Source organism: Pithys albifrons, chromosome 2 (genome assembly GCF_047495875.1).
Source record: "Pithys albifrons albifrons isolate INPA30051 chromosome 2, PitAlb_v1, whole genome shotgun sequence".
Lineage (NCBI taxonomy): Eukaryota > Metazoa > Chordata > Aves > Passeriformes > Thamnophilidae > Pithys > Pithys albifrons.
In genome coordinates this window covers 22,222,747-22,344,642 of record NC_092459.1, presented here as the reverse complement: position 1 = coordinate 22,344,642, position 121,896 = coordinate 22,222,747, and the positions used below count along the sequence as shown (strand labels likewise).

General features: G+C 40.7%; 2 protein-coding genes across 2 annotated transcripts; both read right to left on the bottom strand.

The window, feature by feature from the left end:
- Nucleotides 1-4,447: 4,447 nt before the first annotated feature.
- Nucleotides 4,448-69,636, bottom strand: LRRC1 (leucine rich repeat containing 1). Its single transcript, XM_071548482.1, has 14 exons — nt 69,165-69,636; nt 55,540-55,657; nt 44,141-44,219; nt 41,015-41,104; nt 28,238-28,294; nt 26,643-26,706; nt 25,809-25,883; nt 23,940-24,084; nt 20,831-20,949; nt 19,752-19,835; nt 11,444-11,559; nt 9,647-9,819; nt 7,982-8,118; nt 4,448-5,664 (listed from the first exon to the last, which is right to left on the bottom strand). Exons 1-14 carry the CDS (start codon nt 69,321-69,323, stop codon nt 5,506-5,508), a joined length of 1,575 nt encoding a protein of 524 aa, XP_071404583.1. The 5' UTR covers nt 69,324-69,636; the 3' UTR covers nt 4,448-5,505.
- Nucleotides 69,637-99,050: 29,414 nt separating this feature from the next.
- Nucleotides 99,051-115,989, bottom strand: LOC139668284 (elongin-A-like). Its single transcript, XM_071547816.1, has 11 exons — nt 115,657-115,989; nt 109,043-109,099; nt 107,238-107,350; nt 105,473-106,175; nt 103,961-104,060; nt 102,964-103,137; nt 102,307-102,404; nt 101,366-101,546; nt 101,117-101,240; nt 99,300-99,415; nt 99,051-99,158 (listed from the first exon to the last, which is right to left on the bottom strand). The coding sequence occupies exons 1-11, from the start codon at nt 115,903-115,905 to the stop codon at nt 99,097-99,099; spliced, it is 1,977 nt and encodes a 658-aa protein (XP_071403917.1). The 5' UTR covers nt 115,906-115,989; the 3' UTR covers nt 99,051-99,096.
- Between the last annotated feature and the right edge of the window lie 5,907 nt (nt 115,990-121,896).

Here is a 121,896-nt window from a genome sequence, read left to right as displayed (position 1 = left end):
ACTGAAACAAAGGCGTCCTTGAATATGCTTTCACTGTAGGAGAGGCATCAAAGCCTCCTGAACAGATTATGGAAGCAAGTTTTATACAGCCAAACCTGGCTAGCAGTAAATATGTGACTTAATGTCAAACTTAGATGTTCAAGTACTGACTAGCCAGATAAGATTTTTTTAATTTCCTGAAGACACCATTAAAAAAAATTGCTGTAAGTTATCCTAAAAACATCCACTAAGCAAGTGCTATTCAGACTTGCTGTTTTCTTCCCTTTTGAATTAAAAGAAAAAATCAGTAATATTCAAACATTCTGTTTGCTAGTTTAGATTTTGTTTTGGTTTTCAGTAGCTTAATGGAAGTCCATGATGTCATCAATCAAAAGAAACTCTCTCACATTTATAATCATGAAGTGCCCTGTTCAATCTTCCACAAATATGGGACAGTTCTATCCCCTATGAGCTATTTCAAAACGATTTAAGTAGCCCATTTATTTTAGGTTTGAGTAAAACTGGTAAGTTACTGGGACTGATTATAGTACCAGATTGCTTACACCAGGAGCACATTCCCATAACCTGCCCAAGTTTGCTTCAAAAGAAGATAGTTTTAGTCCAACACCAAACTAACTTAACTCTTCAAAGTCTTGTCTCTGCATTATACTGGGGATGCTTACTGAAATCCAAGCTGCTGATTCTTTGGTGGTATTCGGAAGCTGTGTGCTTTCTGTGGATTTTGAGGAAAGTTACCACAGTCACTATTTGTTGCTAACATTTTGAGTTTGGCTGTTACCATGTCTCCAGAGATTTCAGTCAAGCCAACATTCTCCAGCAACAGATAAGCACATTAGAGAAAGAGTGTCAAAGGTTACTGGACATCCGGTGTCCCCTTCCTAGTATTAATGCGAAGGCAGATTTGCTAAAACCCTTCTCTGAAACATCACTGAGGAGCCACAAAGTTCTTCCCATGGACAATACTGATACTGTACTTTTCCGAGAGGGCTTCTCCTGTATAAAGCTATTTCTTAAGATCTCAGTGTTAATAGATTAACATCATCTGTGTTAAGAGGCACAACATCCTAAACAAATGACAAATTCAAAAACAGAACCCTTGCTCCTGCAGTTAGTACACAGTCCAGCTACACTCATTGTGATCCTTCCTCAAAGCCCTCTGCTCTGGCAGAACCCATGACTGACCAGCCTGTTGCCACAAGAACCATGCAAGTGGCAATGAAAGAAATAGTGTCTCACCCACTAGTAAAGGAGACAAGACAGCTCCTGCAAAGCAGCTCATAGGACTGTCCTCAAACCAAGCAAGTGCTCTTCCACTCTGGGGGGGAAGGAGAGGGGGTGGGGAACAAAAACCCCACTCCAAAACAAAAAAACACCCACAAAAAAACCAACAAAAACAAACAAACAAAAACCAAAACAAAACCAAACAATAAAAAACCCCACATTTTGCATTCAGTTGGTGGAATACTGATTATATTCCTTACTTTAGAATGACAGAGCAAGGCACTGGCCCTCTGAAAATTTCACAATTGCTTCAGGAGGAAAGGAACACTCAAAAAAAATTACTGATAGCCAAGACCAGTCAGCTTTTGTCTTATTCTCTGATAGCAACCCAAGCACAGAAACAGAATTGTGTGTTTGACGGAATCTGAAGATGGGAAACACGTGTAGCAAGTCCATTGAAAAACTGAAGTAATTTTATTTTCTGGAGGCAAGGCAAAGAATGTCAGTGAATTCTCCATTAACAATGTCTCGACATTTCTGATAAATACTGTGCTTCTGTCCCACTGGGAGGCAGACATTTACATTTACATGCATAGGATCAACTGATATACTTAAAAAAATACACTTTTAAAAAAATTAAATTCCCAGTGTCACAACTCTCCTTTTAAAAGCTAAAATCCTATGTTGCCAGTAGCTAAACATCAAAAAACTGTTCACCCAGCACTCACAAAGCAGGAGAGCTAGACAAGAAGCAGGCTGAGCAGCACACAAACAACTCACTTGCTGGAAAGGACAGTGATATGCAAGTTTCCAGTATGCACTTTCCTAAGATGTGCCATTTATCAAAAGTCTGGAATGTAAGACAGAAAAATAACCATAACACATAATTTACATGGAAGCTGTTGGAAAAGCCTGAAGCAACACAGGAGGGGATGGAAAAATCCGCTGCTACGCTACAGTCAATTTTAGCACAAGTGCCTTTTTTTTTTCTATTCTTTTAAGGCTATGGAATTGTGACTTTCAATAAAGAGAACTTGCATGTAGTAACTCACAAGTTAATATTAAATCCACTCCACCACTACGGTCAGTTGATTTTCCCTGGTTACCTGTTTATAGTTAATAAAACAGGATGCAAATTTTGTCTTTCTTTGCATGAAACCCACCTCACAAAAGACTTAAAGTGAAGTAGAAAGAGTTCATAAAGAAAAGTCATGCTTTCAAAATCATATTCACCTCTCAGGCTCCTCACAGCATCAGTAAAAAAAAAAAGCCAAACAGAGAGTAGGAAGGGAAGGCTTCCATCAGAACAAACATCGTCAGCTTTTTCTAGCTATAAAACACAGTTAAAACTACCTGGAGGGTTATCAACACTGTTGGGAAGCGCAGTGTACCTAAACCACTTCATAAAATGGCACACAACACATAGACCAGTCAAGAGATCAGAGGGACTTCTGGGGTCTAGGCTGCTGGAGGTGTGATCAGGTGGTACAATATGCAAGTCCCTCTGAACCAGCATTAGGGGGAGAGTCCCTTGTCACTTTGCACAGCAGGTACCAAAGCATCTTTTCAGCCCTGAAAAAACAAATGACACTTCAGCTGTTACTCCACACCACCAGCAGCTGTTGCCATACCTCAAGGACTCACTAACTTGGAAATTACACTTATTGCTACACTCAAACACTCTACACTACATTTTATACACTGCTGAACTACTTGTAGAGCAGAATCTCTAGTTGTCTCACTCAAAAAGCATAAAGAGGACATTAACAAGATACAGTGCTACAGAGTATTAGTGTAGAAGACTGCAAAATACACCTCCTGTTCTAGCTCCTTCCAGATACTGACTGAAAAGACATAATGAAAATCCAGACTTCCATTGTACAGATTCACAAAGTGAAGGCAGATGGTAGTGAAAAGCAAGGAACACCAATGCTCTTTTGGGGATTGTAGCTGGATAGTCTGCTGATGGACTTCAGCTCCTCTAATCTCTCATTAAGCAAGTGTTGGATTCTAGTCTGAGCTCAATTTATTTCCTTTTACAAATGAATGGATGCAAACACCTTCAATAAGCCATTCATACCACCCATCTTTGGCTGAGATGACCACAAGGAGACAATACCAGCCATCCTTAGGTGCAGGAATGTGGAACTGTCCCAGTTGAAGGCAACCAGCCAGGTACACCCATGTACCTGTAGCCAGAGAAACCACAGCAAATATTCCTTCCACTATTACAAAAAAAAAATGAGTGCTGATCAGTCACTTTGTGCCAAAGCAGATGCAGAAAGTAGTGCTTGTGTTCTGGCAGGTTTGTGGGCTGCAGCACAGTCTCCAGAAGCCTACTGGAGTGTATAAAAAGCAGCCACCAAGCAACAAGACACCTATCACAGAGCTCTAACAAGATTTATATCTTGTTGCTGCCTGCAGCAGGAGGGAGTAGGTGCATAGGGGCAGTTAATTATTTTCATCTGGGGGCATGTCAGGCAAGGCCCAAATCCAGGCTTTACATATTTATCTTGCTGATGGAGCAGCCACTAAAAACAAAACAAACCACAGCTTCCAAATGAAAACTTGGCATCACAGAGTCTTGCTGCCTTTGGCTATTTTAGGAACTGTTTTTTAGGAACATTTTCATCTTAAATGGGTTTGTTGAGGTTTACTTGAACTCTGAGTACAGGGTTTCCTACAGTTTTAAATTTTTGTTGTGTCAATTCCATTAAGTACTTTAAAAAGAAAATTCTATCCAGTGTTGGAGTCAGCTGTACCAAAAGCTCATTTTCTTTTTGGTTTTAACAGAGGCTTACCAAGAATATCCAGGAGAACTCTGCCTTGGGAACAATAAAACTGCAGAAAAAGGGGTGTGGTTTGCCATTCATAAAGTGTCGGATCTTTCATTTTGCTCAATATGGGTCCATTACATCATCTCATACTAAGTATGTCAAACTTTTGCTCTGAACTCAAGTCCCTGCACTGAACAAGTTGGCTCATGGCACACACAGAACCCAGAGACACCAAAAATATTTATCAGCCTTTTTCAAAACTGTTATTTCCCAAATTCAACTCAGTTAATACTTACCTTTATAAACAAACCAGAACCCACAGATTTAATAAGACCTTGAAATCAGCACTGGACCTCTGGAAGTGCAACACAGTAACAATAATAGTAGATTCCAGTATTAATTAATAGATACTTTAATTGCTGTTTTAATGATACAATAAATCTACCAAAGCTTTTAAAGATTTTTTTATTATGGTTTTATATATTTTTCTAAAACCACCAAAGCAGTTTAAAGAATCATGCTTTCTTGCGTAATACATAAAACTAGTTTCATACTGTGCTTCTGAAAGTCTATCGTGCTGTTTTTCAAGTTATTTTACAGATGGCACATTAAAAAAAAAACAATGGAAGCATGAATTTCTAGTGACTGCAATGCAACACATCATCCAAACCAAGATGTTTCATTACAACTAAGTTAAAGTGTGAGTGCATTATGTAATAAACAATAGCAGTTTGGTCATTTAAATCTTAATTCCGTTTACAACAAAACTAACATTTGTGCTTCACAACCTAAGATCCCATAATATAAACATATGTTCTCTGCTGTAAAACTCCCAAAAACTTACTGTGTGAAAAGAAAAACACATCTAAAGCTGGACACCAAATCTATTCACTTTCCTCAAGAATTGCTGTATTTAAGACTAATATAACATACAAGACACAATAAGGCACAATGGGTGGTACAAACAAATGAATACAGTTGTCCATGAAACTTATTCTCTTCCACAAATAGTAAAATATGTACCGCTCAAGATAAATTTTCTCTTAAAAATGAAATACATCATCTTGCTATGAAAGTCCTATACAAAAATTTAAAATTTACACCATCTGAGCTGCCAAAAAATAAAAAAGTGTATCAATTTCCCACAAAACTATATTTCTCACCAGCACATCCAGCCACTGGGAAGAAGATATCCCAGCACTCTGGAAAAGAAAAGCATTATTTCCCCTGTGTTTAAGACAAAAATATTTTATTTTGCATAAAGTAGTGTATTAAACTTTAAAAAGCCTAGGACTACTAAAATTACAATATTGATTTGGAAATTATTGGTTCACTGCCTGGATGAAATAAGGCACTTTCTTCCAGTGGGCTGCACTTCTCACGTGTATGGAGATGATGAATCAGGTTCTGGTTAAAAACAAAAAGGGGCTCAGTGAGATCCCAGAAGACGACAGGAACATTTCAACAGCAGGGGAAGACACAGGAGGTAAAACCTGGAGATGAAACTCTACACAGAAGTGGTCACTCTGTCAATGGCATTATTGACCTCGTTTTTGTTTGAATCCAGTCCTTTAGCAGCATTCATATCATTCCGTAAATTCTCCACTGTCTTTTTCATATTCTTTAATTCTCCAGGGTGTGGAGTGGCTCGCCTTAGAAGTGTTCTCTAAAAATAAACAGTGCAATGAGTGGTTTTGCCTTTGTCTCTCTACAAAAACAACATACACTTTCAAGGCTTCAGCATTCACATACCAACTATTAGTATCATTTATTTTTTCTTTTTTATGCACCCTTTTCCTTTTCAAACTACAATGCTCTGTGCTGAACGTGACTTTCATAGTTGCCTGTTTATGAAGACAGTGAAAGAGGTTTTAAGAACTGTCTAGGAGTAAATTTTTCCTCTTTTGGCCTGCTGATCTGAAAGCCACTCAAGTGAAGTAAAATTACAGGTTATGGAGTGAAGATTCTTTCATAAAAATAGCTGGGGATTTTTTCCCCAAAAACCAGGCAAGTGATTAAAGATCACATTTCAAACAGAAAACATTCATCTGATTTTGAAAGAATCCCACAAAAGCTCTTTACAGTGTCAAATACATATTTGTGTGAAGCTTAGTATATCTTCAAGCCCCAGCACAGAGTTTGGTTCTTTTGTTAACTGAGAACAAGTATCTTGAGAGGAAGAAGAGGGAGTATTTCCTCTCTGGACACAAGAATGCCTAACATCATTGTGCTGAAACCTTTACAAAGGAAAACAAAATTTACAAAAACTCCAGTTAGCACCCAGGTTGGAGACCAGCAGAACACCACAAATACAATATACGTATAATACACGTATACATGCAATTACTTTTTAGTGGCATACATGTAAAACTGTGCAGATTACAGCTGATCTGATGCCCTATAAATGGGTGCTTTGGTCAAGACTGCTTTGGAAATCTGCCCCTCCTTCTCCCTAGTAAGATCATAAACTTCTTTTTCCCCCAACAACGCTCTTGCCTCAAATCAAACATAATATCGTGACTGAAAGCAGTTACCTTTAACACTCAAGATGTCACTACTGTATGGACATTCTCAGGTTGGCACAGTTGTTAAGCAGCATCACTCTGAACTCAATTATCAGTCAGTCTGAACCTTGCTTGTTACGAGACATCTAGTTTCTGCTGCTTTGGAGTAAGTGACTACCTCACTTGATCATTTATCTATTAACTATAAGTTTTTATAGTCACTTTTTAAACAAACAATCCAGACAGTGCCCTGAAGTATCTCAAGCTGAGATGTAGTGAGGACCACCAGTGACTTTTTAGAGCATCAGAGAAGCATGCTGAAAATGTGACTGAAGCAGTCTTAAACTCTACAAAGAGTTTTAATTGTTAAGAAAAGTTAGTAAAACTACAGATCATGTTGCATTTTGATCTTCAGGACATGCAGAGCCCAACTTAATGGAGAGGTCTTATAAGTACAGTGACAGATGTTCCCACATCCTTTGTTTAAGTGGGAAACTAATGAGCAACATTCCTGCTATTTCTGGACACTATGGTTGTTTGATGGCAAATGGAGAAAAAGAAAGGAAAGGGAGGAAAGGGAGGAAAGGGAGGAAAGGGAGGAAAGGGAGGAAAGGGAGGAAAGGGAGGAAAGGGAGGAAAGGGAGGAAAGGGAGGAAAGGGAGGAAAGGGAGGAAAGGGAGGAAAGGGAGGAAAGGGAGGAAAGGGAGGAAAGGGAGGAAAGGGAGGAAAGGGAGGAAAGGGAGGAAAGGGAGGAAAGGGAGGAAAGGGAGGAAAGGGAGGAAAGGGAGGAAAGGGAGGAAAGGGAGGAAAGGGAGGAAAGGGAGGAAAGGGAGGAAAGGGAGGAAAGGGAGGAAAGGGAGGAAAGGGAGGAAAGGGAGGAAAGGAAAGAAAGAAAGAAAGAAAGAAAGAAAGAAAGAAAGAAAGAAAGAAAGAAAGAAAGAAAGAAAGAAAGAAAGAAAGAAAGAAAGAAAGAAAGAAAGAAAGAAAGAAAGAAAGAAAGAAAGAAAGAAAGAAAGAAAGAAAGAAAGAAAGAAAGAAAGAAAGAAAGAAAGAAAGAAAGAAAGAAAGAAAGAAAGAAAGAAACTGAAAATAGAAATTAGAGAGACAAACAATGGCAAACTTCATGGAGACACATGCCAGAGTGCTGGTAAACCCTAAATACTTTCAGGCAGTAAAGGTTCAAAGATGCAGAGAAAGATCCTATCTTCCTTCTGAAAAGAAAACATGCTGAGCAGACAGAGCAAAACAAAGCAAAACAAAGACTGTCCTGCATCAGAATAGGAAAGTTATATTCAAAGCAGAAAAAAAAAGGCTTCTAAAGTCAATAGTTTCAGCAGTCAACATGAATTTCTGCAACAAATATACACACAAGACATGCAATCACAGCTAAAATATTTACAGCAAGGATGCTCAGATATTTTTATACTTTTGCATTAAAGTCACAGTGTCTGCAGGTATCCAAAGGTTTGGAAAACATACCATTTCATTATCCTCTTCATCTTTTTCATCTTCTAAGAAGCGAATTGCGCTGACTCGATTCACCGCCCGCTCATTCCATGTTTCATCTGACATTTCATTTACCAAACTCTCCAATGCACCACATCGTGGTAGGTTATCTATTAGAATAGGAAGAATGCAACTCAGGATTCAGAGCAACTTGCATGTGAATCCACACACTCAACATACTATGTTTTTAATAACTGCAATAACCAAGTAATCATTCATCCAAGATTTACAGGTGGCTATTTCTACTTTTTGTGGCAGAAAGTAGAACTTGCACTAACTTTCTGCTATTGAGTACACACACTAAACAGTTCCTGTATAAATGCGATGTTTCTGTACTTAGACTGTTTCAGATTTTAGAGTGTTGATTATATACTTTAATACATTTGCCACTATACATGTTTTTCTTCTGGATCATGGCTGCCACCTGACATCAGCCAGTTCCCTAAATGGCATTCCATAACACAGGATCATTGCTTTTACTGAACTCATCCTTTTAATATTGCTAAGCATACATACCCAGCAATCTTAATTCCAAGCTCCCTACACTTGAACCTGTGAGATTCACCTGGAGAGGAGGAAATCTAATTTCCAGTCGTATGGCCTTTCGAGAAAGTTGGTCCATCTCAGTTCCTCTTCTTGAAATAGCTTAACTTTGTCTAAATCTAAAGGGGTTGATTAATTTACTTATTTTAATTCTTAATGGAATTTGTACTCTTGAAATTCAGAAGCCGATATAAAACAGACATTTCTACATTCCTACTGCTTTAATGGTTTCTATTTGCTCCAGCCACACAGGACTGAAACACTGGAATTAAGTCTGGGTACCTACAATACAGATACCTACAGCTGAACTTTTCTCCTCCGGCCCCCTTTGTACACAGTGGAGAAGAATTCACATGATTTTCTTTTAAAGTCCATTCTTCCCTGAGATAAATTACTCTCCAGTGATTACAGCAGCACTTTAAATATTAACTCAGATGAGTCCCCTTCAGTGTTCACACACAGCTTTAAAACTTGAGGGGATAAAACATTCAGAAGTTACTGGAGCAGCAACTTGGCCAACACTGAAAAAGTTTATGGTTCCACCTGACCCAGAAGCAAGTTTCAACACAGAAGGTAAATGCAACTTATACTGGAATTCTACACTTGTTAATGAATGTAATAACGTTATTCTACAGCATCTTTGCTTGGAAGAAAATTACCTTGCTAAAAAGCAAAATGTCTACTGCTTACAACTAGCTATGTAATTTATTTTTCTGTAAAAAAAAAGCAGTTAGAAAGCCACTAATTTTCAAAACATATATATGTATTTAGGATGTATAAACAATGTACACAAACATGGGCACCACTACTTGGCCCACTGGCAAGCCTCAGAATAATTATATGAGTAAGTCTTTTTCTTCCAGGTATTTTATTTATTGTAGCTGCTGTCATTGTACTTTCAGTTAACACTTACTGGCAAGTTTTCAAGTCTTCTGAAGATTGATTAGAGAAAAAAAAGATTTAATAGTGAAAATTCAACCTGAACTTTGCTACTTTGCTCATTAGAGCTTATGTTTGTTTTACAAACCTTTATGGAAGAGACAACACAGTAAACAAACAGCTATACATAATCAAAAGCTGACTCTAGGCACTCACCTTGGCAACCAGGCTCAGAAGGCATTTGAGGAAGTAATACACATGTTAAAATCTTTTCTCCTGTTTCAGGGTCTGTGTCAGTCTGAAATGTCAGTAGAGGCTGGGACTGGTTATCAGACAACCACAAAGCCTTCAGCTTTAGGGTAGTCAGTGAGAGAGGAAGATACGTCAGCCTATCAAAAAAGAAAAGTAAAAAAGTCAGGGCAATCTCTAGGTGACTTAATAGATGATCATGAAGTTAACTCCTAAATATATGTATCACTGAGTCGGAATAAATAGGATTGAAATTAGTGACTCTAATAGAAGGCACTGCAGTAGTCATCAATTCCAACTACTTCATTCTTAGCAAAAAAATCCGCACCTTAACTTCATACCATAATCCTCTGTAGCTGTGAGTAACAGGTAGAAGTATGATGAGCTTTCTCTACTGCAGCAAAATGCCCTGGAACACAGACAGCTGCTCCTGCTCACGATCCTTACACACAAACAATTGTCAGAACAGTAATATCTAAGTGCCTGTGAGATAATTACACTGCATAGGTGAAACACCATTTGCTTCTCCTCCTTTTTTTTTTTCCATTTAACTCCCTAGTAAGAAACTAACCAATTTGCTGATTTATGCTTTCAGCCACTCATTTTTGCATGTTGATGTCTGGAGCACACTAAGATTCATGGGAAGCTACAAGGTCAAAGTGTGTTGTAGTTTGGGATTATTATGTAAATTCTCTCCCCTGCCACTTAACTGCCCAGGCCAGCGGTTAACAAAAGAAGCAGTTAACTGTTGATCGCTTGGGTGGGGGCAGGTTTGTCTCTTTTGGTTTTTTTTTTTTTGGATATTCTGCCCAGTCTTGGCTCGGAACGCGGGAGTGGGGGCTCCAAGGAGGCAGGCTGCCCTGCTGGTTACTGCTGGGGCTTTCCTGGCTGTCTCACTGCTGCCTACCCCGGACTACTTTTCGTGCCGCGCTGCTGCTGCTGCCTGCCTTGGATTTGCTTCTGGTTGCTCTTACCTTTCTGCTTCTTGGACGGGGAACACAGGGGGAAGAGACTGAGTCCATCTGAAAGCTCACTGCTCGTCTGTCTCGCTGGAGAGGGACTGAAACTCACTCTGCAGCCAGCCGGGCTGTGACATGGACACTTAAGTATAACCTTTCCTCCCGGAGGAAAACCTGCTGGGTTTTGTTGTTGTTTTTTTTTTCTTTCTCTTGTGGTGTTGGGGAAGTGGGTTGCACTAGTCTGTTTACATATATATATGTATATATATATATATATATATATATATCAGTTATCCCTCTTGTATTAAAATTCCTTTTCTTAAATTTGATAATGAGTGGTGTGATTATCGTGGAGGAGGCCCCTCCCCTGCTTGTGGGTAAAACATTTTGGTTTTTCTGCCCTCAAACCGAGACAAAGTGTCATTCCTTGTTACTTGCACTGTACCACAAAGATAAGACACTCAATATTAGTTTCATTTGGCATTATGGCTGGTAGTTTCAGCTGAAGCTCCATTAATTGCCTAGATTCTCAGTTTTAAGTCAGAAACACACAAATCCAGAGGGTTTTTTTTTTAAATCTTCTCTTCCTCAGGGTCAAATTAATCCAAAAATCACACTCATGACAACACACAATTTATGCTACTTTTAGCCGATGGGGAAGACTACTTTCACAATTTCAACAGTAACACTAACATAAATGTCATAACGGGTTTTTATCACTTCATTCTTAGACTTAATAGCTTTTGCTATCAGAAAGAATTGAGTAAACACAGCAAAAGAATGTGAAAAAACAAAAATCTCTTGCCTGTTTCCAGCAACATCCAGGACATGAAGTTCAGTGGCTTGTGAAATTTCAGAGGGAATTCGAGATAATCTGTTGTCACGTATAGAAAATACATTAAGACTGCAGCAGCCCCCAACCTATATTAGAGAGGAGGGAAAAAAAAGTCTGGTTTTGTTGCCGTACGACAGTGTAACAAAGGCATGCACTACGGGTCACATAGTATGTCACAGTGCATTCAAGTTACAATGCCTGCTAGACACTTTAGCCAGAGGTACAGACTGCAAACAAGCGCTAGCTAAGAAGAAGTCTGACCTTAAGCAAATCTGTTGGAGCAGTCCCTTGAACATCTGTATCTCTCTATCTTTACAAATAGGTTGCATTCTACCTACCTTTCAGAGACTTCCATATCAGGAAGAAAGCAGTAATTACACAGAGACAACACTCGCAAAAAAACTACCCTCAACTTTTTCTAGCTCCGTGTTTTACACATGAATTCTTTCTTTCCTCATGGTAACTTTAGATACAAACAAGTGCAATGGGGCTTAAGGCAAGGCAAAATGTTAAACTCCCAACATTTATTGAGTCCACCAAAAGTTCACAAGAAATAGAAGACTTCGAGCAAGATCTTTGATGCCCTGATTCATTAAAAGCATCAAATTTCCTAACGATTCCCATGTGAACTGGCCTTCTTTAGTCTATTTTAATTTAATATCCTCTGTTTCTACCCATGTATCCAAATGTTAGTGTTTGCATTCTTAAGCTAGTCTTTCGGGTGCAAAATGTAACATTTTCCAGTTTTACCCTTAAAATATCTGTATTTTCCACCAAAAGTAGATGTTTTCAGAAAAATAAGCCCTCCACATCGGATTAAAAAAAAGTGCATTCCAGCTTTACGTTCCAGAAGGAGCTACTCCTTCAGCGATATTACTAGCTGTAGCAACTCAAAAGTTGCTTCAAGTAACTTTGTTCCAACTCAGAAAGGAAACCTACCTTTGTTTGCTTATCATACAGTTTTCAAAAAGTACCACTGTTTGTTTGCCTGTTCCAAAACTCACCATAAAGGGGTGGGGACAGGGTGGGGAGATACTCCTTCTCTTACTCCAAGTATTAGAGGCAAAATATCCCAATAGCTTTGGAACCTCTAAAGTTAAGAGGACTTACAGTCTATCTACAGACACCAAACATAGTGGAAGAACTTAGTTCAAAAATTAGAGGACTTCTATAGCCACACACATCTAAGCAGTTCCTCCTTTCAAAATATAGCCAGCATGTTGCTACACAGTGGTCATGAGTCCCCAAATCTGAGCCAAAATTATTCATGTGTTCTTGTTAACTGTCATTTGTGTCCTTGCAAAACTCACAATTCAGTCCAAACCCAAATTTGAGATTACATATAAATACCACAAAAGATTTTTAACTAATCAAAGTAAAAATATTGTTGACTTAACCTACACTATATACCAAGGAAAAAGTTATTTTTAAAAGGATGCAACTCTGACTTACAAAATAAAGCAAATGGAGCATTTATACCCCACTAGCCTTCCTTTGTATCATAAATGCTTCTTAATGGAAGAAAGCAGCAATCAGCTGCTCAAGGCTTCTGATTCACAAGCTATTTACAGCAAAAAGTTACAACACAAGATTTCCTTGACAAAACAAAATCTGAAATGTTTCCCTTAAATCACTGCAGTCTTAAAGAATGCAGCTATTTCACAAAATTATCAACTTTCCTGGCCCTGTGTGTACACCAGAAGCACCAACCTTGTTACCCATTTTAGCCTGTGAATCAAAGCCCTTAGAAACCAGCACTCAAATACTAAGCTAACATTTCTCAGTGCAAGAATTTGCTACTTACTTTAAAGAGTGTAGAGCCTTAAATAACATGCCTTCACATGTTCACAGAATACAGTGCCATTTAAAAAAATTTATATATACACACTAAGTGTCTAATTGGTGTTTCTAACATGAGGGGCTGTGAAAAGCAAGAAATACAATTAGTGAATGTCAATGAACTGGCAAGTGATGTCCTAAGTGTTTGCTTTTCATGAATGAAGTTTACATTTTTCAGTCTTGGAGCATGGAGATCCAAACAGTTTAGCCAAACAAACAAAGTAAAGCCATGCAGTCCTAATGAGACCAAAACTTCTGTATTTTTGACAATGGAAAAATGGAGCAGTGGAATCACACGGTCTGAGTCATCATGCATTTAAAGCAGTTTAATGAAAGGTAACAGTAGAACCGTGGACTGAATAATACTTACAAGGTTATCAATTTACCTGACCCATTATTTTCCAAGCGGCTAACAATTAAGAAAATACAAGAGATGTTCAATTTATTTTTTTTTATCCATACTGGACAAGAGCATGCCAACAAATTGAGTAGAACATACATTCTTCTACTGCCAAATAGGGTTACAACTCCTAAATTATTATTATTACTATTAAGTTAGTTTAACTTTGCTGTATCCATCAACAGGCAGTTGTTCAAAGGTTTTGCTTCATTCAAAGGTAGTGAAGACCTTTGATTTTACCAGGGCAGTGGGTTAGATAAGAGACACTGAATTTCTTTTATGAAACTGTTTTTAGAAAAGGCAGACAGCATCTAACGAGCAACATCAGGTGAAATACCACAGAGGAAAAAAAAGACAAGCTGACAGTTAAAAATTATCTACACTCTCCATAATTTCAAACAAAGATGGCACCCACTCAGCAGTACGGAAAGACACCAGGTCCAATGTTTGAAAACCTAAACATGAAATGGTACCACTGAGGCAAAGTGCACACACTACATGGCATGCTGCAAGGAAAACACTGCTGTGAGCGCCATGATGTAAGTAATACGGTACCAGAACATTGCTGGTTTGGCTGAGAGTCATTAACTGGAAGAGCCATGCTTTCGACTGGTCTGATCACATGCTTACAACAAACTTTGCCAAACCACCACATATGCACCGAGTACACATTGAGGCCACAAGCCCATGTAACAGTTAAGCACACAGTTCATTTTGAGCACAGACTTCAATTAATGGGGACAAGCATGTGCTTAGCTAGGCACATGAGTAACTGTTCCACAGACTGGACGCTTAAAGAAGTCCTCACGTTCTTCTATAGTGAGCAAAACATCAGGAAAAGATCTCAAATGAGTTGTGCCTATCTAAATCATACTCCTGAGACTTATTTCACTTTAGCAACTTTAAGGGTTATTTCCTTGTCACATGACACCAACTCCAAAGAACAGTAAGCCGAGATAAAACCCAAAACCAAAAAAGCAAAACCTACACATCAGTCAGGGATAAAATGGTTATTCCTATGAAGTGCTAATTTTAAGATCACTGATACTATGAAGTCAGAAAAAACCTGCATTTTTGCATTCAGATGGACTTGCTTGAGAGGATAAGCATCAGTAGGACCCCTCTGGGTTTCACACAAAACTCTAACCCGATGAACGACCTTTTTGCTCTTTTCTTCTGTCTCAGTCTGGGGCTCATCTTTGTAACAGTTTCCTTGTTCTGGAGAAGAAGCAAAGCTTGGACATACATAGACAGCATGTCAGCTTGGCTGCTAGAACTCCCCACTGTGTTCTGATCACAGTCAGCATTTAGCACTTCAGTCTCCTGCTTTTTTGACATTCATATACCCACTAGCAGTCCATCTTAAACAGTCCTCCAGAACTGCAAGCCTTAACACATCACCTCTCTGCTGGTGTTTCTGATGACTCTTTAAGTAGATACCAGCATTTGTTAACTACTCAAAACCTATGAATCAATTACCCTGTTCTTAACCAGTTACCATCTTTCACACAGGTATAAGCAATGAAAAAAATTACATTATGACAAACACTATAATGATTATTCTTTAGCATGTGACTAGTTAAAAGTCCAGTGACACATCTCTTTTATTCAACTCTCAAAACACCTGTCAGCATCAAAAACCCTCACTAAGTCAAACACAACCTGATAAATAAATTGATAATTTAAACGCAGTTCTTCTTGTGTTGCAAAAGCTTTTTCAGAATGTCATATCCAAAATTTGATTTGAATTCTAAGTAAATAAAGTCAGAATTTTCCTTGGCTTCACATAAAGTATATTAATTCTTTAAATGCAAGCATAGAACACATTTAAAAGGTGGAAGAAACTGCCCAAATCTCTGTTACTATTATTCAGTTGTTATTATTATCTTTAAATTGGCTAGAAAATTCTTCAGCAAACTCACTTCAACACTCCCTGCACCACTGGTGAACAGTAGGGGAGGAGGAGCACAGCAAGAGAGCTTCTCTGCCCTCTGACCCAAGACAAGTTTTCCTGCATTTTCCTTAGTGCCTTTTCCCCCTCTGAGACACACAAACACATACTTTTACACAAATCAGGGAAAGGACAGGACATCTGAAGTTAAAATCAGAAACAACAAAGCAGTCCCAACTTACTAAAAAAAAATAAATTTAAAAAGCACAGTTACAAAAAAACCCCTTCAATTTTACCTACTGGGAGTAATAATAATTCTCACAATATACCTCAGAGCCAGGAAGGACACATTACCAGATCTCTGCAGGTTGTAAAGACTCATTAACAAGAGCATGTAAACTGGAAAACATTCCAAGGAGGTTATTTATGTAAGTGCCAAAATCAACACGCCAGTTTCACTAGCATTCTTGTGCCAGGGTGGGATTTCAATGCCAAAGAGTCACCAGGCAGGTCTTTCAAGTTTAAGGGGCAAAAACTTTTGTAACTATGAACAGGTTTAGACATTCTCAGTTCTTGCTGGAGTCTGTTTCACTGCTTGGTACAGTGAGAGACAGATCAAGCTGCAAGATGAGATACTGAAGATGAAATCTGTCAGTGACTCAAGTCTTGATCACATGTTCAGCTGTTCCATGGTTTTACCTTCATCGGCACGTAATATAGAAGAACCTTTGAACCAGGAAACTTTGAAGGCATATTTGCATACAAACTCCTCAATAATCCCAAATCAAGAAATCTTACACAAGAAAATAGAGAATGGTTTTAAAAATGTGTCTTGAAAAAATCTGGCAATGTAAAGGTTTAACAGATTTTACCCAAAATCCAATTACCTTAAACTGCTAACAAAACAAAAAAATCAGTATCACTCACCACTCCCTTCCCCAAAAACCACAAAAAACCTCCACACTATCACAGAAAAGCTAGAACTCAGAGCTAGAACCAGGTTACACCAGAGCACGTACATACTTTCTGCCATCCTATCTATAAAAGCTTTCTTTGCTACAGGAATAATTCTGGATGAAAGGACAGAGACACCAGCAAGCAGATACCATACTGGTTACATGTAGTCTTCTCCCATTTTCTTCTAAATGCATGTTACCAGACTCTGTGTCTTTGTCCCTCTCCAACAGAAACCCATAATGCTCTATCACACACCCATTACTAAGGATGAAGACCACAAATGCACAGCTGTTCTAGTACTCTGTAAGGCAAAGGAAGAATGAAAGAGGTAAGGAAAACAGCTAAAGGAAAAGGGGAAGATAACTGAGCAAAAATATCTGTGGTGCATACTCCTGCATCTTACTCTGGTTCTGTGAAGGGGCAATCAGTGTACAAGTACCAACACTGGTGTGCAAAGGTCCCAGACCTCAATCTCTGCCATACTGTCTCTGGAGACATCTTAAGCAACACACAGTAGGCAGAGGTGCTGAAAATGACTGCTGTCAGAAGCTTGTGCCTGGCTTTAAATATTAATTAGTTGGGTTAAATGAAAATAAATGGAAAAGATAATATGCTTTCTCACTGTCAAGCAGAGCCTTCCAACAGGCAGAAAAAGGGTGACAAATATTTCAGTTTTCCTTAATTGATCTACCAATGCATTTTATATTACTTTTTTTCCAAGTCAGTAATGATGAGAAGGAAAATGGAAATTGAACATTTCACCCAAGACACCAAATCATTCCTCCCTGCCATCCAAAAGGAAACTCAGAACTTGGATCTTTGCCATTATCGGCACCCCTGAAGCTGCTCCTGTGGATGCTTTGCTTAACAGCAAACAGTACCGGTGTACTCAGTTTACATAGAACATTTTTCTTTTAGAGCTATAAAAGGTAGTTCTTCACTGAATTCCTCTAAATTTTAACCACAAAACTTGCATCACAGAAGTGTTCACGTTAAGTTTAAAGTAAAATGCTACTGTTTAAGAAAAATACTATACCAAAAAAATGCAGCTCCAGGAACAGACAAAACTTGAGCAGAGATCAGTAGATTCCTTTGGTTTTGAAACTAGCATTTCAGCACTGTTAGAAGGCAGTCTAAAGAGGTTGAGGGAAAAGTGTTTGCACTGCACCACTAAAGCCCAGGGAATTCAAACTGAAACTTAAAAAACTGAAACTGAACAGTCTTATTAGCTAGATGATAGGTTCTGCTCTACATGCATATTAGCAGTATATGTTGTGACAAACCATTGCATCAGTTGTTTCTAACATTTCCAGCTTGGAATTCAAATGCACTGATCTAGAGGATGGATATGACCCTCCAGTTAGAGAAGGACAGACTTTCTTTAAAAGTAAAACAATAAAAAAAATTAAAAACCACAGAGCAAAACATAAAATCTTCCATTAATGTAATTTCAAAGTAGTTGCCCTAATGAGTCAGACACATTGGTGTAAGCACCTTTTAAAAAAAAAAAATTCTATTTCAAAGAAGTGGATAGGGCGTCAAAAAGCTCTGCTTCCTGTTTCTCTGCCAAGCTCTTTGGGAACCACCCTCTCCCATTTTTATTTCCTGGACTTCCACGACATCCCAGCTCACCTCATTCCAGATACTACCTTCCATTTCCTCATTATCCTTTTCCAAACACAGGCTTATCCCAATCTTCTTTCTGCTGCTCTCCAGTTGTCCCTCTCCCTTTCTCTCACGTGCACTAATGTTCTCTTCCCACATTCTCATTCTTCACCCTTGGACATTCCCAACTCCTTCATGGACTCAAGCAACACTTTCCACCTCTGAGACACATTGCTGGTTCCACGCCTACAGTATCTTGCTCAGCATTAATCCCTTTATTGTTCTGCACTGAGCACTCCATCCCATCATTCCCCCCAGACACGCTCCACATTCACCCTGCTTTACCTGCTCCTGAAGCCAAGCCCTCTCCTGTCACCTGCTCCTGTCCCTGCTTCTTCCAAGCCTCACTGCTTGCCCTCATGCACTGTCTCCAATACCATGTACTCCATTACTAAGAAAAGTGCTTATACATTACCTAAGCTATTAATGGCCAATCTGGAAATTAAGTGTACCAGTAAAGCCTTACATGCTGTAACAAACTCAGAGCAATTCTGCTTAAAGGCAGGGTAGACATACCTGCAAAAGTCTCAAGTTCAGACATTTTAGGACACCTGTGTGTTGTATTAAAGTTCTTTGTATAGACATGGAAAGTTTTCTGCTGAATGAACACAAAATCAAAAGTGTCATCACAAAGCAACCCAGAAAAAACAGTTTTCCAAGGGTCTTGCCTCTTATCAGCATTCATGTAACCAAACTGTCTGGGTACACACTCTGCAATTTCCTGTTGAGAACCAGCTGCACCTTTGCAGAGAAGACTCTGTCCTGCTGGAGAAGCTGCAGTACTCACACCTTCTCTTCCCTCCTGTATCTCTCCCAGATTAGGTGACTTGCCTGTGGCAGCTCAGACCCAGGACACTGGAATTGTTGCTGCCACTGCCACAACTTCCCCTGACCTCTTTCCAGAATTTACAACTGAACTAAAATTGTAAGGTCTTCATTAGAGTTCAAACTCTTGACTTGTTTCATTCCACCCACTGTTACAACAGACAAGAAGTCCAAGTGATCACTGCTGTGTGATCATAGCTCTAAGACCGAGGTACCTTGGTCACATCAGGTCCTCACATTTAAGGGCAAAAATAGTCCAGAGAGCTTCAGAACCAAAAAGACTGTCAAGACAGTCTCTGAGCCACTTTTCAGAATATGAAACTTTCGCTTTGATACTGCTTTCAAGAGTGAGAAAGATGCTGACAGTACTTCTATACTACATGCAGAAGAGGTATATTGATGTTTAAATGCATTCACCCTACCAGAACTCCAAGTCTTCAAGCAGTGCTGGACCTGAGACCCACACTGGGAAGTGCCAGTTACAAACTAATTAGATCCAAGTCTTCTTGTTCAACTGCAAAGACAATTTGCACTTCCAAGCCACCAAATCACCAGGGCTGCTGTTCTTATCTAATGGACAAGTTTCTGGTTGTGATCCCTTTGGAAAGAATACTCAGTGCACCAAAGCCACCTGCTATTTCTTGTAGGTATTTGAAATCAAGAGTGTTCTGTTTGTACAATCACATTTGCACAAAACTTACCTCTTTGGGCAAAGATGTTAGTTTGTTTCTATCAGCATTCAAATTGTTCAGCTTCTTTAGTTTTCCAATGCTCTTTGGCAAGGACTGTGTCAACAAAAGCAAAATAATATACAAAGAGAATTGATAAATATATAGTCAGAACAAAACTTCTCCCACTTTAAAAATTAACTAATATTCTGATCCACTTTCAAAATTGAAGTGTAGTTAATCCTTGGTACTACCAGACCTTCCAAATAAGATTGCAAGGTTTATACTTCAGAACAAATATCTATGAGTGTCAGTTTCTAATACAAATTCACTCATAAAATATCTCTGCACTAAGACAACAGTCACATCAGTTGTGTACAGAGTGCATGTATGGAGAGTGTCCATATTATCTAACCTCAGGTTTTCAAAACTGCTGAGAAGCAATTTCCTAACTTAGGTGCTACGAACTGACTTCTGGAGAGGCATCTTTCCATCAGACTTATATTCCTAACTCAAGCATATAAACCAGAATTCAGAAATGCTCAAATCTAGATCTTTACAGAGATACTACTCTCCAAGCGTCAGTATCATGTGAAGACTGTTTCAAAATAAAAGAAGTACCTAATAGAAGGAATTCTGAGATTATAATTTAATCAACCACATATTGTATTTGATACCTGGCTGGAGTAGATCAGCAGAGCAAGGAGTAATCCAACAGAAGCTCTGCAGTGCTTGGGGCTCCTATTCAGTTCCAGCAATTCTGACACAGATAATGCATAGCAAAAATTTGCAATAATGCCATACAGCAAAAACCTCACATTAAAACCACAACAAAGTAAGTGATACCTGCACTCCACATGCTTCAATTCCCTTACTGGTCATGAAAGATTCAAGAATGAATATGTAATTGCTTTAAGCACTTGAAGGGCGTATTGTTACTACACACAACTTGATCTCCAGCATTCACTGAACAGGTAAGAAATAAGATGCATTTAAAGAAAACTTGGTGCTTAGCAGTAGCAAGGGTGAGTAACCTAATGAGCTAAGTGATTCAGCACCTAACAGCAGGTCTTATTACCACCCACCATTTGAGCAGCCATGACCATGTTTACCTGCAGTTGGTTTTCTGTGAGAACTAGTTCAGTAAGGCTTTCACAGTCTCCAATTGAATCTGTTAGTTGAATCAGTTTGTTCTGATCAACCTTCAAAATGGAGAGCCTCCGTAATTTTCCTGGACAGAAAGAAAAATATGCGGGTTTAGTTTACTATCCTCCAATACCTGCTTTAATTACATAAAATTTTCCTGCTGTAAAACTTCAAGAAATCCTCTAATACAATGAGGTTTTTTTCAGGTAAAAAAAAACCCTCAAACACTGTTTCACTTGGTGTTTGCACTATTTTTGCAAGTTTTAACATCGCTGAATTCATATTCAATATAAATACTCATATCCAAATTTAAGTATAATAGAATTGTAATAAAGTTGCAATCTGAATTATATCCCGAACAGGATCAAGGTCTCTTTGTCCCAATATAGATCCCAGTTAGTCAGACAACAAACCCAAGTTTATTCTTTAGACTAGAAATCAAACTTCTTTGAATGTGGTCTTCATATGAAATACCATTTCAGCACAGAAAGCTCACCTTGTTCTTCTCTGCACCAGAATGGCCAGACCCCAAGACAGGAATTCAGGAGACATCACTAGCTGCTGACATCTCTCTGCTATCCCTACATGCTCCAAAACAGCTGTAATAGGCTGCCATATCAAATTCACTGATGATGTTAAATCATCTGATACACAGATGGATAACCTGAACAGAAACTCCAGGCTTAGCACAGGAAAGTGCAGAGCTTCACACCCAGGCAGAATAAACCCATACACCAGTATGGGCTGGGAAATGAGGGCTGTACAAGAGTCCTCCTGGAAAGAACCTGCAGACTATGGTGGGCACCAGGCTGAATAGTAACTAGTAGTGAGTTCTCACCAGAAATAAACACTAGCTGGACTGCATTAGGAGAATTAGAGCCAGCAGATCAATGGAAGTTGCTATATGCCGTCTACTTGCAAATAGAGAAACCACACCTGTAAAATCATTCTCAGTTTCATGTCATGTCCTGTATTCCCCTTGTTCAAATGACAGGGGTCCAGTAGAAAATTATCAAGATGGCCAGGGCACATGTGAGCTGGGGCTGAGGAGCTGGCATTGTTGGCTCCCACTAAGCAGCCAACAGGGCATCTAGAAACTGTCTACAACTACTTGAAGGGCAGTTACAGAGATGACAGAGGCAAACTGGAGTATCAGGTGACACCGCAAAAGCTGCAAACTGGGAGATCCCAGCTGGATATCAGAAGCAGTTTCCTTGCTGGGAGGTGGTGCCTAGGGGTGCTGGAGCCCACTACATGTGGGCTTTAGAGGCTGGGTGAGAAAAAGTCAGAGCTGACCTGATGCACTGGTACTGATGAGAGTGCTGCTTCAAGGGCTCTGCAGATCTACCAATCCAACCAGCAATTTGGTGATCACCTGAGCAACTCCCAGGGGTTTCCACAGAGACAACAAGCTCTGTCTAGGAGGCTCCATGGGCCGTTGCATTTGAGAAGGTACAGCTCCATTTCTGATGAACCACAACTGTACTGGCCAGCTCAGGTCATCACAAAGGGCTGCTACAACCCTGTCAAACACACATTAGCCAGCTGTAGGGCCCACAGTAGTCACCTCATTCCCCCAGGTTCAACTTCCAGACCAGCATTTCTCTTTTCCTAGGCACATACAGCGTATGAAGGAAAAGGGGAGGTCTGTCCATTCTTTTCTACATGTTAAATGTTAGATGTGTTTAAACCACATTTTTAAGTCCTCCTTACCTTATACCTTTATTTTGGGGAAAAAGGAAAAAGTCCTCTCAAGAAGATACATTCTTGCAACGTGACACTTTCCAGAAAAAACAGATCATGAGCAGTAGAGAAAAAAAATTCTTCACCGATGTCCTAATTTAGCAGGTTGGACCAGTTAACACTGTGTGGGGGTGATCAAAGCTGTGTATTCTACCCCCTCTATTCATTTCCCAAGGACAATGGACCATTAGCAGCAGCTGCCCAGGGAGTCATTAGCACCTTCACACCCAGACTGGGGGGGGTGTGGCTGCTAATGGGCCATCAACAGTTCAACAATACCCCATGACTCCCAGAGTTAATCACCCATTGTGTGAGTCCCCGCCCTGGGGGAGGGACTGGGTGCTCCCTGAGGGTACCTTAAGTGGTGGGTAAGAAGACCTCGGGAACCTCTCAGTGGATCTAGAGGAGCAGCAGGACCTCAACAGGAGGAGATCACCGCTCTCGACCAGACTACAGCCACCACCTGCACCAACAGGTTTCTCACTTCTTTTTGCTTTGGACTTAGGGGGAACTATGCGGGTCTCAGCACAAGGGCTAACAAACCCCTTTGGGTTTGTGCCCCAGGACACTGGGTTATACTGCTAGGTTTTGTGAGTTGAAAGCACTTTCTCTTTGTGTCAGTGTATTTATTGTAGTATTATTATTAAATTTTAGCCTCTGACTTATAATCTCTCTCATGGTGAGTTCATTTTCCCTGCTGGTTCACTTTTAAACCAGTACAACCAACTACTTGTCACAACTACAGCATAGGTAAAAACATGTACCTTAAAAAAGGCACCAGTAACGCTTCAGAAAACATTCTTCAGATACTGAACCTGTTCTAAGGGATCAGACAGACAGGTTGTAGTTTGAATACTCAAGTGCAAAGCTGAAGCACAAACAGTCTTCCACTAGGTTCAGTATAGAATTAATCACATTGTCCAACTGAAGATAAATGCATGTTCCCAATAAAAATTCGGCTTTTATATAGTGATACTGTCAGTCATTGTTATCAAGCGATGCATAGCATGTTACATGCTAAAATTTTACAGTGTTAAAGGAATTATGATGGTGATGGATACAGTGGGAACCAAAAGGGCGTATTAACTTTTATTTTGCTTTGTAGGTATCAAGTGAAGACTGAAGGAGGATTATGAGGTATTCATGTAGACAATTAAAATGCAAAATGGAGAGAGCTATGCATTTCACACTAAGCAAAAGGAAAAAAAAAAACCCGACCTGAGACAAGCTCATCTTTTCCACAAGAAGACTTCAAAAGACTTGAAAAACAAACAACTTCCAGTTTATGGTGAATTAAATAGTTCTGTGTGATAGCATTCACCTTGTACTTACCAATGCCATCAGGTAAGACCTGAAGTAAATTCTGAGAAACAAGCAAGTCTGTTAAAGAAGCCAGACCACTAATTTCTTCAGGAAGGCATTCCAATTTATTTTCAGAAACATCCAGACAAAGCAGGTTTTTCAGGTTTCCTACTTCCTGCAATGCAAGACAAAAAACTTAAGTCGTGCCCAAACATGTAAGAAGGCAATTTGAAAAATGCATCATCACCATGAAATTCCACAAAGTAAAACAATCATCTGTGTGACCTCTAAAGAGGCCATTCTTTGCACAACCTCTAAATGAAAAAAAATATAAAATTACACTTTATATATGACAAACCAAGTGATACAGTCACAGTTCCTTATTCTCACTATTCAGACTGGCTTCAGTAGTCAGACAAGGTATGTTGAGCACACTCAGGCAAGCACCAGCCAAACCTGGAGTTTTCCTCAAGTAGACTGCAAAGTTGTTTTTTCAGAAGGGCAGATTATCAGACTCCACATAATTAAATCTACTCCTCCCAATTAACCCTAGGCAAATTAGGATTAGTTTCTCCTGGCTGCTACAGCAGCAAGCCATGACATCTAGGGATTTCATATCTTCACATCTCCCAACTGCAACAAATGTAGAAATAGGAGCTGGGAGCGTTGCTCTAGCAAGCATATTTGAACTGCCAAGTTATATGGCCATCATCTACAATTATTAATTACTAGTTACGTTTTTTATAATGGTAATCCAACAACTAGACAGAGAAATGCCCTATTAGCTATAAGAGCACCCTCCCACTTCCCATGTACACAGATACTACTATACTGTTGAGAATAGTCCTCATTTTATTAATCCAAATTAACTGTCCGAGAACAGAACAACTGGGACAGAAGGGCCCTTTACTTTTGCATACTTGTTGCATATTTCATACAGTTACAACCTTGATCCCAACTCATAAGATCAGTTCTTTTACTTTTGAAATGCCTGCCTCTCAAGAGGATCTTTCATTAAACACATGCACACACCCTTTGTCCTAAAAGTTCATCTTTTCAACACTAAACAAAATATACAATAATGGCCAGTTTCAATAAAAATGGCTGCTGAAGTCACACTTGACCTTTCATAAGTGATTATTTCTACTTAAAAAATTATTAGGCCAAGTCAACAAAAACAAAGTCAACTGAGCCCATTAAACTGTAACTGATTCCCAAGGTGCACAGTGGACAATGAGATCAATACAGCAAATAACAGCAAACTGCAGAAGAAACTAAAGAAAAAAGGGTTTGACTTCACTATAAAGGAAAAAGAGGGGAAAAGAACCACCCCACATGCTATCACAGTTCTTAAGAAAGGGAATTTAGAGTGCTGTATGCTTTAAATGCTAAGGCCCTCATCCTGCAACTGATATCAGAGGGGGGATTTGCCTGAATAAATCAAAATTTCTATTTATTTTTATTCTAATCAACAGGTCTATTATTGTATTTCTCCAAACACCATGCTTGAATAGATAAAGATGACTGCAAAAAGCAAAGAGTCATACTCAAAACTATTAAAACTGAAATTTACATAGACACACAAGTGTTGGTGAGCTCAGACAACTAGTGGCTCTCTGATCATTGGGTGAGAACTGAAAACAGTGGGTGTGTCATCCTAAAAATTGAACAATGTGCCTATTAGGAAACTATTTGTTTGTCAAAATGCTTAAAAGAAAATTTCTGACAACATAGAGGATCATGGCCAATCCCTTTTAAACTTACTGAAACAAAACACTTACACGCCCAAAACGAAACCCAGGCAAAGTGAACTGAGAAATCTATTCTGTTTTAAAGTACTTCCCTTTAGGTCTGAATGAAAAGCATCTTCAAAACAGTATCAGCAGAGCTCATCTTTACCTGAGGTATTTCGGCTAATTGGTTTCCATCCAACCAGAGGTCTTTAAGATTGAAAAGTGCACCAATTGTTTCTGGCTATAACATAAAACATAGTAATGTTAAGTAGTATAGGAGCTTCAAGTAAAAATAAATGGCCACCCCACAATTACAATATAAGTAATCTAAGTCTTTCTGCAAGCACTATTTAGAGGTACCTTGATTAAATGTAGCAAGGGTGACTGTAAGCACTTGGGAACTCCATCAAACAAATTAATTGCTACAGCTTAACAAATTAGCATTCTTTGCCTGGCATTAACTAACAAATTGCATGCACACTCTTGATCAAATGTAAATCCAACAGTTAATTGAGTCACTTTAGAGGAGATGAGCGGTATCTTTTTGGTAGATCAGTCTGCAACAATGTAGAACCCTGCAACTCTCAACAGTTTGCCTCAGCCCTTTTACAGAGACTCGTATTCTCACTCTGAAAATAAGTGAGCTTTCATCTGGGCTCAGCTCATCCAGCTCCCAACAGAAGGCCATATGTTCATTGTAATGACAAGCGCAGACAAGAGTTTGTGCTCTTCCACTCCTTTTTATTTCCATAAAAAAGCTGTGCAGTGTTCTCACTTTCTAGAGATCAGCTGCAGTTTTTTGAGTAAAGTTATATTACATTGTACTGAACAAGACTAAGCAGATAGGGGAAGCACCAGTTTACTGCCAAAATTCAGCTGTACATACAAAAAGACTCTCCCTTTATATCATTTTCTTTCTTCAATTTTGGACATACTACAACCTATTTAAATGACGTGTAAAACAGGACCAACATGCACTTTCAGTGGAATGTTCTCTTACCAAGTGATAAAGTTCATTGTTTCCTAAATCAAGTTCTTCTAGTCGCTGCAGCTGGGCAAGTGATCTGTGAGATAAGTCCAAGAAAAACCACATTAGACTAAACCAAGAGAAAACCTATGTATTTGAAAGAGCTCATTTTACTGAAACTTGAGTTTCAAATTGCAATGTACTGTAGGCAGACAGGTATTTTACTAGGCATAGACTGTTTGCCGTAATGCCTTACTGAAAAAGTAACTTGGTTTGTCCTTCTAACTGTATGCCCTTGAAACTTAAAATGTAGTATAGGCAATCTTTTTTTTTTTTTAATTTTAACTGTAAGTCCCTTGGGGTGGAAAATGACACATAGTTTAGTACAGTTAGATTTATTTTTAGGGGAAATTTACAGCTATGCAATTGGATAAAAATTCCCCATAATGATCACATGTAACTATGTGATTCAAGAATCAGTAAATCCATTATTTATCTTCTCAACATGATCCATCCATCTCTGAAGTGTTTCAGGTTGGATTTGAGACTGTAAACAGAGGGAAGCTGTTGCTTACCTTCCCCAAGGTCATAGTAGCACAAAAGCCAGAAAGACTTGCCACCCACATTACTGGCAGTCAGAATTTTCCAGGAGCAATAAAACTGTCAATATTTGCAATAGTTTCAATCTAACACTGCATGGCAAAACGTAGCTAGCAATTACTATCTTCTGTTCACTGACATTTTAAGTGTCTTGTGGCTCATAGCTATAAACAGCCACAACCAAGGCACTGGGTAGATTGACAGGAAAAAAGAACCCCAAAGCCACTGGGGAAGAGATTCTGATTAAAATAGGCTAAATCTTTTACAGTATCTATAAGATTATTTAAACAAGCAGAATAAGAGTCAGCAAAACTCTTTCAAGAAGCAATCAGGTAGTGAAGGAAGGAAACCCCTTCACTAGAGAAAGAAGAGGCTTCTTCTAGGCAGAGAAAAAGGATCCTCAAAATATAAGATACCAAATTCATCTTACAAAAGACCATCAATTCCTCTACCATAATGCAGACAGCACATAGACATGCAGATAACTTTTTTCCCCAAAATATCACAGTGGCTAGGGACAGACTTCAGATATCAGTAGGACTCGTTTGCTACTAAGGCTTTAGAAGCCTTGGTAGAAGCCTCCAGGTTTTAGAAGCTTTTAGTTACTCAGTCCTGAACACTGGACACTTATTTAAATGCTATGAAGGTCTAGAGTGGAAATCTCCAAGATCTTGTTACCCTACTTTCATGGTTATGAAATTACAGCATAAGAACAACCTGAAATACCACTCCCACTGCAGATGCACATATTCAATGAATGTCTGAAGTGTTTGGTGTTCCTGTATTTTATACTATTTTTATAGAGCAAAGCCAATCTATGCAGACTGCAGATTCCTGCTACTAATCAAGTACAACTAAGAATAATGGATTAACTGGGTGTTGCTAAACAGAGGCGAGGCTTTATCTCATACATGTCGTCAATTGGAATTGAATACTTTTTCCAGCTACCATTCAGTTTCATGTGTTAGCAGACCTTTAAGAAAAACAGCATTTTATTAATAAAATCAAACACATGAAATGCCACTTACTCAGGTAAATATGTCAGTAAATTTTCCCTCAGTTCCAGTGAAGCCAGGTTATAAAGACTAAAAAGAAAAAAAAAAAGAAAACCCACATTTTAATACAATTCTACTTTTCAGAAGAAAAGTATGTCTTACAAAGTTTAAAATAAAATTGCTGTACACTGATTTTTTGTTGTTTTAATTGAACTACTCCATCACGTGAAAGGCAGAATACAGACTAAGTTTTTGCTTGTTTCTCTGCGATACTTTAACAGATTAAAGATAGAAAATAAACAGACAAAACACAAATTTCCATTTGTTAAAAGGTTTGTAGCTGCAAGTTACTGAACAGAGCATACTCATATGAATTGCATTTACTTCCTTGCTTTCAGAATCTGGCAGGGGCTACCAAAGTTGCAGAGCACCAGGTAAACCCATCACTGTTCTAATGACGGCGTGCTCATTACTGTAAGTGACATTATGCTTCTAAGCAGCTCACTTGCTCCATATCCCAGGCTTTTACTAACATCACCATAGCAACATTCAGATTTCTCAGGGGTTTATTTATGACTAAATGGAACACAAGGAGTCAGACATTATCCCAACACTATAATCTGCTCTAATCCTCCACCATGTCAGGGAAAAACAAAAATCAGATATGGTGACTTGCAAATAAGGAGTTTTCTACAACAGAATATGTTCTGTGCTGGTGTGCAAGGAAGCGGGACAGTGGCTAGGCCTTTAATAAAATCTAGATTCAGAACAAGCATTCCATTAAATTTGAAACATGTTAAATCTAAATGGGTAGACCTTAGGAGAAAAAAAAGAACACCATGCATTAAGACCAAGTTAATTTTTTTTCACTTTAAACAATACAAAGGTACTGAATTATAGGAGCATTAGTTAGCCCCAGTAAGAAAGCAGTTCAATAAAACTTAAAAAAAAATTCACACTGCAACTCTTAATAACAGCTATGTAAGCAGAGAAAAGCAACAGAACTGATGTAATGATTTATTAAAAAGGAATGAAAATTTTTCATGGATTGACTTTTGAATGGTGTCTGAAAAACAAATCCTTATTTTGAGCACCGACTTTGTATTGCACTCAGAAAACAGTGAATGTAACCAAAACTCCTGTGAGATTTCAGTCCCAGCAGCCCTCTCCAGCTTTTAAAATAAGCACTTTTTACTCAATGTGTTCTGTATTCCATCAGAAGAAGTACAGATGAAATATGCCATATAGGTGAAGATACTTTAGAAGAACACTATTACAAATTAAAGTTAAGTGAGAATAACTCAGCTACTGTTGCACAAAACCAATGACAGAAAGAAGGCAATAAGGAAGCCATCATTCCAACAACACAAGAGAAAATTCACACATAAAAATTTTAATACTACAAAACACAAGTCAAGATGGGACATGGTATTTGACATCCTCACAGAAACCAAACAAGTGAGGGGAAAGAGAGAAGGGGTGATGGAAAACCATTTCGGTCCAAAAGGAATCGGGTCTGATCTTACTCATACTGACACCCACATACTGCCATTATATTCTTGTTTACAAGTTTTCTAGAAACCTAGTCCAATCTTCCTTTGAATTTTGCACTTTCTCTTCAAGTTAGTATTAGGTGAGGCCTATGACTCATTTTTATCAAGAGAATACAAAAAGGATGCACACAGTGCCAAGCTGCCTTGTAATCTTGTGTTTACACATCACCCCACATTTACTTATCTCCTTTCCTCATAAAGTTGAAGTGTTGATGAGTAAAATGGGGCAATCTCTTAATTTCTTTTCTTACTTCAGACACCACTTTGGCTGTGGCTAAACAGAAATCTTTGTCAGCAAAACCACATTCAACAGCAAGAACTTGGGAACCACCATCTTTACCAGCCTCATCATATCATTAAACTGGGGCAGGCAGTGAATCAGCCAAGGAAATTGATCCTGCTTAAAAATAACCCAGCAAGGAGAGTAACACAGATCTCTAATCCAACACAGAATAAATCCCCTTAAACACCTGGGCTGGTACAAGTGCCAAGGAGGTGCAAGAAGGCAGCTGTACAGAACACTATGGGGACTCCATGGGCAGCTGTGCCCCTGTGAGCACCCATCCGCAGCCACTCTGCACCCAAACACGTTCCATGCACTTCGGAGACTGACTGTGGCCCGTCACAGTCCCAGAAGGTTCTCTTCTTAGGAGAGTCAGCTACCTACTGAATTATGTTTTCATCTCTAATGACACAGCTTTCTGAAGGAAAACTGCTTTAATTATTCTACAGCTATTCTCACCTGCAGCATGTTCACAACTCTAGCTCTACCCTGGAACAAAAAAATGACACTGCCTCACACTCCTTTACTCTATCCTTTTTACTTCTTCCAGGGTATTAAGCCCAAATCCAATGAAAGCAAACCCCAGTAAGCAAAATAAAGCTCCCCACCCAGTAATGTAAAATACAGACTAAGTCTATTAAGTTTAAACCAGCAAAGCTGCACCATTAGACTGAATGTTTAAGGTGGATCCACCTGATAAAGACATCAGAAAATGAAAGGAGATATGTGACTCTTTATTCTTAAATTTTGACCAGTTAGAGAAACAGCTCCCAACAAACCTATGTGCTGAAACTTAAAATGTGAAAATATCAAAGTTATTATATAAAGTAGCATCACATAAAAGCACCCTGATGTACTGAAGTACCAATCTTCAATACATTAAAAAGCAGAGGGGATAGCTTGTCCTTAAATTTACCAACAGGTTCTTAACATACTGTACGTTCATTAAGATTTTTCTAGTTTTAAGGTATGTTAAGAAACAATTTGAAGTAATTTGCAAGAAAAATCCTACATTACTTGCTATTTTTCAAATATCTTTTCTGATTTAGTAACAATCTCTCCAGAAGATATAACCCTTCCTCTTCTCAACTACAAACTGCAATTTGTCAGAATACACTCCATGAAATAATTCCTTTTTTTTTCCTATGCCCTTAATTTTACAGGTGCACTGTCAGTCCAGCATTTACAAAGTCCCTGAAAGGAAATAAAGCAAGCCATACGCGAATGATTTTTGAGTCTTTCTCTAATTATAATCTTCATCGAGAAGAGAAAAACCTCTCATGGGAAGTTACCCCTTTCAATCCATAAACACAAAGGCAACAGCAGTCTAGTCTACTCAGACTAAAGACAGTTCCATCAGCAGCTGTTTATCAACTGCATGCAGAAACACAAATACACCACAGAGCACTGCAGGCTGCTCTCCAACGAACAGTCCATGTCTGCCACCAAAAATCAAACAGAAAAAAAATCCCAAACAAAACCAAACAGAAAACAACCAAAAACCCACCACCAAAACCCCGACAAACAGAAAATGTGCAAGCAAATGTAATTTTATTCCAAAGGAGAAAGGAAAAAAACCTCCTAAAACCCCCTAAACTGTCATAAGAAATTATTTTACTGAAGCTTGTAAAAAACATTAATATTGTAATAATTCTCACTACAAAAGCTACCATTCACACCTCAAACACAGAGCATGTGTGTGAAATAACTGAGCACAAGGAAACAGCCAAAGTAGGAGGAGGATGCAGTTAACTGAATTAATTGTCAGTTTTTCATCTAAACATTCCAGATGATTTATGGTGTAAGGGCAGAACCAAGTAAAAATTAAAGGCTAAAATGCCTGTTTCAGTATAAATCAGATATATACTTAGTGCTGTACCTACAGTAACTGTAGATACCAGCATTCATCACATGAGCTACAAGAATGAAAAGAATGTGAATTCAATTAATTGGCAACAAAACTAAGAGCAACAAAGTAGACAAAAATGCTGGAATTGTCTTTCCTGAGCATTCCTGTCAGGATTTGAGAGAAAAATTCACAATCCAACAGCCTATAGATAGGTAATACCACAAATGCTCCTTCATGCCTGCAGTGGTCTCCTCTAAAATAGAGATTAGACTAGAATCATCCACTAAGATCAGAAGAAAAACCTGTTGTTCTTTTTCTTCCAAAGTAAGTCAGTTTTTCTTTGGATTGATTACAATGACATTATCAGCAACAACGCATCCTACAAAACAATCTTTTCACAGGCAGGTGACTCTCTAAACAACAGCAATTCACTGCAATAGGTAAAACATCACTGAAAGAAAAAAAGAAAAAGAAAGAAGAGACAGAGACATGTTTCCGAGTTACTCTGGATGAAATTACATTTTTAAGGTACAGGATACATTAAATATACTTTGTCTTGTAAAGTTGTAAAATACAACACTTAGATGAGTTTATCCTAGCACTAAGAAATTACAGCAGACAACACTATATATCCCATTTCAATTCCAGTCCCTGCAAAAAGACTGGGAGCATCCAAGCCCTTGGCATACATCAGCAAAGGCTACCGAGAACAGCACTGTGAGGGGAAAAAAAAGTTAAAATTACAAAGGCAGAAAGAGAAATGTGGGAAAAGCTAGGTGAAAATGGAAGATAGATAACAAAATAAACTGATGTAAAAGCTAAAGGTGCTCATTGAAAAAAAAACTGGACAACGCCTTCTCTGAGTAATAAAAGCCACACTGTTTGACCTTATGTCAAGAGCAGCACACAGCTAAGCTTTCAAGACAAGAAATCAGGCTTTGGGAAACAATGAAACAAAGCTGGAAAAGATGAAGATCTAAAGCACCTGCAGAAATCCATGGCCCTGCACCCTTTCCATCGAGTTTCAGACAGTTAGTGGAATATAAAACCCCAAATGTAGTTTTTCCTCACATTTGTAAGAGTTCAAAAAGAAAGGAAAGACAGGATAATGGGCATAGTCCCCATATTTATAAAGAACAAGGGGAGGTCCTGCACAATAAGGATAGCTAAGGGGAAAACACAATACACTTTCTGAATTTGATCTGGTACTACATCTTTTACGCAGCAGCAGCAATGGCTACAGAACACAAACCAAGGATGCAGCACACAGAAATGAGATGAAGTCCACATGCTGGCCAGTGCACTGAAGAAGGACTTCAGTTAATTGGGCCAGCACCTGAAGATTACTGGTACTTACATAACACCTGGCCCTGCATCTCTTTGAAACATTCATTGTGACACTACACTGGGAAGGAAGGGAGTCTAAACTAGGCAACTTACTGTCTTTTTCTGTGCAGAAAACAAACATGCTGGTTTTTCTATCTATTCAAGGGTCTTCCAAGAGATGAGCAGGTAACTGTGGTACTCTGACAACAGCCTAAAAATGCATGAAACCAGCCATATTTAAATATATTACAGCCCACCAAGTTTCAGTTTGTAACATTCAGGAGAAAGGCGCAAGAGGCTTTCCTTATCAGGTGTTTTCTGGAGTCTGACAAGAAGACCAGCACTCTAGTAAGAACAATTCTAGTCACAAAATCTGAAATTAATGATTATGTTCTTAACGCTCGCAATTTTCTACAGAGCTGGGGGAAGTGGACACAAGTTGCAGAGGGGAAATACTCCTGTCTTGGAAGACTGATTTTAAATAGGCACCAAAAAAATAAAATTGGTAATTTTGTCATCCTAGACTTAAACGGCAAAGGTACCAAAAGCCAGAGAAAGAGCATTGCATAGTCAGTTACTTGAATTGAATTGTTAATGCCATTAATTGGCTTGTAAAAAACTCTTCCACAATTAAAAACAGGATAAAAACCCAGTATCTTTCAGCCACTAAGTGGGAGAAAGCCTGAACAGATGGCCAGTAGTACAAGTAACATCCAAATTTGAGAAACAGAGTAAAGTTCTACAGTTTATTGCCAAGGAATTCCTTAAAAATGTTAACAGAATTAGTCTAAGCTGCTAATTAAGACTAGCTTTCTACATAAGCTTGGCTTTCAAGTGGCTGCAATCAGTTCTACTCTTTCTCTTTCACACACAGCAACAAGCCAGGACCAAAAGAATGGACAGGAACACTGAATTCCCTATGACCTTCAAAAGGCACCATCAAGAAGAAAAGAGATTTGTAATTACAGCTCAGCGTGTTCACTTCTGAATGCTTTAACCAAACGTTCTCCAATTTGCTTACCAAGACTACTGAAACAGATTGGAGAGGCTAAACCAATTCACTACTACAAGATTTCATTTTCAGAATATCTTCCATTCTACTCATGAAGCATCACTCTTCAATGACTTCAATAAAAATGAAATTATTTCATTTTAAAAAAAATCCTAAATATATGTTAAATATTTTTTTCTTGTGTAACATACAGGATGCAATATCTCATAATTAAAGGCCAAATGGCACTGCATTCACTATTACATTATTAAAGTGCTCCTGGAATAAACTTCAGAGTTCCTTAACATTCAGCTTTGCCATTTAACAAACAACTGTGATTAACACTGAAGGCTCTATCTACTCAAACTCTGTAAATATTACTTGCCATGCTGAATTCAGATAAGCCAGAGTAAGAGCTTTTAGTACTATTTACATCAGCCTAGGCAGATCACCTACCTCCAGTGCTCCTTCCATGTATTTGCAAGATAAGTCTCCCCATCACTTCTGCTGTATCATGTAAGACCATATGTTAACCAGACATTATTATTCTAAACCTGAAAACAGAATTACGTTGTCTTGTTCCACAAAATTTTAAGAATATTTTCCATTCTGTGTGATGCTACCAGATGTGCAACCTACACTTGAGACATCCAAGCACACACTAAGAAAAATACAGTCAAGGCCAGGCCCAGGAATCAGTTTATCAGGATGAGTATGCCATTCTATCTGTTTCTGGATCACCTGCAACGAGCATGTCATCCTTGCCTTTGAAGACCTTTTATTTTCCAGCTACTCCTATACCCTTTAATACTGGAGATTCTGATTCAGAAACTGCTGAAAAAGTCAAAACTTCTAGAAATAAACATACCTATATGTAAAACCACCACGCTCAGCAACTAACTCACATGAAATCTCTGGATATTTGTGGTTCCACACAGTTGAAAAGCAAGCCTATAACAAATCTTTTTGCAAAACAGTGCTCCTAAAGTGCAGCAACATTTGTTCTATTCTTTTCATTATGTTCACTTTCACAATGAAAAGCCTATTTCAGCATTCTACCTGCTAGCTGCAAACATTAAGAGGAAAATTTCTCTGCTTACCTGATAATTCCCTTTCAGTAGTAAGGTCCACAGATCCATTCAGCCTGCTTGCAGCTTGGGGGTAAACCAGACTCATCAGTCATCGGTATCAGAATATCCTTCCCATCTAAAGAAATTCACCCCTCCCCACATCAAAAGTTTCTAAAGCTAAAATAAAGCTATCCTACTTTCTTTCATCACTGACTGTGCAGTTCTCTAAAAAAAATAATAAAGCAGGGGGAGGGGAGGCCATGAATGATGGGGATACTACAAATCATTATATTTCTATGATCTTTTCTTGAATTCTCAGGATTTTGAAATCATGTCCAAGTAGGGGACCATCTGTACATTTTTAGGGGGGGAATAAAGGCTGCATATAGCAAAGGGTATTTTTTATTTTTCATGTAGTGAACTTTCAAAATACCCTACCTGCCAGTCATGAATAATCTCATATTTTAAACCTTAGCATCCAAAAAAAAATAAGGTCATCTGATTATCTTTTCTAGGCACAGACAAGACCGCTGAAAAAATGGCGAAAGCTAAAAACCAGGTATGGAGTTAGATGTCTGCTGTGCTGATGGGCAGCAGCTCTTAAATCATAATTTAAATCACAGTAGTGAAATTCTCCCCTTTGCTTCAGCTGTTTAAGAAACTCGTTGAATTTGTTTTCTCCACAGAATCTGACAGATAACTGTCTATTTCAAATAGGCAGTTCATGCTGAAAGGACTGGTTTTACAACTAAGGCAAATTCCTCATGAAGCACACTTCTGAGAGTCTGATGCTAGATTAAATATCACAGACATAAAAGGCTTTCCAAGGAAGGTACCTGGATCTTGTTCAAGCCTAAGAACCACAAATAAACATTCAAAGCTGACAAAATCGCTCTTCCCTTTCTAGACATTAAGCCAAGAGAGCACTATATGGGTCTCTAAAATCACAAATTTTTGCTGGTAAGAAACCAACAACATAGTGGGCTGAAGCCAACACTAGAGAAGGAACACATATGGACTAGAAAGGTGTGGGGACAGACATTAGATTAGTCACAATACTACTGTAAGGTATGCCCTAGGAAGCCTTACAGACAAACATCCTGATTTACTCAAATACTCTTATACACATTCTGATTTTTGAATTGCAGAAGTCATGCCCCGTGTTTTGGGTGCTACACTAATAAAGAAATATTGAAGAAAAATCCTAGAAGCCAAGTGGAAATTCCTAAATGTTACCCATGCTGGGAGGAACAGGTTATTCCTGCTCATTGGGCAGTTCTACAGACACACACAGCCCTGCAGCATAGGCAAGGAAATTAGACTTACTCTCATTGACTGAGAAACACTGTAAAAGACACTGCTATTCACAAGTTATATGGTGTAACTTGTTTCTCCAAAAGGTTCAAACTAGCCAACAGCACAAGTCCTGCTCCAACCTGCATCCACTTAATTATTAGCTTAAGTATCTCACATGCATAAGCATTCACTGTTTTACTCCAGATAGCAACCAAACTATGAGTTAGGAGGACACAAATCACAGAGAAACACAAAAAGGAGCAATAGCAATATTAAGACATCTAGTCTGTTATCCAGTCCTAAAGCAGTGTATAGCACATCTTTCTAGCAAGTCTTGAAACAATCCATAAGCTCGAAAGAGGAAGGCTTCATCCAGTGAGGAAAAGTTGCCAGCATATATACCAGCACTCAATAAGCAGATTGAAGTGGTCATACAGACTAAGAAAAGTTGACATACCCTGAGCATGACTATGCATAAGCAAGAGGAAAGGCAAAATGTTCAAGGAACACTTTGCCTATATTCTTAAAACATTCAGTTGTGACCCTTCAAAACATTCCTTTCAGCAACACAAAGGTAAAGAAAAATATAAAAGGTCTTTGCTGAAGAACTCTTAACAGCATAGTAAAAATATTAACAGAACCCTACATATCAGTGATTTGAACAAGTTCAGCCACCAGCCTCGGACAGTGAAGCTGAACATTGGCATTCATCTTATACATCAGATCATGGGAAAAACAGACTGAATATCTGAATTCACAAGGAAGACACACTACCACTAATGTCTCACCGCAAAGCAATTCCAGTCTATTATCTGCCATTAGGAAGAACCTTCTTACTAACCTTTTAAGTGCTGTTGTTTGTAAAATATTTGCCATTGCTTTTGCTGCTTCCCCATTTAAGACAGTACAGCAAATTTGCATTGCCACAGGATTTTAAATAAGTAGTTAAAAAAAAGGAAACAAAAAACCAGAAAAACCCAACCACCACTAAATATATACTGAACACTGTACCACACAAAGATGAATTAGAGATTTCACTGGCTATATTAGACAGTTTCCTAGAAAGCACTGTAAGACTGTAAGAATTAAGGATTCATTTCCCCAAGTTTCCACATACTCCAGTGGTCAGAAGACTTGCAGTAAGTACATGGACTTCAAAATTTTCCCCCAATAAGCCCAACTGTAGTAAAATAAAAACACCAGTTTTAGTACGTTCGCTATTTGACAAATATCATACAGAGCACATAGGTCCAGCCTATTCCATCAAATAACACCATGAATTATTATCCAAAGCACACTGAACTCCACTAAGGCATTTGCAAACACATCCAAACACTTTTGAGAGCTTTACTTAGTCTGTTCAGACAGAAAAACACAATTAGCATTGCTTCCTAATTACCAGCATTTTTTTGAGTCCCAGCAGATGGAAAAGAGCAAAGGAGAGAACAAAGAGTACAAGTAAGCAACCTTTGGAGAAGCAGCAGAGCACTTCACTGCTGTTACCAAACACAGGATGGTTGGCTCCACCATCAAATTCACTTGGAATAAATGATGAAAATTTTATGAACCAGAAAAGGAAACTTGTTGGTAGCCAGACTGAAAAAAAATAAACAACTTACAGACCTAATGCTAAAAATTCAGTAAAATTCACTCTCAGAAATGATCGCCTTAAGGACTTGAGGTTGCAGTTCGAGTTCACTACAAACAAGAACTCTCAATAATTTCCATTTAGAACCAGACAGGATCGCTTTCTGTTGCTAAGACATTCCTCAACAGACTTCAGGAACAGTTAACATTTTGGGCAGACACCCCATGAGTCTCCCTCATGCTACATTAACATTCTTCTGAACTCAAAAGCATCCATTATCCTCAGTCCAAGCTTACTGTTAACTTTGCACTTGCCAGTTTCCCACCTACTGTGAATACCTGATGAGACAAAAACAAAAGCCCCACACATTTGTCTCTGCTTCCTTAGGCATAAAACTGATAACAAAAATTTCTAACGAGATTAAAGTGTTTTTGTAAAAATAAAATATTCATATTCTAGACAGCTAATGTGGAAGCACTTCCCAGATCAAAGCAGCCCTGTCAGACTTGAATTAAAAGTCTGTATCTTCAGAAGAACTCACCAAGACCACCAGGACAAGCAGATGGGTCTTCCTGATGCAAGTGAGGACCCCAGGTTTTTAGCTTCAATATCAGGAATCAGATACTGAACCTTGAGGGAGATGAGTTACACTGCTCTGTTCTGCCACAGCTCACATAGGGCTGAAATAGCATCACAGCATTCCCATTAACTGCTTAGAACCAGTATGAGGCCAATTTTCACCTTTTTTTCTTGCACACTTCCACATACTGACATCTCTACAAATGTCTACTATCCCCATTTTAACCAAAGTTGTTGCCAGTCATTCACTCCAGAAAAGAGGCTATCACCATTCACACTATCAAATGACAGGCAGGACAAGCACGAAGTCAGAGCCACCACAACCACTGAGCTCTTAAGGAAGCCAGCAACCTTCGTCTAGCTACTGTCTGCAAAGCAGCAGTCCACCTCATGCTTTGGCAATCATTTCAGCTTGTCACGTTTCTTGTATTTATTTTCAGAATCAGGTAGGATCCCAAATTTTTGGCCTTGGTTTTCAGTAACCGCAGAGTTTGAACAGGCCTGGTTTTAGCTGTCAGTGCTGAAAAAGCTCTACGAAAAGTTTTGTGAACTTTTACTGAAAAGGAAGAACGTCACAAAAGCCCGTGCAATTTTTAGGTAAGACTTTCCCCAAGTCACTTGGGTGCACATCAGCTGTACTTTTGCTTGCGGAAGGTTTCAAAAGACATTTTTCACTTCTCTTGCTGCTGGCATGGTGCCAGCTGACAGCTTTCATATCCATGGGAAGTGGCTAAAGTAATGCTGGTCTGAACTTGACTACATTGCATATTATCCTTTCAAGAAGGCTCCTCTGCTTAGAAACAGCTGGATTTTACTGAACCAACAACAAACCAGTCCAATGGGTAATAGAACTGTGCAGCTGTTTGCCAGGGGAGAATACTAAAGATGTCTACATATGCTCAAAGAGAAACTGGACAAGTACATTGAAGAGAGATTCATTATGGGTTATTACGTGTGTGTGTGTGTGTGTGTATGGTCAGACTCCACAAAGAAAGATTTGGGAAGGGCTCTCCCCACATGGGTGTGCCCTTCCAACCTGCGCAGTGGATTTTTTAGGCGAGGCACAGCGTGCGTAGAACTGGCCCCACCGTTTAAGTCCTGAGGTCCATTTGCCTCGGCCAAGTGAGCTTGGACAGTGACAGTGAAGTCCTCGGGACTGTCACAGCACCCAGTACTAACCAGGGCTGACCCTGTTGAGCATCTGAGATTTGGCGGGATCGGATGGCAGGGAGGCATTGAACTGCCAGGGGACAGTCCCACTGAGACTCAAACTCATGACCTTGGGATTCAGAGTCCAGAGTGCTCTCCTTTACACCACGGGACCCAGACAAATGAAAAATCTACAGCTCAGGAAATCCTCTGAACCAGAAACAGTCAGAGGATGGAAAGAGGAGTCAACAAACACATGCTTCTTTTCTTAATCCTCACTAGGCAACTACTTATTGCAACTGTAGAAGGAAGCTGGGGTAGATGAGCCTTTGAGATGAACCAGCAGTCATTCTCATATATTCAAGTGAGGCTACATGGAATTACCTCTTCTCTTTCAAAATGGAAGAGATACCCTTCTCTTCACTAAGGGGACAGAAATTTCCCTTCTGAAAGCACGGATGTTCATTTCAGACAAAAGACGACAGATAAACACTGCTCACTTCACTTTCCCATGTGTCTCCACTTTGAAGTCTGCCCCTGCAACCCTGCTCTACTTTCCAGAGTTAACAAACACATACTAAAAGCATAGAAAATTTCATCTTAAAGAGCTTTTCCCTCCATCTCCACAGCTACCACTAGAGTTTTTTTTCAGAACCAGACTGCTCCCATAGTTAGTCATGAACCTTCTAATTTCCATCCTGATTCCAGCCAGCTTTTACTCATCTGTTCTTGTGCCAACAATTGCCTAGTTTTGAGTTAAGCTGCCAACCAGCTGACATAATGGATCAATGGTCTACTACAATGTAGGAAAGCAGAAGGTCAAATCTACATCACAAAACTCCTAATTAATTTTGCACCTAAAATTCCAAGTTACTCTAAATCACAGATAAAAGAATTGAACCATACACATACATGCTGCAGATTCTGCAGTAGCCTGCTAAAGTCAAGTGAAAAGTCAAGCCTGTTTCTTGAAACAGATCCCTAGGACTTGAAAGAATAGAAAAAATAAGGGTAGACCTGCAAATAATTTTATGGGTATATTACATACAATTATGCAAGTCATTAATACAAGTATAACAATAACAAGAAAATAAATTACGAGAGTAATAAAGTATAAAAAACTTACTTTCCAATGTTTTCAGGTAGTGCTTGCAGAGAGATGTCATTTACTGAGAGACACGTTAGATTCTGCAATTCAGGAAAGCTTTCAGGCAACCTAGGGAGATATTAATTCAAATCAAGAACTTCCAAAATAAGTATTCTTATTGACGTGAACACGAGTTTATTTAGCAGATATACACACAGAGGGAGGTATTCCCAGACTCCAGCATGACTCTCAGAAAATTCTAAGGATAATAATAAGAAAAAAACCCCATGATTTAGTGACTTTAAAGTTCATTCTGTGTCAAAGAACAGGTAATATACCTGTCTCCTAACCCCTTTCTTCCCTGTCCATAATTTGCAACTTCAAAAAGCTGTAAGTTTCGAGAACATTTTAAGCATTTTCACAAAAGTTAAAAAGAAAATCGAAGTTATTCAAGAAACCAAAACTTTTTTACTATTATTTTCCTGTATCACCAAAGGGTAAAATAATTAAAACTCATTTTTATTCAGGCTTCAGTTACATACATTATTACAGCATAGCCATTTTGCATTACCTACTAGGCTGCTCTTCAATTGCTGTTTTTTAAAGAAACGGTCTATTCATTATGAAGACCATGTTCTGCTGTTACAGCATTCTACATTTACTGGTTCACAACACAATACCATGTAAATCCCTCCCTTCTTACACTATAAAATGCAATCATATGCAAAACACTCCCAAAGTTACTAAAGCCTTTAGGTCCATCACACAGTTGGTCTCCTAAGAGGCCTGGTTCCCTCTTCCCTTCGCATGATGGATTCCTGTACCACTCACTGGCAGCCCAGTTGTACAGGAGGCAGGATGGGGTAAAAGGGCCAATGAGGTAAGGGAGCAGAAGCCCCTGGCCCAGCCACCCAGCTTCAGCTGAACCCCTAGAGCATGCAACCCAAGCTCAAGCTGTAGCATTTGATTCCTTCTCTTCTCATCACTCAGCTCAAGGCACGGGATATGACCTGGAGGCAAGTAGCTAAAGGGAGACACACACCTACAGGCAAATATAACTGTGCATAATGGGGATGGGGAGAAAGAAAACAGCAAATTACAAGGCGTGAGGGGGGCTTTTCAAGTACTCACCTCTGTACTGCACTGTTTGTAATTTTTTTGACCTTATTAACAGAAAATACTCAACATCTTTAAAATGTGAGCTCCACTGGAACCACTCACTATTATTTAGACTAACAGGTTTCAGAGTGGAGTTAAATTGTTTGATTATCTTTTGCTCAGCCCTGAAGTTGACAGGTAGTTGGACTCGATCACTGTAGGTCCTTTCCAATTGGAACTATCCTATTCTATTTGTAGGATGCAGTGGACTTCCAGTCTAAACTACAATAAATGCACCTACTTTTACTTAATATAAACCTGAAATCATCTGAAAACAGCTGGGAAAACAGTCTGCCAGCCACTTTTAATGCTCCAGTTTCGTCAATGATCTCAGTCTGACTATGAGACAACATACATTGTATTAATGGGAAGATCTCCAACTTGGACTTGGAGGAAACAAGGACAAGAATTAATGGCTAAAAAAAGTTCCAGAATATTATACAGAAATAGAAATAACTACTAGACTTTTGCACTCTACCTGGGCAAATCAGTGACAAAACTTACATGCTGTTTTATAAGTAAAACTGAAATTCTGGATCTCATCAGAGAAACACCTGACAACTGCACGTAAACAGTTTCTGGTATCTGTACTTTCTACTTAGTAAACTGCTTGGAGTGATGTTTTCCAGGACATGCATACACTCTGGAGCCACTTTATCAAGAATTTTTAAAATTCCCTTAAATTGTCAACAAAGAGTTAGGAGATCTACTCCAACACCATTGAAAAACTCTTTGGTGAATTCCACGAAGCTGTAGCTGTGCATTACGAGTACTATTTAAGAAAACATATTACTTGGGCCTCAGGCTTATTGAACGCACAAAATGAAGAAAGATAACTAGAACAGTTACTGCAGAGAGTTTTGATTTCAATACCATGAGGTGCAGTTCTGAGCTTTATATACTGCACGCTGATGCCTGGAAAAAAGCTGTTCAGTGACCCTCAGCACTTGCGTATCTAAACATCAGTTCAGCTTCAGTTTGCTTTGCTGGATTTTTGTGGTATTATTATCCTCACTGTATAAATAGGCTACAGAGCCACAGGGATTAAGATCACAAGTGTCCCTTTAATGCCCAGAGATGTGACTTTCCAGAGAACTAAGAGGCACTGTGGGTGATATTCAAAGCGCACTTCTGAGGAATCTAAGCTGCCCACAAGTGGGAGAAGCTGTCTTGCAAAACCACCGGAGCAGCTTAAGCTATTACAGACACTCTCCTGTTTCTCAGCTCTCTGGCAGACCAGCCAGCCAGCCAATCCTGCCATCTCAGTGCAAAGCAAAGCAGGTCAGTGAGCACCCACTGTGAACACTCTGGCTTATGTGACTTGCTCAGCGTCTCAAAGGAGCTCTGTGGCAATGGCGGGTTTAGGAAACAGTTCTCCAAATAGTATTCAAAGGCTTTAACTAGCAGACCACCTCTTCCTTGCCATCTCCAAAACTCCTATACTAAAAGTGCACATAATCTCCAAAACTCAGCTCACTGGAACGCAGATAGGCAGCAGACATAGAAGCCACCAATATACACAGTGCATCTGCCTCATGTTACTGCATGTCCCTGTGTCCCAATTGATGGGAGAGTGATGAAATGCTAGTCCAAGCTCTAATCATTAGTAAAAGCCATTATCTGCAGCAGCTGATCTACAGTCTATTCCAAACCATCAGGCACCTGGGTTTGTGCCAGCACATTTGTGCTAACCATTGCTTTATCTCTCCCAAGTATGAGGATGATTTTCCTAGGCATATAAGAAAAGGAATGAAAATTACTTTATAGACAAGCAGATTTACATTTTTCCTGGTCGGCTAACAAATTTCATACCCTCTCAGGAAAGATGCACATCACTTTTTACATGTAAATTTTTGCTGCATTCCTTGCCAGAGAAAAACACTCTTAGCAAGATTACATGGAGAGTCTAGATCACGATTTTTTAAGGGCTTATTTAAAATTGTAATTGCTACAGCAAGATTGCAATTCTGGTATGTCAAGTACTAAGGAGAAGAAGGTGGAAGTTACCTAGTCAGTGGATTCCCACTGAAATCTGCTACCTGTAGTGCTCTGCAGAATGAGATGCTTTCTGGTATTTCAGGAATATCTGCGGAAGAGAAAAAGAAAGGAAAAAAATTGTCAGCAACTTTACTGTATCTACACTGAAATTATTGCTTCATGACATTGAGTAACTTGCTACTGCAAGGAGTTATCCTGCTATCTTTCAAGACATTTCAACATGCAAGACTGCTTCATGTCCAAGTACACAACAATCAAAGCAGAGCCATTTTGTGCTTTTCACATCCCATTTTCCCTTCCTGCTCCATGCTCATCTTCCCACTGCTCACCTGTCCTTGGACTGATTGTTTATCAGACTCTGCCCATCAAAAAAAAGCAGACAACCCAGTGCTAGCATTGTCCAAAAGAGCCAATTATAATCTGACCCTCTTATAATTTGATCAACACATGCCACCTTCAGTAGCATAGGAAAAAGTATGTGGGGAGGGAAAACAAGTGAAAGAAGAAGAGAATGTGCAAGTCTCTCCATCTGCAACATACACTCATGGAGCAGAACCAGTCTTCCTCACGCTAAAGCCAGATAATTCGAAAATATTATTCAAACTGCTGGGGCACAATTAAGTACTAGCACACTATTTCAGATTGCAAGAAAATAAACAGAGATAGTTGTACATGAAAACAGATTATTTTTTTTCAAGCAACTTCAATATAACAGTTTTACCTACTGAAGTGAAGTAAGTCTTAAAATTGTCTTCTGGCCCTCTCACAGCAAACTGTATCTCCACAAATACACTGTGATTCTTCTAATTAAGTCCTTGTTTACTGTTGTTGGCATCCAGCAAAACTTAAACAAATACTTTTGGTTTCCTTGAATCTCAAAATGAATCCTTATGATTCATTTTGAAAATAAGTCAAAAAAGAAAAGAGGTAAGTCTTAAAGTTAGACTTCTGCTTCCAAGTATTTTGCCATTTCCATTTTTACTACAGAGCACTACGTCTACTCCATCTCCTCTTCTTGCTATTCCCATCACAAACAATAGTTTGGGAAATGCCTTCATAGATTTTCCTCATGCAAGAGTTACCACTGATCTCAGTAGCCATGACTAACTCAGAATTGACTACCTATGTATTTTGTTCCATTTTCTCCCCAAAAGAGGTATGATGGAGAAAGTGCAGGAGGGGAAAAAAGCACCTGCTCACCAGGTTCATCTCTTGCCAGGTAATCTAAGCAAATGCATCTATTTTGAACCATTCCCAGTTCAGAACATGATCACAAAATGCCTTGGGTTGGAAGGGATTATCTAGTTCCAGTCCCTTGGCAAGGGCAGGGTCAGCTTTCACTAGACCAGGGCTGCTCAAAGCCCCATTCAACCTGGCTGTGAATCCTTCCAAGGATGTATCCACAACAAGGGTTATAGTGAATTGGGTAACAGACTGGTGACCTGTCACTAGTGGTGTTCCACAGGGCTCCATCTTGGGCCTTCTGCTCTTCAACATCTTCATAAATGACTTGGACTGGAAGGGACACTAAGCCAGCCTGCAGGTGACACAAAACTCAGAGGAGCTTTGATTCCCCTGTAGACATGGAGGCACTGCAGCGAGACTGTGGCAAATTAGAGGGCTGGACAATCACCAACCATATGAAGTCCAACAAGTGAAAGTACCAGATTCTGCACCTGGGATGGGACAACCCAGGATCTACAGACAGACTGGAGAATGAGATGCTGGAAAGCAGTGCCATGGAAAGGGACCTGGGGGTCCTGGTCAAGGGCAAGTTGAACACGAGTCAGCAGTGCCCTGGCAGCCAGGAGGGCCAACTGTAATCTGGGGGCATCAGGCACAGCATCGCCAGGTGGTTGAGGGAGGGGATTGGCCTGCTCTGCTCTGCACTGGGGTGGCCTCACCTTGAATAGTGTGCAGTTTTGGGCACTACAATAACAAAGATATTAACTTAATAGAGAGTGTTCAAAGGGGGGTAATGAAGACGGTGAAGGGTCTAGAGGGGAAGCTGTATGAGGAGCAGCTGAGGGCACTTGGTGTATTCAGCCTGGAGAAGAGGAGACTGAGGGGAGACCTCACTGCAGTTACAACTTCCTTGTGAGGGCGAGAGGAGAGGCAGGCACTGATCTCTTCTCTGTGGTGACCAGTGACAGGATTTGAGGGAATGCCCTGAAGTTGTGTCAGAGGAGGTTTGGGTTGGATATGAGAAAAAGGTTCTTCACCCAGAGGGTGATTGGGTGCTGGAACAGGCTCCCCAGGGAGTGGTCACAGCACCAAGTCTTTGGGTGATACTTCTGGACATACAGCATGTCTCTTGGGGATGGTCCTGTGCAGAGCCAGGAGTTGGACTCAATCCTTGTGGGTCCCGTCTAACTCATCACATTCTGTGATTCTGTGAAGTATTTGAAGGGAGAGTCGAGAGGATAGAGCCAGGCTCTTCCTGATGGTGCCAAGCATTAGGACAAGAAGGGCAGAAACTGATGCACAGAAAGTTCTACTGGAAGATGAGGAAGAAATTCTTTACTGCGAGAGTGACCAAGCACTGGAGCGGATTCCCCAGAGAGGCTGTGGAGTCTCCCTCACTGGAGATACTTAAGAACCATCTGGACACAACCCTGTACACTGTGAGCCGGGAGACGGGATCAGAAGACCCACTGTGGTCCCTTCCAGCCTTCCCATTCTCTGATTCTGTGAAGTGCATTTTTCCTTCCTCCCTGGATACTTTCACTATTCCTTTTTTGTCACCACCGATCTGGACAGAGGAAGAAAAAAATTCAGTGCAACTCTCTGAAGTGAGGATCAGTATACACTTATACATTTGGTGCATTCAACAAGGCTGAAATACACCTCATTTTAATTGCAAGGCATCTTAAACAGATTTCTCTGGCAAATCACAACCAAATTATGAGCAGATCCTTTATCATTACATGTGAAAACTAGTGTAACACTGTGTTGACTAAATGAATTCAGAAGAGAAAAGGCAAGCAGCGTTCTAGTATATGACAAAAAACATTGAGTGATAATTACGTCAGAGAAAATAACGGTACATACATAATAAAAGCATTGACATAATCAACTGGAATGCAGCAGAGAATATTAAAATATACAAAGAAGTGCTTTTATCTCTTGCCGGATTAAGAGTTTTTCACCATTAGTGTTGACTACTCAGTTTCATTACAGACATTAACATGTATGTCTCTGCCAATACTGGCAGAAGTAAGGTTGAATACTTTTCTTGCCACTGTTGGATAACCAGCTCAAATCCTACTTAAATATCTAGGATTCTTCTAATGCTACACTCTGACGAATATTCTGCATTTACATGATGCCCCAGATGTTCTGGCATACAGACTGCGCAGCATTGCTAATAATAAAGCCATAAACCAAGCATAAGCCCTGTGACGTGACAGTACAAATACACTGGCAGCAACAAGTTGTGGCAGCAGAAGTGGATCAAAATCAAGCTTGGCAGTCATGTATACAAGAGGGTATGTCTCCCCCTCTTCGTTCAATACACCTCTTCAGATGTTTACTGTTACAGTTTGCACATGAATTTGCTAATGATTTAACAAGTCCTGTACAAGTAACTTTAAAAGCACGTTTGACATTAGGGAATTCTGCGTTGCCTGGATGAGAAAATTACTTCTGAAAGTATGCCAATACTTTCTGGGTTGGTTTTTTTTCCAGATTTTTACAACGGCTACATCACTCAATCCCCATTCCCCCAGTTTTCTTCCTCCAGTGGCTGGAGGGGTGAGGGGAGAAGATAATCTTATTTTTAAACTGATAAAACTTTTTGTATGGCCCAATTTTGCAGCTTTTTTTATTGAATTTCAAGAACTGATAATATTTCATCTACCCAAGCCGACACAGCCAGCATGCGTTCCACATCATGCAATAGTGAACATAATTTCCAATACCTGATCAATATCATGACAGAAATGGCCAAGAAAGTCCTATGATGCAACAGGGCTACCAGACCAGAGCTACTCAAACAGTAACTGTAGCTCAAAATAAAACATATTTTTCCAAGAGCTTTGCTGAAGCCTCAGACATGAGAGATGCACCACTTTCCTGAGGGAGACTTTACAATGCTCAAGAGTCTTTCAGCAAGCAGCTCCTGGATGCAGTCATATTTTCCAGCTATGAAGGCAACACAGAGCACTCTGCCTTAGAAGGGCTGGACCTGGCACACTGCATACATGCCAGCAAAAGTCAGCTGAACAGACCTGACCTAGATGGTCATAGTGAAAGGCTCACCAACAGGTATACACAGCACAGGCCAAGCAGCTTTAAATGCTTAGTGACTAGTAATTAAGCAGTTGATTGGTTTACACCAAATTTACACTCAGAGAAGTCCATTCCAGACTCAAAGACTGTGAATCCATGCAGTATTATTCCTCAAGAGAGATAACCAGCAGCAAACCAGAACTCATCCATTCAATGCAACATGCAGAAGATTCTTCCCCCTCCTCACATATATAATATACATTATCCACTACAGTATTTACACACACACATACACAAAAGGTCCATTGAAGCATTAAGCACTGCAATGCTCAAGTGATTTAGGAGCCTAAAGGCTCTCTTCTCCCTTCCACTGCTCTGTGCCACCCACTTAGAAGGGTCTCTGAGAAGCCTGCCCTCGGGAAAGCTCTGCTTTCCAGCCCTGCTCTCCACCTCCTCCACCTTCCAAACAGGGGAGGAAGGAAACTGCCCACTTAGTCAAATTCCTTTCAAGTAGGAATTTGTGCTGCAAATATTTGTTTGTCTTTGTGAAGGGCTCTCCAGCTGGAAAGCCCAGCTGAGCAGGCTGTTGTCTCACAGACACCACCACTGTACCTCTCTACTCTCCCAAAAGCAACCAAGGGCAGCTCCCAGAGGGTCTGACTTGGTAGGAGGAAGGGACGGAGGAAGGTTACCCATCCTCTTCCTCCATTTCCACACTGAGATCATGACACATACACTGATGAGACAAATTTCCTTTTTTTCCAAAACCTGGTTTTGCTACTTGCCCTGAAGACTAAAGTAACCAACCTCTTTAGATCAAGTGCTACAATTTCTGGGGCACAATGTGACAGGAGTCACGCGGTTCTTGCAAAGTCTATTAAGTGGCTCTTGAACAGGTTGTAACATTTTCCTCTTCAAACTCTGAGGCTGAGGATATACAAAATACAAAAGATACATCTCTTTTAAGACCTGTCTTTAAAGCTTTAAGGAAAATTCACCAACAGGTTCAGCTTGGGTTTTCCCAAGTAAATCCCTTGCTGTATAATTAACAAGGAACTGAAGAGACATGTCGCATTTCTTCTCCTCACTGCTTCTGGGTACATCCCTTTTCCAAAAGAGAAGAGCAGCAGTGAAAAAAATTCTCATGAAACAGCATTTCACGGATACATACATGTGAGGCATGTTACTTGAAATAAAATTGTGCATGGACATAAAAACAAGTTGGTTTTTGAACAGATAGCACATGGTAATTCAACGGACTGTCCTTCTCAGCTGCTGAAAGCAGCAGTACCAGCTGACAAGGAGTTGGAAACAGGAGAAAAAAGAAAGGGGAGAGCGAGAGGAGTTAGATCAAAGATTAGATCACAAGAAAACAATAGTTCCAGGTGAATTAAGTAGAAGAGCTCAAGTTTGACAACATATTTAGGTCTTCTACCTTTTAACTTATACATACCAACAGAGAGATAAACAAGGCTTGGAGACATAAGGAGTTTCACCTTGTACCTTGAAGATAACAGGAATTAAATACTCTTAGTCTGAGAAGGAAGGTGGGAAAAGCATAAAAACTAATATTCTACCTATGAAGCTGTGGATAACAGAAAGAGCATTAAGTGTTTTAACCACTGCAACTGAAAGTAGACCATTTAAATATCCTTGCTGTGGAGTTCTCAAAGTATCCTGATAGCTGAAGACAAAACAAAATACAAGTTTCTAAATTTGCAACTGTGATCCATTTTGGAAGCAAGCAAAATATAAACACAAGGTTCATGGAGTACTTGGGACACTGGTCTTCTAAAGACTGACTTGCAAACTCTTGGACCTTCTCAGACCTCACACAGCAGTAGCTCTCTCCTTACACAGGGGTACAGTTATTAACATGCTTCTGAGGAACCATCTCTACTGTTAGGATAATCTTAAAGTAGCATATTTATCTTTTCTTAAATCTGTCATTATTTTCCTATAAATTACAGCATACGTGCCATAATAAGGCAACTGTGTGCAGAGACGATTTTGGAATGAGGAAATCCTGATGTCCCAAGATTTGTGTCCAGAACAACCACACCATCGAGACAGTCATAAAAAAAGCTCAGTTTAACCAGAAATGGGTAGCAGCTATCACATCATGTAGCCGGAATCCATCTCTAGGGTAGGTATGAAACATAAACTGTATACATTAAACAAACGGTATTTATTCTTAATGGATATCACAGTAAAGAGCCATGTTCAGATTTTGGTATCAAGCACCAAGCAGAGTCAAATGTGGCTTAACAAGATCTGCCCACACACAGATTTCCACAGCAAAGCCATCACTCCTTAGTTCACAAAGTAAAGCAGAGAGCTGAGTCAGCAAACAGAACAAGCATAACCCCTCTACCCAGATTATAAAAATCTGCTTCATTCTCCTGTTCCACACACTCTTGCATCTTTTCCACAGTTTTGAGACTCAGGGCTTGGACACAACACCAAACTGCAAGGTTACAGAGCACTTCCACAGAAGAACAAACAACTTGAGTCCCCTTACCTGCTGCCAGCTGGAGAGTCACTGCAGACAGGTAATGCAAATCTGCCAGCACAGAGCAACTACAGAGGTGCCATGGGCTTGCATGACCAGGTCCTTGGTAGCCACATTCAATGAAAGCAACAGTAGCAACAGATAAGCTTACTATTCAGCAACTTAAAGGCAAAGAAGTGCAAGAGGCTCATCTCCTACATAAGCAAAGGGGTTAGCCTGCATCAGAGAAGGGGGTGGTCAGCAGGACAGTTCACATGGCACCCCTGCAGCTGGGAAGGATAGCAAAGCCACTGCAGTGTCTAACACCCAACATCCACTGCCCAGTGTAAGAGCTCACAGTGATTTCTTCTTATGCTAAAAGAGCAGAATGAAACAAGCTGATGATTATCTGTCAATGGCTATGAAAGGTATATGATATTAAAAACAAAAATCCAGGCTTTCAGAACACCTGTTAAGAGAAAATGTGTGTAAAATAGAATTTTTTTTCAAATAAGAATATTACAATTAAATTAACACCTTCGAGGCATTTTAAGGAATGTGCAATAGCATGACAAAAACACATAATTCAAATCTGGAGGATTTAATATTTGTCAAAGGCAAACAAAAACCCTCTTCTTAGAGAATAGGGATACTAAAAAGGAATGCACCACCTTGACAAGAATATAGTATACATACATTGTATACATAATCTCAAATATCAGCATGCATTAAATTAACTTTATGCATTGCCCCTCCTGTCTAGAAGAAGCTACGGAACAAGAAAAGCCATTAACATTTTAATGAATCTCAGATGGCAGGGCCCTCAGCTTTAAGAATTCGGCCTCCAGGGTTGGGAAAGAAGAAAAGAGGGGATGTAGTCACTGAGAGAAAACCCTGAGGGACAAGAAGCATGGCTAGCAGCCTGCCACAACTCTCAGGGATCTGAAACACACTGCATGCACTTGGGGAGAGGGGGGAGCTTAATGAACTGCCAGAGAGGCACAAGAGAAAAACTACAGAAATTCGAGCACATCTTTCTACCTTTGGAGATTGCACCTTCTGAATCAGAGGGTCTTTCAAGACTTGCCCGAGAGAGTGTGCAAGTTCTATGGGAAAGCAAATAGCATACAGGCACTTCTGGCTGTGCCTAAAGTAGGATCTTTAGCCCTATCACGGAGAGCGAAGACTTACACTGAAGCTCAATGGAAAGCACTGGAGCCCCATCCAAACTTCAGGGACATCAGTCAAGGATGCTTCATTGACCCAGTGCCTTCACAAAATTCACCTGTGATGTGAGAATCCAGGAAAAGCTTGGGGAGTTTGAGGGAACCAGCAGTAGTTTCAAACACACAGCAGTAGAGCATCTATCTCAGAAAATTCCCTAGGGAATACTCCCAATCTCAGACACGCTTTGCCAGCAACTCAAAAGCTCATGCATCCGGTGTTGAAATCCTACAAAGTCTGTGTTCTTTAGCCTTAGAACTAGTACATCAGTTTTTTTAACAACTTAATACCAAGAAGTAGAGACAAACTGGATTGCCAAATAAGCTTCACAGTGTTCACCATCACTATGCTGTTTTCTTAGCACAACTTCCCTGCCCACTTATATTCCAATTCTTGATTCATCCATTCAGCCTTTGCTCAAATAACAGCCTCAGCCAGACTAGGAAAGCACAGCGGGGACGCTTCCTAGGAAAATCTGCATGAACACATGGCCTTGCAGAGGAATAAGAAATAGCACCAACATGCAAACAATCCAGGAAAAGTTTAAGACCATATGGCTCCTAACCTTCCCAAAAACCTTTTCCTTCTGCACCCACTGAGGCTTAATCCCTACCCTTCCCAGACTTCTCTCACGTTCACCCAAGATCACAGCGAGCATAAAGTATATATTTACTGAAAATTTTTCAGTTTTATTTCTTAGAGGAATTTTTGTAGTTCTAGATTCACTTAATCAAAAAACTGCTTAAGGGATTAATGATGTAGCACATTTTTAACATATACTAGCATGCCTTGGGCATTTTAAAACACTTGAGAATTTAAGAAAGACACATTTAAGAGTTTCCCTGTTGACCTTTCCTGAGGGGCTATGAACTAGGGCAACTTAACATGGTGTGTAAAACTGGCACAGACACCCAGAACCACCTCCAAAGAGCTGGGAGGGATCCTGCTTGGAGGGCTTGATCCCACCTCCAGATGCAATACCTCACCACTCCCCAAATACAGCTGGCCACTGCAGCCTGAAAGCACACTCAAGTCCAGCCATACAACATACCCACCATCGTGTGAGGATTTAAAGATCATACACTGACCAAGGGGTTAGAAAGTAGAAAAAAGGAGTATGTTACCATTTTATTATGAAGGAAATGGAAGTACTTTGTTTATTCAAAACCCTTTTCTCTTCCTGTGATGAGAGGTTAAAATTGAAAAAGGTATTCCTGTACACAGAACATAAAATGAATTTATATTTGTGCTTTTAAGCTCTTAAGGAAACAGAATGGCCAGAACTGAATGCAATTAGTGCACTCAGCCAGACAGCTAGAACAACAAAAAACACAGAACAATGACCTCTTATTTCCCAAGTTCAGATGTCACCATCACACTTTCCCATTCATGTAGCATACTGTGTTTTGAAAAGGAGGGCTGTTTTTCTCTGCCTAAAAGGAATACAAAGAGTTCCTATTTTTTCTAAACACTCTTGGGTAGTTAGAAACAAAACCTGATGGAGTACACACCCTTGAACAGGACAAATGTGTGGCACATTGAGGATGTGACATACTGAAAGGTGGGTTCAAAATACAAAGCTAAGAAATTAAAATACTGTAAATCTCAAAAACCTTATGTGAGATTTCCCCCTAGAGCATCCCAGATGGTGTGTGTTTTGCCTTTAATGTGGAGAACTGTGATACAACCATAAAAGGACCAAACAGCAGAAAGCAGTATTAGTTTATCTTCTGCCTCAGCCCCCCAGCATCACGTCACACGGTGCATTTTTCATTTGAAGAGTCAAGGCATGCAATAACTGTGACATAATTAAGCAGAGGGAAGTGGTATCAGTCACCTTCTGCAATGAACCACAGAGAAGGCAAAGCAATGCGGTAAAATGGGCGGTTAACACTGAACCTTGAGTATAGGAAAGCAACTGCCTCCTGCCACCTGTATCAGCCCAACCCGTCACTGGAGAAAGTACTTCCCTGTAGAGTAACTTCTAATGACACATACATCTACCCAACGATAAGTGTTCACACCATCTGTTCTTGTTACAGTTGACTTCTCAAGCCAACTTCCAAGTCAGGCTGACAAGAGTTCATATGGCTCTTATCCACCAGCTCTTTCGCAGCTAGTTATTCATTTGTGACAAGAATTACTAAACCCACAGAGTTTCTTTTTGTATAAGCTCTGTCACATACAGCATTCAACTCAGCCAAACTTAGTAGCCAAAATACTGCATCAATTAATGCCCATATATTTCTAAAATATTTTAACTAATCTGTCTCTTCTGTTTCTTAGTTGTGGAGTTTTTCCCCAGTTTTCTTCTCTTAAAAGGTTTTACAAATGTGCATAAAATCATATGGTTCACAGAAATTTTTCAGCAATTGCCTGGAAACTCTTTATGCTTCATCAGTTATATTATCAGATAAAGGTGGAATTAAAGGCACCAACAAATAAAGGAAATATGCTATAGGCTACTGCATATTCTTCAGTCACAAAGGGTCAAAGTGAAGTTAAACTGTAAAGAATAAAAAAGGCTCCCTGTTACACTATTTATTTCCTTAAATATTCAGTTACATCCCTCATTTATTTACAAGGTTACACAACTTTGATTGCTCCCATCCCTTCCATCACAGCTCAGAGAGCATTTTGTGCATATGCACTGCATCTAAGGAGGCAAAAATAGCTGACCAGTTGCGCTAATTTGCTAACACAGATTCACTGTTTCTAGATCACTGGGTCATAAGGCTGCTTAAAGGTGACCCACCAATCCCTGAACAACTTCTAGCACTGGTAAGTTCACCAGGCCATAGAACAAAAAAATATTTTCACTCCATCACAGTGCAGGACAATACAAGTACCAAACATCACAAGGAAATTATAAACCCATGTGGTTTCCAACAACATGTTTTAAAAGAGAGTTTCTCCCAGTATTCTTTTCTGAATTTATCTCTGCTGATGACAAACAGACTGATTCTTCTTCCAGAAGTACAATTAGAAATACCAGCACTCTGCTTCTTGCTAATCCCAGGTAAAGAGGAGAGAAGAGATAAAGAACTGGACTTCTAACCCACAGGACAGAAAGTAGCTTCGGGTTTTTTTACTTCTTTTTTTTTCCTTTTTCCTTTTTTTCCCCCTAGTCATTTCAGAGACTTTGGGAAAAGAAACTAACATTGCAACACATACACATATAAAAATAGGATGTAAAGCATTTTTAAACTGGAAAATAAAGCAGGCTCTCAGAAAGGCAGAACTACAATCAAGTGTTATTTTAGGACTGTATTTCCACCACCAGCTCTCCTCTGCTCTTTCGCTCCTCCCCATCTAGAACCAGAGGTAAATCCATTAATTGCACAAAAAAGTGTTCTGCAGGATGTAGATAGCAACTTCTGAGACAGAAAAACCCTACTAGCCCAGTTTTCTAGACCATGTCATAGGACAGTATAGAATCAAACAAATTAGGATCGGAGCTTACCATTTCGAGACAAATCAAGTTCCACCAGCTGCATGAAATTTGCTATTTCTGGAGGAAGCCGCTGGATTTCATTATCACTAAGTCCAAGTTTCCGTAACTTCACAAGTTGGAAGAAAGGCTGAAAGAAAAAAGTATAGGTCAGAAAACATCACATAACTCATATATAAGCATCATAAATGATAAGAAGTAACTGTAAACCACTTTCAAAATGTGAGCTAATTCAAGTTATTGCCTGACATTAGTTATGTAGATCTCTTTCAGTCCCATATCAGAATGAACAGACTATAACCTGTGTTTTACCTAAAATGAAAATATATGTTTAAAAATATTTGTAATGCTTCCTATTAAAGATCATTGCAGACAGACACCAGCAAAATCCAGAGTGCCTGTTTCAAAATCATCAATAGGGTGAGGTTACCCAGCAGAGTAATTAAAAGCATCCTAATTATACACCAGGGCTCATCAGGAAGTTAATGCAGAGGGCCACTTCCTAAAGAACAATCCAGAAAACCAACAGACAGGCTGACAAAGTCTTCTCCACCTGTGAGCATCCAAACCAAGTAGGTTATGGAGCCAGCCTCCCTCAGGAAGACTTCCTTTCCAGCCTCATACACCCGCTGCTCCATGGCCCAGTTTCAGAAGGACTAATGAAAGTTGGGCAGGATACACACAATTTCAGGTCCTTCCTTGCTTGAGGAAAAACCCAGCCCAGCTCTACTCTGAGGATATGAGCACACAATGCACACAGGACGCTAACTTTCCCTGACCCCCAGCTAGGGCTTCAGGGGGACTGGCAGCCCCAAGACAGAACAGCAATCAAAGGAAACTGGCCAAGCTGAAAGTCAGGTCAATCTCAGGCACTGGGAGCAGCTGGTTACCAAAAGACAAAAATGGTCATTAAAACCTATTGAGATGTAGGCACCCCTAGGAAAGTTGTGGAGTGCTTATTGAAGCTTGCGTCTCTTCCAGACAGACCTTTGAAGAAGAGTGACTGCAGGGGGTGGGGATTTGTGCAGAATTAAATGGCTTTACATACAAGTCTCGATCAAAACTGAATGGACTCCTCAAATTTTGAGTGAGTTTTGCAGCCCCGGAGCACGCAGGGATTGTTACTCTGCAGTCAGAACCCATGCATGTCACCCACTCGCGGCATGTGTGCATGCCTGTGTCCCCAGAGTTTTGCCCCACAGGGTAACTAGAAGCTTGAGCTATCTGCTTACATTTAAACACCTGCAAACCCTTCTTGGAAATTAGCACCTCGTTTTTTAGCTTTTCTTTTATTTAGGTGCTGGAGTGAGTGCTCTAAATGCCACTCAGTTGTAACTTAGACTGACACAAAAGAAGGCAGTAATTCAGGCACCTTATGGGGACACAAGGTAAAAGCAGAGTGCCATGAATCTGTTACAGTGCAGGTTTTCAATCTTAGTTTGAGTGTTTTGTGGTCAAGATCATAAATCGGGTTTTTAAGTGGATTTTGCACTTCAGCACTAACCTTTCAATATACACAGTGGTTCCTTTTCACAGAAAAATAATACATAACTGAAACTAATGTGTTTTCCCTCAAAACCAGGGATTTCTTTTAGGGGATGAAAAGGATGGAGCTTTAAAAAGTTTATAAACACTCAGCAGTAAAAGATGGACCAGACCTGAATGTGAAATTTCAAAGGCATTTTTGAGTCAGAACAGCACTCCACCACCACCCCCATTAAAAGTGTCTGATAACAGTTCAAATCGTAAGAGGAAGATAAAAAACCTTTACAATTCCATGTTTCTAGCTCCCTAAAAACTTGTATTCCAATTAAAATAGCCACAAATGCTTTTTAATTCTTCAGTATCCTCAAAAGAGACCTAACTGCATTTTCATGTCATTACCATTCTTATCTTTAAACAAATGTAGCCCTTTTGCTAAATATTTATTAATATGACTAAATCAAGAATCTATCAAAGCTTAAAAAAGCACTTAAAGACACTTTCGTGAAAACATAGGAGTACACTCCACAGAAGACATCCCAATCTGTCCTAACACTCCAAAATAAATACTTGCCAAAATGTGTTCCTCAAGCCACTGTGTAGCTTTTAAACTGTTTGACAGTTACAAATATTGATGTTCTACTACAAATCTTTTCCTAAACAACACTTGTCCCCGCCAGAGATATTCAATGGTGAGCAAAGACAAAAGGAATGTGGTTAAAAGACAGAAGGAACATGATTAAAAGACAGAATGGTCTTCAAAAGCCTATGAAGAGCTAGACATCCCTAGGAAGGTTTGAGGGCCCTCACAGTACCATGTGTCAATGCTGTATATATTCATTAAATGTTCAGAACACATGGGCAACAAGCTATATTACACAATATTTAAAAACATTTCTGTTTCCTTAACTATTTAAAAGAAAAACTAACTGGGAGTTTTATTTTCGCCTTGCATAACTATTTTTAATGAATTACACCATTTCCCAGATAAAATCAGGAACTGCAGTTATGTGAATGGCATTTCTTCGAATTCTTTGTTTGTTTTTTTTTCCTTTAAACTCTTGCATCTTTAGTGCATCCTACTCGCATTTCAGTAACTATACTTCCTTTATCTAAAGCACATCATTAATGCTCTGAAGCACTGCTGATGAGGCAAGTACCTCCTTTTGGCCATACGTTTTACCTTTCAAAAAGACCACAGGGAACAAAGGGAATTAAAAGTTTACTGAATAGAGCTCAACAAATGTAAACATATTTACGTGGAGGTGTGTGCATAAATATCTGCAATTTCTTAAATATACGCCGTCTAGAAACATGTTCCCAATTTTACGTATCCGACACAGTTCTGCCTCTATTTGAAAAGCTGTAACACAATCCAAAGTGCAATGGGGTTGTCGGCCAGAGCAGCACATCCCTCCAGCATGCTCTAATAGCAGGTTTTGATTGCAGACCCAACGTCTCTGCAAGCATCTTGGCAACACTTTTAATGCTGCTTAGTTTAGCCAGCCTAATTAATAGGGCTTCAATGAGACAAATAATTCCGTGAGCATAAGCACTGAAGAAGCCTACAACACTTGCTATTTAGTGACAATTCCCAACCCTCAAATGAAGCTTTTCCTGCTATCAAAGAATTTGGAGAGATTTCTATTATACAGATTTTCTAAGAACATACATCTTCAACAGATCCCTTCTCTCACTGGAAAATGAACCAACTCTCTTTTGCCTGACCACATATTTTTAAAAAAACTTCATTCTGACAAAATTGGGTCGATGTCAGCCAACAGAAGAGAAAAAGTAAGAGATAAGTGCATGACTCACAGAAAAGCACAGACAGTGTGATACCGCAGTCCTCATTTTTATATTGGGGGTTTTTTCTTAGAATACCACTACAACTGGTATTCAATTCTAGAAAAAGAAGTTAAGATAATGAAGTCAAGCTAGTAGCAGCATCGATAAATATTTTCTCCTGTAAAAGGGGCCAAATCTCTGGGTTTCTTTCAATGGCTCACTCCTGCAACAAAACCATTCATGCCTGAGAATCTTCCCTGAATGCTTCAGCACTTTACCAGATAAGAATAAAAAAATCATAAATGGAAATAGGTGAAAACAATAGGCAGTTGAAATAAAGCACACAGGAGGGCACAAAGATCTACTTGCAGCTAACGCTGTTTAAGGGGAGGAGCAATATCTCCCTGCTAGAGCCTTTCCAATGCTACAGACATGTCACTCTCCAAGTCCATTTGGCACAGGTACCATAACTAAATGTTTACTGTGTTAAGCAAAACATTTCCATAAAAAGGCTATGACTACCAGTGAAGAGGATTAAAATTAGAACCTTTATGAAATCCACTGCCTAATTTTCATGATGGGCCAGCATGAGCAGCAGAAATTAGAACAAGATGGAAAGGAGGAAGAAAATTGAAAATCGTGTTTCATGGTTACATTCACACAGGACAGAATGAGATTTTTTTTTTTGCAGGCACTTGAGCTGTTGCTGACAGGATAAAAAATTTGTGAGCACTTGCTTTTATGTCAAGTTTCCCTTAGACACCAATATGGATTTTCCACATATGCATGCTGCCTCAGCTTTTAAGGTTTCTTCAGGCAATTGCAGTATTATATTCAAAAAGGAATTAAGTAAACTACCAAGACACTGTATATTACTAGGTTCTTTTTCTTAAATACATCTATATTTATTTCACCTATTTTCCAAACCTGCAACTGACCAACCAAAGGCACCTATCTGTGCTTTAGAATTAAGATGTGACAGAGTAATTTAAACATAATTTAACTCCTAATTGCATTCCAATTTCAATCTTTACTTCAGGCTCCATTTTCTTCTCCTACACTGTAAACAAAAATTAATGTCGACACCCTTCACTTTATTTGTTCACTTCCAATCACCATCTACATGTCCTCCTTCAGTCACCGGATAAAGGAAATTACAGTCAGGTCCTTCCTCCACACTTTTTATATTGCCTCAGAAGGACCCAGAAAAGGGTCTTTCTTCAGGCAAACACAAGCAGAGGCAGCAATCTGATTATGGTAAGCAAAGCAGTGAATAAGAAGTAAAGCATCAAATCCATGAAATAACCTTGCAACATGGCTAACAATGCTCTCCAGCTCCACAGCAAAGCCCCCAGTGCCTTGCTTTTGGCCCCTACAAGTTACTGTTTTGCCTGCACCATTGCACCGCTTCAGTGAGAGCAGGGGAAGCCCAACCTCTCTTTAGGTGAATATGCTGCTTACTAGTCAAAACACTAGGAGGAGAATGAGAATTAAACCCTTTAATGAAGCAACAGCACTGAATTCAAGCATTCTGCTTCCTTGGGATGGGTTTAATAACCAGGCTCTTGCACAAGCATACATGCACATTCTCCCTGTCTGTCTGAAGGGCAAAGGGAGAGCTTTTCCTCATTTCCCCTTACCCCACTTCTACAGAAGTCATTGATAGAATGGTCTTCAGGAGACCATCAACAGGGCTTGTCACTCAGTGCTAAGAATTCCAAGAGGATAGGCCACTCAATGCCCTACACTAACCAACTTGTGGGATTTCAAACATCGCCTCTACTCCAGTCAGCCAGCGGACACACCAGTCTGCAGCTGACAGCCACAGCCACACCTCACCCTCAGCACACTGCAATGCACTCTGCACTCCACTCAAGCCTCAAGGCATCCCAAGCCAAAATCCACAACTAACTTGCAAGCAAAAAAACTCTTTCTACGATGCAGTCCTGTAAGTCTTTGTTTTAAAATCCATCCCAGAGGCTCCTGCCAGTAGCACAGGTGGCAGCACTGACGAAGTCCAGCAAGAGCACAAAGGACACCTCCCATAGAAGTTCATTCAAACTAGCTGCACAATGAAATGCTGTGGAAGCTGGATCCTACTCTGGATTTATGAAGTGTGAAAGGAGCGCTCAGCAGACTCCAGCGAAGCCCAGCATGGCCATTATCAGCTTGGCATCTCCCACAAAGCCTGCTAGCAACACCAAGATCCCTCAACTCCTCCTGCTTTCACCTGTGAGCAAGGACAGCTGGCAAGGGCAACAGAAATACAGATCTATTCAGAAATACAGATCCCACATGACCCTTTGGACCAAATATAATTTAATTTTCAAACAAAGTACCATGTGACATACTGAAATGATTTCTGAGGGCAGGGTCTAACCCATAGTGCAGCACAGCAAAGTCATCAAACAACTGATGACTCTGCATCAAAGAAGCAGCTAATGGATTTACTCTTGAGCCATAAGGAGATGCAGCAGCAGCTGGTGATGGACAGTGACACAAAGACCTCTGCTCATCTGCTCGGTGGCAAGCGGGAAAATAGACAACTGCTCCATGCAGCTGAAGTGTCTAATTCTGTCTTCACATATATCATGGGCAAAATCAGAACTGCTACAAATATATGGCATGGTGAAATATTGTTTCACTCCCCAAACCATGTCTGTAGAATATATTCAAGCTGTACTTCGGTCTTGCATCATCCTAGTGCTAACTTTGTCATCATGAATATTAATGAGAGACGTCATGGAGGCAGACATTCCAGCAGGAGTCCATACAAAACATGAATAAAATTACTAGATTTCACAACAAGAGGAAGTATTAATGAAATATCACGAGCACATATCCTAAACAGAACCAGATGCTGTGACTGCTGTGTCCCCCTCTGATGGATGCTTTACAGCCCCATACAAAGGATCAGCCAGGCAAGAAGGGCTGCAAAGGAAGGATCTAGAGGAGATAGAGTAAAAATTATAACCAATGTCTCACTGAAGCTGGCATTCAACAACTACCCAGTACATTTCTGGTGCCTTATTTTCAAAGCAACTGCCATTTTCTGAACTGCTGACAAGGATGGGGCAATTGCAGGTCCTAGTCTCAGTCATCACCATCCATTTTAAAAACAAATAGGGGACTACCCACTAGCCATCAAAAAACAATACACTGCAGCACTGAATCAAAACGCTGCACTACTGAGCGATGCATCGAACAGGTTGCCTCATACTGTTTCCTGGCAGGCAAGGATTTATTTTCTCTTTTTATGTCAATTAAGTAGAAGTAACAAAGGTTAAAGCACACTCAATGTTATAGCTGTTCCAGTACAGCGGTGGGAGGGACTGAAGGACTACCTCTGCCTTTAAAAGAGGCCAGAAAACATTTGCTACAAGGAAATATGGATTCATTGCAGTTAAAAAAAAAAAAAAAAACCACAACCAAAGCCTACATTTAATCTCACTAATGGATTTCTAGCATGCATTTTTCCAGTATACAAGACTGTTGGCAGGAGGTAACATCTTTTTTTAGACCAACTGATAAAATTAGAAAATAACTCTATGTATAATCATCAAATTTATTTTAGATGCATAATCTCTGTCCACAAACCTAGTCTCATGTGTGTACATCACATAGAGAAGGGGATGCTACCAGTTTACTACAACAGTATATCCCTTACAAAAATGTTCCTGAATGGCAGAATGAGCATCTTTCTTACCAACCTCTTCCAAGCAGAATCCTAAACTTAGCAAAATTTGTTTTCTGAAGTACAGGGCTGTGATGCTGCTTATTGCCCTGTTCCCTCCTCTCAGGATCCTGAACTCCACAACCTCATGGTCACTACAGCCAAGGTGATCAAGGTCACTACAGCTACTGCAAACCCGACCCTCACATCTCAACCTGTCTTGTTTGTAAGTATAAGGTCCAACAGAGCACCTTAGTCATTGACTCTTTGAGCACCTTTGTTTAGAAGCCATCAATGCACTCTGGAAAACTCCCAGAATGCTTATGTCCAGCTGTGTTTCCCTTCCAGCTGTCACAGTGGTTCAAGACACACGTGAACACCTGAGCCTGCAAACATAGGGCTTCTCCCAGTTATCTGACAGAAGGCAGCATCTACTACTTAATCCTGATCAATCAGTTTACAGCAGATACCCAAGACAATGTCATCCACTAATTCCAACCTGCTCTCAGCTGCCCCATCATACATCCCAAAGCAAAACTTGACATATCCCTGCTGCTCTTTCATACAAAGAGCAACCCTCCATTCTTGCCTTCCTGCCCTGCCCTTCTTAAAGAGCCTGTGTACATCCACTGCAGCACTCCAGACATGCGAGATATCCCACCACGTCTCTCTTCAAATCCAAGGAGAGGCACAGACTTGAAAGATACTGTTCACAACTTAAGACACCATAAGCACAAATTCAAAGAGGTATAGTGTATCAGCATCTCTTTCCACAGCAGACTACTGGCCATTGACCAAACAAGTGTCTTGCAGACTTATGGTTGCATAATGTGACAAACCACGGCAGAACAGTGAAAATCAGTTCAAAACTTGGGGGTTTTATCCTGAGAAAAAGGTGTGGTACAGGAAGAAGAAAGGAACTTCTTAAGGAGTTTTCACATGATTTGGTAAGGTAACAGCACCCTGGATTTCAAATCCACACATAATAAATAGAGACAGTGCTGAATGCCAAGCAGCAGGAGACCATCAGTGTCTCTAACAAAGAAACTGGGGCATGGGAGGAGGCCAGGGTTTAAACAGGTTTGTCAAGGAAGGGGTCTCACATCAATTGCATCAAGTAACTCTATAGAGGAGCTTATAATGTAACACCAAGAAAAAAAATTACAGATGACAGACACAATCTGTAAACTGAGAGAGGCTAAATGATTCAGAGCTACATTAGATTAGGTTTACAAATATTACATAAAAATCATTTGTAAAAATAGAGCTCAGCAGACTCTTAAACTAAACTAAATGCATACAAAAAATTTTCTTTTTTTTTTTCACTGGAGTTTTCCATAAACAACATCTGCAAGAAGTCTCATGGGAAAGTGGTCTTATCCTTTGACTTAAACAACTGCGCAGCAGCAAGATAAAACAGCAGCAAAACAAGAGTTACAAGCTATTTCCACCACCCACTAATGCAAAGAATACTAGTGATTTAATACAAAGGCCAAAATATAATACTGCATTCAAATGTTTGTAAGATACTTTTATTCTTTTTATCAGTGGGAAAAGAATATGTAGAAATTCAGTATTGTACTGCAAATTTCAGGCACAGAGAAATTAAGTTGACAGGACGTATTTGCCCTTAAATTCTAATGTACAGGAGCAGAAAACAACATTTCATCAACTACAGACTGATCTATAGAATTGAAAGCATTTTATTATATCTGATGCTTTTCATTAGAGAAGCTATTGAAATGCATCATGCAGAATGTGTTATTTTCTTCTATCAAAGCAATTTGCCAGAAAGCCTACTCTCCAGTGAAGAATAGTTTTTGACGTGTAGCAAATGATACAGTACACATTACAGCTTAAGCTGAAAGAGCCTTCAAGTTTTCATTCCTAAGGAAAATAAAAACACTATAAGTTTAGGAAAAAAAACCACAATCTACATTTTTAAATCACTCTACGTACACTGGTGACCACTTAATATGTTTTTTTCCAATGAAATCAGATATACTGAAATATTCAACAGAAGGCACTTAGGATCCAACACAGGAAAAGGAATTATTTAAGCAAGCGAAGAGCCACACTCTACCACCAACCCTATGCATAGCCCATCCCTTTGAAACCAAAGGGTGTAGATTTAATTTGGCTTGTAAAGGAGAGGGGGTGAGAAGCATGCTGACAACTAGAAATTGCTGTTCTGTGGGAAACCAGCCACATCTGCTGAGAAAGGTTAAAGAGAGACCTCAATATTGTGGAAAACCACTAGCAGCTTAATAGTATACAGCCTGCTCCTCCAGCACATCCCACCAGGCTGGCTCATCCCGCAGGAAGGGCAAGAGCAGAGAAGGGAACCTGGGAGGGAGCAGAAAAAAAGGGGAAAGAGCACAGTACAAAGAAATGAAATGTTTGCAAGGGCAGTCAAGAACTCAGCACAGAAGGAACAGGAGAGGAAGCAAAACATCAGAAACAGAAGGCAGAAAGGGCTGTTTAGGCTGGAGCAAGTAATCAGAGACAGGGGAGGACAGCAAAGTATGAACACACAGAGCAAGAAGTCTGAGACATCAGTGGTAACAACAGTTATAGGTCGCTATCAGCTTAAGCAGAAAGTTTTCCCTCACATAACTGACTGGAGAAGGGAGCCAAGAAGAGTCCCAGGGATCCAACAGAGCAGGAGACCCTGCCAATGAGTTAGTTTACTGACAGGGGAAACTAAAAGAATCCCTGGGCAGTAGCAAAATGATACAACAAAATTTGTATGTTACTGTACAAATATAAATTATTACCTTGTATTCCTCAAAAGCTAACAGGTGTAGCCTTGCAAAATAAAGGTATTTGTAGGGAAAAGATGATCAGAGAAACTGAGTTCTTTTCCTGGTCCACACATGCATTAATGCACCAGGAAGCAAACATGGGGAGTAGAAATAATGGGCACAAAACATCGATCTCCCTCTGCTTCTCAAACATTTCTTTTCAAATGTTTTCCAGATGAACCCTTCCTATCCTTCTACCCTTAGAAAAAGGTGAAGAATTCTACCATACATTCTGGACAGTCAACAGAACAAAAATAAAACCAACAAAGTAATTCCTTCAAATTAATTCAAGTCTATTTCTTGTTTCTCTTCAGGATACTTCAGATGACTCTCATAATGCAACAATAGCACTGCGTCTTTCAGTTAGTCATTTTCCATAAAGATGCTACAGCAATTCTCTAAGTTGTCTTTTGAGGGGATTTTTATGTGTGTTTTTACAGTTGGGTATTTTTCAGTAACACTAACACATGCTACAGTGTACTGGACTCTAGAATAAGAGAGGTTTTAAGTATGCTAGCAAAGACTACTTCTGTACCTCAAAACAGAGATTTTAGGGTGTGTTAAGAGTGTATTGTTTTAATGGCGTATTGCATCAAACCAACCAAAGAACACCTTTCATTGCTACATCATAGAAACAAGGACAGGGAAAAACAGGGGAAAAGAGAAGCACGTGCATCCAACACAAGTTGCCTCACCAACCTGAGTAAAATGCAGCATGTATTTCATCATACCACTGGCTGATATGTATCTCCTTCAGAAAGCTTTACATTTGAAAAAGAAATGGAAACGTGTGGAAGGAAAGTGCATGTCTAGAAATAAAGCCATCATAACTGTCTCTGACTTGCAGCCATGGCAAAGTTGGTAGAACTCACCAACACATACCTGATTTCAGAGAAGCATTACAAGACCTCCTGCCCGCTATAATAGACCTTTCAGACCACAACTGACTACACTGGGAAAATGAGGACTGAACTGCCTGTGTGCAGAACAAAGAACTGAGCAGCAGAGTTGGGGATTTCCTCCTCCATCCAACTGTGGCAACTTCTGCTGCAAGTCACAAAGTCTACAGGGCTCTTCAATATTCCAAGGTGAGGCTTTACAGCAGCAATTTCCTAAGGAGGATCACAACCATCTCAGTGGTACAAACACCTTATCAGTTTTAAGGGATTATATTATGGCATTGGCACAGCCCACAAATGATTCACCAGGAATCGGCAGAACTCTGAACTTCAGGACTTCATCAAGCACAAGAAAACACCTAACTAACCAGCCACTGAGAGTTACGCAAGTCTCCTGACTTGCTTGGGCCTCAGCTGAGCCCAAACAGCTTGATTTTGTGTGACTGCTTTTATGCACACACAGAACAAACTTAATGCAGGTAAGCTTAGACTAATACAACAAGTTACACCAAATTAAGGGCATAATGACCACTAAGATCTATGCTGATCTAATAGTTTATTAATTACACACCCTAATGATTCCCCTCATGCTTTCTCTACCAAACATATGGTCGGTCTATCTCAGCTTTTAGCACTTATTTCCAATTCTGTATCTGTACTTTGCATTGACACTACTCTTAACATAAGGGGAATGAACAGTGTACCCTGTAGCTACCTTTCACTGAGAGATCCTCCACTATTCTCCTGAATCAGATTCCTAGAGAATTTTTAGAACTATTAGTTGATAGAAAAGCTGAACAGGGCTCTTCCTGTCAGTTTCCATCTTCAATAGATTAGTTTCACATCTAGGATTGTAGCCATATTTTTGTACCTGAACATTCTGCAGTGTCAACACTTACCTGAGATGATGGTACCATATCCCATTTATCAGAAGTGATTAATAAGAAACTGACAAGGAAAGTTCATAGGTTCGTTCAGGAAGCCCTACGAAAAATGTCTCCCTGCATTGCTGACAAGGCACAAAGTACTTAGGACAGAGATTACAAGCATGTCTCTGTGGTTGTATTTCATCAGATTCCTCCCAGTGCAGCTAGAAACCCACAGACATATTCCTAGAGTATATTTAGGCATTCCTGTAACACAATCTGCACATTAAAAGAAAAATAGACAGAACAAACTTCTAACTTCAACTTTTCCTTCATTGCACCTCAACGCCAAGGAGCTTGGATTGCTTGGGTTTTTTTAACCCCCTCAGCTATTTCTTACATGTATGGGACTTAATACACAGTCCCATGGGAAGAAGTAGTCTGTTTAACCAGGACAGGACAAAAAAAGGCTATTTCACATATTACAGTTCAAGGAAGAGAGAAGAAACAATGAACAGTTGCATTTTATTTACAGAAACTAATAGCATATAACACCATGAACAGACACCACCACTTACATTTGTACACAACAACCAGTTGGTGGTGGATTTATTATTAAAACAAAATTAGAGAGCCATAGGTTTCAGTGGGATTTCAGTCACAAGCACATTCAATACCCCTGCAATAAGACATGTACAAGCCTGAAAGCCAACACTAAGAAGAAAAGTGTAGTACAAAGAGACTCCCGAATCTGGTCTGTGCACAAAGCCAGCAAAAACTGCTGAAAGTAAAAATAGCACCCACACACAGGCTATGTAAACCAGTTTTGCTCTACTTCAGAAGGATAAAGAGCTCAGTCACAACAAGACGAAAACTTGCACCTAGGTTTTTCAAAAGAAAAATCCAAATTTAATAAGTCAGTTCAACTGAACATCTTGACTACTGTCTAAAGGAAAACCCAGCCACCATGACCACTGTTACTACATTGAGTGAAAAAACCAGTTTATGTGAGTGCACTGCATTTCAGAAAGGAAAAAGTAAGCCTTTTTAAGTCTTAGTATGAACAGAGTAACTTTGATTCACGTGGAAACAAAGGTGCTTTTGAAAATTTTTCTGACTTGTGAGTTCAGTTTCTTGGAATTCCAAAGAGTAAGAGTCCACACATTTTTAGCGTGCAGCTTCCAGGTAACACTTCCCTTCCAGTGTCAAACTCTAACAACCACAACTCACAAAGGCTTCTGCAGCATCCAAAGTTTAAGGAGGAAACATAGAAAAAAGCCCGTGGTTCACCAAGTGAGAAGTCGAGCATGCCTCCCACTCACTCTGCGTCTGGGGAGCCAAACAGTGCCCCGCTGGAATCACTGTGATGGGCGTTCCTCCAGTAAAACCAGCAAGTGCCAACTGGAGAATCACATTGACAGGTACCACCTCCATGTCTCAAAACTGTGTTGAATTTAAAGTGAAGTCACCTTTGACAATACTACCAAAAAAACAGCATGGACAAAAATCAGGCTACATGTTTCAAGTGAGAAGCAAAACACTGACAACTGTGCAGGACTTACACTGAAACACAGAAAAGATTTTTATGTCCCTCGTGTTTTGCGTGACGATCATTTCCAGAGTAGAAGGCAGAAAAGGGAACGCTGCTATCTGGAGGGTTTTGGTTTTCCCCTGTACAGAGCAGATAGTATCTATCGAAAGGGGAAAAAGGGGAGGACTGAATACTCTCCAAGGTCTCGTAATTCCGATGACGTGAATGTTAATCGCAACATATACTCACGTCCTGTGACTCCGGCATTAACCCCCCTGCCATCACACAGGACCTTCCCTCCCGCAAGAAGTGGGTCTCCAGGTTTTGCTGGCGAAAGCTCATTTACCATGGAAGCAGGGAAATGCTAAATGCTAATGGGAAACTCCGGCTTTGCTTTAACTCCAGGGCTGCCACTGCAGACCGACGGCCCCAGAGCCGCTCACCGCAGCCGCGGTGCGGGCGCGGCACCGCCTCCCGCCGCGGGCGCTGGACCGGGAGCTCTGCGGGCACCTGCCGGGACGGTTCACCTGGCCCCCGCCCGCGGCGGCGGCGGGGCTGGGGCCGCCCTCCGCTCCCGTTCCCGTTCCCGCTCACCTTGGGCAGCTCGCGGAGCTGGTTGGCGTCCAGCAGGAGCTCCTCCAGGCTGCGGCTGTAGCGGTAGATCTCCTCGGGCACGGCGGCCAGCGAGCAGTGCCGCTTGTCGATGGACTCCACATGGCGGTTGCACCGCCACAGGGGGATGCAGTGGAACATCGCCCCGCCGCCGCTCCCCGCCGCCCCCTCCGCCGCCGCGCAGCGCGGGTCCCGGCGAGCCCGCGGCCGCAACCCGCATCCAGCGCGCCGCCGCCGGCGGCGGAAAGCGGCTCCGGGCGAGCGCGGCGGCCCCGGGACAACAATGGGCGGGAGCCGGAGAGGGGCGGGACCGGGGGCGCCCCCCTAGAGCCTCTCGGCGAGCCGCTGCCCTCCCCGCAGAGGCATCGCGGGGCGCCGAGCGCTGCGCTGCCGGCGGCCGCCGCGCATTCCCGCGCCTGACCCGGAACACGGGCAGCCGCTCCCCCTCCCCTCCTCCCCCGTCCCGGCTGACATCAGCGGGGCCGGGCCCTGCCGCCCTGCCCCGCCCCGGGCCCGGACCCGGCCCGCCGCTCGCACACCCACCGCCCCCGCCCCGGCGCCGCCTCGCCCCGGGCAGCTGGGGGCGGGCCTCGCACAACTTTCTGCCACGGAAAAGGCGCTTCGGCACGGAGCTTCCCGAGTGGAAGCGCGCAGCACTGCGCGGGCAGCGGGAGCTCCGCTCACTGCCGCTGCGCCCGCAGGGCTCGGGGGGCTTGGGGCGCTGCTCGCCCAGCAGCGGGCGGAGTGCGGGGTGCGGGGTGCGGAGTCTGCCGCGGTCCGCAGTGACCGGCAGTGCCGGGACCGATTTGGGACACTCATTTTACCGACCTCGGAACATCCCTATCCTTACCTGAGGCGCTCGGGAACACCGCGCCCGGTTTCTTCTCAATTATGAGAACACAACACTGTCCGGAAAGTAACACCACAAAATATATGGAACGCTCTCTAGGTACTATGGCCGTGGATAGTGTTTTTGCTCTCAATATACTATCTTCAAGACTCTCTGAAATAAGTTGTTGGGGTGTTTTTGTTTTTTGTTTTAATCCACTTTCAGAAGGGCTGCTTGCAAGGTCAGAAGCGATAGCAGAGACAAGTACTACGGCAGCCTTCCCCCGTGTCCACCGGCTCCGGGCTCCGGCAGACCCACTCCACGCTCCTGTGAGTGGGGCGATGCACTCTAAGCTTCGATGGCAAAACACAATCTCGAAGGATATTGTCTTTCTGGTTGTATAATAGCAATTTTGTAATCTACACAGTGACACAAAACACTTATGAAAACAGCAGATAATATCAGAATTGCTCTTGAAATACTAATTTCTTGCATAATTATAATTTGGTGCAGATATAGGAATAGAAAAGAGGGGGAGTTTATTGTCATCATCTCTGTTCTTCAGTCCCTGCATGGCACTGACAATACTTAACCTTCCAAAGTTGCAATGTATTTATTGTTGGGTTCTTCTTACATCAGCTGATAAATCTTGCAAGACTACACTTCTAAATTTGTGTGGGAATTATCTGCCTTTTTTTTTTGTTTTAAAAATAACGTTTTAGGTGCTTGTGTACTGTTACTCTTTGCTGACTTACAAAACAAGAAACTGTTACTGTTTTCTTATAAATACCTTAAAAAATCCATCAGAACCACTAGTTTCTTTCTTCAGTCAATATATCCAGTAATTACAAAAAAGCATTCATAAATGTGTTCACACATCCTCAGAAACAGGGCAGACACCCACCAGCACTCTCAGGCCTTCCCAGCCCCATGGCAGAAGATTAGATAACTACAAGACAGGAGAAAATAAAACAAACACGTTGCACATTCAAAGTCCTTTGGCAAAGTCAGGGATCCAGGAAGCTGCCCAGCAGATCTTAGAGGTGAAAATGAGGAGGACCGTCTCCCTCACACTTAGTGGGTCTCAGCCAGAGGCCAGCCAGCAGATATGCTTCTTCCAGCAGCTGGTGAGGCTGGTCCTCCCTGATGGCAGGCAGAGGGGCCAGGTTCAGAAAATCAAGCTTCTCATGGCAGCTCCAACCCAAGATCTGACACTGGAGGTATTGAACAAGATGCAGGGAACATGGAGACTCAGCAGAGAGCAACTGAGCAAATATTGAGGCAAATTTCAGTCTCAAACTGTTCACAAGCCTCTGAGACCAAGTGAGAATTGCTACCAAGGACACTTTGCCTAAATTCAGTGACTTTGGTGCCTTTATTCCTAGGGAACCCCCCTAAAGAAGTGAGATTACAGGGAAGCAATGCAGTGGGGCAAATGGACTTGTGAGGGCTGCAGCTGACTGCCCCTGGTATACATAGGACATGCAGCCCTATATTGGACTACATCATGGGAATCGGGTGACATCAAAGCATTTGAAGCTGAAGAACAGTGTGACCTGCTTAATTGCCAAACAGAAGGATGAACATATTGACGTGTGACAGCTCTAAAGAACAGACTTGTGAGTGGGACCTCAGGACATCCTGTACATCTGCCTGGCTAGAAGCATCCGTATTGTCCCACACCTGAGTCTGACACCAGGCAAGAGCTCTAGCAGTGGCCTCAGTAGGAGGGATCTCATGCCAGCTTATGGTGCTCTCTGTCCCACCATCTTCTGTGCTGTTTGGGAGAAATGCCCAGCACACCCTCCAGACAGAGAGGGTTTAAGATCCCAGCACACTTATCTGTCTTGGAGGCTTATAAACAGCTTGAGCCTTTCTTGCATGAAACGGACACTACGTTTGACATGAGCTGTCACTTCTGCAGATGCTGTCATGTGTCTCATGACTGGGCCTCACTGACAAGTCTAGACAGTAACAGGAGGGTGATTGACTATGGGGTGAGTCTGTATACTTAAATGAAGAATGAGTCCAAACTATTTGCATTCTTCTTGTGAGCGTTATGAGTCCAGGGGACAGAGTGATGCAAGAGAGCTTAATACTTATTTATGAGATCTGCCCTCACCATCTGACATTCAATATAAGGATAAAGATCCTCTTCCCCTTGTCTGAGGTGAACAGCTACTGTCTTTAGGGTGTTTAATAAAATCCTTAGGAGCTTAGGACATCAAATCAGTGTTAGTGGCCCTGGCCCACTGCATAGCTGAAGATAAAGCCTGAGGCTATGGTATGGAAATAGGCATTGAGAAAGCCAAAAGGTAAACCAGTGCTGTTCTTGAGCAAATAGTATTCTCGCTGCAAGACCCCCCAACATCCGAAGCAAGTAAATCTCTTCAGCTTTGGTCAGTGTAATGAGTTACTGGTCTCTGTTGTTCTTCTGCACTAAGAAATAGCAGCCATAAAACAACATTCCCTAAGTGAAGAAGAGACTAGTTCTGTATTCTGTGTGAGCAGAAGAGTGAAAAGGGGTAGGAAAAAAGAACTGGGATTCAATGGGGTAACTAGAAGCTACTACCAGGCATTAATGAGAAGTTGTGAGCAAGCAGACAAGGAGAGCAAGTTGCCAGGATACGTACTAACAACCTTCTCACTTGGGCAACTGTGTCCCCTAGGGACAGAAGTATTGCCCTCTTTGATAGCAGCAGTCCTGCTGCATTACACATTTTCATGGCAAGTCAAGGTGTGGCTCACGTGCTTATAGTCTGCTGCTCTCCCAGTTCTGCAGGGGATTACCTGGCTCCAGCTGCCACTTGATAAGAGAGATAAAGCCACTACCTCATTTGCAAGAGTAGTGAATGAGTGTGGGGAGCAGATTTGTGCTTCTTCCCTGGCAGACTGCTTTCTTCAGCCTTGGGCAGACAAGGTCAGGCTTCTACCATCTCTGCTTGGGAGGGGAACAGATGAAGTCTGCTCTCAATGTGATACCACAGTTCACATATTGTCCTGCCATTCACACTGTGACCAGGCAACCCCCACCAGTTTTTGTGACAGTCACTGTTGCCCCCATTAAACAGCATTAAGGTGCTTATAAACAAAGATTGCTACCCCAGTTATTTGGCAGGACATACACAGCAGGAGATGAGCAAGTTCTCCTACATGGAGAACTTGCCAGTGGGGTTGTGTTGTGTGCAAGAGATTACCCTGCTGAACAGGTCAGTGCTTCCAGGGCTCTCTGTTGAGAATGATAGCCAGGGTACAAGTTATACATACAGTCACTTCATAATTGGAACTTGGGAGACAGGTCATGACCAAAAAATTAATATCTTACAGTCTATCAAACAAAGAACTGTCCTTCAGTCACTACCAGTCTAGTCTGGGCATATAGCCAAGAACTTCAGTGTAGAAAATCTCAATTTCACTTGCGAGATACCATCATCCTGTGTGCTGCTGAAAAAAATTAGGTCTATGTGACTTTTAAGGAATTCAGACAATGAAGTGTGAAATATAGATAAGGCTGGACTGATCTCAGGAGTGTTCCTGGAAGTTATGGCTTGAAAGAAGCAAGAGCAAGGTCACCCTGCATCTCTCCCTCCTCAGCATAGCTCAGACAGAATAGCTTTCTGACTTGTCAAAAGGCAATTCAAGGAAGCAACACCAAGTTTCAAGTTGAGATTCTTACAAAAAGACCTAAAGCAAGGAGTCCCATGGATATGTGTGACTGAAGAGGACGCTGAGTACTGCAACAAGGAAAGCAGTGATTTTCAGAATAATCAGAATTTAATCATAAAGTACATTGTAGGGTAGAGAGAAAACAAAAAGAATGGATGGAAATAGATTTTGTATCAGCATAGTTTAAGTAGCTCATAAGGTTCTTAGTTCAAAATCCACTTAAATTGGCATTAAGAAAAATAAATAAACAGACAAACAAACAAACAAAGTAGACCAAGTCCCTGAAGCCTCTTCTACATCCAGGACTTCTTCCCTGAGCCTTGTTAGAAAGAGATGCAGTTACACAGCACAGAGAAGCAAGGGCAAAATAAGAACAGTATGAAGACAGAAAGACCCAAGTTCTACAGGCAATGGGACTAATTTTGGAGGTAATAATTTAACTAGCACTGGATTGTTGCTGGAAGATTAGTTACCCAGCACTCTGAACAAATTAAATAGGAATCCTACTGAACCTGTAGTAACTGTACTACAGCCCACAGAGCTGCTCAGAGCCAACCCCAGCAGGGTGGTGGAGGTAATTAGCAATTACATACTTCTCTTTGCTCAGTTTTGCTGGCTAAGGACTCTGGTCTCGTTTACTCTTCAGTTTCTATTTAAATTGTTTAGAAGGGGGCTGAAAAAGCAGCAGGTAGATGTGACTATAAAGTGTTCCCACACCGATTACAGAGCTTCAAATACAGTTACAAATTATGGCTTAATCAGCACAGTTATCACATCTACAAAGCTTTTGCATGTCTGAAATAACTCATACAGAATCATATAATGTATTACTAGTACAAAGGCATATCTAAGAGTTGCAGTGAATTATTTTAGCCATAATACCAAGCTGAAGCAGCACGTGCCCATGGCAGTGCATTTAACACATTCACTGTGGTTTTACAGCATTATAAAAAGCAATCACTGTGAGCAGAAGCTGTAGCTTCTCCTATCCTTTCCACTCCCACCACCAAACAAATCACTCATATTAACCTCAGCTTTTATTTGAACACAATGAGCTATAATCATATGAGTTATTACTTCGATTTAATCCTACTTACTTCAGTTTGGTTTGTAAGGAGTGGCCAGTCATATGTGGATGCATTGTATCCAACAGTTTCATATTTCACACCCACTTTCAGGGGCTGACACCCCTCATCTTTGGCCACAAGAACAAAGAGATAGGTTCTGGTAAGTAAGGAAAAGAGATATTCTGGTGGCTGGGATGGGTTTTTACTTTTGTTTCTTTTTTCCTCTCCCAGTGGCTGGGCAGGTTGTCACAGCTGATGGATTCTGGGCCCCAACCATTTTTTCAGGTTTTTGCTATTTTCAGCTGTTCCAATACAACTAAATATAACCTCTCATAGCAAATTTTGCTTCTCCAATCACACTGGAGAGAACAAGTAGAGACATGAATTCAGGTCTGTGTTTATTTTTTCAAATCAACATCATGATATAACTAAATACCCCTTGACTGCATGCAGTTTGGTGTTCTATTTCCCATGGCCAACTGAGACAACCACACAGCTGGATTTGGCATGAAGTAGAAAGGCAGATACGAGCATGAGGTAGGTCCCCCTGCATGGGAAGCCCACTTGGGGATTTTGGTAGGCATTAAGCCACACCTTCATTTCATAATCTGTGTCCTCTGAATGATGAGACCTGCAGATTGCAGTGGGTTTTCAGCATTGTGAGGGTCAGCAGGAGACACCATATCTGTTGGGGAAGAGGGGCTGGTCCAGGCCTGCACCAGCACAAGAGCAGCAATAAGGAGCATCACTCTGCATGTCAAGAATTCATATCAGGAGCATCCTTACAGCCCATCATTGAATATTTCACTGATGAGAGGTAAAAGCAGCTAGCACCAGGGCCAACATAAATTTTACAACAATGAAAATTATTTTGACTGGCTTATAATTTTTTCAAAACTTTCCCTCTTACAAGGGGTTCCTAATGTTCTTCTTCCTCTCATCTTAGCTGGAAGGTAATTTAATGCCCTTAGAATAGTCAAATGGGGTATTATCAACAATACACAATTCCATATTTAGTATTTATAAATGTAAGTTTAATGCTGAGTCTACTCTTCACTAATTCCCTATATTAGCTCATATAAATGTATGTTAATTAAACAGTTGTACTTCAATGACTTTTACCAGAGAAGATTTTTTATTCAAATTACAAAATACTACATTAGAGAAGTGTTATTGATCTTCATGAAAAAAGGAGGAAATTTCTGACACTTCTCCTTAGAGCAAGAGGAACTGAAAGACTGTGAAAGTTGCTTATTTAAGGAATCAAGTCAAAGATAAATGAAATATAACTAGAATTTATTTACAATGCCAAATAGAAAAATTGTAGTAAGCAGCTGTATCAGGTAAATTTTTTTTCTGCTTTTAATCATGTCACAGTAACAATTATCATTAAGACTAGGCTTTTGAATCTAGTGAGTTACCAGGTCTGATGTAACCACTCTAGTGAGAATCGCTATAGTCTTCAGTTTTCTGAAGAGTTGTTATGGTGAGGATCAAAAGGTAAACTAGCAATTTAGGACATATAGGAACAGTTCAATCTTCTAGCTAGACAAAAGTATAATTTAAGAAAGCAGTAATATTAAAAAATAAACAAAACAGAAAAAGCATGCCCATATTATTGATAACAAAATGTCAGAGCTTGTGTGTCCAGATCACAGCATTTATTAACCAGCTACCCAGTTCTGTAAGGCCTGTGCTAAGTTGTCACAAACGATGGTTTTCAAAAGAATTTAGGTCAAGTAAACACTTGGCAAACAGACATACTGTGAAGAACTGGGAAGTTCATGTGAGCATCTCAGAAGCTTTTCAGGCCAACAGAAGGAGTTAATGGAAAGCAAAGTAGGCTGGAGTGCGATCCTTCAGCGAACTCCCAACTGCAAGGAACTTCTACCACCCCAGCAGCTGGACTAGATGATCACTGTAGGTCCCTTCCAACTGAACTATCCTATCCTATCCTATCCTATCCTAGCCTAGCCTAGCCTAGCCTAGCCTAGCCTAGCCTATCCTACCCTACCCTATCCTTTGGTCATTTTATGAGAGAAGAGGTTTTTCAAGATACTAATATGCTCAGTTAAGACTGGTTTGTGTTTGAAGTATTGAAATTATTTGAATTATGTGAAGATCTGACATGACTGCAAACACCTGATAATGTTTGGGCCAGAAAAGAATCTGGTGCTTCAAAAAAATAGGCTTCTTCCAGCTGACACCAGTGGTGCAATATACATCTGGTCTTGCCCATTTGTGGAAATCCTGGCATGGAAGCACCATCACCCACTGTGGATACTGCACATCTTTAATCGTGAAATGCCCATAATTTTTTCAGCCATCACACAAACACAGTCCTTGAGCCTGGATGTTTTTTTCGAATTTTTAATTCCATGTTCCCATTTCCAGTTTTTAGCACTTTTCCAGACACCCTGCAGAGGCATAGGCGGACAGAAGGCTAGACGAGGGTGAGAGGGAAACCCAGTCTGCTTTGGCATGCTCATTCCAGTCACATAGTTGGCAAGAAGCAGCTTGTAATTTTGCAGCCTACCCATCCACACTGCTTTGTTGTGCATGGTGCCAGGCGCTCTCAGCTTGTGGCAGAAGTTTGACTTCTTGTCTGCCTGAAATCCCACTCCTTGTTATGGACCCACTTGATTTAGGCCATTCAGATACACTAGTGCCCTCAGGTTTAGGAGCAGTACAGATGGGGTTGTCTCCAGGTGGAAATTCTGCTGGGACATGGGTTACCCTGAAGAAACAGGGTCCACCTGGGCCCCCCTTTCCTCCAGCTTTCCCAACACAGCCACACTCATCTTGTGGCTCACCCTGTGTTCTCTTCCCAGCAGGAAGGACAAATTGCCCTCAAGCAAAATTTCAGCAGAAATCTGATCCAAGGATACAGATTTTGAGCCTAATGAAGATATGGCTGTTAGATGGCAGCATTTCCTTGATTCTTTTGTCTCCCACTTCATCACTGTCCATCTCTTACAGGACCACCATGAGATCATTACATTTATTTTCTGGAAGGTGGAAAGCTCTACACTGTATTTTTAATTAATCTCAGGGCTGCAAGCTGAAAACAGGGAAAGTTGAGAGGTCCCAACAGTTATAAATCATCATCATCATCATCATCATCATCATCATCATCATCATCATCATCATCATCATTATCATCATGTCTAGGCTTCACAAACGAAGATTTGGGAAGGGCTCTCCCCACGTGGGTGTGCCCCTTCCAGCCTGCGCAGTGGGTGTTTCAGGTGAGGCACAGCGTGCACAGAACTGGCCCCACCTTTAACTCCTAAAGTTCATCTGTCACGGCTGAGCAAGCTTGGACGGTGACAGTGAAGTCCTCAGGACTAGAACCTACAGCCTCCGGTATTCCCAGGAGGTCTCCCGTGCAAGTACTAACCAGGGCTGACCCTGCTTAGCTTCTGAGATCTGATGGGATCAGATGTCAGGGTGGCATTTAACTACCTTACAGTTATAAATAAAGCCAAAACAAAAGCATCTTGCCCTTTCTAGCTCCTGGAGATACAATTAGAACAGAATGGGCAGCTTCTCCCCTCACACACAATGCCAAACTGCTGCAGGTTTCCTATCTTTGTCTGCTTCCCTGCTAACCTTCCTCAGCCAAAATCCCCCTTGACCAAAACCAAAAACCCTTTATTTACATTTGGAAACCTCCCTAGGAAGCAGAAGGGCACCTTTTGTCCTTCTCTCATCATGAGCGATGGGAAGAGCTGATAATCTCCATCCTTTAGCAAGCCCAGTACTTCCTTTTGCAAGATCTAGTTTCTACTTGCTTGCAACCCCCCAAACTCCAATGTCAGGATAATGTTTTCTGCCTTACATGTCTGGCTCAGACTCAGGTATTTTTAGGAAAGTTTCAGCTAAAAAGATCATCTGGTTCTAAGAACACACTTACCAGACAATATGCTATATTGTATCTTGAAAAGATGCACAGTAATTTTGCTGCAGCGATCGTTTGCTTTGGAAGAAAAAGGGCCTTTTTAGCAGAAAGCTGCGAACTCAGCCTCCTGTCACCAGCAGGCCTTTTGCTGCCACAGCCATGAAACTTGTCCAAGATTCCTTTGAAAAAAAAAAATCAGTTCACAAAGGCCCAGCAGCATGTTCACTTAACAAGGCTAGTATTTAGCAGCTAAAAATCCCCCAAATCCTCTGTGGACTGGGTCAGTTCTGCATCATGCTGCTCAGTCTACCCAGGTGATGCAGCGGAAGAGCCTTTGCAATGTGTGCCCTGCAAGCACCCAGCCAAAGACACGGGTTCATTAACCAGCTGAAGCAAAACGAAATTCCTCCAGATCTGCTGATGACATAGCAGGAATTTTTATCTATATAAGGAATAAAGGCGTGTGGCCCACAGCTTGGTGTGGCTGCACAGTCAATAAGCTGAGTCACAGAGCACCAAAAGGGAGAGTCACAATATGTTTGCTCAGCCTTGTTCCATATTATAGCATCTCAGCCAAAAAACCCCCAGGTTCTGAGTGCAGCCTGCATCCATGCTGATTATTTTGAGGCAGATTTGTAGTCCATGCAAGCTACTTACTTTGAGGATTGCTGCCATTTCTCAAGAGGTAAATCCTGGTTGCAGCCTCAGCTTTAAAGGGCTCTGTGCTTCTCTAACAAGCTGTGTAACAGTTCAACAGCTTCCATATGTTTTGTCAGTCCCACTCTTGGCTTCCAGCAGAAAAAAGTCCCCGGCTCATTCCTAGAAGAGACTGACGGTTGCCCACTTGATGAACAGATATATTTGTGGGCAGCCTGAATACAAGCTGCTTAAAAGGAAAATATGCACCCAGGGATAATGTTTCCCAGCCTACATGAATGTAGATGTATCTGTAAATGGACATAGATCAGGACTGATTTTAATGTGATCTGCTGGGCTTTTGTACTGAGAAAGCAAAATCCTGTGTTTGCTGTAAATCTAGGGTTTGCTGCTTGCAAACTCTTTAATCTCTTTTTGTCACTCCAAGTCAAATCTTCAGTTTTACAATGACTGAAAGCAGCATCCCACGTTTTCCACAGTGCTCTCAAAAGCCACAAAAAAGAGTAGGCAGATACCCCAAAAAAATCACAGCAGGCTTCATCTCTCCAGGGATGATGTTATAGTTTCAAAATCTTTCCTGGATTTTTTTCTCTCCCTTACCAACACAGCAGTTTGGGAATTGAAGAGCCAGGAGGAGATGGCTTGCTGAAGCTCAGCCCCCCACTACGTGCTCCCAGAACCAATTAACTGTCTAAAAGCCTAAACAAAGTAATGGCTGATAGCTTTGCCTTCAAACTTGATAGCTGGGGGAGGATTGGGGGAGGTGAGGGGAGAGCGAGAGAGGTTTTTACTGGTGCTGGCCACACTTCACTCCTCGGTCTGTGTGGGTGCTGGCTGCCATTTGCTGGCCTGGTGGAAACACTGGGAGGGGGTCTTTTTTCTGGCTTGCCCCCCCCCAACTCAGCACATCCTGTGCCATTCTTTGGAGGGAACAGCTGGCACTTCCTGGATTTGCTGCAGACTCCTCAAGGGGCTGACACCATTTACAGAGGAGTAGCTGTTGCCCCTTCCCCCCCAACCCCTCCCCGCAACACTTTTTCTGACAAACTACAGTAGGAGAGGGTCTTTGCACTGCCTGTAGGAAAGGTTTTATCCTGTCCCTGTGGCCACCATTCCCATGTGAGTTTCGGAGCCAGCACATCTCCCTGGTCTCTGCCTCACTGGAGCCCGTGAGTGACTAATCACGGCCGCTGCCTCCCGAGCTGCGGCATCACCTTCCACTGTCTGTAAATATAACTGCACCGAAGGGGCAGAGATAGGATTTGATTTGTTTGAAAGTTTTGGTTACAGTATTGCTGGCTGTTCTGTTCTGGTTTTGGTTATACATTTGTAGTAAAGGACTGTTACCTTCTTCTATACATTTTCTGATTAAAGTCTCCTAATTTCAAAGGTTGTGGTGGGGTTTGGGAAGAAGCCCCCTTCCTAGTGCAGATAGACATCTTAGTTTCTTTTAAACTGAGATAGATGACCATGAGCACCAAAGGAAAAAGTGGCAATGTCCAACCACAGAACATAAATGTTGGACTCCAATCCCATTTCTTCTTCATCTGTATTTGGCAACACTGTTCTATGGCCCACAATGCCCTTCAGAATGACAGAAAAGGATTAATAAGTCTTCTCCAAGAGGGTGAAGGCTGAGCAGTCCTGACTGTCACCAATTCCTAAGTAGTTTACAAGCTATGTTCTTCTGAGATGATCATTCAGCCCAGGGCAAGAAAATTCAGAGTAGTATCACAGTTTCTAGGGGAGAAACATGATAATTGATTTGTTCCCCCAGCCCAGTAAGTCTCACAACAGAAGTGGAGACAGCTCATTTCCAGTTAGCCATGATCAGCACCTCAGCTGCCAGCAGCTCCAGGATGGGGGAAGCCCTACAACACATGTCCTCTTCAGAAGCTGCTCTTAGCTCCTCACTGTGTCTGCAGAGCACTCTGCTCCTACTGTACTCTGCTCCTGTTAAGAAAACATCAGCACGTACTTGGAGTTAAGGTAACAGCATTGTGACAAGCCTTGTGTCATCCAGATCTGCCACGGTGCTTTTCTCTGTTTTCCATTTTCTGAATCTTTCACCTGAATGTTAGACTTGTTTCAGAGTCCAGAAACCAGTGCAGTTGCTGACCTGGGAGCAAATCCCAGGACTCAGAGTCCTATCAGGAGCACCTCAGGTTACTGCCCACCTGAGCAGCTCTGGGCATACCTCCTGAATGAGCAACTTTCCATGAGAATCTACCAGTCCTTCAGAGCTGTGCGTGGAAACATAACATGTTCCTCTCTTTTTCTGAAGGACTCACCCAATGCTGAAGCACTGAGTGAGTAGATAAATAAATGCATACCTAGCCACCCTAGGAGACTTCAGCAGCTAAGAGGCTGATTCCTGCTGGAGATGTTTCTCATGCACCACCCTGGTAGGAATGAAACTACTATGCTGATACATGAAGGGCATGCATTTAGTCTAAGTGTGCCCAACCAGAAGGTGAGTTTCCTTTATGAAAGAAAGAAGTCTAGTCTTAATTTTTCTACTCAGTTTGTCCTCCAGTAAAATCTGCCTTCATGATGTCAAGCAAATGTTTAGGGAGCACAAGCTGCCCCTTTAATGGAAAGACAATGTGGTTTAAAAACTTAAATTTAAGAAATAAAGGGAAGAAAGTTAAGAAAAGTAGATTTTTTTGTCTTGCAACTTCAGACTGGAAAAACCAACAATACAGATTTTTATGAATGTGTTTTCCATGTTTCATGAACAAACATGAAATCCACGTGCTACAGACAGCCAGTTGCCAGTCCTTCTGCCAGCTCAGATTTTTATAAGTTGTTCGAGGGTGTCTGACAAGCCATGCCAAATCATAATCAGAAGACAGGAATGTTTGGCAATGAGGATGATGCCATTAGAGCTGCAAGAATGAGGGAGGCTGGATGAGAGCTTTAGCTGCAGGGGAAGCTTAGGCTGAGAAACACCCTCTGTGATGGTGCAGGCAGGGGAGCCCGCAGCAAAGCAAAGGTGGGTGGTGATGGCTCATGAGTTGCAGGAGAAAGTAGACCAGGTTGGATGGGGCTCTGAGCAACCTGGTCTAGTGGAAGGTGTCCCTGTCCATAGCAGTGGGATTGGAACTAGATGATCTTTAAGGTTCCTTCCAACCCAAACCCTTCTATGACTATGATTCTGAGAAGAAGCAGAGTGAAGCTCTGTGGGCAGGTGTAGTTACTGGCACAATGTGATTACTTAATGCTGGCCAAGTCTTTGTGGGATTAGACAATCAGGACTCCTGCAAGCAGAGGGACTCACCCTTGAGAATTCATATGAATTTTGAAAAGCCAAGCTGCAATCCAAAGCCTCAGTAAAAACTGCTTTAAACTCCAGTGAAGGTAGCACTGGACAAAGGAAGAAAAACTTCTCAGTGTTTAGGAATGCAAGAGTCCCACAAAGCAAGTGCCACATAAATTAGTCTTAAGTCTCCTAAAGGAAAATTGAGAAAGAATCAGGATAAATACATGTTCTGCATCCAGTAGGAGTTTAATTACCTTGATAAGTGAAACCAATTCCACTGCTTTATGGGTGTTGAGTTTGGCAATACCCAATACACACGGAATATTTTTATGCAATGCTCTGTAAACTGTCAGTAACACCTAGCTTTACAGCTAAACAACCTTTGCAGATCTTTTGAAAATGAGGACATCCAGTGGCTGAACGTTGTAAGAAAGATTTTCATCAAGGTTTTATGTTTAGGGCAGAAACTCACCAGTTATGCCAAATTTCTGCCCTTCACAAAGACCTGAAGTAGGTTGTGTGAGTAGCAAAGACTTGTACAGAAGTTGTCTGTGCTGTGGTAAATTCTAGTTAATTAAAGGACTCATGGTTGCAACAAACTGTTTGAGGCAAGCTGAGTATCACCCAGTAATGCACAAAGTATTGCTTCACCTTTCTTCCTCTACTTCCCTATGATCATAGGCTTATGCTGTTATTTATATTGTACCTTGTATGGACCACAGAATAGACAGAAAGAAAGTATGCAAAAATCAGTGTCACATCTAGACAAAATGGGTCACTAGGGCTTCTGTACATTTAGAGACCCTGAATTCCCCTGGGAATGGCCATATAATACCACTCTGCTTTAAGTAATGTCTTACCCAACACTGGGCACTGAATTTGGCAGCTGAGAATTGCAGAACTGTGCTGAGTTTCCAGGATGAGCTGGGTAAGGTCACTATGAAGAAAAACCCTTACTTTCTTCAGAAGTTGATTTTGAACTAATGTCACCTTGGACTGTATCTACATGCCTCAGAGTAATCCCTTGAAGATTTGTCAGGCAGCCCTTCATACATATCATACCTCTGAACCAGCAAAGCCAACTACTTAAAACAGAAGGGAATAGAGCACCCTTGGCCTTCTCCCATCCTCCACTAATTCATTTCAATGTGGAGTGCATGGTGCAGTCTGAGGGCAAAGGCTTATGAAGTGACCACCTTCTGCCCCCATTGTTTTTTCCTGTCCAGGTTGACTGTAGCTGCACTGATTAAGACTCCCCACCTGGTTATCTGTAACCTTCTTCTCAGTGCACTCCAATCACAGAATCACAGAATATTCCAAGTTGAAAGGGACCACAGAGAGCATAGAGTCCAACTCCAGACCCTGCACAGGACCACTCCTAAGAGTCACATCATGTGCCTGAGAGTATTGTCCAAATGCTTCTTGAACTCTCTCAGGCTTGGTGCCGTGGCCACTTCCAGTGCCCAAACACACTCTGGGGGAAGAACTTTTTTCTAATATCCAGCCTAAACCTCCCCTGACACAATTTCAGGCCATTCCCTTGGGTCCTATCACTGGTCACCACAGAGAAGAGATCAGTGCCTGCCCCTCCTCTTCCCCTCACAAGGAAGTTGTAACTGCAACAAGATCTCCCATCAGTCTCCTCCAGGATGAACAGACCAAGTGACCTCAGGTGCTCCTCACATGGTTTCTGCTGGACACAATATTCAAAGTGAGGCCATACGAGTGGAGAGCAAAGTAAGACAATCCCCTCCCTCGACTGGCTGGTGGTGCTTTTTGCCTGATGCCCCCAGGACAGGGTTGACCCTCCTGGCTGCCAGGGCACTGGTGACTTATATTCAACTTGCCCTCGACCAGGACCCCTAGGTCCCTTTCTATGTGACTGCTTTCCAGCATTTCATTCTCCAGTCTGTACAAACATCCAGGGTTGCCCCATCCCAGGTGCAGAAACCAGCACTTTCCCTTGTTGAACTTCATATGGTTGGTGATTGCCCTGCCGTTGGGGGAGTCAATAGCTCCTCCCAGTTTTGTGTCATCTACAAACTTACTTAGTATCCCTTCCAGTACTGCGTCCCAGTCGTTTATAAAAATGTTGAAGAGAACTGGGCTGAGGATGGAGCCCTGTGGGGCCCCACAAGTGACAGGTCACCACTCTGATGTCACCCCATTCACTATTACCCTCTGTGCTTGACCCATGAGCCAATTGCTCACCCACCACATGATGTGTTTGTCCAGCTGTGTGCTGGACGTATTGTCCAGAAAGATCCTGTGAGAGACAGTATCGAGAGCTTTACTGAAATCCAAAAACATGACATCAACTGGCTTCCCTTGATCAGCCAGGTGGGTTACCTTGTTGTAAAAGGAAATCAGGTTTTGATAAGCAGGACTTTCTCCCCATGAAACTGTGTTGGCTGTGACCACTGACTGCATTGTCTTTCAAGTGTTTTTCAGTATTTCCCAGCATAATCTTCTCCATAACTTTACTTGAAGTGAGACTGAAAGGTCTATAGTTTCCAGGGTCTTCCTTCCTGCTCTTGTTGAAAACTGAGACAGCAATCACCAGTTTCCAGTCAGCTGGGGTCTCTCCAGATTCCTCAGACTGTACAAAAATTATTGAGAGAGGATTTGCTATTATGTCAGCTAGCTCTTGGATGAATGTGGGATCAATCAGGACAGTTCCTGTGCAGGGCTAAGGGTTGGACTCTGTCATGTGAAATGTGGAAGTTTATACTTTTGCCTGTTGGTAGCCCCAGGAAAGTTGAGACCCTGGTGTCCAACGGTCTGTAAGCATCTTGTAATGAAACCCTTCACTAAGAGATTAACAAGTTCAGACGGCACTTTGACCACCCTTTTAGGGAGGGCTCAATGGAGTGAAAACCCCTCAGCAGGTCCAGACAAGGTGTTGTCTAGTGCTGTGGCACCTGCAAGGACTCACTTAAACAGTTTACAGAATAAAAATTTTTATTGATACAAACTGTGACAGATTAATAAGGTTTGAAGGTTGTCAGTGATAGTGTCTACTGCAAAAATATGTTTTAAAGCGATCTACTGACATGTATATTAAGCAAGCACAAGCTCTGATATGAAGCAATCTACTAATATGCTATGGGGTAAGCACAAGCAAAAGCCTTAGTCCTAAAAGCAGCATTTAACATGCAGAGAATATCATTCTCACCCAAGGCATCTCTCTGGGTGGAGAAAAGATGGACTCAGTCTGTTGACTGATCCCAGCAGTTTTGGTGCAGGTCTTCTCACACTTTCCGCCTATCCCCAAACTACTTTTATACTATTTCCTTTATGTTTTGGTGGAGTTTGAGTGGCTCTAGTCATAAACAACTTTTATCTCTGATTGGTGTACCTAATGGGGGGGGGGGGGGGGGGATGGTCGTGGTTTGGCACTTGAGGAAGAGGTTTGACAGGGTTGTTGGCTTCATTAGCAGGACATCTTGATTCTCCCTTGTCAGACAGGTACTGTATGGTCTCAGTACCAGAATGTTCTCCCATTCTGCTGGGATTAGAATGGAGGGGGGCCACATAGCCTCCACTTCATTCTAAACTCCCTTCGGTTTCTCTGAGCAGATGTTTATCGTTGTATTGGGAAGCTACACTTTCAGTTTAAGCTTAAACCACTTAGGCGGTGAGTTATGCTAGGCTTATACCACTGTGTCAGAAACCAAAACCAGTACACTGATTAGCAACAGACAGGGTGTAGCCCTGAAACTCCCCAGCACTCTCTCACACTTTTCTAGTGTTCTTGCAGCCAAGCTCAGGCTAGACCACACACCAGAAGACCTCAGGTCACTTTTGGCCATCCTAAGCCACTCTTCAGCCTAAACTTTCCTACTTACAGAGTTCTGCTAAAAAACCCCAATGCTATTCTCCTTCGCCTCTCCTTCCCCAAGCTCTCCTGTGCATTGGTTGCAGCCGCGGGGTAAGATCAAGTTTGCTGATCCTGTGGGAAACCAAACTAGTATGAAAAATACAAAAAGACAGACAAGTTTTTTATTTCATTGGTTTTGAATGCTGAATCCACATAGCATATATACACAAGCATTAGATCTGATTCAAGAAAGGAGGTGGAAATGTTTGTTCAGCAGTTTGTTATTCTATTTTTACCAGTTTGTCTCACTGCTTAGTCAGAAAAAACACTCAGCTTGGTGCAAAGAAGGTGCCAGGAACATAGAGCAAGAGGGAAAGACTATGTTGATGCCAGTTTTGATCAGCACACGATAAATCTTAGACTTCAATATTTTACAGCTTTATCTTTGGGAACTATGTTTGGAGCTCATAAAAATAAAACGGTGAGCAAAAAGCATGCTGGGCAGGAACTTACTTTCTTTAAAGGAGAGCTGTAGTGTTAACAGACTGACTCTTCCAGGATTATAACATATTTTTGTTCTCCAGCTTGGGGCTTAGGAAGGACAGAATGAGAATCCCATCATGGATTTCTGCAGTCTTATATTAAAGGTATGAGAGGCAGTATTTAGGATGTCTGTGCTTGCTGGCTAACAGCATATAAACTCTTGCTGCCTTTCATACGTTGTAATGTGGAAGCAAAGAGTGTGAATGAGAAATTCAGGTTATTTTTCTCCTTATTACTCTTAGTGTTCTCTAGTATCTTATGTATTTTCTGGACAATTAGTGCGATACTCAGCTACTTCCTTGATTTTATTTATTGTTAAATGTTACACTGTGTTAGGCACAGACACTTAAACCAGTGCACTTAGCAAAGTCAAGTCAGAGTTCCCAGCCAAACTGAATTACCCAACTTTCCTCTTTGTTCCTCCGCAAAGGTTGTTTTAATTACATAAACTTCATAGAGCAGCTCATGAGGAGCACCTAAATTACAGACAGCTGACAGGAACAGGTGGGGAAAAGTGGCTTGGAATTCTGAGAGGTGTTGCAACCTATGCTGTAACATAAGAGAATTGGCAAAGCAGCTGAATATCAGTACTGGAGCTTCAGAGTGCTTTTCTTCCTGTAACAGCACTGTGATGTGTTTTTGACATTGAGCCCTACCAACTCACAAGAACTTCATCCTGAAATTAGAGAGAGCTTTTAAATTAGCATAGTCTTCTGGCTAAATTGTCCTGGCTTTATACAAGATATTTGCATTTCATTGAATTCATTATGAATGCAACCACATAGCATGTACTTATTTCTCCAAAGCTTACCTTAGATTGTATGTTGACAAATTATCTATTGACAGATTATATGGTGACAAGCAACTCATCCTTGCATTCTTTTCACCAGCACACTAGACAGAAACTGCACTGTACACAGGCTGAGAATGACAAGAAAACATGAGGTTTTGTTCACGTGTCTGATTTGCTTTCAAAATGCCTGTTTTCAGCTGAGGCATAAAGGCAAAAATATTCTTATCCTTTGTACTTCAGGGAGAAAAAAAAATGTGCAAGTACTGTAAGTAAAAAAAAAAGCAAATACATATTTTGATTTTTCCAACAGTGCAAATTTTACAGAGCCATTATTGATATAAGAATCAACCCCAGATATCTGTAGAGGTGACTAAACACTCCCCCTCTCTCCACTCTGTATGGCATCAAAACTGGTTTTTTCAGTTAAAAACATTCAAAAAATTATGTAGCACCTATGTTTCATCCTCTACAGAGTAAAAAAATGAATAAATAAATCCATATTCTCCTTTAATACAAACTACATGCTACAGCATTTTCTCTGTGTCAGCCTGAGCGAGGGATCTGTATCTAACCCAGCTGTCTGTAAAAAAAACCCCAGAAAATATGAGACAGAGAACTACTGGCTGTTTTCCACTGAGGTCTGAAAATGGTGAGGCAACATATACTGTATTTTGAAGAGATTCATCTGTACCAGAGTGGCTTGCAATTTTGAAGTCCTACTGAATACAAGCTACAATTTGCATGTTGAAAAATAACAGATGTATATCGCAGAGCTTTGTTTTTCCAGTTTGGTGATAGTGGGGTTTTTTATTGGACTTAATGGACTATGAATATTGCAATTTGTCTGACTGTCTGAGTGCATATTGCTATTCCCGTGTTTCTCAAATCCCAGCATAAATTTTCTAGAATAAATCCCAATGCTACATATTAGCATAGATTTAAATGGTTCACCTTCACAGCTATTGACTGCTGACCAGGTATGGAAACAGCCTTCGCATTTGCCAGGTCTACTCGTCTGCTCATACCCATTCTGCTCAAACACAGGCACTACACAGGCATTAATAACAAGATAGGATCTCGCCCTGATGCTCAGAAAACAGATTCTGAAGGGATTATCCAAGCAATGGAAAATTATTTTTTCTGAGTTCAATCTGCATGCCCTCCCCCACCCATCCACCACAGTGTTTAGAGTCAAAATCTCCACTCAGATTTATTCTGCAGTCAAAGTCCAAATAATTTCAGCGAATGACTTCTATTAACATTCTCATAAAGTAATGATTACCACCTCTCTGTCCTGGCAGCATTGGATTTCTCTTTCTGAAACACCCATTTTGCCATAAGCTTTATCTCATGCAAGCAAGAGATTTTTAGATGATCTAACAACCTGTTCTATTTAGAGCAGGTAAAAAGTACAAATAGCCAGTGGGACTCCCCAGGAAGGGAAGCAGTGAGCCTCATAGTCTGTACACAAATGCATTATGGCATATCTTGAAGCTAATGTCACTCTCTTTCAACCTTTTGTGCTCAATTTTCCCTAGTGGAAAGTGGCAGGCCATTATCAGCACACTCATGTGACTTGCTAACTCATCCTGAAGGAAATCTGGAAGTTTGCTGCCTGCCACAGCCATGCTGCCAGTCACTGGGCTGTACTGCAAAGACTGATGTGACAAAGGGACATGTTCTATATAGTCCAGACATAAAACAATGGAGCTCTTGGAAGGCACTTGAGGAAGTCTTCCTTCTAGCAAGTCTTCATCTTATTTTGCAGGGACAAGAAGTGACATCTGATTAAGGATGCAAGCTCAGACATTGATCTCTGTCTTTGCAGATTGGTACACTGAGTCCACCAGAGCCATGTGTGGTCTTTTATGGAGATCAGTGTAGCTACTGCTACTCTGAAGTATTTTGTCTCCGCTAGATAAAACATTACACTGTTTTTCCTCTGTGAAAAGCAGGAAAAAACCCCAGTCTTCTTTTAAAGCTGCCAAAAGGCATGGGAGCCAGGGTTAGGTGAGCAGAGGACAGCATGTTCATCTACTCGCTTCCAAACTGACACAGCCCACTTACCATGCAAGGCTGTAAGTAGAGTTGCAGATGAGCAATACTCGAGAGCAAGGCAGGTTTGGGGTATGGAAAAGACTCGGGGGGTTTTTTTTGAAACATCCTATTTTCACAAACAGGAACTGAAATTGGATTTTCTAAACCTGAATTTGAAGCATCTGCTTTTGGGAACACAAGCATCTATTTCAAACTTAGCAACAAATCAGCAAGTCAAAATGTGAAGAAAACAAATTTAGCAGATTGAAAAGTATGAACAAACACTTGAAGACAGCAAACACATCCTCATTTTTGAGCACATCAACAGCATCCTGATTATTTTGGGATACATTAGCAAGGAACAGCCATGTTTCTGAAACTAGGAAGATTTTACCTTCCTGTTGGAGTGCCATGAAAAATAAAACATGCCACTGGAAATAAATTTTTGGAATTATCTGTGATGGGGAATACAGTGACACCTCTAAAAGTAAGAAAGAAAAGCAAAGCATGCATGTGCAACACAAAAGAAGGCAGAAAATACACACCAGGGCTTTTCGCAGAGAACACCTTTGTGTGGTGTTGCATGGCTATATTGCATCAGGAGCTGCAGAAGGAAGGGTTATGATAGAAAGAAGAGGCAGACAGACAGGCTTCAGGGTCTGTTGAACAGAGGAGGTTCTGGGGAGAGGCAGGAAGGGACACAGCGTAGGTCAATTAGCTAGAAATGCCAGCAGACTTTGCATAAAAAAGAGTTAGAACCAAAAAATCACCTTACTTGATGTTACTTGGAAACCTGGCAAAGCAAACAGCTGCATTAGTATTTTAGATGACAGACTGAAAAAAACTTTTATTACCATTGTCCTCTCAGAGGCTTCTCTGATTTTTAAGGTTTTCCATGCTTGTGGCTTGGCATCTATCTTAAGGAAATAAATCCTCTAAGCTGCACACCAACATTCTCAGAAAGGGGCTGTTAAGGAGGAAATTACCCAAACCATAATTTTCGTAATTGCCTGAAGGAGCCACAGAGCCAAACTGTACCCAGCTTTATGAGGAAACAGGGACCTAGTTCTCTCAGCCACTTCTTGCAGCACTTAATCCCCCTGTAACAACCTCTGCTATGGCACAGAACAGGCACCATAAGGGATGGACAAGCAGGGACAGAAGCTGTGCTTCAAGAAGGGTAGGAGGTGAGATGCACAGCACCTGCCTGACTCCTCACCACTCTCAGGGCTGTGCTCTTGTAGTGAGAGTTATCTTTCTGCTGTCAAAATTCTTGCCAAATTCTGTTGCCTAATAATTACCTTTAATAGGCCCAATACCCTTTAAACTAAGGTAAGCAGGATGTACCTCAGAGTACAGTAAGGAAATAGCAGCTGTCTGTTGTCTCCCCATAGGTAAGAGCCCCAACATCCCCCAGTACCAGCATGCTGGTGGCCACATCTGCCTCTTTACCCCCAAGGCTTGACACTCAGTCCCTGCCTCAGGGCTCGGTAGCCTGGCAGGGGGGTGGGAGCCAGGCACTACCAGGAGGAGACAGAGAATAATAGATGGGCATCCAGGTGGAGTGCCAGCACCCAAGCAAATGTGTCTTCTCTCCTTACAAAAACAGTAGTGACATGGGAAATTGTAATTCATTGAAAATTATAGCAATTCATTGCCAGAAGAAAGGCCTTATTCTCAACATAAGTCAACAGATTATTATAAATAATGGATGAGAGATGAAGTTTCCTGTTACAGACAAATGAGAAAAATACTAGTAGGAAGAGTGGTTGTCTTGTCCCAAACCAGCGCAAGATCTCAGTGGGTTTTAACCACTGGAACTAAAAAGCATGAAAATTACTGTAACTAGTCAGAACAGTACCAAAAACATGGTCTGTCACATCCTTGTTTTTTCTCTAAATCATCAGAAAAATCCTTATGTGCCATAAGTGCCATAATTTTGAGAAAATGATAGTGTGTTTTCAATGTTTAACACCGACTTATATGCAAAATATAACTTTGCCTTACTCAATCTAGAAAAATGCTTCATGCATTATGCATAAATTCTTCCACAAAGCTCTTGATACAGATTATAAGAGAAACAAGATATACTGTCATCTGAGTGCTGAAAGTTTTTATAACACTGAATGATTAAATACCTTCATAGTAAAACAAACTCTAAGATTTTCTGGAGGAAACTCTTCCCTAAGCCTCTCTTGCTAGGTAAGCCAAAAAGATTGGAGCTCTCAGTAATAAAAAATATGTTGCTGTACCAAACAGCAGAGGAAACACAGATACAGCTTACTGCAGCATTCCAGAGCAGGATACTTCTGGAAAAGGCATTCAATGGAAATCGGTACCTTGCTGAGAAAATTAAATTTTAACATCTTTTAAGCACCACTAAGGCCTTTTATGATCACAGTCAACCATGAACTTGCGTGAGATTTGCTGCTCCATCTGGGATCCCTGTAAGTCCGTGGGGCCTTACAGGATTCTTGTAAGAATACTCAGACCTGATAAGACCTCTCTCAATGGTTTTTCAACAGTCTTGGGAATCTGGAGAGGTCCTAGTTGATGGCAAGCTGGCTAACATTATCCCAGTTTTCAAAAAGAGTAGGAAGGATGACCTTGGAAACTACAGGCCTGTCAGCATCACTTCAGTACCTGGCAAAATTATGGAGATTATTATTCTGGGAGGTATTGAAATCACCAGCTGAAGGATAATGCAATCCCTGGTCACAACCAGCATGGCTTCATAGGGGAAAAAGTCCTGCTTATCAAAACCTGATTTCCTTTTACAACAAGGTAACCCACCTGGCTGATCAAGGGAAGCCAGTTGATAACATCTTCTTGGATTTCAGTAAAGTTTTCAATACTATCTCTCACAGGATCCTTCTGGACAAAATGTACAGCACACAGCTGGATAAACACATCATGTGGTGGTTGAGCAATTGGCTCATAGGTCGAGCACAGAGGGTAATAGTGAATGGGGTGACATCAGAGTGGTGATCTATCACTAGTGGGGTCCCACAGGACTCCATCCTCAGCCCAGTTCTCTTCAACATCTTCCTAAGTGACACAGATGAAGGACTCAAAGGGATACTAAGTAAGTTTGCCAATGATATTAAATCAGGGGCAGCTGTTCACTCCCTCAAAGGCAGGGAGGTCCTGCAGAGTGACATAGACAAATGAGAGGATTGGACAGTCACCAACCATGAGAAGTCTAACAAGGGGGAGAGATGGATTCTGCACTTACCAAAGAAAAGAATTTGAAATTATGACAGCTGTTTAATCAGCTGGTGATTAACATCCAGGTAACAATAAAATCTTGTGGCACAGGGCAGAGACCTCTGTTATAATGAGGTGCCCAATACAGTGATTTTGCCTTTTCAAAGTCACATAGAGTATTTTTCTCCTTTCCTATAGAGGGATTGGTACCTCTGCTCAGAGCCTGTGATATTCATCCCTCAGCTGCAGAAGCAAACTCAGGTCTCAGGCTTTCTGGAAACCTGGAGAATCTGCTTTGTGAATAAGCCTTTGGGACTTCTCTACAATGTTTCATTCTCTCCCTGCTTTTCTAAATAACTAAGCCCAGAATTTGACTGTCAGCACTGCTCCAGGATGATACTAATGCTCTGAAAAGTTACACTTTAATGCACCACTTCAGTGTTTATCTAAAATTTTAAGCGGACCAATTATCTAACTTGCAGACTGAAAGGTCTGAAAGCATTGAAAAGCACATCAACACAGGTAACAGTAAGAAAATACATTTTGCAGAGAGTTGGCTAGAGCACATCCGTGGGAGAGAAAAGCTGTGAACTCTGAGCATTGTGAAGAGCTGTAAGTAAGAAAAGTACTGTGTTTGATGAAAGAAACTTATGTAATACACAGAGGAAAAGGGCATGAGGAAAAGTGCTTCAGCTTTTTCCCCTCAGAGAGGTCATCATCTTGACAAGAGGGACTATTACTTCCCAGTCTAGCCTTGGCAGCTTTTTCCCCCTCTTGCAGGGTAGACTCCTTCCTTCTTCCAGAGGCCAGCAGCTGTTTGCTCCTCTTCATTTCTGGCTGAGCAGCTTATTTTCCCACTTCTGCAAGCAGCATCTCTTTTTCTACATCCTCAGCAATTCCATAAACATTAAGGGATAGGGCCTGGAGATGTGGCAAAGAGCTTTGTCTACTGCTTGGATACCCATTTGCAGTTCTGTAGGAGGAGAGCTAAGGAAGATTTTCCAGAGCTGTTCAACCCTCTCCCTGAGCTAGTGACATATTTAGGCCTGTCACCAGTGATAAGAAGAGGCAACTTCTTTGTAAACAGAGTTCACAAAACATACGCTGCCAAAGGCTTCCACCAACACTTCCCACAGCAAACACACCATTTAGGGCTTGAGCTGCAAAGATGACATTCATGACTTTAAAATCCCTGCTTTAAATGTGAAAATACAGAGTCGTGCAATTCGGGGCGGGGGGGAACCACCAAAACCCCAACCTTCCACACTATCTTGACCTGAATAGTTTTGTCTTCTGAAATTGAGACACATTTGGATTCTGAAACTAGATTTTTATGCCTTAAAATAATTGGCAACTTTATGAATATTTGATGCTTCATTTCTGAAAAACTCTGACAGCCTCATCATGTATTTTACTCTATAATTCTGGCAATTCCAAGCTTCATTTTTAGTATAATTTTTGTCTAGGGCACATTGATGATGAAGTTGAGTAGGGTTAAATGCACAGGATTGTTAGGCCTAAGATTCCAGGATGTTTCATCTCCAGGCCATGAGAGACTTGGACTTTATATGTCCATCTGCAGAAACAGTCTTCTCAAGTCTTCTGGGATTAGAACATCCCTTTGTACATTCGAGAATGCTTGTTTTTCATCTGGTTTTTTTTTGTTGTTTTGGATCCCAACACTCCACAAATTATATTTTCTGAAAAGCCTGCAATTCTGTCTCTAAAATGTGTGTAGTCACAGAGGTCCCTTTTTGCTAAAGCTTAGGGTGGAAGTTTGAAAAACAACCCAAGATATGTAACCAAATTAAATCAAAATTCTGTATTATACAATAAAATATAGTTCAACTCCATGAAGAAGTTTGGAATGGAAGAAGATCTGTGAGTTGTGTAAAGATGCAGTTCACAAGTGCGCAAAACAAAAAATTGAAAATAGTGCATTAAAAGTTGTTTACTAGAAACTGTAAGAGATGAGGAAAATATCTCTGTATATTGCACATCACTTCCCTTAATCCTTCATGCCAAGCAGCACAACTGCAGAGAGTGATTCCATTACTTTCCTGAATGGTTTCTCTGCTAAACAATGGCACCCAAAGCAGAGACCCACTGAAAACCAAAGACAAATGATCACACGAAGAAATGCTGAGCCCAACCCCCACAGTGGATCAAATCTGACTGATCATGAAGACTCATCAATATTCCCTCCGCCCCCCTCCCCCCCTCCCCCGCCCCCACCGCCTCAACTGATTCAGCAGATCAGAAAGGAAATGCTTTGGGGGCTGGAGGGAAAAGACTTTTTCATATGCAAATTACTGACAATGCAAAAAAACCTTCACATTTCAGAGCATGTTCAGCCTTTACAGGAACAAAACCAAGACCATTTCTGCCATAGGTGGTGAACCAGGAAAGTGAGCTACTAATTCAAGCTACTCCTCTTTCCTCCCTTGCCTGGTAAAATTAAACTTGCCACAAGCAGACATTACCAGTCTGGAGAAAACTAGACATTTCTCCAGTGGCAGTAACTAGTTGCAACTGCAGGAAAAGAGTCTTGATAAATTTGACCTCTGTTCTGTGGCAGGGCTGGCTGCAAGGGGAGACAGTAGGCTGTCTAACCAGCACCTTCAATTACCCACTCAAAGGCCTCTCCTGTTTTTTATAGGAAGGGCCGAGAAGGGCAATAATGCAAATAAAAGAATAAGGCTGCTCACTGGTTGTTTTGGGGATTTGAGTGTTGTTTTGTTTTTCCCCAAAAGCAGTGTATCTAGGACTGTCCTCTTGCTTATCAATCCACCAACGTTTTTCAGCACACCAAACCCTGGCAGACATCTTCCTGAGCTTTCAGATGGCAAATCTGAGATCTGGCTTGTATGAGAGGATTTCCTTTCCTTCTGCTGAGGTTATCCTATGACTACCAGAAATCCTCTGAAATCCACAGGTACCAGCCGGCCAACAGCACCACACTTCAAGCTGTAACAACTTCACTGCTCACAGGGAACCCAGCCGTGCCTTGCTTTGACAGAAGCTCAAATACTGACAAGAGGATGCATAGACCAGTAGACTGATGTCCATGAATCCTTACAGAAGAATCATGCCAAACTGTACATCCCTTTCTGGCTTTAGCCCAGGAATTAAACTCTCATTTCAACGCCTACATGATCCCATAGAACCGCTTAGCTCCCAGAACTCACATGCATTCCGAGCAGGGTCTCATAAGATCAAATGCTTCACCTCAAAACTGTTTTCCTCCTCCTGCCACAGGGACTGTTTAGATGGCACACCATCCATCTTCCTTTTTTAAGTGGTATAGCAGTCAGGCCAAGCTTTCTTCTTGGGCCCAACCACTAACAGGATGGAAAAGTTTCCTGAGTGCTATGAGTAAATATTGTCAGGAAGTGGAAAGTGGTTTCTATGCTTGAAATGAACAGTTCAAGAAGAAAAGAAATGTTATCCATTTGTGGTCTTTTCCACAACAGCAGGGCTTTCCTTTTGTGACCATATTTCTCTCCCGTGACTGAGCTTATTTGCCAGAAATTAATATGGAATTTGCTTATAACCTGGAGTGAAAAGCATTATGTTGCTGGTATGAAAGGCTCCAGAGATACTGCTGGAGGACTAGGAGCTGCAATGTGTTTCAGGAAGAGAAGGCCATCGTGCACTCATAACATTTAGTCTTTCTGTGAAAATAGTCTCTAACCCAAGAGGGATCAGAGGTCTCTGATGGGATGGCAATCAGCCCGACAAAACCAAGCAAACATCTTTTGCACATCTACTAGGAGGAAAGTCATCTGCCTCAGGCCAATATACTGATATCATGTAGCATTAGGTATGTCAGATGCCAAGAACACATAGATCTAGCAATAATTCCTCTTTACTGGAGTAACTGTATATAAGGATGCAAAGCAGGAAACTGCAGAAGCACATTAGTGTTTCTCATTCAGATGAAAAAGATATGCTTTTGAAGTAAGCTTTGCATCTACCTCCACATATGATTCATATTGTGTCATCAAGCAGCATCAAATCACAAAAACAAGATTCCTCACAAATTAACTGGGAGATGCACTCCCAGAGCACCCTAACATCCTGCAGCCTCAGGTGGGCATTAGTCCATAGGAACAGACCTCTGAAGGAAAAGAAAAACCCTAATCTAAAGTGTGTGCAGCATCAAATACTTTACAGGGAAGAGATTTGCTTGCCTACCATTTTTTCTAATGTAAAAACTGTCAGGACAACAATCTGATCCCATGAGTACCCTTCTGCTTATCTCTTATCAGAGCTATATCTGGAGCCTTTGAAGTGAGACAAAGCAAGAAGAAATGAAAGCCACTTAATCTCTAAGTCAAATTTGCCCTCCACACAATTCTGCTACCACTGCTGAGGATAGAAAAAGAGTTATCTCCAATCCACAATGTAAGACCTCTAGTTAAACCCAAATATTTATCCTTCAGATTCCCTGTCATGTATATCTGCCCCAAATGGCTACTGCTGTGCTCTCTAATGCCAGAGTCTAACAAAAGACTTTGTCTTTTCTTACATAAAAGAATATCATCAACAACTACAGCAAATGAAAGTGTTTTAGCAAAAAAACCTCAAACCTTTGAACAATTCACACCACACTTGATACAAACCTCCAGCTGAATTGAGCTTCTGCCACCAACCAATTAGCAACTCTATGACGGCCAGAGTTGTTTGGGGGCCAAGGAGTGGTTCACTGTCCATTCAGTCAGATTTACGTCCTGTAAAGAATGCTGCTGGGATGAACTCTTCAGATGTGTATGACAGATGTTCCACTACCTCTCCTACTGGTCAGTGCTTGTTTTGATCCCAGAAACAGAGAAAGCTCCCCACAGTGTTTCCAGGCTAACCCACCTGTTTTCAACTTGCATTCATTTAAGTACAACTATAATGCATGGAGAAAAACACAACACAGCAGCACCCCCACTGACTTCAAATCCCCCTACAAACAGGGCATTTGCACAAGCTGTTATGTATGGCTGAGGTTACATGACTGTCAAAGTCATTTTTAGTAGCAGTACTTTTGTAATCTACCTGTAATACCCAACAAATAGAATGGTGAGGAAACTCACACAAGGTGCAAGAAACAGCAAGTGGCTTCATGACAAACTTACCCTGTGCTTCATGAGGAGTTCAAGAAGCCAAATCCTATGGAACTACTGAGTGAAGTCTTTCTATAGAAAGAGTTCCCTCATTTCTAAGCCATGCCTTTAAGGCAAAGTCAGGATTACAATTCATGCAAGTGAACTGATTTAGAAGAAGAAATTACAAAGATGTATTTCACTTCTGAAAATAAGCTCATTCATAGACAATCCCAGATTGCAGGAGTCCCTAACTCTTGAAAGGACAGCTATTCAAGACCAAGTAGCTTTTTCACTTTGAACACAAAAGGCTGTAAGGTCTTGTCTCTTCATGACAGGCTGAAAGCAGGAGATCAGAATACAGCATGTTTTCTTTCATCTCCACACTTATGCAAATAAGTATGTAGAATCACAGAATAATTTAGGTTGGAAAAGCCTGTGAAAGCCATCAATGTTTGAGTGTTAAGCCAGCACTTTTGTCCCCAAGTGCAACATCTACACAGGTTTGAAATACCTGCAGCCATGGTAACACAAGCACTTCTCTGGCCAGCCTGTTCCAGTACTTGACAACATCTTCAGTGAAGAAATGTTGCTTATTTATTTAGTCTAAACCTTTACTGGTGCAACTTGAGGCCATTTCCTCTTTTCTTGTAACTTGGGAAAGGGGACCAAACCCCACCTGTGTACAACCTCCTTGGAGGTAGCTGTAGAGAACAATAAGGTCTCCCCTCAGCCTCCTTTTCTCCAGACTAAATGACTCCAGTTCCCTCAGCTGCTTCTCATAAAACTTGTGCTCCAGACCCTTCACCAGCTTAAACTGATCATGTGTACTGACCTTATTTCAATTCAAGTAAGAAAGCAGCAGTATGAAAGGACTCAGATATTTCAGTTTTTATTGCTAATCATTCAGTCCAACAATGTTTCATAACTATGTTAACTAAGGCAAATTGAACAGTGTTTACATGAACATTACTTTCATTCACTGTGGCATGATATACAAATAGTCACATCACATAAGCTTCAAATACACAGCCTCATTTTATCGCCGTCCAGCTCTGCTCTTCAATGCTTTCAAAGTTTTCTTCATGATTGGTGCGATTTCTTCAAGAGCAACAAAACAAAGAGACCAGTTAGGATGACAGCTATTAGTGACTTAAAAGGGTGTTAGCATAGTATTAAGCATATATTAGTAGGCAGCGGGTTAAAACAACTCAATTGTAAATCTTAGAAAATTCCATTTACTTTTGATAGGCTTCTTTCCATCTTGAATCAAGACGCCTGAGCTGGAACTTCCAATGCTGCCAGCAGGAATCAGATTTGATGTGTTATTTCTGTCTCTGCTTTCTGGAATACTTGTTCTTTTGGAGAAAGGAAATAAGAAAAAAGTTAGTATTTGATATCAAGCTACTATTTGCTCTGGTTCATTTTGGAAAAAAAAACCCACCCTGATCAAACACATTTAAGAGACTTTCTATATTTCAAACTCATAGGATAATTCAGGTTAAAAGGGATCACAGGTGATCACCTTGTCTATTTTCATTCTTGCACAAATATGAGATTTATTAGAATTTATGTATTTCATTAGCCTTTAAAATTAAAGTATCAGAATTTGTGACAGGTCAAAATGGTCAGCAATACCACTGTGATTCATAATGCCCTGTGCTCTACTTTGCACTTTGTGTTTATTTTCCTTTTTGAATGCAGCTGAACTGCTAACTAGCTCTGACAGAAAATGAAGGCAAATTTAAAACAAACAAACAAACAAGCCTGTGTAAGTATGGATGACTAGCAAAAGGCAAAATAACTAACCCTGAGTATCAGGTTGGAATCCTCAATCAACAGGACAAGGACTGAAGCAGATGCTTATACATCCTGCTAAAGACAGTTAAACTAACACAGCATTCAAATGTCAGCATGATGTCACTAACTGGACCCTTGTACACCTCAGAGCCACTCCCTGACATCTGCTCACATACCACTGAGAACAGCAGCCTGCTGGGGATCTGCATGTCTGCCACAGGGCCTTCTTAGCTCCTGCAAGACCAGCTTCTTAAGTGAAAATTTCAGCTGTACAAATTCTGCAGCTCAAAAAACTGATTGGGTCAAAGCAATGAAGTTAAACTCATCATGCCAAGATAAACCCTTGTTTCTTAAGAAGGCAAAAAGCAACAACTCTCTTACAGCTTCTTTCACACAACACCAGTTCTTCCTAATTTGAGGAAAAAAAGTCTTGCAGGGCTTGGAGTGCATCATGCAGCTACTGGTCCAGTGATTACTGGAGCAGAAAGGACATATACACTACTGTTCTTGAAGCACATACACTGGAAGGCTGGTCTGTCACAGCACAGAATCAACCTCCCATAGAGAAAAAGCAAAAGCCTAACTTGAAGTGCCTTAAGCTACTGCCTTGGTTAGGGACTATCTTTTTACTGAAAACAACAGTATGGAAAGAACCTTCTGAATCTCATCAGAAAAAGGTGCAGTTATGAAAAGATATCTGATAAAAAACTGACTTTAAGAAATCGCTACATCCAGGCTGTCATTCCTGACCCTTACCACTACCTTCTTGAGCAGTAAGTCAAGGCTGTTCAACAGTTTCTGAAATTCACAGAGGAAAAAAAAAACCAAAACAAACAAAAAACAGTTAAAAGTTCCTGAGGTTCACTCTGGTCAGCTGTATCACTACAGGCAGCTGACTGGGATTTTATCAAAGCAGGAGAACATGTGAGGCTACTAGGCAGGCTTATAAACCCAAAACATCAACAATGGAATCTCCCCAGGATGTCAAACAGCTCTAGTGTGATCTGCAGAAAAAACAGCATCCACTCACACTCCAGCTGGGAGGGTTAATTCGCAAGTAGCACTTTGGAGAAATGTAGGATGGCAATGCACACACAGCAGAGGAGCACACGAGACTTAAAAGGCAAATTAATTTCTAGCCACTAGTCACTTAAAAAAAGAAAAGTAAATAGTTATTTAGAACTTTAAAATTATTTTGCAGGCAAGCTTTTGAACTGACAAAGACACACAAACTCAAAAGCATTGTACATAACACTTACTTGCATTTCTTTATGGGATGAAGTTGGATGACAGGTCCTGCTGTTCCATGGATTTCTTGCTGTCGGCGAATGTTTCTGGGTGGTTTTGCTGCACTGGTCATATAAGCCATTTTTACTTGCCTGCCTAATATAGAAACAAGGAGCAAAGGATATGTGACTTTTTATATCATTTATGTCCAAAACTCTTTGCATTGTCAAGAACAGAAGAGACTAGGTTTTGTAAGTGGAAGAGCTAACCACAGATTTTACCTTTTGGTTTCTCAGACTGAGCTGAAAGAATATTTTTTGTAAGCATCTTCAGTTTTTCTTCTCTCTGATTAAACAGTCTCAAGTACATTTCACGCCAAGACTCATCTTCCAGGAGGCTCTCATTTTTAAAATCTCTCTGGCAGTGTTTCTTCCATAAATGGTCAGACTCTTTTATAAATGCCTAATTTGAATGAAAAGTTTTTTAAATCTAAGGCTTAAAAAAAATTTTGAGAGTACCTGTTAGCTGAGCCTGCAGACACAGCCCAACCCTTGGTGGAGAAAGGTGCAGAACAAATCCAGCCACACATGCTGCCACAGTACCCCCAACGTGAAGTGTGGCAATACCATGCAGAGATACTGACTTCAGCCTCGAAATTACACAGCTTCAAATAGCAGAGCTCTACACTGGAGTCAGGAAGCCACACTTACAGTCTAGACTTGTTTACAGCAGGCCACTCCAGCTCTCCACTTGAAGCACACAGAGAAAAGGCTAATTTGTACTACAAAGGGCTACACACTCAGAACATGAATGTCCAAATGCATCACAGGTACTGAAGTCCTAACAGCGTAGATATGAAATCTACAGCACACATGAAATCTCACCCCAGCTACTTCCTGACTGATATGATCTGCAACCTTTACAATTTGCAACTTGAAAAGTTTGTTCTATTATGACTTTCCAAGGTATTTAAGTGCTAAACAACATGGTTGTCTTTTTTTTCTTTCTTATTTTGGGAAAGAAGAATACTTTTCTATACAGAGTTTTTCACTTAGTCATCAGCAATAATTCTCCCAAATGTTTTAAGTCCTGACACTTGAGAAAGGAAGTCTTGATAATGACAGCTGAATTCAAAGAATTTAGTATGCAAGACAGAAACTCAGTGCAACCCATGGAGTTGCGGAACTCTGTAGTTCCCTGAATTTAACAAGGCAGAATTTACCAGATTACATTCCTCTATTCGAAACAACTGCTCTGGTGTGCAACGTGCTAGCACAGGTTCAAGAATTTCAAAGGGGACATCTCTTACTTCTTGTAGCACTACAAAAAAAGGACAGTACTTTCAGTATCTTATTTTACTCAATGGGTAATAGCACTCACCAAACAATTTAAAAGTGAAAATACAAGTTAATTTTAGCAAGCACTAACAGAACACTTTTTAAAGTCAGGTTATGAAAATATTTATAAATCAGCAGTTCCATGCTGACTAGCAGTTATACTTGAGGATAGAGCAAGCACCTTTGAACTGTCATTTCCCCATGTTTAGTGATGTGTATCACTCCCCCCTCTGCCTATGCATGGAAGAAAAGAATGTCTTGGTAACTCAATCTGATTTATGCAAACAAGCATCTTGGGCAGGGGGGACACAGCAGACTTTTTGACTTATACTTTAAGTAAAATAGGAACTTGAAAAATGATAAGCTTTCAAAAAATCCCTAAATTTTGGCACAGATATCAATCCCTTTTTTAAATGTTTTTCAACCTGCTCTGAGTCACTATTTGTAGAGACAATATATTTTAGTAGGCCAGTTGTTGACATGGAGAAAAAAATGGATATGCTTTCAGCCATAGCTTGCCACAAATCCCTGGAAGTACTCACAATCAATATTATTTTGAAGGACACGGATGCACTGTTCATTCAGTGTAAGCATCTTTGAAAGACAGACTGTTCTAGAGCCAGAGTACACTTGCATTTTAGAGTTCAACCTCCGTCCTGTGAATTGAACTGTCTCACTGACTTGCTGGGCTGCTTCCACAACAGGTGCTACGGAAGCTGCAAGCAAAACATCAGCAGGTTTTATGATGCTTTAAACATTCAGCTCTGAGATAAACACAGCTGGTAGGATAAATATATTACTTTTTCTTGAAATACAAAGTTATTGCACTACAGTTTGGGGCCCTTGCATGTATTCTATATTGCAGAAGTCGACCCACCATCATCTAACACCAAAAGAGCATGTACACTGCAAGTGAGCTGCACCAACTCAAACCAGTCTTGTATTATGGAGCTCCAGTCTACATGAGCTGTATGCACACTTAGGTTACTCTGTTACCCATCTATTGTCCCTTATCGGTCCTCCTGAGTTACTCTAGAGAAGTCAGAAGCTGCAATAGCAGCTATGTGGCAAGACCCTAGTAGTATGAAACCACTGAAACCCCAGAAGAGCTGCCAGGGAAACCACTGGCACTTTGTGTTACCTATCTATAAAGATGCTAGTGGTTCCTATGCAAAGCTAGACTTAGTGCTTCATATATTTATTTTACCTAAGATAATTTCTACTAAGTCTTTGCTTGATCTGAGGTATAAACAGGAATAAAGATAAATGGGGCCTGTAGAACTACTACTTGATTTATGCCTTCTCTAAATCTGTGGTAACCTTCCACACTATTTCTTTGCTCAGCAAGCCATGAGGAAAACTTTGTAATTCCCTTCAACTTCAATATGATTTTAACAGATGATAAAGTGGAGGTGAAGCCCTTCTTTGCTATCAAGAGATGAGCTAATATAGTGTATTAGAAAAAGGGATAAAACATCTCTACACAGAGCTGTAAAAACCCGCATCATTTCACATTTATCAGCCTTATATACTACTTACCTGTAAAGTCTGCAGCACGTGGGGGAGATAAGTTTGAGATGCCTGGCAGAAATTTAGGTAGTGGAATATTAAGAAGCTCCTGGAGGGATGTCACCTTAGCCTGTGCACAGTCAAGGAAATACTGCTTCAACATTACAAATGTGGGTTTACAGAGACTTAAAATAAGCTACAAAAAAAACCCAACACCTAAACAAAAACCCCTTAAGCAAACCTCAAAGTTAACCAGGATAACTAGAACTATTGTTTTTCTACACTAAAATTTATTCACAGGATTACTTTTCAGTGTACCCTTTTATACTCTACTTACTAAGACTATACCACAAAAGGGTTTTACTGGAACATCTGCAATTAGTGCATAGAAAGAGATTTAAGAACAGTAGATCAGTTCAGTTAACAGGCTTACAGATAAATCAATATTGAGGCATGCAATGAATGACACAAAACTGCAAGATGACAAAAGTGCAATCCTAAAAGACAGGAAACAGCTTTATACCTGGCCCTATCAAGTCTCCTAGATCATGTCTAAAATTTTCACAGATAACACCTTGAAAAGGGATTTAAAGATGCAGTAGTCTGTTATGTATGGGTCCCTACAAATATACTATGTGCAACATCTAAACTGGATCTTAGGCATCCTCCGACTGTAAGTCAGGAACTTACAGCTCAAAATTTGCATTTCCTGAACTTCACTTTGGTACTTTTAATAACTTTTCACAATTGCTTGAATATACTAGATTTTCCCTCAAACAGTTTATTCTAGAGTACCATACACAAGCCTCTAAATATTTCTCCATTTGCGACAGAAGATACCACATGAATGTGGTGGATTGCAGATTTTCCACAATAAGTAGAGCCTGAAACTTTGACATCAGAGTGAAGATAAAACACTGAAGATACCTCTGATTTCCAGCATGCAAAAGGTCTTAATTTAAAAGGTGTGATTAATACACATTTTTGATATACCTTGGCCCAGAGGGGACACTCAAGCTTCTTTCACTTCAAGGGACTAAGATAGCTCAAATTAAGAACATGTATAATCTAGCTTTATATGCAATACTGTGATTTACTTCAATGCATTTAAAGAAGGTTCGTTCCACTGCAAACAACATTCACTAAAAAACCACAGCATCTGACAAAAGGACTGTGCTGTGCATAAACAGCTGCTGCAGCCATAAACCAGCCTGGTCAAGAATGGAAGAAGGAGACATCTTTCCAAAGGTAAATACCTTTGCACTTTGCAGGTCAAAAGCAATTAGCTGATATGGATCAGGCACTATTGCAATATTGGAAATAGTCCGAAAAACACAAGTATGTCAATTGCAAACCACCAGTATGCCATAAGCAGTCACTTTTTTTTATTATTGGAATTAGTGGCAATTGCAATGGAGCTGATACCTCAGAGTCATGCAATCTGTTCCTTAAAATAGAGGTAAATTTCATTGAAGTTAGAGTCCAAAGCACTTATTTATTTATAGTTGATCTTGCTGTTATCTCAACCATGTGGTGGTTTACCTTTTTGCTGGGAGTTTCTGATAGATCACTCTCATATTTTTTAGCAGCTTCCACTCCCTGTCCTGCATGAGAAAGTTTTGAAGTCTTTTGTGGTAAGGAGCTGTTCTTCTGTTCACTGCACTTCTTCAGCTGTGCACCCATAGAGCCAGCCTTCCTCTTTCTTTTCTTAGTAACCTGATCATAATTAAGATAAGATTCAAAAGACATAGTGGGGGGCTCAAATTCCTCATCACTAGATAATTTGGCTTTGCTTTTTATGACAAGTTGTTGGTTTTGTTTCTTCACACATTCAGGACTTCTCTGTTTGGCAGCACCCTTATTAGGCTTTGCCTTCCGCGGTGATAAGCCTTGATTAGCTACAGAGGAATGCTGCTTTTCTAAAACCTTGTTGCTCTCTGTGAAGGTGCTCTCTTTGAACTCACTTTCTTTAGCCTGAGAACTGGTACCCCAGGAAGCATGCTTAGAATCACTACTGCTACATTCTTTGTTATCACATTCTTTTGGAGACTCAGAATCTGCACTTTGATGGGTCTTTTCACTACAAATATGCTTTCTATTCAACTTTTTAGGAATGGGAGTGCTATAGGAACTTTTGAAGGCCAGTACAGATGCTCTGGGCTTCTCTGAAGGCTTCATCTCCTTGGAAACAGAAGATTTTGTCTCAGGTTTTTCTTTTTCAGTATTTTTGTTTCCTCTGTGATCACTGCAACAATTAAAAAAAAAGAAAATAAATTACATCCCATTGAATGTCTGATGCTAAATCCTAAACAATCTTTTTTACTATATTAGTACTAAATTAGCACATTAATAAATCACACCATATGTCAATTTTACAAAATCCAGAACTGTGCTCTTCTGTGCCCTTATTTTTCCACTATCAGTACAGAATCCCACAGAGGCAACTCTTGGGTTCAGCACTGCTAAATACTGCAACAAGAATGGACAGCAAGACAGGTGAGGAGTAGGGACATCACCATCAGTCAGCAAACATGCCTGGCAGTACTGTTTGCTTAAAACATGTTGGATACCACTTTTCGCACAAGTTTCCCTGCATACTTTGTAACACAGACGTGGTGTTTGAAGTAACAAGACAGAATTTACAACATGATCGGTAGGTGATACAGATTACAACAGGTCAGCCTTTATGATTTGTTTATTACAGGTTCTGGTATTTTACTTTCCTGTTCTTTGAACAGCTTCAGATTTAAAATGCAATATGGCTTTTTCAGCTCGGCTGTGTCAAGCTGTCGGAAGACTGCAAAGCATCTAAAGCGGAGTGAGCCCAGCCATGGCAGCAGTGGTTGCTTCATTCTGAGAAGAAACCGCATTTCTTCAGAGTGACTTCACCATCCGAAGCCCCTCTCAGTTCACAGGGGCATTACAAGAAAACCTTCTATACAGTCAAATCACTGGAGAGCTGCCTCATTTAACCATCACCTCTAGAAAGAAAGAACAAGTTTCCCAATTTCCTGACAAAGTGCACAGCAGTGCCCACCCTTGGTTTAGTCCTGCTTGCACCAGCTGGGACCTAAGAACTTGTGCCCATCACAAAACCAGCTGAAGTCAGAGTACTGACTGGTTAATTGACCAATACTGGTCACTTTGATTTTTTTCCCTCAGATTTTATAACAGCATCCTCATTTCTTCCATTCAATTTAGGCATTGGTCCTAATTCACACTCCAAACACTTTCCCAAGCTTTCCAATTTTTATTTTAAAGTCACACTACAGTATAATTAACTTCTGGGAAAATTGTTCACACCTACCTTTTATTTTCTGGAGAAATAAGCTTTTTCCATTGTTTTACTAGAGTTTGAGCTACATTCCCAGCAGTGGCATGTTTCCTCAAACTGTTAACTGTTTTTCCTATGCCAGTTTCCTGTTGAGGATAATGCAAGAAAGATGGGCAGAATAAATCACAACTCTCATGCCAAATAAAACCTCTAAAACTGCTACAAACAGTATTAGCCTAATAGTCAGGGCAGACCTATAGCAGCTAAGTAAATAAATGCACTCTTTATACTGCAAACAGAACTGAACTTAGCTATTTATAATCCAATATGAGGAAAAAATGCAGCCTTAATTCATAAAACTAAGAGAAGTAATTTTCCTCCATTAACTGTACATATCTTGGGAATTTCACTCATCTCAAATGCTTATGCCTACAAAATGCATCAATTCAAATTCTCTTTAGGCTTATGCAGTACATTTTAGCATATTAGAGAGCATATATGCTGGACAAGCTGTAATCTAAAATGCATCTCAATCAGTATAATAGGGTACAGGGGCCAGAGGAGCAGAGTTATTTTCACAATATTTGTGTCTTCAAGTCTTGCTCCAGTGTGGTTTTTGCTGTCTAAGCAAAGCTATCTTGCAGACTTTGTTTATAGAATCCCAGGTGAGTTTAATCCTGTGTTATCAGCAAGCATCTCTGATTCACAAACTCTCACTTCTAAGATGTACACAAAATCTGGAATTTGAGGTTCGCTGCAACCTGTTAATGTTCTTGCCAGCTATTGAAATTATACCCCTGTGAAGTCTGAGCAAGAGCCATACACATGCTACTACCACATCATCAGCTCAGCCCCTAGAAGGGCTTCCTTAAATTCACTTCAAGTATATTTAGCTTATATATAATTTGAGCAACCTGATTTGCTAAGTCAGTTATTGCAAACAGATGGAAGAAATCTGGTGGTACTATTTCATAAAGCTATTTATATTCTTCAAATGCATTAAAAATACGTGGAGCCCTCAGCTGTAAGATGTCTCTTCCCTCTATTTGACTTCAAGGCTTTCATCAAAGTCTAGACCATTATTAAACATGCAAGTTTGCTGGGAACATGAAGTGTTCGCAGAAACCCTTTGCCATTTTAAACTAGTAATTGCAATATGAGATTATTGTGTTTTCCAATAAAAATACATAACTATTGCTGTGTCCTAGTAGAAGTCTGCCTGTGTTTAGGCAGGCAAATGTCTATGCCTGAATAGGCCAGCTAAATATCTTAATAACCCTATTTTTCTACTACACTTTAAAGAATTCTCCCACAAAATCCATATTTTGATTCTACCCAAAACACAGACAGATTGTTATAATATCTAGAAGCTTCACAGCCCAAAGTGAGAATATCGCATATGAAATTTGAAAGAATCTGGCTTGGATGAGGATTAAAGTCACAAGAATCCTTACTTGAGATGCCTGCTCTTTAAAAGCAAGCAACTAACTTTGAGCTGCTAATAAAAGGCAGAAGAGCCAGACAACTGACATAAAGAATGGTTTACCCATATTTGCTGTGTCCTTAGCATTAATTTAAAGCAGGTTTACAGTGAGAAGAAACCAATCCTGATTAGCAAAATGCCCTCTATATGCTCAGATCCCTCCTCAGTACTATGGCTGTTGACATAATACTGCCTTTGGATGCCCAGCTTTTAGAAAATGAATCTAACCAAATTATGATTTAGAGCCAAAATTATAAAATGCAACATGTTCATTATCTCTACAATTGCAAACTCCTGACATTTACATAGTAATTTCACTATGGAAGAGTTTAATATATTATTATTGATCACTTACCACTAGAATATCCAGTGATATATCTAAATCTTGTAGTGTCTTAAGTGTTTTTATGATCTGGAAGGAAACATTAGATTTTATGTTTTAAACAAATATTTGAAAATTCCATTCTGTTCTTCTCATCCTCATTCATGTTTAATCCAAAAATACTCAATAGTGTTAAAAAGAACACCGAGTAAATCCAGGAAAATGTAAGCACTCCTTTACCTCTTGCTGTAAAGGGCTGTGCTTGCAGTCTGTGCTGTGAATCAGTACAGTTCTGCCAACTCTCAAGTTTCAGTAATACCAGAAAATCCAGTAGATAGCTTGGATTTACAACAAAAGAGATTACAATGAAGATCAATAATGCAGTAGTACAGGCTACATATATGACACACTTCATACATAGCAGTGATCCTCTTCTGCCACAAAACCCATAGGAAAGGAGCATTAGGCAAAACTACTATAAAAAAAAATCAGCAAGTCTCGCAGTCAGCAGCACTACTCCTTCATCAGCCCAGGCCAAGAAAGGACAAAAGAGGTGGTGGGAGCCCAGATTGCACAAAATAAGGTTTTGAAAGCATAACTGCAATTTGTACATTAACAAAATGAATTCAAGCTAGAACAGCTGTTTTCTTTCGCACTGACAAAGTGTACATATGTTGGAAAACTCAACGTTTACATAAAAGCAGGAAATATTTTTTCAAATACAAAAGGCTCATCATCCTATGAGAAGCACTTTAAAAATAAAATCTATTTTATAAGCAGAGTGTAAGTTTCTATAGCAATATAATCCAATTTTTTGTCAATGGGTACACAGCACCCCAGAGTGTTGCAGCTCTCCACACACAGCAGTTTGCCTTATCTTTCTGTTGTGGTTTAGGAATGGTATTCCCCAATTCAGTGATCCCACTGAAACACACCAAACTATGTGCAGGAAGCTATGTAATGTAGACAACAGAATTAGTGCACAACTGAAGCAGCAGCATTTCAAAGGGCTTTCACAAAAGCCTGGAATACTAGTCTAGTGTTTCAGGTCACTGACAGTCCTAAACACAACAAGCAGGAAAGCAGACTACGCAGAAACCCTTTAACTACATTAACAGCTGTACTAATTTAAATAAATGATGAACTGTCATTTATCATATTATTTATTTCTTTTGAAATGGCATTGCAGAAGGTGGAAGAGGTACTGAAAAATGAGTACCAAATTTGAAAGAACAATTTACAAAATGCAGTCCAGGGATATATTTCTCAATTGTTGCTCTAAGGCTCATTATTCCTGTAATGCCTTGGTGGTGGAATTCCACACTTCACACTGAATTTCATTGTGTTCAGTGGGCTCTATCTATATGCCTGGCATGCAGTTCTTCTGTATGTCATCCGCCCTGCAACAGTGCTTCTGAGGCTAGAAAAGCACAGGAGAAATGCTCCACAGCCTGGGAAAATAGGAGAAAAGCCCTAACAGTTAGACATATGCCCAGGACCACAGGTAACAGATCAATTATCTCCCAAAAAGTTCAGCTCACTACAAAACAGCAGGATACCTAAACAAATAATTTTTAAAAAGCGGGGGGGAGGGGCGGGGGGGTGAAGCTTCCTGACCAAGACTTCAGAACCAGCACAAGAACCATGTGAAGTTCTGCTTATCTCCTATTTAGGAGCAAGACACTTCCCAAAAAAAACAGTGATTGCTCACAACATTAACATAGTTTCTAATGCTTGTGATTATCAGTTAGTTGGCTTTTGATTTCATTTAAAGGATATATATCCATATTGATTTAATTTATTTTGCAATGAAAATGGAGGTAACCCACTGCAAACAGGTTATATTGTGCTATATAAAGTGGCTAAGATACTCAAGCAGTGCAAACCCCTGGGCATAAATCCCATAGGTCAGAGACAAACTTCTACTTGAAAGAATATTAAGAAATATTTTCATTGAGATACAAAGAGAATAGGGGTTTTGAGAATTTCCTTTTGATGGGTTTTGGACTAATTCATAAAGCCAAGTTTATTTCAGAAGAAAAGATTCAGGAAGCAGGCAATTACTATTCTTACAACTTCAAACCAACAGCCTAAATCATCAAAGTACTTAGATGACAAGCATGTCCAAAATCTGTCAACACATTTAAATGAAAGACAAAACTTTGAAAGTTTTCTAAACCAATGACTGCAGTGTTCATTTTGGTTACTTGAAATATGTATCGCATTTGGAAAGTTAAGGCAAACAACACTGTTTCATTATTTAAAAAAAAAACCAGGAAGCATTGACGAGACACACTGACAAGCTTTTCAGAAGTTATAGTGATCACTTGAAAGCAGGGAACATCTCAGGCTGCAAGTTCTGCATGTACAGGACCAGTACAAGGCTCTCTTTGCCTTGTTCTGTAACTGGGCAAACTAAATGGCAGTATCCAGCCTGTCAGTAGGAATCACATCTTCAAGCTCTTGGCATTTAGAACCAAACTTTTTCTAACAGACACAATCAGAAAAGAAGCAAATTTAATTTGTGGCAAGCATCTGTAGCAGCAGAGGAACTTCATATTGACCACATTTGCTAGAAAGCTCTGATTTCTCTATCAAAGGGTTAAAGCACAAACAACAATACCTATCAGGCTTTGGTGAAGGCCACAGAAAAGTATACTGTAAATCACAAGACATAGTGAAGTTTTTCACCGAAAGTAAAGTTTGTTAGAAACACAAACTTTGCTGTCATGATACCTATATAGTGCACTGTTAAAATTACTGCATCAAATAACACAAAACCAAAGTCATTTATCTGAAGTCTGTTCTAAGCAGGCCTTTAAAAACAAAATGAAGACTGTGTGTTGAGGCTCTTCTTATCTCGCTGGACTGAATCAGGTAACTTCTTCCTCCAATTTCATCCATACACACAGTACATATGTAACCCTCCACTGGTTTTCAGAGTATTTTACTTTGCATACCACTATCAGCTGTGTCTTCCTGGTAAAATTATCAACTTTAAAATGGACTGTAAAGTTTATAGAAAAATTATGGAGAAAAGATACTTTTATATACAATTCTTGAACAATTCTGTATAATTTCTAAATACTGATTTACAAGGAATGCTCCAAAACCTTTAGAATTGCTGGTTTTTCAATAAATGACATTCCAAGCAAACCCAAGACACAGAGGTCTTTATGCAATATAAACAGACAACAATAGCAGAGCCTTATGGACGAACAGAGCTGGCACACACACACTGGTGTGAGACAAAAGCAAAAGTGACAATAGGAGCAAGAGTGAGTGAAGATGCCAGGGAGGAAGGAAAGTGGGCTGGCATTTGGAAAGCAGAGGGCATTTGTTATGAGCAATTGGTAGAAAGCATGTGAGCAAACAAAGTTTTCCAGAGTCAAAACTGAAAGCAAAGTAATAACAACAGATTCCAGGTGCACCAGGTTTGGTCTCTTCCCACTGCACCAGTGCTGCTCCATCATTCCTTATAACAAGGGTTGTAGTTTCCTCATTTTCTCCTGTCAAAGCCTGAAACCTCAGGAAGGATGGGACCCCTTAACCGATTTCCCAGGCCATCTGTAGTCAGGGGACTGATTCAACATTTTATTTCAGTAACTTCTTCCTGTTCTCTGTCCTTGCTTCTGTGCTCAGTAGCTGCAACTCTCTTTCAAAGAGATCCCTATGAGTCTTTAGCTCATTCTCCTCTATAACACAGCCTATGAAATTTCACCAAGGCCATAACTTCTGGCTGAGCTAGACAACTCAATCATAAGAGCACCAAGACTGAAGACAAAACCTCAGAAAAACCCAGCTGTTTCCCAAACAAAACATTCATATGCCCTCAGTTAAGAAAAATAAAATAATAAAAAACCCCACACACAACTGTTTGCCTAAAAAAATTTGCCTAGTTTTGTTTTCAACTATTAAATCTAATCATCTCTTCTTGCTAATTAAAGGAGCCTTCTTTCAATAATCTTATACAACAGAGAAATAAATTTAAACACTGATCACACAGTTTACCTTGGTTCTTTAGTTTCATTTAGTTATGCCAGCCAGACCTACAGCCATTCTCTAGCTGTCTTATTCCAGCTTGGTCAGTGTTGTTTTTAAAAACAATCCTCAGAACAGGACATAGTATTCCTGTAACTGTCCTTCTAATGCTATATAGCAGCAATAACATAACCCTCCTAAGCTACCCAAAGATAGCACTTACTCCATAAGCCATTGCATTGTACTGCAATTTCATGCTCAACCGGTAATACATCAGAGCTCCAAATCATTTTCTGAGTCAATGCTTTCCAAAATACAGTCTCCTATCCTCGGTGACCTATATTCATAGCTCCTAGCTGTGACTTTCCACTGAGCCATGGTAGTGTGTGTTGCTCAAATGAATGTGGCATAGCACACGATTAAATTTGGTTTCTAGAAGGGGCTCTTCATTTGACACAAATTACTTCAGTATGTGTAGCATTTCCCTACAACATTTGTGGTCATCTAAATTGAGAAAGATTTGAGTAGCATCATGTCACAAACAGATGCATAATCACCTCCCACCCCACCCCCCAAAAACCCCACCACAAACCCACAACCAAAACCACAAATCAACATTGTTTTCTGATGAGGTCTGGCACTTATTTTTGGTGAGTGCAACTAAAAACAGTTCTATGTATTACATCAGGTCCATGAAACTGCTACTGTAATTAGCATTGCAGAAAAGCAAGTCAAATGCCTTGAAACTTGCATATATTTATGACAATTACTGTCAGCTGAACATATCTGAGATAAATTTGGCAGAATGTATCTACATAGTGGCTCACTGAGTGGCATGGATCATGATACCACCCTTAATTCTATATCACTTGTATCTTAACACATCACACAGCTGCTCAACACATTCCTTTATGATCAATGACAATAAAGACCATTTCACTGACCTGTATAAAGAATAGCTCAGTACTTTTTTCCTGTACCTTCCTTAGAACCTTGAGCATCATTCAATACCTATTCTTTGTCAATTCTCCGAAAACTCACTGAGTAGCCATCAAACCTCACACATTAAGAAGCTTTTGACATGAACAACTGATGTTCTGCATCTTCCCTGGTTATTATAATATCAAAAAGTATTTAGCAATTATTAAAGAGTCCTACAAAAAATATTATTCTCAGTATGGAACAGAAATATTTCACAACACCAACAGTTGCCTACATATACGTCTGCAACATTGATTTGTTATTCTTCCCACACATACCTAGAACTTTGCCTTTAAAGATGCTAACCACATAATTTCTATTACTAGATCTACCTTCTGTTAGGAGTGCATTTTATGACTGCTATCAGTTTCTCCCTTTCCCTACCACTCTTTAGGCCTCTTATCCATAAATATTCCTATTTCACTAGACACAGTTTTTGCAGGGACAGCAGAAGTGCTGCAGCACCACCATTAGCCACATTTTATACAGCACCTACTTGCAGTCACACTGTGTAAAAACAGTTAATCTCTTCCCTTAACAAAACCAAATCTTCCAAAACTATTCCCACTTTTCATTGGAGTTGCATGTGTTCTGAAAATTATTGTTTTGAGATTACTTGAAAATTAATTACCTCTAGAATTGCTTCTTTATTTTGCTTTGCTATCTCTTGTTCAGAATAGCATATCAACACAAGACTATAATATCTGATAATTTCTGTAGCACAGGAAGAAATCTTAGGTTCATTGAACAACAAATTAAAACTTCTGAAGAAGCACCAGTACAGATATTTGCATTTTAGACAGATAGTATCTACAGCACTGGCATTGAAGTACATAAACCGTTATTGCCTGAGAAAATCAGTATTTCCTCTATGTGCATAAACACACAAACTTTGAAAGCACACTCTAGGTATGATTAATAGATAAGCTTTTCCAGTTCATTAGCGACCAAATACAACTCAATTTCTACTGATGTCTGCTGCCTCCAAATACTTCCACGAACTTGTATCAAGTTTTAATGCCTTTGAAACCCATCCAGACTAATGTATACTGTCTTTTCAAATCAAATGTGACCCTCAGGAAAAAAAAAACAACAAACAAACAACAAAAAAACCCAAACAAACAAGCAAAAAACCACAAACCCAAGAAACTATCCTACTCCTTTAATACACCTTCTTTAGTTGGATGTGATGTATTCATAAAACATTGAGGCTCATATTTGGCACATGCTTCTGTATTGCTTTATTTCCGTTTCCTTCGAAGTCCAGGCTGTTGCTCAGAGATCAGTGTGTTCCTTACCCCCCCTGTGCCCCACAGCCTCTGTCGATCTCCTTCTCCGCCTCCCTGGGCCCCCACAGTGTCCCCCTCTGCCTCCCTGGGCCTCCAGCGCATCTCAGCAACTGCTCTGACCCAGGTCCCCACTGATGTCTGCTCGCTGCAGGTGTTCCTTATCTAGTCCTCACAGCTCCTGAGCAGCTCGGCTACCCTAGAGCTGTTGTTTCATGCCTTCCACAGGTAAGAACAGCTTTGTTCTTCTTGCACCAGGAAGAAGAACAAGGCGGAATGTGACAGCCTAGATGTGCACCGTTAAAACAAAGCAGAACCACCTATTTCGCCATGAAAAACTCTTATGAACACAGTGTTTAGCAGCCCAGCTCTGCTGGGTTTTGCCTCCTGGCCGGGTACCTCCGCGGGCTCCTGCGCGCAGCCCAGACGCTCCTTCAGCTCCAGCACCCTCAGCGCGGCGCTCCGCCCCAGGGGCACGGCAGCGGGATGGCCATCGACATCGGCACCGCTCCCCGCCGTGGACCCGGGAAGGACGCTCCGCCTCTCGGGCACGGCAGCGGGATGGGCATCTCTCCCCGCCGTGGCCCCGGGATGGGCGCTCCGCCTCTCGGGCATGGCAGCGGGATGAGTGCTCTGTCCCCCGGCCATGGCATTGGCATCGGCTCCGCTCCCGCTCGCCCTTCTTGTACCCGCGGCCGCTCCGCCATAGGCGGCTCCTCCCGGCCGGGCTGGTTGTTCGCTACCAATCTCTCAGCGCTGATAATAATGACTGTGTGCTGTGCTCTGCTCTGCCCTGCCCGGTCAGAGGCCGCTGGAGCGCACGGCGTGGCACGGAGCAGGCACAGCTGTAGCCCAGGCGAGCCCGTGCGGGTGAATCGCGTCAGGAGCAGCCACACCTGCCCCAGACACACCTGCCCCAGACACACCTGCCCCAGACACACCTGCCGACGTGGGGCCGTGCCAGCCTCACCAGCAGCCGTGAGCGTCCCCGTCCCTCCTTAAAAAATATGTCATTGCAATACTTCCTGGGCAGTTACCGTGCGTGTAATTAAAATACTTACATAGAACACCTTTCACTCACTAAAGTGGTGTTTGGGAAAGCATTCAAAAAGTGTATAGAGTCTGAACTACTGCGGGATTCAAGTAGGCAAAAGTCTGGTATTTGCACATTAGGGTAGCTGCTCTTGCAAAATAGATCTTATTACAGCTTGGAGCAGTGTATAGCAAGTTCATCAGCAGAGAAACCAAAATAGCTGGTAGGGCAATACAGCAGGTAGAGAACTCAAGCTGGAAATGAAAAAAACAAATTCAGGTCCCTGATGCAGACTGGGTCTCCAGTTCCTATGTTCATCCTTTTATTTTACAGAAATAATTAACCCATCATCACAGTATGCAGAGACTTCATCAACCCTACCTTAAAATAGGCCTTTCACAACTAGTTACTCTTCAGTTTTCTGGCCCAAATAGTGTGAGATGGTTCATATAAAGTGGCATTTATGGACAAGAAATCATCAGAGAAATTCAGCGCACATCACCATTATGATTAAAGCCATTGTTGAGTAGGGAACTTGAGGCTCAGAATGTCGTATGTATTACGTGATTGAAACTGGAATTCCCATATATTGTTTGAAAACCTTAATTATCAAATTACTGGGTTTCCTGGAATGAGAAAAATGTCCTTGATGCCCAATTGTTCTGAAAGATCATGATTTCATGATAGTGAAGGAGAAATTTAAAATCTCAAAAACTTTATAGAACAAGAAGACTGTTTCTAGTCCAGATCTAACTGCAGCATTTCTCATATCACCTGTCAGAACTGTTATGTCAGAGGAAAGAATTCCAAGTTTACTCAGTCCTCCAAAACTGTAGCCAATGCCCATCATTATGAGGATTTGTTTGTTTGGCATCGATGTGTGACTCCTCTTAGAAAGAACTGGGGTTGCTATACACACAAACACAGCTCCAAAAATTGCCCTGACAGTACATGCTCAAAGGCTGTGTTGTGCAATCAGCTCTGCTCCAAGGCTTGCAAACTCTCTATCATCTCTAGCATCCTCTCCATTCCCTCCTGCTAGTGCTTAGTGAGTTTCCAAGGAAAGACTGAAACAAAACGGAGAAACAGGCTTTGTATGAGCTAAAGAGAAGAGCCAGGTGAGAGTTTATGGGGGGTGAATCGATGTGAGAAGCTTGGCTGGGCAAAATCAGGCAATAAAGTGGGAGCAAGTGATTGAGGATAGAGGGAGGTCTGAGTGACCCACTGGGGCTGGATGTCTTGCTGAACACAGTTCCTAAAAGTTACCTTCTGTGAAATCAAGCCCTGTGTATTTGTTCCTAAACGGTAGTAGTTTGTGTATGTATTCAGCAGCTTAAAAAGACATTTCTTTTCTATCTCTTTTTTGAAAAAACCGCAGTTCCCACTGAAGTTGAAGTTGAATATGCTTTCACAGTTATCTCCAGTCTGCATAAAGAGCCTAGAGGCATTACTGGTGATTACTCAGTACATTCAGATTAGTGCATTTAAAGATGTTTTTCATAACTATTTATCATAGTGAACTAAATACGGGCTTTGAGGGTATGTGGTATTTAGCTGAGCATTCATAAAGTGCTTAGAGCAAACAAAACAGTCATGATCTAGAGATAAGCCTGAGTTTTGTTAACATCTTTAATTGGCTAAGGTAGATCTGCACATGGCCATGGCTGTGATGCTCGTGTTCCACTAACAAATCAGAGCATGCTGACTTCAAAGAAAAGGCTTTACATTTCCAGAAAGAGTGCAGTAGTGGTTGTTCACGGGTTAGAAAAGATGGTTATAGTTGCCTTAAGGCCTGCCTTTGCTGATACAAGAACTTTCTCTATTGTTGATTCTGAATCATGATCATGGAGCAAATAATAACAATTGTTCTTGTTCATTGGGTTAAGAACTAATCTCTCGAAATGTTTCCACTTTTTACCCCTAAAATGTCAAAACATTACTACACGACCTGCTATGGCTTCATGGATTGATAGTATTGTCCTTAGTCACTCATATAGACCAGTTGATTTCGTAGAAAATTAAGTATTTTTTCCCCAAGATTCACTTATGCCTAAAAGGATGCATCTTGAGAGCTCAAGATATTGTCAAAAAATGTACTACCTCCTCTTTCAAGTGAGAAGACAGTAACCTGATTGCAAGGACTTCAATAAATATGAAAATATTTTATAGTAATTAATTTCTATGCCATTTGAAACGAAATAAGCAGAAAGGCATGTTATTTTCAAGATGTAAGGGAAACAATGTTAATATCTGAAAATTAAAAGCATATTAAATCAAAGTTTGGTTTAAAAAACTATATTATTTGTATTATGTAAATGTATATATATGTGTGCAATGTATTATATATTATTTCCATAGTATATTTTATGCAAATGTATAATGATTTCTGATCCTTGTACTAGTTATTTTTAAAATACTTTATTGTGTGCTAATTAATGGAAAATGAGACTGACTAGTGCCAAGACCAGCCTGCATGCCACATAAATCCAAGCATGCTATCAGTTGTCCTCTGAAGACCAACTCACTAAAGGTTTTGTAGGTCTTGCCCTGACATATAACCAACGTTTCAGAACTATGTGAGATGTTTGATTTTGTCAGTTTTGGTACATTGAGATGCCCCATGAGATGGTTACCTCTATACTGCTCAGCCCAAAGCATGGTCAGTATTTTCTGAATTAGAAATTCAGTGAGGATAGTTCCCCATTGTCAATTCTGTTGTTTTTTCAATAGGTAATCATATAAGGATTTTGGAAACACAGTTGTAGAGACTTAATAAGACCTTAATTTATTTTACAATGCACTAGTAAATTTTAAAGATATGATATGAAAATTAGAATAATAATTTATTTTCTACATATCATGAAAATGTATTCATTCTGCAAGAGAAGTGTTCCCTTTATAGAAAAAAAAAACCCAAAAACCTAATTGAAAAATAACAAAATAATAAATATATTCTTTCTCTGAAAAATATTGGCTTTTTAAGACATCTTAAAATTGTAAAAATTGATAAAAGCCTGGTCATGAGCGATTAGAAAAGGGAACACTGAGTAACTCAGGTTCACTGGTATGTTTGGGACTGTTGTTTTAGAAATATACTTGTTCTACCTACAAAACCTAATTTTTTACAAGTTCTTAAAACTCACGAGCACAGTATGACTTATATTCTTTGCATAAAAATCATTATAGTTGGTCCTATTAAGACAGAGATTCAAAAATCTTAACGATAGTTATAAGGAATTTTATAATTAGATTTAGCTGGTAAATTAAAATATATTGTGATGTGTTAAGATGGGGATAGATATCATCCTGCATATGAAATTAATTTATAGTTAATTGTATTTTTGATGAACAAGGAATCTACATGAGAGTGAAAAAAAGGCATAGTAGATGGAGATTCGCTTTTTACAAGGAATCACAAGGAAAAGATGAGGGGGGATGGGTACAATTTACTCTGGTGATTACGATCACAAGAGAAAAATTTTTCACCACGAGAACAGTCACTGAAATAATCTCCCCAGGGAAGAAAATGGTGGATTCTCCAATGCTGGACACTTCTAAGATTCACCTGAAGAGTGCGCTGAGCCATCTTGTCTAGACCATGCTTTTGTCAGGAAAGATTGAGCACATAATTCTTGGGGTTCCTTCCAACCTGGTATTCCATGATTCTATGAAAATAAGGCTTTGTCAATTTTTCACAGCTGTGGCTTTATTTTTCAAACAGAAAGCTTTTTGCTGTTGGAAGGGCTTGACTTTATGTCCCTCTCCCCTTTGCTCTCATTTCTCACATTTGACTGCCTCTATTCCCTATTCTGTTCTTTCATTTTTATCTTGTAACATTTTTTAATTTCTCCAGCACAGCAATGCCCTTTGATTCAAAACAAGTGTTGTTTTGCAGCAGTTGTTGTAAAAGCTCATTCAAGCCTGGAAGCAACCAACTAAATCTGTAAGATTTGTGCAAAGCACAGGTCAAGAGAAAGTCTTCCTGTTCTCTGACTTCTGCTTCTCCCAATACCCTTCACTTCACATGCAGTCACTTGCACCCTTTTTATCTCTCACATGGGATAACATTGTCCTGTGATGTGGAGGTTTGGCTTTTTATTAATCCTGAGTTTGACTGGCAAGGAGGTAGAGATAAATTATTCCAGTGTATAGCATAACCCACAAGTTACTTTGTTGAGAGACAGAAGATCAAAGTTCACATCTCTGCAAATATATCAGGGGATGTGAGTCAGTATCCTTGAAAGCCAAGGCAAGTTTTTACAGGAGCAGTGACCTAACTCCATGAGCAGGACATGGCTGTGAATCCCCATCAGCTGGTCTCCTTTCCTCTGCCCAAAGTTAAGCATGGAAAACCTAAGAAAGCGGAACTTAAGTGCCAGCTTTTCTGTGGCATTTCCTGCTGGTTATTTTAGGTCATAGAATAATGTCATAGAATGGTTTTTGAAAGGACCTTCAAATATTACCAAGCTCCAACCCCTCTGACATCTTCTGCTAGAACAAGTTGCTCGAAGTTCCATCCAAGCTGGCCTTGAACACTTCCAGGCATGGGGCATCCACAACCTCTCTGTGGATGTGCCAGTGCCTCACCATCCTCATCATAAAAAGTATTTCCAATCTGCAATCTAAACTTATCCCTCTCCATAACCATACTGGCTTTCACCCAGGCTCACAGCTTTGACCTGGGGAACCCAGTGGTTCACCCTACACTTATCTGGGACAATTATTACCTGCTGTGGGAGTCCCTTCTCTGTACTCCCCTGTCCCAGTGCATTTGCAGGGTCCAGGACTGTCCCCCTGATTTCCAGTGGCCAGGCAGCCCAGGGAGGCTGAGCTCCTGTGGCTGGGCAGAGGCAGGGAGCAAGGCATGGAGAGGAGGGGTCATTTTAAAGAGCACTCGAGCGCAGGCTCCGGTCTCCTTTGCTCACTGTGACAGCAAAGCATCTCACTGGAAACCACAAGCTGGGACTTACCAAGGCCTCTGACCTTTCTCTCTCTTTTTTACCACAATTCCTCTCTTTTTGTGTTTGCATTTTCCAAGGAAGAGGCATTTTCACTGACAGCTTCTTGGACAGCTCTGGCACATTTTTCTGAGGAGGGTAAGGGTTTTTAAATCCTCACTTTGATAGTGTTTAGATAGTAGCATTTTAAGGTGGGGAGGGAGGATTTTTGGTTGAATTCGTTGTTTTGGGACTCCAAGTGATACTTGGCATGAGTTGTTCTTAAGCTAAAATAAATTAGGTGAAAGCAAACAACTACAGAAACCCAAATCACCCAGGGTTTTCAAAGTTAAGTAATCTGGTTTTACTATAGGATCATTTGATTGCTTTCACTGGGCTTGCACATTCTGTCACTTATGATGTGTGTACACTAAACTAGCTGATGAAACTTCTGTTGATAAAAAAGTGTTTTTCAGGAAAAAACTTCAGATAGTAAGGACTTTTGAACAGGGAGCTTAAAATGCCAAGTATTTAAATGAGTTCTGCAATGATGCAGTGAGGCAATAAATATTAAGGGCTGCATGTATTAAAAATTTTAAATTATGGGTCTCTAAAAGTACTTAGAACAGATATGACTGCCAAAAAAATATGCCCTTGCCAACTTTAAAG

Bases quoted from the DNA above. Each gene is read 5' to 3' on its own strand.
- LOC139668284 (XM_071547816.1), bottom strand. From the start codon at position 115,905: ATGGCCGGGGGACAGAGCACTCATCCCGCTGCCATGCCCGAGAGGCGG. The intron at 101,547-102,306 runs GTAAATTCTGCC...CATTCAAATTAG, and splicing joins GAATAGAGGAATGTAATCTG to GCATTTATAAAAGAGTCTGA. The intron at 99,159-99,299 runs GTAAATGGAATT...TTGCTCTTGAAG, and splicing joins TGGAAAGAAGCCTATCAAAA to AAATCGCACCAATCATGAAG.
- LRRC1 (XM_071548482.1), bottom strand. From the start codon at position 69,323: ATGTTCCACTGCATCCCCCTGTGGCGGTGCAACCGCCATGTGGAGTCC. The intron at 11,560-19,751 runs GTAAGTTTTGTG...TCTCTAATATAG, and splicing joins TAACATCTTTGCCCAAAGAG to GTTGGGGGCTGCTGCAGTCT. The intron at 9,820-11,443 runs GCAAGAGATTTT...CTTTTTTGATAG, and splicing joins CTGGATGTTGCTGGAAACAG to GCTGACGTATCTTCCTCTCT.